Source organism: Mesoplodon bidens (assembly GCF_964165515.1).
Source record: "Mesoplodon bidens genome assembly, chromosome: 18".
Classification (NCBI taxonomy): Eukaryota; Metazoa; Chordata; class Mammalia; order Artiodactyla; family Ziphiidae; genus Mesoplodon; species Mesoplodon bidens.
In genome coordinates, this window is record NC_138175.1 from 58784372 (window position 1) to 58928550 (window position 144179).

The window sequence follows — 144179 nt, forward strand, 5'->3', positions numbered from 1 at the left end:
TGTCTATTTCTGTTTTATAAATAAGTTCACTTGTATCATTTTTTTAGGTTCCACATGTAAGTGATATCACAAGATATTTGTCTTTCTCTGTCTGACTTACTTCATGTACTATGATAATCTCTAGGTCCTTGTAGCTTATTTATTTATTTTTTTGGCCGAGCCTCAAGACATGCGGGATCTTAGTTCCCCAACCAGGGATCAAACCCGTACCCCCTGCAGTGGAAGCGCAGAGTCTTAACCAATGGACCACCAGGGAAGTCCCTCTTGTAGCTTTTTTTTTTTTTTTTTTTGCAGTACGCGTGCCTCTCACTGCTGTGGCCTCTTCCGTTGTGGAGCACAGGTTCCAGACGCGCAGGCTCAGCGGCCATGGCTCACGGGCCCAGCCGCTCCGCAGCATGTGGGATCTTCCTGGAACGTGGCACGAACCCGCGTCCCCTGCATCGGCAGGCGGACTCTCAACCACTGCGCCACCAGGGAAGCCCTGTAGCTTATTTTATACCTAATAGTTTGTACCTATTAATCCCCTACCCCCATGTTGCCCCTCCTCCTTCCCTCTCCCCACTGAATAATTCATTTCTCTTCATTGCTGTGTGGTATTCCACTGTGTGGCTGCACCACAATTTGTGTATCCATTTACCTGTTGATGGACGTTTGTGTTGCTGCTGGTGTGTGGCTACTACAGACAAAGCTACTATGAACATTCATGTACAAGTCTTTGTATGAACATAAGTGTCATTTTCTCTTGACTAAGTATCTGGGAGTGGGACAGCTGGCTTATGTGGTATGTTTATGTCCTTTTTTATGGTTCATGGGACCCTGATTCAGTTTGAGTGGCAATGTTGGATCATTTTTTAGGATAGGTATGTCCCAAATAATGCATGCATTTGTTGTTTATCTGAAATTCAAATTGAACTGGTATCCTTTTTATCTTCTCCATCTGGCAATTCCATCCCTCTCCCAGTTCTTGGAGGTCTCTGCTCCAACCCTGGTCATCTCCCCCAAGAGTTCTTCATGGACTGCTTTCCCACCCTGCATTCAGATGGCAGCCCCTGCACCCTCCTGTAGCATCTTATCCTGGTGGTTTTGTTTCCTGTCCTCCTCACAGCCTGGCCCTGTACATCCAACAACCAGATGAATTGGTTTGCTCACTATCCGTCTCCCCAGTGATAGCATCAGCAACACAAGGTTAGGGCTTTTGACTGCTCGTCCACTCTTTTACCCCCAGTACTCAGAAGAGCATCTGGCACGCAGTCCACATGCAAATACCATGCTGAATCCATTTCAACCCATCTTCCTTTTGCTTCACCAAAGCCCACAGACCCTGCCGGTAGTTTTAAACTAAGAACAGCCGAAATCTGCCAGAATCATGTGCACACACGTGTATCCAGGCAGCTGCGTCCAAGGACATGGTTAACTGCTAAGCCCCACTGGATCTATGCATTTACTTAGTCAGCACATTCTGTTCCCGGGAAAGCAGCTAGAAGCCTGATGATGTTATGTAACCCTCACCACACCCCATGTGAAACAAGTCCTGTAATCATTTCGGTTTAGAGATGCAGGATTTGAAGCTCAGAGCTGGTAAGGGTAGATCAAAGTTGGATGTGAGGCTGGCCCTGTTTTATGGAGTGGATGGTAACCAGGACCCCAAATAGGGATCAAGAGAAGTCTATTTGTGGGTGGAGAGATGCAGGCAGTGACCTGAGTGTAAGAAGTCTGAGAGCCTCAGGCGGTGGCATTTGGGAGCTGGGTCTGAGGAAGAAGATCTGGGCTGAAGTTGGAATACACTGCTGGTGACTGGACTGTGGCTTCAGCTGAGTTATCTGTGGAGAAAGGTTAGTGAGGAAGGTAGATGAAGACCCTTCACATCCTCTGTGCTTGAGTTCTGTTGGGAGCAATGTCAGTTCAACCCTATCTCAACTGCACACATGAGAAAAACCTACCACAATGACCTAAATGAGTCAGGGCTTTATTTTTCTTCCCCAACTCAGGATGGACTGTTATGGCTCAATAACTTCACCAAAGACCCAGTTTCCTATTCTCCTTCTTCCTCACGTTTCATAGTGTAAGGCAGTCTTCCTCAAGGTCACAAGATGGCTGCTGCACTTCCAGGCATCACACCCATGTTCCAGGCAGAAAGTCAGAGGGAAGGCCAAATGCCTCCTCCTCATGAAGCTCTGCCTTTTATTGGAGAAGGAATGTCAAGAGGATTTTTGTCCTTGTCTCATTGGCCAGAACTGGCTCATCTGTTCATGCGTGTGCAAGGGATTTCTGGGGAGGTGGGTATTTGTTACTGAACACATTGGCATGCTGAGCAAAATCAGAGTTTTTAATTTTTTTTAAAAAGAGCAAAATGGGTGTGGAGTAGGCAACCAGACTGCCTGGCATAGTCAGTGATTAAGTGGGGAGAGAATTTAGAAAAGAGAGGGGTATGAACAGGGTCACAGAAGCCAGGAGAATATTTAGGAGCAGGGCTGAAGACTTTTTCACCTTAGGAGTCAAGATCTAGAGAAGAGTGGGGAAGGGAATTCATGAAAATACTGCTCTTCTGTATCAAATGCTTATTACGGGTCAGACACTGCACCAAGCCCTTTTCCTAACTGCTCTTCTTAAACCCTCACCACTAGCCACTGATGTCGACATCCTCACCCCCTTTTTACCGATGGCAGAATGAAGTCTTACCAGAGTTAACCAATTCTTGCCCTTGTTACAATTTCTTTTTTTTTTTTTTTTTTTGGCCATGCGACATGCGGGATCTTAGTTCCCCGACCAGGGATGGAACCCACGCCCCCTGCAGTGGACACGCGGAGACAGCCAGGGAATTCCGGTTATAATTTCTTGAAACCTTTCATTTATTTATTTGGTTACGTAGTAAACATATTGGATACAAAGATCCAAAAAGGAGAAAAGACTACCCATTCAAGAGTGAATTTTCCTTCCCATCCTTGTGTCTCACCTACCAGGTCCTCTTCCCTAGAGACAACCACTGTTAACAATCACAGTCCATCTTTGTTATTCACAGATTCCATTGTTTGCAAATTCGCCTACTCCCTAAAATGTATTATAACCCCAAATCAACGCTCACCGAGGTTCGGACTTATGCCAAGTGGCGAAAAAATTTAAGTAACTCCTGATGAGGTTCTGCCTTCTTCTTTCAGCTTTCGTGCTGTAAACAGGTGTCTTTTTAGCAGTCTGTTTAGTGCCACCTGTGACAGCTGCTGACTTCCCCACACTCTGGCCAACACAGCATGTGATCAAGATTTTTTTCTTGGTCTAACTGGTGAGTGGGAGATGGTACATGAAGGTTTTACTCTGGGTTTCTTTTACCATGGCTGAGGCTGACCATCTTTTCACACGTAGAAGAGCCATTCGTGATTCTTTTTCTGTGGACGGTTGGCATTTACATTTACTTGAATGAGCCGTTGTTTGCTATCCATCCCGCCGTTTGGATTTAGACTCCAGGAGGACAGGGACCATGCGTGGTGCCGCCTTGCTGTGGCCCCCTGGCATATAACAGCACAGAGCTGGGTGGTCCCATGGGCAAACCTCACAGCTGGTAAGTTGCAGTGCTGGGAGTGGGACCCAGGTTGCTTGACCCTCAGATGGCCGGCTGCCTTTGGTATTGCGAACCCACTGCCAGGCACAAGGTCCTGGGTGGTTTGTATCAAACATCCCATTGGTCTCTCACTGCTTTTGTGTGGGTCATTTCCGCACCTCGCCAACGAAAAGACCAGGGCTCTGAGAATACCAACGGGTGTCAGCCTCCATGTCACACGCCTCCCGAGCAGAGGGAAAGGATGGATGGATTGGAAAGTTGGTGCAAACTGAGGCAGCGCAGTTTGATTTCTAACACATGGCCCAGCTTCCAGAGGCAAGTTCAGCTCATCAACCTATCATGGGATTTTCCTCCAGGCTGAAAAGCCAGGTTGGATTCCAAGAAATATATACATTGCCGTGTAATTAAGCAATGGAACTGCGTTCTAGGAGCCTCAGTGCCCTGTGGTCAGTGTTAGGAAGACATTCACTTCCTGACAGTAAACAGATTTAAATACACCCTCTGTTTTGCAGTTATTTCCCTGGACCTGTTTTTAGTCAGTTTCTCTAATTTTCAGGTTCTGACAACCTTGTTTTCTTTTTCTTTTTTTTTTTTAAATGATGTAAAACAGTATTTGCTTTTATTTTTTTCATGTGCCAGGTTTGATTCTTTTAATTTACATACCCTCATTTGTTCCCTAAAAGTAAAAAGTAAGCCTTCTTTCTGGTTGTTTGTTTTGTCATCATTCACAATGAGTAAGAATTTACAGAATCAGTATTTGGTTTGGTCCTCTAACTGGGAGAAGGTCATTTTAAAAAAATTTTAACATTATATCAATTTACTATCATTTTATTATATTATTTTTAATTAAAATAACAGACTTTCTTCTTGAAAAGTGAAAATTACCCATTCCCCATAGCATGTTCCACAGACTAAAGGGCAAATATCCAATTAAGGTCATTTTTTTGATAGATAGACATGGGAAGTAAAATTGATATGTAGGAGATGGGTAAATGTGATAATGTGGTCTTGAAAGTCTGTGAACTTTGGACAATTCCATTTACGTCTCTTCTTGGGACAGCAGAAAGTCCCTTTGGACAAATTCTTATGGGAGGACATTTATTACAGTATCTGTTGTTGTAGTTTGTAGTGTATCCCCACGATTTGACACTTTGGGGCAGAAAATAGCGAGGTGTCAGAAGCCTCTTCTTATTCATACTGTGAACTCTCCGGTGTGTGCTAACAAATTCCCAATGAAGATGGAATACATTAGCTCAGTCTTGGGATACCGTTCAAAGCGGCTTTCTAAAACTCAAAATGTTGATGTTTTAAAAAGTTGCTCTTTTATTGTTTTTATTTTTAATTATAAAAATATTAGGTAAACAACAAGGTCCTACTGTATAGCACAGGGAATTGTATTCAATATCCTGGGATAAACCACAATGGAGAAAAATACAAAAAAGAATGTATACATATGTATAACTGAATCACTTTGCTGTACAGCCGAAATGAACACAACATTGTAAATCAATAATACTTCAAAAAAAAAAAGTTTTAGGTGTTTTTCATATAAAGAAAATGAATTCCCCTTTAATGTTCCAAGGTAATGTTAAGAGACTTCCTGTATGTTTTTCTACATCTTTCTTTCTGCCTCTACATCTGCCTCCTGGCCTGGTGTAGTCTTTCTTTCTTTCTTTCTTTCTTTCTTTCTTTCTTTCTTTCTTTCTTTCTTTCTTTCTTTCTTCCTTTCTTTCTAACATCTTTATTGGAGTATAATTGCTTCACAATGGTGTGTTAGTTTCTACTTTACAACAAAGTGAATCAGCTATACATATACATATATCCCCATATCTCTTCCCTCTTGCATCTCCCTCCCTCCCGCCCTCCCTATCCCACCCCTCTAGGTGGTCACAAAGCACCGAGCTGATCTCCCTGTGCTATGCAGCTGCTTCCCACTGGCTATCGGTCTTACATTTGGTAGTGTATATATGTCCATGCCACTCTCTCACTTTGTCCCAGCTTACCCTTCCCCCTCCCCGTGTCCTCAAGTCCATTCTCTAGTAGGTCTGTGTCTTTATTCCTGTCCTGCCCCTAGGTTCTTCATGACTATATATATTTTTTTAGATTCCATATATATGTGTTAACATACAATATTTGTTTTTCTCTTTCTGACTTACTTCACTCTGTATGACAGACTCTAGGTCCATCCACCTCACTACAAATAACTCAATTTCGTTTCTTTTTATGGCTGAGTAATATTCCATTGTATAGGGCTTCCCTGGTGGTGCAGTGGTTGAGAGTCCGCCTGCCGATGCAGGGGACACAGGTTCGTGCCCCGGTCTGGGAAGATCCCACATGCCGCAGAGCGGCTGGGCCTGTGAGCCATGGCCTCTGAGCCTGCACGTCCGGAGGCTGTGCTCAACAACGGAAGAGCCCACAACAGTGAGAGGCCCGCATACTGCAAAAAAAAAAAAAAAAAAAAAATTCCATTGTATATATGTGCCACATCTTCTTTATCCATTCATCTGTTGATGGACACTTAGGTTGCTTCTATGTCCTGGCTATTGTAAATAGAGCTGCAGTAAACATTGTGGTACATGACTCATTTTGAATTATGGTTTTCTCAGGGTATATTCCCAGTAGTGGGATTGCTGGGTCATATGGTAGTTCTATTTTTAGTTTTTTAAGGAACCTCCATACTGTTTTCCATTGTGGCTGTATCAATTTACATTCCCACCAACAGTGCAAGAGGGTTCCCTTTCTAATTATTTACTTAAAACTGCTCCAAAGCCTGTTTCTAGCTTTGCACACCCCTTGCAGGTCCCTACATGCTGTTTTGAGCCTGTGTCATTTCATAGGGAACCATGGACAGGTTTCCTTTAACCTTCTTCATTTACGCTATCAGACAATTCTTTTTTTTTTTAATTTCCATTTAATTTTTTAAAATTTATTTTACTGAAGACTGAAGTGATGCCATTTGCAGTGACATGGACGGACCTATAGAGCATCATACTAAGTGAAGTGAGTCAGACAGTTCTTATTACATGCCTACTATGTTCCAGGCCAGTGCTTCCTAAATTTCCAGACAATTACATCCACTGAGTGTCAATCCTGACCTGTTGAAACCATTCCATCCTCACTCACCCACTTGGAAATGTCTACAGGGTGGACTGGCTTGCAATGCACATCAGCATCTGAGGTCTATTACAACTCAGTGCCCCAACCAAAACTTTTCATGAAACCCTTCTTTTGGGGAAAGCAATGCCTCCCCGAATTAACTTACAGAATGCCTGTTTGCTGAAAGCCTGTTCTCCAAGCGATCAAAATTTTAAAACATCCTAATTTGGTGCTTTAACCCAGGGTTTTTCTTAGCAAGCCAATCCGAAACATTTCACTTATTGGAATCAATCTCACTTAACAAATATTTGTGGGCATTTACTATCAGGTGCATTTCTAAGTGTTGAGATTAAAATAGTAAGACAGCAGACGTTCCCGTCCTTATGGAGCTCCCAGCCAAGTAGAGGAAACAGGCAAGAAGTGCATGCATAAATACGGAATACATGAGTGGTGTAGGTACTACATTAGGTGGTCATGAAAACATGTAGTGTGAGGTAGTGGGGAGAGGCAGACAATAAATAGTATAAAGTAACAAAACAGATGATGTAGCATAACATAATGATATATGATATAATGTCATATGTAACAATATAGTGTATAATAATTCAATGCAGGGGACTTCCCTGGTGGTTCAGTGGTTAAGACTCCACACTTCCAATATAGGGGCCGAGGGTTTGATCCCTGGTTGGGGAACTAAGATCCCACATGCCGCACAGCCAAAAATAAACCAATAAATAAATAATAATAATTCAATGCATAATGTAATATAATGTAATTCGTAATATAGTATAATATGCTACAATGGAATATGTTTTATGTAATGTTATAATATATACTGATACAATGTATAAGGTAGCAGAATATAAAGTAATATGATATATGTAATATAATAACATAATACAATACAATGCAATAACATAGTATATAATAATGTAACAGCGTGATGAAATACGCCAGGTATCCAGAGAAGTAAAGCAGGCTGAGGGGTAGAGAGTGAGGTGCAGCACCATTGACGTGCGTGGCCAGGCGGCAACTGAGCTGAGACCTTTCGGGTGTGGTTCAGCCGCGAGAAGAGCAAAAGGAACAGCAGGTACGGAGGCTCTACATGGAGACTTCCAAGAGATGGGAGGGAGTCCAGTGCCGCAGGAGTGGATTAAATGAGGTGGATGGTCAGGGAGCCACCCCAGACCCCTTGGGGTCTCGGGGGCACATGGGAGGGGTCTGGATCGTATCCTGAGCAGGCAGAGTTCGGATTCTGGTCTGAGCGCTGTGAGAACCTTCCTATGGTGTAACTCAGGGTGGGGATGCCTTACTTGCCTTTTGAGAAGGCAGCTCTGGCTGCAGTGCGGAGGGTCACTTGCCGGGGAGAGGATGCAAGTGTGCGAGCAGTTGTGAGGCTCCTGCAGTGGCCCAGGGGAGAGGTGGTGGCCGCTTGGGCTGGGATGGCAGCTCCTCCTTGGAGGAGGTGAGCGCTGGTTGGAACCCAGATGTTTTGAAAGGAAAAGCCAACAAGACGGGCTATCGGTTGCCCTTGGGGGTAGAAGGAGAGAAGACAAGTCAGCGATGACTCCTGGGCAGGAGACCCAACAACGGGATGAGTGGGGTTGCTATTTACTGGGGTGGGAAGATCAGGGGGAAGAGCAGTGTGGGTTCGTCAGCTGGGCTGCGGTAACGAGATACCCCAGGCTGGGGGGCTCAAACCACAGACATTGATTTCTCACAGTCGTGGAGGCTGGGAGGCCAAGATCAAGGTAGCAGCAGATGCAGTTCATCCGGGAGCTCTCTTCCTGGCTTGCAGATGGCCGCCTTCCTGCTGTGTCCTCCCGTGGTAGAGAGAGAGAGCGAGCGAGCCCTGGCGCCTCTCTGTCTTCTTGTGAGGACAGTAATCCCATGGGGAGGACCCCAGCCTCACGACCACATCTAACCCTAATTACTTCCCAGAGGCCACGCCTCCCAACACTGCCACACAGGGGCTTCGGGCTTCAACCAGCGAACTCGGGAGGGTTGGGCGGCACACAAACATTGAGTCCACAGCGCAGGGCTGGGAGGAGGTCAAGAGTCCCGTTTTGATTATATCCGTGTTGAGGTGTCTATGGGATACCCAAGTGGACATCGTAAGTGATGATAAGGTGGTTGTGAGAGTGTGGACCTCAGCGGAGGGCTGGGATCAGGAGGCAAGTTTGCGAGTGTTCGTTTCCTAGGGCAACAATTTACCCCACACTTGACGCCTTGAAACAACAGAAATGCATTTTCTCAGAGTTCCGAGGCCAGAAGCCCCAGATCAAGGTGTCAGCAGGGGCGTTGGGTCCTTCTGGAGGCTCCACCTGGCGTCTCTCTCTTAGCTTCTGGCATTTGCCCCCACACTGTTCCATCCGTGGGCTTGTAGCTGCACCACTCCAGTCCCTGCCTCCGTCACCGCAAGGCACTCATCTCTGTGTGTCCTGGGTCTGTATGTCTCCTTTTCTTACAAGGACACCCGTTATTGGAGTTAGGGGTCCACCCTACTCCAGGACGACCTCATCTGAACTAATCACATCTGCAGAGACCCTGTTTCCAAATAAGGTCACGTTCTGAGGTTCAAGCTGGACATGAGTTTGGGGGTGGGGGGAGGACCCTACTCAACTCAGTACGGTGAGTAATGGGCATAGGCTTAATACTGGAAATGATTGGTCTGGGGAGACCACCCAGTGAGTGGGGGTAGGTAGAGAAGAGACGAGAGTAGAGGATGAACCCCACACACCCCTACAGGTTGAGGGAGTGAACAGGAGGGCGGGTGAAGAAGACAAGGAGCAGAGAGGTGCTCCTTGTCTCGGGGGGAAACTGGAGACGCCAGGGTAGGGAACCCAGGGAGGGGGGCGGTTCCACATCATCACGCGTGGTCATGAGATTGGATGGGATAAAGACGGAGAACCAACACTGGTTTCGGGCAACTGAAGGGTCCTGGTGAATTTGACAAGAGTGGGTCATGTAGGCTGGAGGAAAGAGCCTCGTACCAGTGGGTTCAGGAGAGAATGTGCAGGCAGGAGTGGAACGATGCTTTGGGGTCAGGAGATGGTGCAGAAGCCAGAGAGGGATTCAGGGTCTAGAGAGCACTTGTTTTTTTAAGACGGGACCTACCACATCACGTCTGCATGCTAGTGGGAATGACTTAGTGCCGAGGAGGACAGGGCACGGTCCATACAGAAGAGAAAAGGTGTGGAAGCAACGACCCCAAGCAAAGGCGACAAGCAAAGGATGCAACGTTTCAGGGAGGCGGAGGGGGGCGGGGGGCGGGGTGGTAGCTGGAAAGGGAGTTTGCTAAGTCGGTGATCTGCAGAATTATGCATTCACTGTCAACTAATTTCTATTAAATATTTATGAACATGACACCGAACTGTGCCACATGGCACGAGTCAACCTCAAGGGTAATTTTTTTTTTTCCTTTGCTGTTTCGGTTTCACTTCGATCGAAACTAATTTCGGTTTTGCCCTAGTTTTTGTTTCAGTTGGGCAGGTTTATCTCAGCCTCGTAGCCTGATCTGCAGATCCAGCTCAGTCACCCATCAGATGCGGGCGTGATTCTCAATTGAGCCACAGAACCCCTCTCAAATGTTTAAAACATGTCAAAAATTTATGTGATCGTGCTGGGTAAAACATCTGTACATTAAGAGAATTTCAAACGGCAAAGACAGTCACAAAAATAGTTGGATGATAGAAACCTGTTCTCTCCTTTATAACACCCTTGACATCCCAGACCCAAGGAATACTGTTGGTTGAATCACAGAGATTCTTATTTTAAAATATAAAAATCCTCAGAACACACTAAACTTTCATTTGGCCAAGGCGAAACAGCTGTAGCCAATGTAAATCTGAATTCAAACTCCACTACCCTAAAAACGAAACTAAAACCTCAAATCATTCAAAGGTCACAACCATCCCCAGAAGCTCTCTTCCAAGTGGGATTGCTGTACGGTCAGAAAGAGTTCAAAGAAACACACGTTTTGTTGTTGTCGTTAAGTAGATAAAGCTGATAAATTTGGCCATTTTAGGGAATTAGCCATGCAGCAAAAATGGTCATTTGGAGAACTGATTTTCAGTCAGTCTGAAACGTGAGATCTGGTAGAGTAAAAATAACATGTCCCATAGCTGTGCTTTAGTTTTATAATTGTCTTTAAAACGTCCAGATGCATCTTCTCATACATTCTTCTCTATGTGTGATGTATTTCACTGTAAGATAAGGAAAGAAATTCCCATGGCTCATAAGGAACGGAAATGGGATTTGAATTCAAGTTGTTTGGGAAGAAGCTGGTGGGCATCGAAACAGGAGATTTAGAATTAAAAAAAAAAAAAAATTCTCCTTACCAGATGCTATCTCTGCCATGGAATCCTGCCCCAGGGTACAGACAAGTTGTCATTCCAACAATACACACAGTGCAGCGAAGTCAGGCAAAGGAATGAAGTTCTTGAACACACAGCCCTGTGCTTCCCCCTTTGCCCTGCAGCAAACAGACTTAATACATCATCCATTTGCCGACACTAGCCATGCAACATTTTTTTCTTTCAGCTTTTTTCTTTGTAATTTTTGTAAACCTTTTCTTTTCTTTCTTTCTTTTTTTAAAACAGAAACTTGTGTTTGTTTTTGTTTACTCACGGGCTACCTACAATCGTTCTCAAATTAATTGATAGACCCTTTGTATTGCATAAAAGGAAAAGCATCACGTTTTGTTTCTTCTGGTTCTGGTTACAAAGGTTAAGAACTTTCTAAACAGAATTTGATTTTATTCTTTAATAGGGAGGTGTTTCGTCTTACAGGATGGCCACCTGAAAAAAAGACAGTTAATACACAAGAGTTGGTAAAATTTGATTATTGATTCTTAAAAGCTGATAAGTAGAAAACCATCTGATAACTCCAGTTGTGTTCCTCTGTTTAGGACTTCTGATAGTGTGTGTGTGTGTGTGTGTATATATATATCCCCTTGATTTTTTGGCTTTTATAAACCGTTCAAATATTTGGGGACCTATTTTTTTGTATCTAGAAACAGGAAGAACTTTCAAGACTCCCCATGTCTGTGCCGTGGGGCCCCCTGTGAATTGTACTAGCAAATTCCAAATGAAGGTATGGAGAAAACACCAAAAGAAAGTAGCTCAGCCTTTTTTATTCAAAGGCAATTAATTGGCTCTATGTGTAAATAGATTTATCCTAGACTTTTGTGCTTCCGCTTTTAATTTCGGAATAAATGCAAGCTTGTTGTAACAGAACAACAAAATAGAGGTGTCTGAAAACCATGCTGTATCCCTGCCCCCTCCACCACCATCCCCTGATGTAACAGTATGAAAAATGTTTTGCATTTCCTTTTTCTTCCTGTAGAATCACACACCAGCCTCATTTTATGATCAGTTTTATCCCAGTTCTTTGCCAACACTAATCTTATACCGATCAAAACTAATAAATTTTTTTTGTTGTTTTGTTTTTTTGGTAAATAATCACCGACCGCCCAGCATAAAAGTTTTCCATGTTAAATGCTTCCTTCCAGGTTTTAATTTGTATCTTCACATGGTTACAGTAACGGCTGACATTTACAGAGTGATTATCATGAAGCAGGCACTGTGCTAAGCACTAACAGGCGTTCTTTTATTTATTCTTCCAAAAAAAAATTGCTGGAGGTAGATTTACTCTCCTTTCATAGACGAAGAAGCTGAGATTCTGAGGCATGAAATGGCTTAATCCAGTCACACAGCTAAAATACAGCAGAGTTGGGATTCAAACCCTGATTTGCCTGTACGGACGCAAAATGGAGTGTTTTGGCTGTGCTGTTTCAGTTTGTTTCAACTTTTGTTTTTCTTAATAATACCTCATAAGCATGTTTCCATTTTTTAAATACTCTGTTAATTTCTTCATTAAAACAAGTATTGATTGGGAATTCCCTGGCAGCCCAGTGGTTAGGACTCTGAGCTTTCCCTGCCGAGGGCCTGGGTTCAATCCCTGGTCGGGGAACTAAGATCCCACAAGCTGCGTGGTGAGGCCAAAAACAAAATTATTGACTACAGGACTACTCTCTACTAGGTATGAAATCTAATCAACACAATGACTACGTGGCTATTGAGGGGACCCGAATACGCCACCCCAAAACATGCCTCTTTGGCATATGGATTATTCTGAGTTTAAAGCCATTGAGAACCAGCAGAAGCAGGAAAATCTCCTAAATCAGGGCATGAGTTTTCCTGTCTCCCTCTGCATAGCTCATATTAAGATGTCTCCCTCTTGATAGCTCTTATCAACAGAGGAGACTTCAACCTAAATCTACATAACGTAAGGACCTACTGTCTAGCTCAGGGAACTCTACTCTGTACTCTGTAATGGTCTACATGGGAAAAGAATCTAAAAAAGAGTGAACATATGTATAACTGATCCACTTTGCTGTACACCTGAAACTAACACAATATTGTAAATCAACTATACTCCAATAAAAATTAACTTTAAAAAAATCTACGTAACAACCTTACTAAACAACCCTTGTCTGCGATACTTTCCCTGGTCACCTTGGCCATAACTAGTTCCGCCCCACCCCCCACCCCCGCCAGAAGCCCCAAACCTCTTTTCCTTTGTTGGTATTTAAACCCAGGTTCTAACCCTCCTCTGGGTTACCCATCCATTCCCCGTGCTTCTATGTGTACACGCAAGATGCACTGCTCTTAAACGTCTGTTTGTTTTCCTCTTGTTAACCTGCTTTTGGCCAGTCTCATTTACGAAGCCCCAGCTGTAGGTGGGAACCTAAGGCGGGTAGCAGAAGGATTTTTCCCTCCCCTATACTATAGAGCGTAGGCCCCTCTGATTTTGGACACTCATTATTCTCAGTGCTCTGGGGGTGCACCATCCAACACGGCAACCACGTGCCCCGCGTGGTTCTTGGGCACTTGACCTGTGGATTATCAGACTTGAAATAGGCTCCACCATAAATACAAAATGCACATTAGATCCAAAGACGTATCATGACAAAAATAATGTAAGGAACCTCAGTAATGTCTTTTATGGTGATGACATATTGAAATTATACTCCTTTGGAGACGTTGGGTGAAATAAAATGCATTCTTTAAATTAATCTGACCTGTTTACCTTTATATACATACATATTTTCTCGGCTGCACCGCGTGGCATGCGGGATCTTAGTTCCCTGAACAGGGATGGAACCCATGCCCCCTGCAGTGAAAGTGCAGAGTCTTAACCACTGGACCACAAGGGAATTCCCTACTTTTACTTTTTTAAAAAATGTAACTACTAGAAAATTTAAAATTTAGATGTGGGGTTGGCATTATATTTCTTTTGGAAAGCCGTGCTATGACTTCTGACTTCTGTTACATTTTTCTCCTCAGAAAAAAAAATCCTGTGGAGTTTTTTTGTTTTGGGGGTGGTTTTTGCTATGGGGGGATATCGCTATAGAATTGGGATTTTCTCTAAAAAGTTAGAAGAAATAGCCCACCAACGTGTAACACTCACCACAGTGTGTGAGAACTCCAGGTTCACAGCCTTCTTGCCTACGTAAGGTTTCCTACTGTTTTTCGAGTTTGAAGTACTTCCGGGGGGGGAGTTAGAGTTGATGTTCGTGGGAGAACAATTCAGTGGTTTTTAGTAGATTCACAGAGCTGTGCAGCCATCACCAGAATCCGTTTTTAAAAATTTTTTTTAATTTTTATTTTTGGCCTCTCTGTGAGGCTTGTGGAATCTTAGCTCCCAGACCAGGGACCAAACCTGGGCTCTCGGCAGTGAAAGTGCCAAGTCCTAACCACTGGACCACCAGGGAACTCCCACCAGAATGCATTTTAGAACATCGTCATAGCTAAAAAGAGAAACTCCATACCTTTAGCTGTCACCGCTTATCCTTCTACCCTCCCGCCCTCGGCAGCCACTAATCCACTTTCTGTCTCTGTAGGTTGGCCAATTCTGGACCTTTCATACAAATGGTTTCATATAATATGGCATCTTTTGGGACTGGCTTCTTTTCGGACTTAGTGTGATGCTTTTGAGGTTCATCCACGTTGTAACGTGTGTCAGAACTTCGTTACTTTATATGGCTGAATAATATCCCATTGTGTGGATAGACCACATTTTGTTCATGCATTCATCCGTTGATGGACATATGGGTTGTTTCCACCTTTTGGTTATCGTGGATAACGCTGCGAGTGTGCATGGACCAATTTTTTGTTTGAACACCCGTTTTCAATTATTTTGGGTGTTTACTTTTTAGTGAGACAGAGAATGAGGAACACACACACACACACACATGCATGCGCACACACACACACCTTGTCTGTGAAAACTAGGACCCGAAAATTAATTGGGTTAGGTTCTGAGAGGTAATACCCATGCGTGCCCCAGTTTATTTGCTAACCTACTTTGTACTGGCTGTGGATACAACAGTGAACAAGACAGAGAAGGGACCCAGCCCCAGGAAGCAGACCTTTCAATGGAGAAGGTCAAGGATAACGGTGTCGTCGTGAGGAATGTGACTTAAGATAGTGATGAGGACGGTGAAGGAACTGCACAGTGGCTGAGGGGGGCGGGGGGGGCATGGGTGTGGGGTCAGCGATGGTCTCTCTGGGTTGTGACTGACCCCTGGGGTGAGGCTTGAGTGCTGAGAAGGAGGCAGGGATGTGTGTGTGTGTGTGTCTGTTTCTGTGTGTCACTGTGTGTGTCTGTGTGTTTCTGTGTGTGTTTCTGTGTATCTCTGTGTGTGTGTCTGTGTTTCTGTGTGTGTCTGCATGTCCGTGTCTGTGTGTGTCTCTGTGTGTGTTTGTGTGTCCATGTCTGTGTGTGTGTGTCTCTGTGTGTGTTTGCATGTCCGTGTGTTTGTGTCCCTGTCTGTGTGTGTGTGTCTGTGTGCATCTCTGTTGTGTCTGCATGTCCGTGTCTGTGTGTTTGTGTGTCTGTGTGTGTTTGTGTCTCTGTGTGTGTCTGCATGTCTGTGTCTGTGTGTCTCTGTGTGTGTTTGTGTGTCCATGTCTGTGTGTGTGTCTCTGTGTGTGTTTGTGTGTCCGTGTCTGTGTGTGTGTCTCTGTGTGTGTTTGTGTGTCCGTGTCTGTGTGTGTGTCTCTGTGTGTGTTTGTGTGTCCGTGTCTGTGTGTGTGTCTCTGTGTGTGTCTGCATGTCTGTGTGTCTCTGTGTGTGTTTGTGTGTCCGTGTCTGTGTGTGTGTCTCTGTGTGTTTGTGTGTCCGTGTCTGTGTGTGTGTCTGTGTGTGTGTTTGTGTGTCTGTGTCTGTGTGTGTGTCTCCGTGTGTGTTTGTGTGTCCATGTCTCTGTGTGTGTCTCTGTGTATGTTTGTGTGTCCGTGTGTGTGTGTGTGTGTTTGTGTGTCTCTGCATGTCCATGTCTGTGTGTGTCTCTGTGTGTGTTTGTGTGTCCATGTCTGTGTGTGTCTGTGTGTGTCTCTGTGTCCGTGTCTGTGTGTGTGTGTCTCTGTGTGTGTTTGTGTGTCCCTGTCTGTGTGTGCTCTGGGGGAGAGCACTTCGCAGGTGTGTCACGCAGGGCCCTGTAGGCTCGGGGAAGAGGATGTTCTCAGCCCTACAGCAGTGGGGACCTCCTGGTCCAGCCTCCCTTCAGGAGCCCGCTGCTCCCACGGGTGGGGCACGGGGGAGGGCGGAGCAGGGCTGCCGTCACCCTCGGGAGAAGAGAGGCTGCCGTCCGGGAGGATGAGGCGCTCACAGATGCCGGTGAGCTGAGGACAGGGGAGCGGCAGGCCCGAGCCCTCGTGTCTTGGGGTGTGGAGCTGTGGAGGGGCTTAGCGGGGCTCCCTGAGGCTATGTCCTCACCCCAGCTGCTGCCCCTCCCTCTCTGGGGTGGCGGGGAGGGGGGCGGGGGGCAGGGGGGCAGGGGCACTGGGCAGGCTAAGCTGGGGAGGAGAGAGGAGGCTTGTGAAAACAATCCTCCCCTGGCGCAGCCATCCTGCCCCAGCAGCCATCTCCACCCTCCCCAGCCCCCACCCTCACCCCAGCGTTCCTCCCGTCTCAATGCAGCAGGGGTCCCCGCAGCTGCCAGCTGGAACGTCACACTGCACGGCCCTAGTCAGGTCTGAGTGTTACTTTGGGGCGCTGTGACTCCCACCTGGAAAACAGCTTTGCCCCTGGGGGGCCTCTGGCTCTGCCTTCCCATCTCTGCCCCCTTGGAGCCACTCATGGGCAACTCCCCGCGGCAAGCTCTCCCACCACCCGCCCCGCCCCACCCATTCCCTCCTGCTTGCTATCCCACTACCCAGCACCCCTGCTGCCAAATCCAGCTGCAAGTTCCCTGCCCTCGTGTCCTACTCAGCTTCCCAGTGTTGGAAAAGCCTCACCACCCGCCCTGGTTAGAGAACTCTTCACAGCTTTACATCTTTTTTCTGTGACCCCTTCCTCCTCATCCTCCCAGCTCCTTGTGGAACCGAAGGTAGCGTCAGGCCGCTCGCCGCTCAAAAGCCAATAAAGAGGCCAGGTTGGTGGAAAGGAAATTTGCTTTATTCTGGATGCTGGTTTGTTTCCATTTTCTTTGAGGCAAATTCTCGGAATGGCAGCTTATGTCATGGCCACAGTCTGGTCATCATATAATTAACTTCTTCTACCTGGTGGGGTTTCAGTATCTATAAGACAACTCACAGGATATGGCTGAGAATATTATCTATAGCCCTTGAGGAGGAACTAAAGGTCCTTGACTTTGCTTAATGACTAAACTATGAATATTTGGTCTCCGTCTGTTTTCCTTTGTTTCTGCGTTTTCTCACTTCTCTAATTAAACTTATTCTTTGGCTTAAGTTTTTTCACACGCAAAAGGCAGGCCGAGGACATGGGGGGATGGGAAGGACCATAGGGTCCTGCTCCGTTTCACTTGGGCCTCCTTGCTCGTGGACCTGGGCTGGTTCCTTCTGCTTGACCTGACCTCTCTGAAAGGCTGTGTCCTGGACCTTCCACACCCTCTCCTCATGGGATTTCATTTGGCCCTGCGGCTCTGTGTGCCACCCATATGCCCCGTCTCCCCATACTGACATCCTACACGCTCCCCATCTCACCTATCCACCCACCGACTTGACAACCTGATTTCTGTCAAGTGTGTGACCCTGCAGTGGCCAGCCTCCAAGGTGGTCCCCGAATAGCCTTGCCCTCTGCATTCCTGTGCTCATGTGGTCTCCTCCTCCCTGATCTTTGGGACCGTGGGATCCTGTGAAAGCAACAGTGCATGACTTCTGGGGCTGGGACGTAAAGTGCTCAGCCGCATCTGCTTTGGTTTCCTGGAGCACTTGCTCTGAAGGAAGCCGGCCGCCATCTCATGAGGACACGCACGCAGATCCAGGAAGAAGCCCAGGTGGACAGGAGCGGAGCTTTCCCTCCCAGAGTGAGCGCTACCTTGACAGGGGGCAAGCCACCTTGGAAAAAGATCCCCCAGCCCATCAAGCCGTCTGATAACCGCAGTCTCACGAGGCATCTTTGACCGACCCACAGAAGCTTTATTGTTCCAAACCACCAAGTTTTGGGGAATTCGTTTTGCTGTAATGCGTAGCTAATACACAGACCTACCACTTGTAAAGTGGAACTCTTGCATCCTCACCAACCCCCAACCAAAACTGCAAATCCACCCGACATCCACATCAAAGTGCATCTGATTTATCTGCCATAAACCCAGTTTCTCCAGTCAGGAACCTATGATTGTTTTTTTTCAATTAATTTTTATTGGAGTATAGTTGCTTTACAATGTTGTGTTAGTTTCTACTGTACCGCAAAGTGAATCAGCTATACGAATACGTATATCCCCTCTTTTTTGGATTTCCTTCTCATTTAGGTCACCACAGAGCACTGAGTAGAATTCCCTGTGCTATACAGTAGGTTCTCATTAGTTATCTATTTTATACATGGTATCAGTAGTGTGTATATGTCAACCCCAATCTCCCAATTTCTTCCCTTTTATTTTATTTTATTTTTTAAATAAATTTATTTATTTATATATTTTGGGCTGTGTTGGGTCTTCATTGCTGTGCTCAGGCTTTCTCTAGTTGCGGCGAGTGGGGGTTACTCTTCGTTACAGTACGCGGGCTTCTCATTGCAGTGGCTTCTCTTGTTGTGGAGCACGGGCTCTAGTCACACAGTCTTCAGTAGTTGCAGCACGCGGGCTCAGTAGTTGTGGCTCATGGGCTCTAGAGCATGGGCTCAGTAGTTGTGGCGCACGGGCTTCGTTGCTCCGCGGCATGTGGGATCTTCCCAGTCAGGCCTCGAACCCATGTCCCCTGCATTGGCAGGCGGTTTCTTAACCACTGTGACACCAGGGAAGCCCCCTTTTATTTTAAGTTGGCGTTATGTTGTGTAGCTCTTATCCCTTCACTGAAGGTGAATCACAACATGACAGTGTATGGATTTACCCTCTTTCATATGCCCAGTTTCCTCGTGAAGACATTTAGATCGGTTCTAGGTTTCAGTATTGCAAATGAGGTTGCATGTCCCCAGGCCGTACCTGTCACACAGGTGACACTCAAATAAGATTTATCAAATTCGGGTACGTTGCAATGAACACTCTTCTCCGTGTCACCTTGCCCAACTGGGGGGAGTTTCTCTAGGGAATGGTCTCAGCATGAAATTGCTGATGGGGGTTGGGAATGCACTCTTTTTTTGTTGTTGTCTTTAATTTTTAATTCAAGTACAGTTGATTTACAATGTTGCATTAGTTTCAGGTGTACAGCAAAGTGATTTAGCTATTTACATATATATATATATATATTCTTTTTCAGATTCTTTTCCCAAATAGGTTATTATAAAATATTGAGTATAGTTCCACATGCTAGATAGAGTAGGTCCTTGTGGATTATCTATTTTATATATAGTAGTGTGTATCTGTTAATCCCAAACTCTTAATTTATCCCTCCCCCCTGCCACCTTTCCCCTTTTGGTAACCGTAAGTTTGTTTTCTAGGTCTGTGAGTCTATTTCTTTTTTGTAAGTAAGTTCATTTGTGTCATTTTTTTAGATTCCATGTGTAAGTGATATCATATGATATTTGTCTCCATCTGACCTACTTAACTTAGTACGATAATCTCTACATCCATCCATGTTGCTGCAAATGGCTTTATTTCATTCTTTTTTATGGCTGAATAGTATTCTATTGTGTATACATGTACCACATCTTCTTTATCCGTTCTTCTGTTGATGGGCACTTAGTTCGCTTCCATGTCCTGGCTATTGTGAATAGTGCTGCTGTGAACACTGGGGTGTGTGTAGGAATGCACTCTTTCACCTTTCTAGATATTGTCAAAATGCATTGTCAAGTGGTAGTTTCTTTGTGCCTGTTTCTCCCACTAAAATGGAAGTTTCTGGAACACAGTAAACTTGTCTTTCTTCCTACCCACCCCCCACTGTGTTTGTCTGTTTCACAGAGTTCTTGGTGCACAGAGCTGCTCAATAATACTTGTAATCGGGCTTCCCTGGTGGCGCAGTGGTTGAGAGTCCGCCTGCCGATGCAGGGGACACGGGTTCGTGCCCCGGTCTGGGAAGATCCCACATGCCGCGGAGCAGCTGGGCCCGTGAGCCATGGCCACTGAGCCTGCGCGTCCGGAGCCTGTGCTCCGCAACGGGAGAGGCCACAACAGTGAGAGGCCCGCATACCACAAAAAAAAAAAAAAAAAAAAAAAAAAAAAAAAAAAAAAAAAAAATAATACTTGTAATCCTGTGCTGTCCAATATGGGAGCCACCAGCCACATGTGGCCAGTGAGCCCTGGAAATGTGGCCAGTGCCACGTGTTGAAATGATCATACCATGAATAGGTTGGTTTAAATGAAATAAACCATTAAATTTATTTTTACCTGTTTCTTTTTACACTTTTAAATGTGATGACTAGACAAATTTTAATTATGTATGTAGCTTGCACTACATTTCTATTGGACAGCTCTAGATTATGTATAAGTGAATGAATAAAAGAAAGAATGGATGGATGAATGTACGATTTTGACTCGAAATTGGGATTCGGGTCTGTATTGGTGGTTCTCAAGCAAGGGAGACTTTGCTTCTCTAGAGGACACTTGGCAGTGTCTGGAGACGTTTTTCTTGTCACAGCTGGGGAGGTGGGTGCCACTAGCATATGCTGGGTGAGACCAGGGATGCTGCTAAACAGCCTGTAATGCACAGGACAGCCCTCCCCCACAAAGAATCATCTGGCAGTCAGCGTCAATAGCATGAACATTGAGAAACTGCTGTGTAAAGGCTTATATCCTGGTTTTCCTCCCATTAAATATATCATGATACTAAATGTTCTTCAAAAACAAATTTTATTTTTAAAGGAAGGCACTTACTTTTTCTGAGAGTAAAACACTACCTCATATTCACACTTAGTGTTCTTGTGCATGGTTATATATACTTTTTGCCCCGAATTTTCTTGACCTCATCTTGCATCGGTGCCCTACAGACATGTCATACTGTAAATATTCTTGTAGTCCAGAAGTGGGCTTGTATGTGTTTAGCTCTGTCTGTCCTTAACTCTGATACGTATTGTTCTATGTTCTTCAGAAAGGCTTGTGCCAACCACACATATACCCACCAGTAGCCTAAGGCTTTTTCTGTTTCTCCATGTCACAGCAACCCTGGGTGTTGCTGCTTTTTTCATCTTTCTCAGTCTGATGGGAGTAAACAACATCTCATTTTGGTTTAGATGTCCAGTTTTGGGTCCCAAGTAAGGAGGTGTTTTTCAACATTTGACTTTTCTTCGCTCCTTCCTTCTCCATCTCCTCCTCCTATTTCTTCTCCTACTTCTTCTCTTTCTCTCCCTCCATATCCTTTGCCTACATTTCTTCTATTTTGAGGTTCTTTTTTTCCCGTTTTGGACCTCTTCACACTCTGAGTTCCTTGTGCCTGTACAGATATGCTTTGAATATATATTTTGTGACATTTTTGCTCAGTTGTTCATTAAGTCTTATTCATGAAGGAGTTTCCCCATTTCTAATTTTTCAGTTTGGGGAGACAGACTTATTAATATTTTCTTTTATATTCGCTGGCTTCTTTGTTAAGTTTAATGGGACGTTCCTGCATCCCACAATTATAAGAATACATATTCACCTATTTTATCTCATGCTGAGGTGAGCAAAGGAGCTCTTTACCTGCTCTAAACACTTCCTTCCATCCTCAACTTAGACATACATGCCATGTCCTTCAAGAACCAGTTGCTAAAAGCAAGATCTGGGGGCTTCCCTGGTGGTGCAGTGGTTAGAAATCTGCCTACCAGTGCAGGGGACACGGGTTTGAGCACTGGTCTGGGAAGATTCCACATGCCACAGAGCAACGAAGCCCGTGCCCCGCAACTACTGAGCCCGCGTGCCACAATTACTGAAGCCCTCATCCCTAGAGCCCATGCTCCACGACAAGAAAAGCCACCGCCATGAGAAGGCTGTGCACCGCAACGAAGAGTAGCCCCTGCTCACCACAACTAGAGAAAGCCCATGTGCAGCAATGAAGACCCAATGCACCCATAAATAAATAAATAAATAAAAGCAAGATCTGGACCAAAAACTGAACACAAAAGGAGGTTCCATTAGAGGTGATGATTTCTCAGAAAAAGCAAATCATCTCTGAACACTAGCCGTTAGGATGTCAGCTTGGTCCCAGTTGCCAAATAAAATGCCAGGGCAGCCACCCACCATGGAATTTCCCCTGATTAATGACCTACAAATGCCAGGCTCAAGTCCAAGCTCCATATACATCGACATCCAACTCAGGACAGGAACCGTTTTCCCAGAAACTGCACAAATGCCCAGTATTCTGGAGACGTCCATTTCTAAACCATAAAAATACTTAACATTAGCCATCTGTTTATAGATTATATCCCTGGGTCATGTTCATAATTGGGTTTTCTCTGGCTTTCTGGGGTGAAAAATCTTGTGTCCTTGTTTTGAGATGAGTTGAGTGTTTCTTCCAAATGCCCTTGGTGGCCCATGGTCCACTGTTTTCCTTACGGATGATGGTTTTAAATGTTGGCACATAACGGCAATCTACTTCCAGGTGTGTTTGTTGAGCTAAGGTACATAAACATTGGGATAATAACTCTAACAGGGTGTACATTTTCACTCCTATTCCTCTGTACCTCACTTTATAAATCCCTAAATACATGCATTCAAAGGAGTTGTTTGCTTTCTTTCCAAGGGCCGTCTTGTGTAACAGCGAACATCATTGTGCAAACACCCCTGCAAGGCAGGTCCCTGAGCCTCCCAGCCTCCAATCTTGCCCCCCTTAAGCCCCTTCTGTGTGGAAATTCCAGAGTTCCCTCTATTTGTAGTTCCTCAGAGCTGGGTGTGCATCTGCAGAGCAATGGCATCTGCTGAGGTGTCCTTATGTGGGGACATGATCCGATTTTCCTTTCACACATCTACTCCTTTGTTTTGACATTTGATTCTCCAGTTTATTATTATAATTTATGATATAAGTGTCTCATTGAAGAACCTCTATAATTTTTTTCTATTATTTTTAAAATTCTTTTCCCATTTAGTTTATTACAGAATATTGAGCAGAGTTCCCTGTGCTATACAGTAGGCCCTTGTTGGTTATCTATTTTAAATATAGCACTCTATACATGTCAGTCCCAAACTCCAACTTCTCCAAAGAAGACGTGCAGATGGCCAAGAGGCACATGAAAAGATGTTCCACATCGCTAATTATTACAGAAATGCAAATCAAAACTACAATGAGATGTCACCTCACACCAGTCAGAATGGCCATGATCAAAAAAAATCTTCAAACAATAAATGCTGGAGAGGGTGTGGAGAAAAAGGAACCCTCCTACACTGTTGGTGGGAATGTAAATTGGTTACAGCCACTATGGAGAATAGTATGGAGGTTCCTTAAAAAACTAAAAATAGAGCTACCATATGATCCAGCAATCTGACTCCTGGACATATATCCTGAGAAAACCATAATCCGAAAGGATACATGCACCCCAATGTTCATTGCTGCACTATTTACAATAGCCAGGACATGGATGCAAGCTAAGTGTCCATTGATGTATCTACTCTGATGCTTGTGAGGAACATAAACTGAAGACCAGGGATGGTGGATGCAGGAAACCAATGAAGAGATGGCTGGGGACACAGGAGAGAGAGGACGGAGGTGTGGCTGAGATGGGACCATCGGGAAGATGGAGAGATGTGTCCATGGTGAGGTTCTACTGGAGCACGGCCACACCCATCTATTACTATCGTCCACGGCTGCTTTCATGCCCCAGTGGCAGAAGTGAGTGGTAGTTGAGTCAGAGACCATATGGCCCCAAAGCCTGAAATATTTACGATGTGACACTTTGCAGGAAAAGTTGCCCCAGCCCACAAGTCGAGTCTAATGATTCAGAACTCTGCGTGGACCCAGCTTTGAGGAAAATTCCACAGAGCCCCTTCCCACATAACTGGTACCCCCAAATTCCTCTAAAGAGAGAATCTGGGGTCCCTATAGCTTGGAGACTGTTCTGAGGAGGGTGGAGTTTATCCTAAGAGCAACAGGAATCAGCTGAAAAGCCCAGCAGGTGGTGGTTTGGCCAGATTTTCTTTGAGAAGGAAGGAGTTAGGGTTGTTTCTGCAGTCGCTTAATAGAAAGATAAATAGGGTGGGCTGGTGAAACCCTATTTCTGAGGCAGTCAGCAAGATTTGGGGAGCATTCGGCTTCAGGGCCGAGAAGAGGGGAAGTTAGCATTGATGTTCCAGTTTTTTTCGAGGACACATGAGGGACCGTTCTCAGGCATGGTGAGTGAAATAAAATAGATTACTAGGACTTCCCTGGTGGTGCAGTGGTTAAGAATCCGCCTGCCAATACAGGGGACATGGGTTTGAGCCCTGGTCCGGGAAGATCCCACACGCCATGGAGCAGCTAAGCCCATGAACCACAGCTACTGAGCCTGCACTCTAGAGCTCGCGAGTCACAACTACTGAAGCCCGAGTGCCTAGAGCACGTACTCTGCAACAAGAGAAGCCACCGCAATGAGAAGTCCACGCGCTGCAACAAAGAGTAGTGCCCGCTCGCTGCAACTAGAGAAAGCCCGTGTGCAGCAATGAAGACCCAATGCAGCCAAAGTAAAATATAAATAAATAAATAAATTTATATTAAAAAAAATATTACTAGCATTCATTTTAACTTCCTTTTTTTTTCCTCAAAAACATGGGTACTAGAAAATTTTAACTTATATACACAGCTCGAATTATATTTCTATTAGACAGCACTGGTCTAAGGAGAATCATGACCTGACTTTCTGATCCACTAGGTTTTTTGTAAATGATGCGCCCAAGTATGAAATGTGTAGAGTTTGAAGTTGTGTTTTATAATTTTTTGGAGGTGGAATTCACATACCATAAAATTAACTATTTTAAAGGGAACCATTCAGTGGTATCTGGTGCTTTCACAATGTTGTACAACAACCACCTCTATCCACAACAAGATATTTACCCCAAAAGGAAACCCTAAACCCACTAAGCAGTCATTCCCCATCCCCCCCACTTTCTCCCAGCCCCTGGCATTTGAGTGTATGAGGAGCTTAGCAGGAGGTTTGGGATGGAAAGAAATTGGAGGCATCAGTAAGCAGATGTGAGTGTGGCAGGGAGAGTGCAGAGAGTGAATATCCCTGGGCTTAATGTGGACAGAATTCCAGAGACCGGAGAACTCCATGTTAAGGTCTTTCATTAATAATGGGATAATAACAGGGAAAATATTACCAACCCCGATAGGTGTCCATCAGTAGTACAGACCAATGGTTCTCAAGCTTGAGGGAGCATCAGATGCACTGGTGGGTCCATGAAAGTCCGAGGAGAGGCCCCCCAAATTGGATTTCTAACAAGTTCCTAGATGCTGCTGCTGCTGGTGGCCCAGGGGGCTATGCTCCATTGTATAGACAGATGACAGTTGGTCCATATTTCACTCATCCTCCCCATTTATCCCTCCATCCTCCCCATTCATCGCCCACCTTTGCCCCAGGAGAAATACATTCTCCAAATCATGCTTTTCTCACGTGGCTAGGATTTTTTAGCCGACAAGAAACTGCTCTGAGGGAATTCCCTGGCGGTCCAGTGGTTAGGACTCAGCACTTCCACTGCAGGGGGTGAGGGTTTGATCCCAGGTTGGGGAACTAAGATTCTGCAAGCCGCATGGCTCACCCAAAAGAACAAAAAACAAAACAAAACAAAACAACCCAAAAAAGCAAAAAAAAAAAAAAAAAAAGAAAGAAACTGCTCTAAAAAGAAAAAAGAAATGATCGTTATGCTATGTGATAGAGGTGTTAGTTAACAGGACAGTGGTGATCCTATTGTAATCTATAAATGTATCACATCGAAATGTTCCATGCCTTAAACCTACACAGTGTTACATTTCAATTCTATCTGAATGGAAATTAAAAAAAAAAAATTTATGTCAAAAAACCCAAAAGCTGCTCTGGAATCCAGAAACAGCTGGTCTCGAATGAAATCGGTTCTGCAGAGGGAGTCTGGGAGGATCCACAGCTTGGGGGATGGTGAGCATCAGGCCTCCGGAACTCTTCCCCATACCCCACCAGGCAATTTCATTAGCCGGAGCTCTGCTTTGTTCTCTTTGTACCTGCAGTTACAGCGGCAGGCTTATCGGTTGCCATGGAAACTGCCGGCTGGGTTGGGAGGAGAGAGAGCGGTGGAACAGGCAGAGAGCTTCCGAGGCTGGAATTTTCCAGGCTCTAGAGGTAAACATGTACGGGTTTAAGAAAAACGCCAGCATATAGTTGTCACGTCTATATGCTTCTTGAGAGAGGGAACAACAAATCTAATTACGCTAGTAGAAAAAAATTCTCCACGGAAGGTTAGAAATCCCCGGAGTGGACATCAGATTGCAGCAGACATTCTCTCCTTAAAGCTGCCCTTGTTAATTGAATTATGGCTGGTAGAACTCTAAACAATAACCAAGAGCTGTAAACACTCAAAGAAAGAAGATCGATGGATGGACCTAGAGGTGATCATACTGAGTGAAGTAAGCCAGATGGAGAAAGACAAATATATGATATCGCTTATATGTAGACTCAATAAAATGACACAAATGAGCTTATTTACAAAACAGAAATAGACCCACAGACATAGAAAACAAACTGATGGTTACCAAAGGGGAAAGGGGGTGAGAAAGGTAAATTAGGAGGTTGGGATTAACATATACACCCTAATATATAAAACAGATAATCAACAAGGTCCTACTGTATAGCACAGGGAACTATACTCAATATTTTGTAATAACCTATAAGGGAAAATAATCAAAAAAGAATATATATATATATATATATATATAAATATATACACACACATATATATGTATAACTGAATCACTTTGCTGTACACCTGAAACTAACACAGCATTGTAAATCAACTCTACTTCAATTTAAAAAAGAAAAAGAAGAAAAGAGGGGAAAAAAACGAAGAAAGAAGATTGTTTCAAACAAGTGCAATGGGGAAAGTCATTGGGAAAGGTGATTGACAGCTGCCATTGGTGGCATCATGGCATCGTCTTGGGACTTCTTTTCCTTATGCAGTAATCATGTTCCTGAGGTATATTCATATGGAAACTTGGCTTTGGTTCATTCATTCAGATGGCTGTATAGTATGTGAATGCACTTTGTTTTGTTTTATATATCCATTCTTTTCTTGGCACAAGTCTTTGTCAGATAAATAACTGTTGCAATGTTCATTCTGGCATTTTCTCATTGCTCACATGTGGAGAGTTTCTCCAGGATGTTTGTCCGGGAAGGGAATTAGTGACTAATGGGAAATTCATGGTTTCAACCTATCTATACAGTACCAAATTGCTGTCCCCTTGGGTAGTTTGTTTTCTGTTTCTCCCATTAAAAGGAAGCCCCGGCTTCCCTGGTGGCGCAGTGGTTGAGAGTCCGCCTGCCGATGCAGGGGACACGGGTTCATGCCCCGGTCCGGGAAGATCCCACATGCCTCAGAGTGGCTGGGCCCGTGAGCCATGGCCGCTGAACCTGCGCGTCCGGAGCCTGTGCTCCACAACGGGAGAGGCCACAGCAGTGAGAAGCCCGCGTACCGCAAAAAAAAAAAAAAAAAAGGAAGCCCCAAGAGTGCAGAGACTTTTTCTGTCTTTGGTCTCCATGATGTTCCTGGGATCTTTCAGAATACCAGGTATATAGTAAATACTCAATACAGTTCCTAGACAAATGGTGAATATGTAAATAATGAATGTGTGAATTATTTTTTGCCCAAAATTGGGATATGTGAGTTTTAATTTTTTTCATATAACATGCTCTCATGATATTAAGTATTCTTGAAAAAGTTGTTTTTAAAGAGCTTACTCCAGACATCCTTGGGGATATGTTATATGTACTTGTTTTTAATTTTTTGCATTCAGAGTCAATGCTGTCATAACCCCCATGTGGCTGGGTGCTTTTGTGGGGATTTAGATGAGCAGGGACAGATTCCCACAAGTGGAATTATTGGATCAAAGGATATGTGCATTTTAAACTTGTATAATTCTTGCCAAAATGTCTGCTGGGAAGGATGAACTAAACTGCTCTCTCCCAAGGCCAGCCTGTGAAGATGTCCATTCCTTCATTCTCTTGTCATCCTTGGGTGGTATCAATCCTTTCATCTTTATTTGCCTGATAAGGAAGAAAATGATGTCTCATTTTGGTTTCAACGTCTGGATTTGGGGACATAAGAGAGGTGTTATTGAAAATTCGACCCGGAGTAGATCCAGGCTTAGTAGGGTCTGAAGTTTGACAATTTTGGGGGTGGGGAGTCTCTTTGAGGAAGAGAATACAAAAATGACAAATACGAAAACTTGATACACAAGTGAAAATGTACTCAGGATGAGTATAGAAACAACAAAACCACTCAACATGCAACGAGATGGCTCAAATACCATAACGTTATCACAAAGTCAAAAGTGACATAAAGTGTTTTATTAATTAACTGCCTGACACACCTCTGGAAGGCTTTTCTCCTAGGTGTTTTGTTTGTTTGTTTGTCTTGGCTACATACTTGTCCATTACCTCTTTTTATGAAAATAATTTTGCTCTAGAGTGGTTAAACAAAAGAGACAACAGCTGTATGATCCCACTTATATGAGGTCCCTAGAGCCGTCAAATTCCGAGACAGGAAGAAGAATGGTGGTTACTAGGGGGTGGAAGTAAGGGGGAATGGGGAGTTGGTGTCTAAAGGCTACAGAGTTTTTGTTTTGCACGATGAGAAGGTTCTGGAGGTTGGCTGCACAACAATGTGAATGTACCTTAACACTGCACAGCTGTACACTAAAAAGTGGCTAAAATGGTTAACCTTATGTGATGTGTATTCTACCACAATTTAAAAAATTTTTAAGTGGGATGAACCCCAGAAAGAAAATACGTAACAGTTGCAACACATGGAGACAGTCAGCAACCTCAGACCCTGTAAAGGCAGCGCTTTCTCTGCGGAGATTAAAGGGAATGAGTGGCATAGGATACATTCCTGCAGATTTGCAGATTTATCAGTGTTTGCAAAGGGAGTTGCTGCTTTCTGCTTTCAAATTTCCGAACAGCTGCAACTGTCACGTACCGACCAAGAATGCTGTTCGCGGTTGATCACAGCCGCTCAGAACTTGTTTGACTTTGTTGAATAACATCTCAAAGAGATGGCTTGCAGCAGGCAGAAACGCTCCCCACAAAGTGTCTCATAGGTCTCCCCATGATAACAAACCCAAGTCATCAACGTCTGAACAGTCCCCACTACATTCAGCGCAGAATCGTAAAAGTATAGTCGTTATTTGGCATCTGGCCTGGAGCGTTTGATGTGCCGCTTTGTTTTGTAAATATTTTCCCCATTATTTAAATTAATTCTTTATATAGAGTTCTGTTTAAATAAAGCACATTTGTTTTCTCACTTTGATTTCCACCCCCCCAAGTGCACAAGATGAGTATAATAATAACTCCCATGAAATTCATTTAAAGAGTTATTTGAAAAGTAAATAATCCTTCTTGTCTGGTCTAGTGCATTTGTGTTTGAATAATGTATCATCTGAGTAAACACAGCCTTCTGTGCTCTATGTAGAGTCTTTGTCACGTTGCTGGGCTTGCTATATATTTACCTCGTTTGAAAACCCGTTTGATGCAAGTAATGCTGTTCTGGTTGAAAACCATTTACAAACAAAACGATATGCAAACTTTAGTGTTCAGAAAAGCTAGCCAGGATCTCATAATAGACTATGTATTGTCACTGCATATTCAGTGGATTCTTTGTAACTATTACTGAGATCATGCTTTGGGGGGAAAACACCCAAAACCAGTTTTTCAACCATGTTGAACGGAATATCGCTCATTACAACAGGTCATAATGAAAGCTCATGGTCCTTATTAAAATGAGCAAATTCTATTGAAATGAAAATCCTGCCGACCTCTTTGCCCATTTTTTGGTGACCCACAAATTATGGTTTTTATTTGCTATTATTTCCATTTTTCCTTCTGCTTTTAATTTCCTGTTTGGAAGAGTCCTGTGTTCTGGTAATGAGGAAAAAAATGCCTTCTGCAGTTGTTTTCATTACATCTATCTTTTTGGCTGTCATAACTCTGTTTCTTATCACTATGATTTTTGTCTAACAGCAGTTTTAGTTATCTTCATATTTTGAAGCCCCTGCCAGACTTCTTTCTTTCAGACTGCAACTTGGCTTCCATGAACATACTTCATTTTCTGGTGTATTTGAATTCTGAAGTGATTGATAATTCTGACAAAAAAATAGAATATATATATATATATATGTATACACATTTGATCTGAAATTAAATCATACCCAAGAGCAGTTCAAATGCTTTTTAAATTGCCATTATGTTGTATTGGGTGGTGCTGAAAAACTGTGCAGTCAGATTACTGTTTCCCTAGAGCAATTGATGGAAGGACTGATGAATGAATGTGTACAGGAGTTGGGTCACTGAAGCATTTCCTTCCTCAGTTCACTTCTTTGCGTCGGAGGGAATTTTATGTGACATTTTGGCTGGAACCACGAGGCTTCCTTAGGACCAGATGCGTCAGACACACATCTATACATCTTCACAAACTTGCTGTCTGTCCATCAGGTTTGACCCAAGGAAAACAGGGATTCTGCTAAAATCTATATCACAATTTCCCAAACTGTTACCACCATAAACACTGCCCTAAGGAGTTAATTGCTGACAGGGAATGATTTGTGTCTTGGCTAGGTGTTAGTGACAACTGAATCCTCCACTTACAAATTTACACTTCTCCACAGACCAGCTTCCGCTTTGTACATTTCAAACCTTATTTCTTCCCCACAGTTCTCAAATTTCTGGCGCCCTGCACCACAAGACACGTTTGTAGCATGAGAAGCATCTTCACAAACTGATGTAGGGTTAGCAATTCTCCTGGAGCTATTCTTACACCAGGATGGTAACTAATAACTCTATAGTTATTTATAGTTATTTATCTATAACTATATATTATTATATATGATATATATAAACATATGCAGTTACATAGATATAACCTTATCTATAGCCTTATATGTATGTGTATATATAATCTTATAACAACAAATAACACAGAAATAGGGTTGCCTGATAAAATTTGAATTTCAGATAAGCAATGAATCCCTTTTTAGTATAAGTGCATATACTATATGTCTCAACTATTGCATGAGACATACTTGTACTAAAAGTTATCTATTGTTTATCTGAAATCCAAATTTAACTGCATATCCTGTATTTTTATTTGCTAAATCTTGCAGCCCTGCACATACATATATTCCACTAAATCTGCCCCCACTCAACTTGCCTTTAGTCTCAAAAATGCCCAGGACCACTTCAATTCCATCCAGTCTGAGGGTTCTTTTCAGGAAGGAGACATCAAACTAGAAACAAATGGTGATTTCAACCAATTACAGTTAAAATATCTCACTTCTGCCGCCTTTACAGAAACACCTTGCTAGGCTTTTGGAAGGGGCAAAAGAGGAAGCTTGAAGCTTAACCTTCATTGGAAATCTACATACTGTGAACAGACATTTCAAGTGACCCCACCTTTTGCCTATTTTGGTGTTTGTAGTGGGTCATATGGTGTCCTCCACAAAATTCATGTCCACCTAGAACCTTAGAATGTGACCTCATTTGGAAATAGGGTCTTGGCAGATGTCGTTAACTAAGTGTCTCAAGATGAAATAATCCTGGATTTATGATCGGCCCTGGATCCAGAGACTGGGGTACTTAGGAGAGAAAAGAGAAGGAGGTTTGGAGACACAGAGACCCAGAGGAGCAGATGGCATGAAAATGGGGGCAGAGATTGGAAAGACACGTGTGTAGGACAAGGAACGCTGGGAGGATTCTCCCCTGGAGCCTCTGGAGTGAGCGTGGTCCTGCTGGTCCCTTGATTTTGGACTTGTGGCCTCCAGAGCTGTGAGAGATCAACTTCTGTTATTTTAAGCAACACAGTCGGTGGTCATTTGTTACGGCAGCCTTGCAAAACTAAGACAGAGTACCTGTTTCTTATTGATCTGTCACTGAAATGTATATAACTAGCAATTAGTGCTAGGGATTCGACTGTCAGACGTGCTGGGAAAAGTTTTACCTAGTGAGCCATTTAAACACTTCTCATGGTGACTGTGTAGGTTTCCCAGAGCTGCCCTAACAAAGCACCACAGACCAGGTGTCTTAAACTCCAGAAACATTTTATCTCCGGGTTCTGGAGGCTGCAAGTCCGAGATCAAGGTGTCAGCAGAGCCGGTTCCTTCTGATGCCCTGAGGGAAGATTCCTTCCAGGGCTCTGCCCTTGGCTTATCGATGGCTGTCATCTTCCTGTGTCTTTTCACGGCCTTCTTTCTGTACCTGTCTATCTGCAGATCTCCTCTTCAGATCTCTCTGTTCTTTTTCCCTTGGCGGGGCAGGAATTTTGCTGTACCTGTCTGTCTCCAAATCTCTTCTTATCAGGACTCCAGTCATATTGGATTAGGGTCCACCCTATGATCTTATTTTAATTCGGTTACCTCTGCAAAGACGCCCCCTCTCCAAATAGGGTCACATTCTGAGGTCCTGGAGGTGAGGATAGATGATGCTAATTATCACTGGAACTTGTGGGAGGTTTGTGATCTCTAAAGGGGTGTGCCGAGACCCCACAGAAGCCAGTTTTGTTTCCTTTTGCAAAGACCCTGTCTGATGATGCAGTTTTTTTCATATACGTATGCTGTGCCTGAGACATCACCTGGGGACTGTCTGCTGGACCCTTCCCCCAGGCCACCCCATCCCCCAGCCAGGCTATGTTGTTTTAGTTGCTTTGCTCTGTTCATCCCTCAAGAGCTTTCTCACTGCAAGGGGCTGGCTCCAGCTGTTACCATGGAAACTGTAGCTGGGCTGTGGAAGTGGAGATAGAGCCGCAGAGTCTGGGATTTTCTGGCCTCTAAAGGTGAACACATGTGGCTTCAAAAACGTCTCCACACACTCTAGACCTGGGGTGTCCAACATGGTAGCCACTAGCCATCTGCGCGGCTAACCAGACACTTGAAATGTGTCTTGGTCCCAAATATCATATGATATCCCTTACATGTGGAATCTAAAAAAATGGTACAAATGAAATTATTTACAAAACAGAAATAGAGTCACAGAAGTAAAAAACAAACTTATGGTTACCGGGGGGAAAGGAGGGGGAGGATAAATTGGGAGATTGGGATTGACACATACACACTACTATATATAAAATGGATAACCAATAAGGACCTATTATATAGCACAGGGAAGTCTACTCAATACTCTGTAATGACCTGTATGGGAAAAGAATCTAAAAAAGAGTGGACATATGTATATGTATAACAGATCCACTTTGCTGTACAACAGAAACTAACACAACACTGTAAATCAACTATACTCCAATAAAACTCTTTTTTTTTTTAAAAAAGAAATGTGTGTGGGTCAAATTGAGATGTACTGTCATTGCAAAACACTCAATGGATTTCAAGAAATTAGTATAAAAAATTTTAATACCTTGTTCAATACTTCTTATTGATCAATTTCACCTATTTTATCATTTTTTATTTTTGATGAAAGCGGTCACTAGAAAATGTAGCTACATATATGGCTTGAATTGGGGGCTGTTATGTTTCTATTGGACAGAGCTCTTTTGGAGTACATGTAAGTGAATGAATGAATAAAATATCTTTGGTCAAAACTGGAATTATCATATACTGTTTTCCATCTTGCTTTCTTTCTCAAACAATTTATTTCTTAAATAGGTAATTAAATATCTCAGTGGAAGAGTTTATAGATAAAATTTTCAGTAGTGAATTAAAGTGGGAATTAATTACAATTTTCCAACCCTGGCATTAAAATACCATTTATATTTTTAAAAAGGAGCCACCTGCTCCTGACTGTAAAACTCTCTGTTGTTGCGGCGGTTGACACCCTTGTGGGTTCATCCTACGCACCGGCTTCTAATGTCGTAATAGCCCCCGCATAGACAGGCAGACCTTCCCAATTTTCATGTTGACCAGATTCCCAGAAACAGGATTGCTGAGTCAAAGGACATCCCCAAACACCTGACGCTTTGAGAGACCTGTTGCTGGAATGCTCCCACAAAGGCTGTGCCTACCAGCACCTATTCCCACCGGCCTGATCTAAAGGGGTCTATTTACCCTCCACTCTTGCCAGGTCTGGGTGTCATTGTTTTGTTCATCTTTGTCAGAGCAATGACATTTCATTTTGGTTTTGACTTCTAGTTTTCTTTTTTTCACTTTTTTATTTCTTCCCATTTTATTGAGATATAATTGACATAGAGCACTGTATAAGTTTAAGGTGTACAGGACAATGATTAAACTAGCATACCTCATGAAATGATGACCACAGTAATTTAATGAACATCCATCATCCAATATAGATACAAAATTAAAGCAGCTGAAAAAAAATTTTTCCCTTGTGATGAGAAACACAACACACAGCAGTGTTATTTATATTTATTATGTTGCACATTACATCCCTAGTACTTATTTATCTTATAACTGGAAGTCTGTACCTTTCGACAACCTGTGTCCAATTCCCCTTCACCCACCCTTCACCTCTGGTAACCACAAATCTGATCTCTTTTTCTTTTGAGTTTGTTTGTGTGCTTTTGAAGCATAACTGACCTACAACAACACCATGTTAGTTCCTGTTACACAAAATAGTGATTCGATAACTCTATATATTTCAAAATGATCACCATGCCAAGTCTAGTTACCACTTGTCACCATACAAAGATATTACGTAACTAATTGTGGTAGAATAACCATAATATAACATTTACCCTCTTAACCATTTTTAAGTGTACAGCTCGGTGGCATTACGTACATTCACATTGCTCTGCTGCCATCACCACCATCCATCTCCAGAACTCTCTTCATCTTGCTAAACGGAAACTCTGTGCTTATTAAACAATAACTCCCCATCTCCCCTCCCCCAGCCCCTGGCAACCACCATTCTTCTTTCTGTCTCTATGTGAATTCAACTACTCTAGATACCTCATATAAATGGAATGCTACAGTATTTGTCTTTTTTTTTTGACTGGCTTATTTCACTGAGCATAATGTCTCCAGGAGTTCTGTACAATGTGGTATGTGTCAGAATTTCCTTCCTTTTTAAGGCTAAATAATATTTCATGTATATAGTACATTTTGTTTATCCCTTCATCCGTTGATAGACACTTGGGTTACTTCCCCCTTTTTGGCTGTTGTAAATATTGACTCCCAGTTTTGCATTACAAGGAAATTGGAACACCTTTTCATGTTTCTCTCGAAATGTTTGCATTTTCTCTTTCAAGAGCTGCCCGTTCAGGTCCCTTTCCTGCCTTCCTATTTTGATGTTCAACTTTTCCATCTTGACCCATTAGCAATCTTTGGGTATTAGCAGTAGAATCCCTTCAATTTTATGTGATGCAGTGATTTCACCCAATTGGTTATGTTGATGAAAAATTAATCAATAGTCGATCTAAGGAAGAAATGAAAATTTTTATTCGAGCCAACCTGATGATTATAACCCAGGAGACAGCCTCTCAGGAAGCTCTGAGAACTGTTCCAAAGAGGTAATAGGGGGAGGCCAGTGCTTATGGGATTTTGGAAAACAGGTATGTGCAACCAAGCACACATCTCAGGAGAAGGTTGCAGCTAGTCACGAGGAACGGATATCATCTCAGCTAACAACTTTAGTGCTTTTCTAAGTATTATGAGAAGATGCAAGAATGTGGGTTCATAAAATCTCCTGAAAACATCTAACTGAGGACCTGTGTTGTCAGTTTTCTTGGAGCACAAAGTGCCTCATACTGATCTTCACCCTGGATTCCTTTCAGGGTGTGCTGTAGGTCAGCGACTGCCGTGGCTCATGACTTGTTGTTTGTAGAGCTCAGTGGTGGGCAGCATTCTTTATTTTACAGTCACTTCCCTTTTGGTCTTAATTTCAACCAAGGCTTAGAAGGCGTTTTGTGACCAGTTTGTCCCCAGGGTGGTAGGAATGCTCATTCCCAGGTCTAGAGAGGATTTCGATGATAGGCCACTCAATGTGCTGTTACTGGACTAGGCCCTGTTAACGGTAGACAAAAGCCTGTGGACCACCTGTCTTATGTGGTCCAGGTTCCCTCTTGTTGTTTCTTCCCATATCTAGGGTTACTATATATTACAATCCTTGATCTTACAGAACTATATATTTGGTCCATCGTTTCAAGTTGCCTAATCATCATTAATTTTATCAGAGGCTCAGTCACACATTTGGTAAGGTAAGAAAGAATAATTTTGTAAAATAGGCAGAATACAAGTAATATAGCTAGTGGCACTAATAAGGTCACAAGTAAGTATTTGAGCTAAGATCTTCTGTTAGATGTGGCTCAGTATCTCCCCAGGTCATCTGACCAGTCTGTTCTGTACCAATCGCTATCTTTATGGGAAATGATATATTGGCCTTGTACATAACGTTCTCCAATGTCTGCACGTACAAGGCAAGTGGTGGCTCATCTTGACCCCTTACAGGGCTGAGAAAGGAATGTTATCTTCTAAGGAGTCACATGGCTGGCTCCAGAAGGAGAAAAATTGATCCTTATGGTTGAGCAGGTATTTCTGCCTTTGGGGAGGTCAGGTTAACACATAACAAAGACGCACAATGCATCTTAGTGGGAAGGGAGGAGGCCAAAGGTCAGAGAAAAAGCTTTATGTTTACATCTTTCTTGCCTTGCCTTACTTAAAATGTGAGTTTTTATTGCATCAGTCATTAAACCTTATTTGTGATAGGGGTTTTCGTGTTCTTGCATTTTTGGTGTTTATGGAATCAGGTTAAATACTTTCTTTTTGTGTTTGTTGAAGTTTGGATTTTCTTGAATAAGTTGTCTCCTACCCCACGATTACAAAAAATATCCTCCTGGGGGCTTCCCTGGTGGCGCAGTGGTTGAGAGTCCGCCTGCCGATGCAGGGGACACGGGTTCGTGCCCCGGTCTGGGAAGATCCCGCATGCCGCGGAGCGGCTGGGCCCGTGAGCCGTGGCCGCGGAGCCTGTGCTCCGCAACGGGAGAGGCCACAACAGTGAGAGGCCCGCGTACCACAAAAAAAAAAAAAAAAAATCCTCCTGTTTGTTTGTTTGTTCGTTTTGTTTTTTGCCCGACTAAGGACTGAACCCATGACCCCTACAGTGGAAGCTCAGAGTCCTAACCACTGGACCGCCAGTGAAGTCCCTCTCCTGTACTGTACTGTGTTGGGCTCAGAAAAGAACCCTCTCCCTGTTCAGAAACAGCCCCCCACACACACCAACACCCAGAAACTCTAGCCTTTATTAAGGATCCTGGATCTCAATGTTACAGGAGGGATTTGGGCCAGATCTGAATTCAGTTGGGAGACACATGTCTAATTGGTAACTTACAGTTACCAATAAACTCTGGAAAAGAAGGAGTTTGGATGTTGCTTCCTGGCCCAATCCTCATTATATTTTAGTTCAAAGACTCACCGTGGTTCATTAGCTCAGTGCTCGGCTAGAAACCAAAAAATACATACATTGCCTCCTTAGCAGGAAGTGGTTGGATTTCTTGGAAACAACTCAACGCTGACCTCTGTTCTAAAGACATGGGTTTCCAAATCATGAAAATGTTTAACACTAGCCATCTCCTTTCCAGACCATATCCTTTCATGTTCTTCTTTCTTCACTTTTCCCTTAGTTTTCTGGGGCAAAACCCCAGCCTCCTCATTTTCTGATGGACTGGGGGCCTTGTTGGGTCCTGGCCCCAACACAACTGGTGCTTGTGGGCACACACTGCAGATTTTTATACACAATAGCCATCTGGTTCCAGATATGCTCGGTTAAACCAAATTACACAATGCATGGCAGTCATGGCTGGGTCAATGAGAAGAATTTCACTTGTGTTCCTTTGTATACACACACGTAAACGTATGCACATATATTCAAAGAAAGCGCTTGCATTTTCCTAAAAGCATCCTGTGAGAGAGCGCATTCCCCCCCCACTTCTCCAGCTCTGCTTCGGTAGAATTTCTGGAGGAGTGCCAGCTGCTTGCATACCGTGGTAGGGAGCTGAGTGTTTGCTTACTGAGCAAAGGGATTCCACCAACGTGATTAAAGCAGAGATACGGTCATACTTTCCTTTGGGACATGTTATGTCTTGGGGTGGGAAAGGGAGAGGAAACATTTGTATTTATGCATGTGTGTGTGTGTGTGTGTGTGTGTGTGTGTGTGTCCAATAACTGGTCAAAGAGAACAAATATATTTAGGGCTCTGGACTTCAGTGACCAAATTTTCTTCCATAAACAAGACAGCCCAGTGAAAAACATTGGTTATATTTTGCTGCATTTTCCAGTCTTTTTTCTATGCACATCTCCACATGAAGTTTTACATGAAATTGATGTGGTTCTTTATTTTCAGTCTAACATCTCTCTTGTTTAAGCATGAGCATTTTCTCATGCCATGAAATCTACTTTAAAGTATGACTTTAGGGGAATTCCCTGGCGGCCCAGTGATTAGAACTTGGCACCTTCACTGCTGGGGCCAGGGTTCAGTCCCTGGTAGGGCAACTAAGATTCAGCTAGCTGCGCAGCACGGCCATAAACAAACAAAGAAACAAAAAAAAAAACAAAGAGAATATGACTTTATTTTGAGAGAGAAAAAGAGCTTGGTTTTTTGTTTCTTCCCTCTCCCCCCTTGGAAATTTCATTACCTTATTTTATTGTGGTTAGAACACTTGAGATCAGCCCTCTTAACACATTTTTAAGTGCACAATACAATGTTGTTGACTTCAGGTACAATGTTGCACAGTAGACACCTAGAGTTTATTCATCTTGCTTGACTGAAATGGACAGCTTCTGGTTAGAAAAATGCTGCCTGGTCATTGGATTTACCGTCCTGGTGGGGATATTTTACAGACCCACCAAAACAAGGCTGCTCAAATCTCCATTATATAGACACTGCCAGTACATTTGGGTGGGTTCTCGTTGAGGATAAATTCTCAGACATGGAATTGAAGAGTGGGTCAAAGAAATGAAATTTCGTGCAAACTCCCAGTCCATCCCTGGACTGGGAGTTTGGGATTGGTAGATGCAAATTATTACATTTAGAATGGACAAACAGCAAGGTACTACTGTATAGCACAGGGAACTATATCCAATCTCCTGGGAAAACCATAATGGAAAAAAATGGTTTTTTAAAAAAAGAATGTGTATATATATAACTGAGTCACTTTGCTGTACAGCAGAGATTGGCATAACATGGTAAATCAACTATACTTCAATTAAAAAATAAAAAAATAAAGCTTTTTATTTTTAAAAAATTGAATCATACAGGAGCAAGAAGAGTGCAGTGAACACCTACCTATCTGCTCAACACTTTGCTTCAACACCTGTGAACCTGTAGTCGTATATGTTTTAGCCATATATACGTGTCTATTTCAAAGTTCATCATTTTGTCTAAACATTGCAGCATCTCACTCCTAAGTACTTCAGAGAATAAGAGTAGCCCCCTGTATGACCCCCAATACCATTTTCCCACCTAAGAAATTGTCATGCCCTATATGAATGAATGAAATGAACACATATAATATTCTGCTCCATCATTTAGAAGAGGACATGACTGGATGCTGGCTTTTTACTTAAAGTTTTTAGTTTGAGATGATTATAGATTCACAAGCAGTTTTAAAAATTTTTTAATTTTATATTGGAGCATAGTTGATTAACAATGTTGTGCTAGTTTCAGGTGTACAGCGAAGTGATTCAGTTATACATATACATGTATCTATTCTTTTTCAAATTCTTTTTCCATTTAGGTTATTACAGAATATTTAGTAGAGTTCCCTGTGCTGTCCAGTAGGTCCTTGTTGGTTCTCTATTTTAAATACAGCAGTTACATTCACAAGCAGTTTTAAAAGCCCATGTACACTTTACCCAGATTCTCCCAATGGTGACATCTTGCCAAACCATAGTACAATATCACAACCAGAATACTGACACAGATACAATCCAGCTGTCTAATTCATATTTTCTCACTTCTTGTGTGTGTGTGTGTGTGTGTGTGTATTTAGGTGTATGCGATTTATCATACACGCAGTCTCCTACATCTGCCGCCCCATGTGAGATGTGGGTCAAAGTTAATTTCTTTTTTTTTTTTTTGCGGTACGCGGGCCTCTCACTGCTGTGCCTCTCCCGTTGCGGAGCACAGGCTCCGGACGCGCAAGCTCAGCGGCCATGGCTCACGGGCCCAGCCGCCCCGCGGCATGTGGGATCTTCCCGGACCGGGGCACGAACCCGCGTCCCCTGCATTGGCAGGCGGACTCTCAACCACTGCGCCACCAGGGAAGCCCCAAAGTTAATTTCTCTGCCCGTGGATGTCCGATTGCTTCTGCACCATTTGTTGAAAAAGCTTCACTTCCTGTACTGGATCATTCTTGCGCCTTTGTCAAAAATCAGCTGGGATCCAGACAATGGAATATTATTCAGCACTAAAAAGAAATGAGCTATCCAGCCGTGCAAAGACATGGAGAAACCTTAAAAAATTCATATTCCTAATGAGAGAAGCCAATTGGACAAGGTTACGTGCTGTAGGATTCCCACTACTTGATATTCTGGAAAAGGCCAAACTATGGGGACAATAAACAGATCAGTGGTTGCCAGGGGTTCGGGGGAGGGAGGGATGAACCGGTGAAACTGTTGTGTATGACACTATAATGATGGATACAAGTTGTTATGAATTTGTCCAAACCCATATAAAGTACAACACCAAGAATGAACCACAATGTAACCCATGGACTTCAGGTGATAATGACGGTGTCCCTGTAGGTTTGTTGATTGCAACAAATGTAACCCTCTGGTGGGGGATGTGAGCGCTGGAGGGGGCTTTTGGGTACGTGGGGACAGGGGGTGTGGGAAATCTATATCTTCTGCTCAATTTTTCCGTGAACCTAAAACTGCTATAAAAAATAAAGTCTATAAAAAAATCAATAGGGCATGTTTGCGTGTGGCATGGTTTTTTAACCCAGTTTTCCCCTTATGCCTATTTCCTAAAGGGTATAAGCTTGAGTGTCTGTCTCAGGGCTGATTCACAGTTATTACTCAATGACCTATTTTCTTTTAGATTCTTTCTATCATCAGTTACTCTAAAGTTGTGGTTCTCAAAGTGTGTTCCTTAGGCCAGCTGCATGGGTATCACTTGGGAACTGGTTAGAAACGCATGTTCTATTGGTCTTACCCCAACCTACTGATTCAGAAATTCTGGGATGGGGCCCACCACTCTGAGCATGAACAAGCCCCTCTAGGGGGTTCTGATGCCCTCAGGTTTGAGAACTGCTGGTCTAGACAATAGCCTTTCTCTACTGGGTTCCTCATGTGAGTCATAGAATTCTGCACATGGTATTTCAATCACTATTTCTCAATTCTCCCAAGGATGTAACTTGCCTAAAAGCATTCTAGATGCAAAAAGAAAAGCCAATTGGTTACATCCAATGGATAGAAAATCAGAGGAGAAGAAAGTAAAGGACTGTTTCACAGAAAAAGAGATCAGATTTGTGGTAATTGGGGGTGGGGAGTACAGAGGAGGAATTGGATGAAGGTGGTCAAAAGGTATAAATCCCAGTTATAAGATAAATAAGTACTAGGGATGTAGTGTACACATGATCAATATAATTAACACTGCTGTATGTTATATATGAAAGTTAAGAAAAGTAAATCCTGGGAATTCCCTGGCCGTCCAGCAGTTAGAACTCCATGCTTTCACTGCCGAGGATGTGGGTTCAATCCCTGGTCAGAGAACTAAAGTCCCACAAGTTGTGCAGTGTGGCCAAAAAAAAATTAATTAATTAAATTAAATTTTTTAAAAAAGAAAAGTAAATCCTAAGAGTTCTTATCACAAGGAAAATATATTTTTTCTTTTTCTTTTATTTTATGTCCATATGAGATGATGGATGTTCACTAAACTTATTGTGATAATCACTCCATGATGTTTGTGAGTCAAATCATGATGATGTCCAACTTAAACTTGTACAGTGCTGGATGTCAGTTATATCTCAATAAAACTGGAAGAAAAAAATTAAAACAAAAGAAAGTAAAAGAGAGTCATCCGTGGCATAAGATATGTTCTAGAGACAAGACTCATTTTATTGTCCACAAAGAGATGGATTTTGAAATTCATGGAGCTGGAAGTTCAAACACACATGTGGTGTGGAACATAGACGGAATTCAAGAGAGAGGTCTGGGTTGGGAAGAGAGACATGGGGTGGGGAGAGGATGACCTTGTTAGGTGAGAGTAAAGAGAGAGGGAAGGGCCAAGGACTTTGGTCAAAGTTTGGTGGAACTCAACATGAACGTCTTTCCTACCCAATAGGAAGGTGTGACATGATCGGGGAACATTATAAACCCAGAGTCGTTCCCCAGTGGAGTACATCAGTGCTTCACCACCCTTATGGTGGCCATCAGTCACCTGGGAGACCTTGCAAAAATTTGGATTCTGACTCAGTGCATGTATTAGTCAGCTCAGGCTGCTGTAACGAAACACCACAGATGGGGTGCTGACACAACACACTTATTCTCTCCCAGTTCTGGAGGCTGGAAGTCTAAGACCATGGTGCCAGCAGGCTTGGTTTCTGGTGAAGACTCTCTCCTTGGCTTAAAGAGGTTGTCTTCTTGCTGTGTCCTCATGGCCTTTCCTCTGTGTGTGTGCTTCATCAGGGGGAGAGAGAGAGAGAGGTCTCTGGTTTCTTCTTATAAGGCCACCATCCTTTTGAATTAGGGCCCCACCTTTATGACCTTATTTAAACTTAATTACCTCCTTCAACACATGAATTTTGGAGGACACAACTCAGTCCATAACAGAAGTTCTGGGGTGAGGACCTGAGATCCTGCATTTCTACAAAGCCCCCAGGGGATGCCCAAGCTGCTGGTCTGTGGACCACAACTGAGCAGTAAGGTCCATAAGGTAAGGTAGTCAGGGTTAAGATTGGTCATTCTTGAAATGTTAGGTATGGACCACTTGAAGCATCCTCTGGGAGCCTGTTAGAAATGCAAATTCTCAGGCTCCACCCAGATGTAACTGCATTGGGAACTCCAGGTGATTCTGATGCACACTTAAGCCACATATCTCTCAACCCCACCCTTCATTTCCCACCTTAACCTCAGAGAATCAAATTCCCCCAAGTCATGATTTTTTCCTTGTGGATGGTGTTTCCAGCCATCGAGAAGCTGAAAATGAGGATGCAGACATGGTTTCAGATGAAGTCGATTCTGAACAAGGGATTTTGGCACCACCCCTCTTGGGGGTACAGTGGGTTCCAGCCCACCCTGAAGTCCTCAGCTTTTTCCCACTGGCATATTTCATGGTCAGGAGCTCTGCTCTGTGCAGCAGGTGAGAGAAGCAGGCTCAAGCTGTTGTCATAGAAACCACAGCTCCAAGGTGGGGCTGGGGGGCTGAGGAAAGAGCTTCTGACACTGGAATTTTCCAAGCCCTGCAAAAACAAATACCTGCAGGATCAAAAAAAAAAACATCTGGGCACAGAGTTGTGGCATCATCTATGCCTTTTTGAAGGACGGATAAGTGTATCCCACCCGGCCCCCCACCATAAGTCTATCTGTACATAATAGAAAGTTCTCATTCCAGAGCAGACATCAGTTAAGCATCGGATTCTAAGCAACTGCTCATTTAGTTCTGGTTATTTCAAGTCAGTGAGTGGATAACAAAGAAATAGGAAGGAGAAAGGAAAGATGGTACTCTCAGATGACGGTAGAGCAGTGAAGAAATTAAACCAAGCCATGACATAACAGTGACTGTCTTTGGGGTGTTATACCAATAGTGTCATGGGTATGAGGTCTAAGGCAGCCTCCTGACGGCCTGTGGGGTGTCAGACCAATGGTGTCATGGGTATGAGGTCTATGGCAGCCTCCTGATGGCCTGTGGGGTGTTATACCAATGGTGTCATGGGCATGAGATCTATGGCAGCATCTTACAATTTGCTGCCCCGATCAGTATCCTATTCTTGAGACTTATCCATGTCGCTTCAGGTAACGTTTGCTGCAGTGTGGTAATCACCATGTGACTACATCATCATTCATTTATTTATTCTCCTCTTGATGGGTGTTTGGGCTGCTCCCCATCCTGATTTTTTAATTTTTTATTTGCAGTATCCACAAATCACAGTCATTCCTAATATCTTGCACAGTGCCTGATGCAAACATATATTGAATGAAAGAATGTTGCAAGTAATATACTTTTATCATTGCCTTGCCCACGGGGTGGAGAATTTCTCCAGTTCAAATAGATATGGGTGGAGCCATAGGGAAAACACAAATTCTGTTTTTAATAGTGCCAAATTTCTGTCTAAGGAAGTATTTTCTTTGTTTTCTCTTGGCAGCTCCATAATCAAGGACCTGCCTTGCTTTTGTTCTTCAAAGTATCCCCAGCAACTGGTGCAAAGTAAATCCTCAGTTGGTGTATCTCAAATATGGGTGAGTAACTGAATGGATTATTTTTCTTAAAATTGGCATCGAGGTGTCTAGACATCTATTTATCCTACCATTTCATTGAACATGTTACCATGACATTAAATGTTCCTCAAGAAATAAGATCTCTTTTAGGAGGAAAGAGTTTATTTCATTTTGATGATCACGTGTTGTATCATGATTGCAGATTAATACCTTTGTGCGTGCGTCGTATACACTTGTTGCCAACTTCTTGCTGTCACAGACAAAGACAAAGCTGATAACCGCTCTGTAGATTTCTGAATATTTGTGAATGTTCGTGGACATTCGATTCCCAGAAACAGACTTGCTAGGTCAAAGCACACACACTTTTTAGACTGTGGAACCTATCACCAAGCACATACTCAGCCACCAGCATTTGAGAATGTCCACTTCCCTGCAACCTTCCTAACTTTATTATTCTTTTTTCAGCCTTGTCACTTCAAAATATCACCTTCCCTAAACCTTTTGATTCAGGTGTCTGTTCTGATATTAAAAGTGTAATGGCATATCTTTTTTGTGTTTATTGCACATGCAAATTTCCTCCTGTAAATAGTTGATTCACATTCTTTGCCCGTTTTTCTATTTTGGTGTTCAGCTTTTCCTCTGACTTGACCCTTCATGTATTAGTGAAATAAAGTCCTTGACTATGATCTCTATCTCTACATATTTGACCTGGGATGACCATTTCAGTCTTATTTATGGTGGAGGTTCCCCTCATACGTACGGTTTCAATTCTCGTGGAGTCAGATTTATAGGATTGTTGTTATTGTATGCTCATTGACTTTTTGCCATGTTTAGTAAATCCTCCTTCATCCCATAGCTTCAAAAACATTCCCTTCTGTTTCCTTGCCATGACTATGAAATGGAAGCTATGAGTCCTCTCCTCTGCCCCAAACACTGCTTTCCCTAGTCAGACAAAACTCTAGGGCTGAACTGTTCAGGGGAATAGCCACTGGTCACTTGTGGCTATTAAGCATTTTATTTTATTATCATTTTGTTTTTCTTTTTGGCCGCACCACACGGCATGTGGGATCTTAGTTCCCTGACCTAGGATCAAACTCTGGGCCACGGCAGTGGAAACGTGGAGTCTTAACCACTGGACCCCCAGGGAAGTCCCTACTAAGCATTTTAAACGTGGCTGGACTGAACTGAGATATGCCACACGGTGGGTTTCAAGACTTGGTATGAAAATAAGGATGTAAAATATCTCATCAACAATTTTTACATCCATTACGTGTTGAAACAATAGCATTTTTTGATATACTGGGCTAAATGCAATGTATTAGTAAAATCAATCCTACCCATTTTTTTTTTTTTTTTTTTTTTTGTGGTACGCGGGCCTCTCACTGTTGTGGCCTCTCCCGTTGCGGAGCACAGGCTCCGGATGCGCAGGCTCAGCGGCCATGGCTCACGGGCCCAGCCGCTCCGCGGCATGTGGGATCTTCCCGGACCGGGGCACGAACCCGTGTCCCCTGCATCGGCAGGCAGGCTCTCAACCACTGCGCCACCAGGGAAGCCCAATCCTACCCATTTTTAAACAGGGAATAGAAAACAAAGATGGTGAATGGTAATGGCTAATAGAAAACTTTAAGTTTCAAGGCAGCTCGAATCGCAGTCCTATGGCATCGCTCTAGGGTCCTTCAAGACAGCGTCTGTTGCCTCAGGAAAGATTTGTGCCCAACCTAAATAAATAGAAAAGAGGTTTCGATGGCAGAAGCCTTTCTGAGTGGAGACTCTCAGTCCATGAGAAGTCGTTTGAATGTCAACATCTGAGCCAGTTGCCAGATAAAACCTCAGTTCAACAACCCACCGTGGAGTTTTTCCTTGATTAATGACCTCAATGCTGGACTGGAATCCAAGCAATATATATGTTGCCATCCAACTCAGGAAGGGACTGGCTTTCTCGGAAAGAGCACAACCCAGCCAGTGTTCTGAAGACCTCTATTTCCAAACCATAAAAATATGAAATGCTAGCCCTCTGTTTTGCAGACTGTGTCCCTGATTTTCATCCTTCCTTGGTTTCCTTCCCCCAGCCCCCTCTTCGTTTTCTAGGGGTGAATATCCTACCCTCTCATTTTCTGGGTTCCCGTTGTGAGGGTCTGTCAGGGGTCCTGGTGTGCAGAGAGTGGTTGTGTGTGGATATTTTACCTTGTGGTGCAAAATGCCAGCCTACCCCCAACTGAATAAAACTGTGTAATGCATTCAGAACAAAACTAAATACATAAGAATACACTTTTTTTTATGTTTTCATAACAGCTTTATTGAGATATCCTTCACGTGCTCTACAATTCACCCATTCAAATGGTATTATTCAAAGAGTTTCCGGAATATTCACAGAGTTGTACAACCACCATCACAATGAATTTTAGAACGTTCACTCCAAAAAGAAATCCTGGGCTCATTGGGGGTCACTCTCCTTTTCCTCCCAACTTCCCCCAGCCCTAGGCAACACACTATTCTGCTTTCTGTCTCTATAGATTTCCTATTCTGAATCATACAATATATGACTTTTTGTGTATAGCTTCTTTCACTTAGCTTAATATCTTTTTAGTTCATCCATGTTGTAACATGTATCAGCACTTAATTCCTCTTCATGACTAAATATATTCCATTGTATGGATAGACCATATTTTATTTATCTGCTCATAAGTTGATGAACATTTCAGTTGTTTTCTCTTTTTGGCTATTAGGGATAATGCTGCTGTGAACATTTAGGTACAGGTTTTTGTAGGGAGTTATGTTTTCATTTCTCTTAGGTATATATCCAGGAATGGAAAACCTGGGTCATATGGTAATTCAGTCCTTAACCTTTCAAGGAGCTGCCACTGTTGTCCAAAGCAGCTGTGCCATTTTACTCATTGTGGTTGTGATTTGAATTTCCTTGATGGCTAATGATATCGAACATCTTTTCATGTGCTTATTGGCCATCTGTATATCTTCTTGGCACAAATGTCCGTTGAGAACCTTTGCTCCTTGGTCACTCTACACCCATCCAGTTTTGGAACAACTGGTCTACCCATGACAGGTTAAAACTTTGAATTTCTGTGGCTGCAGTGTAATTGGGGAAAACAGAAAGTGTACAGACTGATTTAGGCTGTTACCAGAGAAATTGTTTAGAGACAGCCTTAACTGGATCTGTTGATGGATGAGTTTTGTTGTACAAGATGAGGTCAATTTTGAATTTTGTTGAGGCTGAACCTCCCAAACCAATAGAGCTCGGAAAGGTTCCCAGTTAAGGCTGCAATGTTGAACGGTCACTCTGGCCTCAGGGAAGGAGGCAGGAGGAGGAGAAAAAAAGGGGGCAGGGAGATACCAGGGGAGCTGGCCGGGGCCACTTCCATGCCAGGAAATAAAGGAAGTAGTTAATTCTTCTAAAGTACTTTTTTTTTTTTTGCGGTACGTGGGCCTCTCACTGTTGTGGCCTCTCCCGTTGCGGAGCACAGGCTCCGGACGCGCAGGCTCAGCGGCCATGGCTCACGGGCCCAGCCGCTCCGCGGCATGTGGGATCCTCCCAGACTGGGGCACGAACCCGCGTCCCCTGCATCGGCAGGCGGACTCTCAACCACTGCGCCACCAGGGAAGCCCTAAAATACTTTTATAATATGAATTTATTTGTAAAGAGTATACACAGAAAAATGTTATGTGCAAAATAAAACTTAGAAAATTTCCAGAGTATAAAATAAAATAAAAATAGGAGTTCCAGTCATTTATTTCTGCACGTGACCACGTTTGAGACCACTGATCTAAGCACCACACTGTGGAGCGAGCCCAGGGTAACGGCAGAGTTTTAGGAGAGGATGAGGAGGATTGGGGAATTATTTAGGGGTGAGTGGAATGGCTGAAGATACGTTTTGGAAGGCGATTTGATCTGATGTGCGGATGGACTCGGTTTCTCATTTCTCATTTCTCACGTGATCCATTGTGAACGGACCGAGATGGAAGTGCCAAACCTCATCTGATTTGCAATTTATCTGCAGCTCCAAAGGGAGGTCTGGGCTGTGGGGTCACTGGGCTGGGCATCGTGGAGAAACAAATTGTTAGGTGTAACCAGGGGAGAGGAGGAGATGGCAGTGAGAAGAAAGAACCAGAGCAAGAGCCAACGTAAAGTCCTAAAAACTCAACCTGGAGATATGCATCTCAGTCTCTAGCCTTCCTTGAGAGTCTGGGATCTACCCGGACCCTTTCAGGACCTCCCTTTCCCTTGGAGGCAAGACACAGTTCATTCCTGTTGAGGCAAGAATTCTTACTCAGAAAGCAGTGGCTCACACGCCCTATGGCAACCTCCTCTCTAAAGAACTCATCCAGTGAGTATAAGGCTGTTTCATCAATGGTAGATGACAACTTAGAAATCATGGATAAATTTATGTATTTTTCCTTCAGAAACATCTGAGAGACTTATTGACAGGATACCATGTTATTTTCCCAGGTGTGTGGGGTTTTTTTAAATTAATTAATTAATTTGGTTGTGCCAGGTCTTAGTTGCGGCAGGCATGTGGGATCGAGTTCCCTGACCAGGAATCGAATCCAGGACCCCTGCATTGTGAGCGCGGAGTCTCATCCACTGCGCCACCAGGGAAGTCCCCCCAGGTGTGTTTTTAATTTTGAAGATTTTAAGTTTTCATTTGTAAAAACTTCATTATAAGTTATATGTGTGTCTCTCATTTTTGTTAAGACTTGTGTATTTTATGAAATCGCTTTTAAATGATCTTCAAAAAAAAAAAAAGAACTCATCCAAGAACATATTTTAAAGTATACAAAAACCATGATGTGAGCACTGGTGGAGAACACTGCAGGCTTGAGCCGCCTCCCCCATCCGTTTCAAGAGCTTTGATCTGCTGTGATTGGCAGGTTCAAGCTCCAGCCATTGCTGTGGAAACCAAGGCTGCAGAGAACGACATTTGCTAGGGCTCTGGAGTCAGCTGTCTGCGGGTTTAAGACCCCAGCCTTGGGCTTCCCTGGTGGCACAGTGGTTAAGAATCTGCCTACCAATGCAGAGGACACGGGTTCGAGGCCTGGTCCCGGAAGATCCCACATGCCACAGAGCAACTAAGCCCATGTGCCACAACTACTGAACCTGTGCTCTAGAGCCTGCGAGCCACAACTACTGAGCCCACGAACCACAACTACTGAAGCCCTCGCGCCTAGAGCCTGTGCTCCACAACAAGAGAGGCCACTGCAATGAGAAGCCCCCGCACTGCAAAGAAGAGTAGCCCCCACTCGCCGCAACCAGAGAAAGCCCACGTGCAGCAAAGAAGACCCAACACAGCCAAAAATAAATCAATAAAATAAAATAAATTTATATAAAAAAATTAAGATCCCAGCCTCGCATACAGCAGGCAGTTAAGCTATGTTTGTAGCGGGAATAAATCTTTGTCTCCTCCACCCCCAACATTCTGTACGGTAAGAATGATCTTCTCGTCATGAAACAAATATTTAGAAAGCTGAAATTTAAAAAAAAATCCTTCAGGTTGTTGAGGTATGATTTACATATACGACGATTTGCCCACTTTTACTGTATAGTTTTTTTGGGGTGTTTTTTTTTTTTTTTTTCTGTACGTGGGCCTCTCACTGTTGTGGTCTCTCCCGTTGCAGAGCACAGGCTCCGGACACGCAGGCTCAGCAGCCGTGGCTCACGGGCCTAGCCGCTCCGCAGCATGTGGGATCTTCCCGGACCGGGGCACAAACCCGTGTCCCCTGCATCGGCAGGCGGACTCTCAACCACTGCGCCACCAGGGAAGCCCAACCGTATAGTTTGATGTGTCTTAGGGATGGTACTCAGTCATGGAACAGCCATCACAATCAAGACAGAGAATTTAAAGGACTTCCTTGGCGGCCCAGTGGTTAGGACTCTGACTTTTTTACCCAGCATAATGTTTTTGAGAGGCATCCATGATGTTACAGATTAACGTTTTGTTTAGTTACATTAATTATTAAATAATTAATGTTTTATTCCTTCTTATTGCCCAGTAGTTTTCCATAATATGGATATACCACAATTTATTTATCTATTTTCCTGTTGATGGATACCGATAGGTTGCTTCCCATTTTTGGCTGTTATGAATAATGCTGCTACCAACATCCAGCCTCTCTATCAGCATTTCAGGATTTCTCCCAGGTGTTTGCAAACCTAAACTGTTGTACTTTTCTTTCATTCTTGCCAGTTGCATAGAGAGAGAAACGATCTCTCCTTTTGAGTTTGCTGTCCGGTTTTTGGATTACAAATGAGATGGACCACCTTTCACTGTTCTTTGCATTGGACTTTCTGTTTTATGTTCAGATCCTTGCCCATTTTTTCTATTTTGACGTTTGACTTTTTCTCATTGACATGTAATTACAAACTGTAAAGTAGCATATGATGCCTTTGACAGTCTTGTATATTACAGCGATTTCCCCATTTTCTTCGGACTGGTTTACGTTTTTCTCCACTCCGTGTGTAAATTTTCAGCTGTTCTGGAGCCACATTTATCAACATTTTTGTTTACGGGTTTTGGTTTTAGCATTATAGGTTGTGTTGCCCCATCCACCCCAAGGTTATAGAAATATTCCCCCATGCGGGCTTGTGATGCGTGAGAAAGGAAACCACTGGCCCTTCTCCATCCCAACACTGCCCTCCTACCCTGCTCAGATAGAAGTTCTAGCCCTCCAGGGACACTCCAGACTCCCAGTGCTCAAGGAGGAATTTGGGCCAAACCTGAACAGAAAAGTGGGTCAGAAGGGAATGACATTTCTGACTCGATGCCCACAGTCCCTGAGAAGATGCAGTTAGAATGTCAACTGCCAGATGAAACTTCAGTTCAATGACCCACCGTAGAATTTTGTCCTTGATTCATAAGCTAAATGCCCAGCTGGAATCCAAGCAATGGAGATGTTGCCATCCAAACTCAGGAACAGAACGGTTTCCTCAGAAACAGCACAGACCTGGCCACTGTTTTGGAGACCTCTATTTCCAAACTGTAAAAATCCTTCATTCTGGCTGTCATTTTACAGATTGTGTCCCCTGGTCCTGTCAGGAATCATTTGGGGGCAGTTTTTTCCCCCTTCCTTATTTTCTGGTTCCATGATGTTCAGCTATGATTCCAGTGTAATCCTGAATACACTCGTGGAAATAAATTTCTATAATTGGTTCAATTCAAAACCAGATCAATAAGAACTTACTTTTATTACTTCACCTCCCTGTGTATGTGTAAATTAAGTTCACACACACATACTTCTCTCCCAGGGTTTGTCTGCCTTTTACATAACTATTATGCGTTCTATTCTAACTATGATGCCTATTTTGCATAATAGTTAGTAACTTTGTGGAAACACAGCCTCACAGCAAATGACCCATTGCTTCCTGTTATGGGCTGAATTGTCTCCCCACAAATTCATATGTCGAAGTTTCAGCCGCAGCACCCCAGAATGTAAGCTTACTTGGACAGAGTGTCTTTACAGAGAGAATCACGTTAAAATGAGGTGATTAGGGTGGGTCCTAGTCCAATAGGGCCAGAGTCCTTATAAGAAGAGGAAAATTGGGACTTCCTGCAGTCCAGTGGTTAAGACTCAGCGCTTCCGCTGCAGGGGGCTCGGGTTCCATCCTGGTACCGAGGGAAGACCCCATGAAGACACAAGGGGAAGACGTCTTGACAGCTTACAAACAAGGAGAGAAGCTTGGAACAAATCTTCTCTCATGGTCCTCACAAGAAACCAACCCTGCTGCTGCCTTGATTTCGGTTATGGACCCTCCAGACCTGGGAGACAATGCATTTCTGTGGCTGAAGCTGCCCCATCTGTGGTACTTTGCTCTGGCAGTCCTCTCAAACTAATACGCTTCCCCAATCAGAGTGTCCCCAGCCCCCTCCCATGTAGGAATCCTGGAACTTAGATTGTTTGCAGATGATGGTAAGGAGCTGAATCTTTATCTAAAGAGCAACATGAATCCATCGATGTGTTTGAACCCTAGAAGTGGACATGGGTGTCTTTTCTTCTAAGAAAGTCCACGTTGGCTCCAAGGATTAGTGGATGGAGGACCCCCCACGAAGAGAAGACTGATTACAGGTCATAGGAGGAAGGGGATGGAGACCTGGATGGTGGGGGTGGGTAGAGGGAAGGTGGGAGACGGGTCTGACCTGGTGTTGGGCAGAGGCAGGTTTGACGGGGCCCAGTAACCGATGGGCTGTGGGGCGTGGGGATCCCGGGGCCAGGAACTGTGATGGTTTATGCGGCTGCTTGGCCAGCCTCCAATCCCCAGTATTCAGTCAAACTCCCATGAAGGCCTTGCTGTAAAGGTGTTTTGTAGCTGTGAGTAGCGGAGACAGTCAGTTGGCTTTAAATAAGGAGATTTTCCTCGAGAATGTGGGTGGGGCCTTTCTGCCCAGCTGAAAGGCCTGAAGAGCAAACACTGACGTTTCCTTGAGGAAGAAGAAATTCTGTCTCAGGTCTTCCGCAACGGCTCCTGCCTGAATTTCCAGCCTGCGGGCCAGCCCTGCAAACTCCAGACTTGCCAAACCCAGAATCATGGGAGCCAGTTCCTTGAAAGGAGTCCCTTAAAAAACTCCAAAACAAGAAACTAACACAACATTGTAAAGCAACTATACTCTAATAAAAATTAATTTTAAAAAAGAGAATACTAATATTTAATTTCTAAAAACCCTGCAAAACATATCTGTCTACCTATTTTTCTATCTCTCTATCAATATAGATATAGACAGCTATAGCTATAAATCTGTGTATGTATATACATATATGTACACATTTATCTATCTACCTATTTACCTATCTTTCTATCAATATAGATATAGATAGCTATAGCTATCAATCTCACCTATCTATTTATATAGTACTAGTTTACCCTTTATTAGGGTGTAGTATTATGTAGCCACTTATTAGGGCTGCCATAATGAAGTACCACAGGCTGGGAGGCTTAAACAACAGAAATGTATTTTCTCCCAGTTGTGGAAGCTGGAGTTTCAAGATGAAGGTGTGGGCAGGGCCTGTTCCTCTTGAGGCCTCTCTCCTTGGCTCGGAGATAATGATCTTCCCGCTGTGTCCTCACATGGTCATCCCTCTGTGTGTGTCTGTGTCATAATCTGCTCCTCTTATAAGGACACCAGTCAGATTGCATGAGGGCCCAACCGTATGACTTCATTTAACTTTTAATCACCTCTTGGAAGGCCCCGTCTCCAAACACAGTCACCTTCGGAGGTCCTGGGTGTTAGGACTTCAATGTATGAATTGGGGTGGGGGACACAGCTCAGCCCAGGACACCAATGGTTCTGTTTCTCCGGTAGAACTCTGACTGATACTGGACTATACACAATTTCTGCTTCAGGGAACTGGGCTGGCAGCCTCCCCCTCTGAGAAAGGGAAGGATTTGGAAGTATAAAGAGTAGAGACCTCCTAGGAAGAGGAAAGAGCTTGGTGTGCCTCTGTGATGGGAAAATGTTTTTCTAACATTTTACTCTTTCAAAAAAAAAAAAAAAAAAAACCGAATGCCCAACCTCCATTCAGATCTGTCTCTGTGTGCCTCATTAATTCCCTAGAAAGAACTTCTGCAAGTCCAATTACTGGGTCAAAGGGGATGCAAGGTCCTCGTGATTTGCTTGTATTCCTGAATTTTATTCCCAGCTGGGTGGCTCAGCCATAATCCCTGCTTATTTGTTGTTTTGTGTTTCTGTTTAGTCATGTTCCGTGCACAGATGGGCATAGTATTTTGCTTGAAATTGAGGCTATTGGGACTTTCCTGGCAGTCCAGTGGTTAAGAGTCCGAGCTCCCAATGCAAGGGGCATGGGTTTGATCCCTGGTAGGGGAACTAAGATCCCGCATGCCGCACAGCACAGCCAAACAAAAAATAGAAATTGAGGCTATCTATAGTTTCGCAGTTTATCATCCGTTTTTTTTCACTGATGAGGATGTCTGCATGCTGTGAAATATTTCTTCAGGATTTTGATGGCATTTTCAGAAGGAAAGGGATTCGTTATTTTCTCTTGATCACCACAGTGCTAAGTTCTCATCTGTTATGCCGTTCTTGTATGTTAAGGTCTTGTTTCTAATTATTCCATCTCACCAACATGCTGTGACCATCCCCTTCTGTCTACATCTTTGTGCACTTGGGCTGCTGTAATGAAGAATCAATCCTTTGAACTGGATTAGTGGGAAGACCAAACCAGACGTATTATGGCCTTGATGTGTACAATACTGACGAACCATCTGTCAGAAAGGTCACTCTCTGGCTGATCGGTGGAGGAGGGAGTGTGGAGGCCGGGGAACAGAGAAATGCTGCATGATTCACCCGGGGCGGGAGGAGGGAGAGGCTGTGACAGCCACCCAGGAGTCTGGCCATGGACGCTTGGGCCAGCATGGTGGCAGGGATGTGGTCAGGAGAGCAGAGAGGGGGCTGACATGGAAAGCGAAAATGGAGGAACTTCCCTGGTGATCCAGTGGTTAAGACTCCGCACTTTCGATCCCTGGTCAGGGAACTAAGATCCCACATGCCGCTCTATGCAGCCATAAAAACAAAAAAAAGTGGGAATGGAAAATGGGAATCGTGCAGTGAGGGGAGATCGTTACCCCTGGGGAGAAGGTTTTAGAGTGTCCAGGGACCAGATGAAACCTCACACAGCGATCTTGGAATGGTCCCTGATCTGTGAGATTAATTCCTGGCTGTAGTGCCAAATATATATATATATTTCTATTTCTATTTCTATGTTTGGGTTTTAGGGGTTTTTGTTTTTGTTTTTGTTTTTTTTTGCGGTACGCGGGCCTCTCACTGTTGTGGCCTCTCCTGTTGCGGAGGACAGGCTCCGCAGCCATGGCTCACGGGCCTAGCCGCTCCGCGGCATGTGGGGTCTTCCCGGACCGGGGCACGAACCCGTGTCCCCTGCATCGGCAGGCGGACTCTCAACCACTGCGCCACCAGGGAAGCCCTTTTTAATTTATTTATTTATTTATTTTTGTTTTGCGCTTGTTTTTTGGGGGGGGTTTGGCCGCGCCACGCAGCATGTGAGATCTTAGTTCCCCAACCAGAGATCGAACCCACGGCCCCTGCAGTGGAAGTGCAGAGTCTTAACCACTGGACCTCTAGGGAAGTCCTCTATTTCTATTTCTTTATAAACATATATCTCTTATACATATATATTTCTATATAAACACATATATCTTATATATAAAAAATATATAAATATACATATGACATATATATATATTTTTTTTTCTCATCTATATAAGGAAGGAGAGAATTTCTTTCCCCAAAGAAGCACACTGTAGATGCTACTCCAGAGATATCCATTTCTAAAGCACACATAGTTTTTTTTTTTTTTTTTTGATAGTCACTCCTCTTGTAACTGTTCCAAAGTTTTAATCATAGAGAAAAGGAAAGAACACTTCCGTGAAGAGCAAGATATCCACCATGCGTTCAGTAATTGCTTCACTTGTCATGTTCGTCTGCCTGTCTGTTTATGTCTCATTTGCGGGGGGCTGGGGGGGACAGATCTATTTTCAAGTAAATTTCAGACTTCCAGGCCCTTTATCCCTGGGCACGTCAGCATGCACCCTCAGATAACAGGAACCATCTCTTATATAAATACAATGCCATTAGCTCCACTAAACAAAATTAACAACATCCCTCTATGCAAACACAGGTTATATATCAACCAGCTCTTTGGGAGATAGGAGGCTTAAATCCTGTGTTTACCAAGTTTTTCTCAATTTGTAGGAAAGGCTGATAATCCTATATGCACAAATCTAAGTAAATATATGGGTGTTTTATCCTGAAGGGCTGTCACAGATCTGGTACACAGTAAATGCTCAATAAATAAATAAATACTACCTGGATTCTGCAGTGCATCCCAAGCACGCTCAAGCAACGTGAAGCGTGTCCATCTGTTAATTTGTGCCCTGACACAGCATACATGTCAGCACATATGCACCGCCACATCTCCACACACACACACATTCGTGGGCATGGCAGCGCCTGGCGTTTTAGGGTTTAGAACTCTTTGTGAACAAGCCTGCCAGAGAAATCCTGCTAACCTTCTCCCAGCAAGCCTGCCTCCCGGTGGCCCCTCCTCTAGGAAAATTCTGAAGCTCTCACTTGCTGTAGGCCTCCCTATGGGGTTGGGGCTCATCCTAAAAGCACCAGCAGCACGGCTCAGAGAGGGGCCAGGACGTTTGTTTGTTTGTTTGTTTGTTTGTTTGCGGTACGCGGGCCTCTCACTGTTGTGGCCTCTCCCATTGCGGAGCACAGGCTCTGGATGCTCAGGCCCAGCGGCCATGGCTCACGGGCCCAGCCGCTCCGCAGCATGTGGGATTTTTCCGGACCGGGGCACGAACCCACGTCCCCTGCATCGGCAGGTGGACTCTCAACCACTGCACCACCAGGGAAGCCCCCAGGCCGTTCTTAACTTGGGGAAGGAAGCAGGACCACAAGGAGGTTATTGCAGGAGATGAGAAAGAGATGGTCAGCAAGGACACACGGAGTGTTCTGCAGGCAGACACGGCGAGACATAGGGATTGACAGGGTTCCCATGTCTGGGAAGGAGGCCGCCAAGGCCTCATGCTCCGAACGAGAGACAGGGGACTTCCCTGGTGGTCCAGTGGCTAAGACTCCACACTCCCAATGCAGGGCGCACGGGTTCAATCCCTGGTCAGGGAACTAGATCCTGCATGCCGCAACAAAGATCCCAAAAGCCACAACAAAGACCCGTTGCAGCCAAATAAATAAATAAATATTTTTTAAAAAGAAGAAGAATGAGAGACAGAATAGATAGAGGTGTTCATGGTTCTCACAGGTCCTGCGTGTGAGATAAGAATTACAAATACTTGTAATCGAAGGGGCCGGGACCTGTTGGTAGGAAGAAAAGACTCATATGGCCTGAGCACCTCCCTCACACTGCCCTCACCAGATGGTCTTCTTTCCACCCTCATCAGCACCCCCAGCATCTCTTCTGTGGACAAGACCCACGTCCCCACTGTTCTCCCAGTCTCCATGCTTCTCATCCTCATCTGTACTTAGGCTGATCTTTTGCCTCCTGGGTGTCCCTGAGCCATGCTAGGCCCTGCAAGATAAGTGAGCCAGCCCAGCTCTGTGGTGATCCACTGTCTTAAAATACAGATTTATTATTATTCAGGTATGGCCAAGCCAGCAGACCAGGAGACGACTGCCATCGAAAAGATAACTAGGGACTTCCCTGGTGGTCTAGTGGTTAGGACACGGCGCTTTCACTGCCGTGGCCCCAGGTTAAATCCCTGGTTGGGGAACTAAGATCCTGAAAGCCTCGCAGTGTGGGAAAAAAAAAATATATATATATATAGATATATATATATCTATATATATCTATATATATATCTATATATATATAAAATTATCTGTTACTCACAATTCCCAAGAGGAGCGGCACAGCCCACACACGACACAGGGCCACACAGGAAGCACCAGGGTCCAGCAGGAGGCAGAGGGAGTGAGGGGCGACGGTGGGCAAAGCCTGGAGTGTGGCTTCATGGGGAGGAATGGACAAGGCAGGGTGAGATGAGTCCGGATGGGCTGGTTTGCATCATTTCGGCAGGTTCTGGAGTGTAGGGGCTGCTCCTGGTTGTCGGGTACATGCCCTGGGGAGATGGAGCAGGTGGATGGTGGCTGGAGTGTGCGACCCTGACAGGAGGTGGTGGGTGAGGGCTCTGGGTGGGTCGCTTTGCATATAAAAGGCACACTGCCAGGCCAGTAGTTTGCACTCTCTAGGAACTGGCCAACCTTAACAGAGTCCATCTATTCGGGGTCAGAAGGACCCCAAGATGCCCAAGCATCAGAATGTAGAAAGAAGAGGCACGGTTAGTACACCCGGGAGAGGACCGAGGCAGCCCCAGGGCCCTCCGTCCTCCTACTGGGTGGTGAGGGTTGGGGGTCAGGGACGGACAGAGCTGAGGGTGAGGCAGGATGCTGCCCGGTGAGGCTTGGTCCCACCAGCCTCCTCTTTCCTTCTCAGCTCTGCCTAATCCAAAGCAGAGCTTCTCGAATTTCAAGGTGCATTCAAATCCCTGGGGGGAGCTGATTGAGTAAGTCTTGGATGGGTGCCCATGATTATGCATTTCTAACAAGTTCCTGGGGGTTAAGAGTGCTTGACCTTACTTTGAAAACAAACTTAGGGTTACCAAAGGGGAAACGTGGGTGGGGTGGGAGCGATAAATTAGGAGCTTAGGATGAACATACACACACTACTATATAGAAAATAGATAGCACAGGGAACTCTACTCAGTGCTCTCTAATGACCTATACGGGAAAAGAATCTGAAAAAGAATATATACATATATACATATATATATATATATATATATATATATATATATATATATATATAAAACTGAATCACTTTGCTGTACACCTGAAACTAACACAACATTGTACACCAACTATACTCCAATATAAAATAAAAAATTAAGTTAAAAAAAAGTGCTTAGGGACTTCCCGGGGGTCCAGTGGTTAAGACTCTGCACTTTCACCGTGGAGAGCCCCGGTTTGACACCTGGTTGGGGAACTATGATCCCACAAGCCATGCGGCATAGCCAATAAATAAATAAATAAACAAAAAAAATTAAAAAAAAACGTGCTCAACCTTACTGGTTGGCTGGGGCCCTCAGTCTTGGCTGGATCCCAGGGAACTCATTGGCCCCAGGCAAAGTGGGGTGGTTGGTCACCTCACCAGTGATGGCAATGGCCCAGTGGCACTGGTACCTGGGCCCTTGTTTGAGCAGCAAAATCCTGTCTGAACTCGCCTTTCTTCCCAAGACAGTTGCTCAGAGATGACGGGGAGGCGACATTCTCCACTCGCTCTCAGCCCAGTTCTCTCTGGGTTGACCTTTCCTCCCGGTGGGCACTGCATCTTCTCCTCCTAGAGTGTGGACACACTTGGGTTTTATCCTGATGGATAGTTCCTACCCATCCAGACACATTTCAGCGTGACCCATCTCAGGGTCAGGACTCACCATCTGTAAACATGTAGAGTCATTTGCTATTTTCCAACTGCCCCAAGGCACAGTCTTCGGCTGCTTTCGGTCCACACCCTGTACAACAGCTAACCATTAACCACCTGAATCCTCTTTTCTATTCGTGCTGAGCCCCAAATTCTTCTGCAGCCACCAGAGCCCGGAACCGTCTACTCACCACAAGGCAAACAGGGAGAATATTTTAAAAAGCGTGTGGTATGAAACAGCTCCCTAAGGAACAGGGCAACAACCAGTACACATAAAAGAAGAGATGGGTAAATATGACTCTGTATATATTGAACAAACACATAGGTAACTGGGGAGAACATACTACACACAAAAATAATTGAACAGAGAAGCTGCCAGAAACAGATGCAACATAGTCAAAAATTATGCGATGAATATACAAAGACTACAGACAGGTCCAGAAGACAAAAATGAAGACCAAAAGAGGTTGGGAACAGTCAAATTCCCTGGCAGTCCAATGGTTAGGACTCCATACTCTCATTGCTGAGGCCCCAGGTTCGATCCCTGGTTGGGGAACTAAAATCCCACAAGCTGTACGGAGCAAAAAAGAAAAAAGAAAAAAAAGAGGTTAGGAAGAAGCTGCTTAGTACAAGAGAAAATTCAGATTATGAAGAACTGTGAAAAGATATTCCACTTAAAGTCTGACAAAAAATCAAAACATGTCACTTTCCACAATTCAGACAGAAACAGATGGAAAAAAATTAGTATGTGGGGAGGGTAAGGGCATGGCATGGGGAAACAGGTGCATTCACAGGCTGGTGTGAAAGTGTAGGTTGGTGCTACATTTCTGATCCATATTTTAGCAATAAGATTGAATGCACTTTCATATATCCAGAGAAAACTGTAATTCAAAAAGATGCATGCACCCCAATGTTCATTGCAGCACTATTTACAATAGCCAGGATGTGGAAACAACCTAAATGTCCATCAACAGAGGAATGGATAAGAAGAAGTGGTGGGACTTCCCTGGTGGCGCAGTGGTTAAGAATCCTCCTGCCAATGCAGGGGACCTGGGTTCAAGCCCTGGTCTGGGAAGATCCCACATGCTGCAGAGCAACTAAGCCCGTGAGCCACAACTACTGAAGCCCACGTACCTAGAGCTCATGCTCCACAGCAAGAGAAGCCACCACAATGAGAAGCCCGCACACTGCAACGAAGACCCCACGCAGCCATAAATAAATAAATAAATAAGTTTTTTTAATGGTACATATATACAATGGAATATTACTCAGCCATAAAGAATGAAATAATGCCATCTGCAGCAACATGAATGGACCTAGAGGATATTATCCTTAGTGAAATAAGTCCGACAGAGAAAAACAAATACCATATGATATCACTTATATGTGGAATCTAAAAATATGACACAAATGAACCTATCTATGAAACAGAAACGGACTCACAGACTTAGAGAACAGACTTGTGGTTGCCAAGGGGGAGTAGGGAGGGGGAGGGAAGGATTGGGAGTTTGGGATTAGCAGATGCAAATTATTTTATAGAGAATGGATAAACTACAAGGTCCTACTGTATAGCTCAGGGACCTATATTCAATACCTTGTGATAAACCATAATAGAAAAGAATATGAAAAAGAATATATATATATATATATATATATATATATATATGTATGTATGTATGTATAACTGAGTCACTTTGCTGTACAGCAGAAATTAACACAACATTGTAAATCAACTATCCTTCAATAAAATAAATTTAAAAAAAATGTTTAAACACCCTCTGATGGAGCAATTCCCCATCTTGGAACTGGGTCTTCATCAAAACTGAAAAAGAATACACCAGCAGGGTCTGCTCCAGCAGAACAAACCCAGGCAAGGTCCCTTCCCACAAAGAATTTCAGTTAAGTAGGAGAAGAGATAGAAAAAAGTACAAAAGAGGTAGAACAGCAATTTGTCAGTGTCTGGAAAAGCTGGAAATGTGCTTTCTCTGTAGCCATTTGTTCTCTGGGGGGGTGATTTTTGCCTCTTCCACCCAAGGGGGTATTCAGCAAGGCTTAGAGACATTTTTGATTGTCACAACCGGGGGGAAGGGGTGCTATGGTATACAGTGAATAGAGACCAGGGATGCTGCTAAACATACTACAATACACAGGGCAGCCTCCCACGACCCCCCAGAAAAAGAGTAACTTGCCCAAAATGTAAACTGTGTTGAGGTTGAGGAAGCCACTGTATAGCCCAGCCATTCAGCTTCTGGATAGATGCTCCAGGGAGGGGGGGGACTTGCCCCTGTCCCCCTCCTCAAGTACAAGAGTATACTCATTGCAATATTTATTCAGTGCTATTTGTGTACAAAGCACTGTCCTAGGGAGGGGGCTATTTATAGTCTTTGTAGTGAAATTTAATGTCTATCGATAGGAGTATGGATCAATAAATTGTGGTTCATCCCTACAGCAGAATACTATGTAGCAGCTTAAAGAATGAGGTAGTGTATCCATCTAGATATTGATACATCTCAGCCGGTGAAAGCAAGTTGCACTAGTCGGACAGCCCACCCTTCAGCCAGCCACACCCTGTGGGATCTAGTTCCCTGACCAGGGCTCGAACCCATGCCCCCTGCATTGGGGAGAGCAGAGTCTTAACCACTGGACCACCAGGGAAGTCCCCAAGGGTTTACAGCTTTAAGTTAGTATTTTGAGTTCCCATCACCATTCAGTGAACAAAGACCACAGGGCAATCACACATAGACACACAGATTTCTACCCTGCAGAGGGGAGACAACTTTCCCCAGACATCTGTGGACTCAGGTAGGAGCAGGAGGGGCACATCATTCATTCTTTTGACAAACATTTATTATGCACCTAAGGTATGCTCGCCTGGCATTTTGAACACCCCCACCATCACCACCACACACACACTGTGACATCAGAACCTGGAAAATTCCAGTCTCGGTGGTGGTGCAGTCCCCAGCCCCCTCCTTCCCCTGTTCCAGCTGCGGTTCCCATGGCAACAGCCTGAGCCTGCCTCCTTCTCCAACAGGTAATTGCTCTCGAAGGGAAGGGGCAGCTTGGGGAATGGGAAGGCTCAACCCACAGGCCTCCTGCAGTGGCCTGTGCAGGACCTCTGTGCCCCTTAAAATACACCCTTGAATGGGAGCTTTGCAAAAAGATCACCAATTTGCCTGTGAGGGCCTGCCCATGGACCCGGTGAGAAATCACACACGTTGTTTAAGCACCAGTGACATCAGCTATCGTTTCTTCTTTGCTTATTCATGTATTCATTTATTCAACAAATATGGATCAACTGTTCTGGGAGCTGGTGGGATGAGAAAAAAACAAACAAACAAACACTGGGAAAGGCACGCTCTTTGGTCTGAGAGCCGAGCTACCAGCGATATTCGTTCCTTCAAACAAGACTTTTTTAGGTTCATTTAGCAAAAGTTTATGGAAGGACCACCGCATGCCAGGGGTCATGGGAGGCGTAGGGAATACATCATAAAGAAAGAATATCAAAATCCCTGCCCAGAATGCCTGGCACTTAGTAGGACCTTCAAACATTTTTAGAATATGAATAAATGAACAAATGGATGGATTCTGTTCAGCTCAAAAATTGGATTCTGATGTCTTTATTCATTTAACACGATGGCATAGCATTAAGTTTACTTTCTTGGATGGAGGGGCAGTTGGTTGGATGCTGAATACCCTAGAATTTGTCTGAGTAGGAAGCAAGAGGACAACATTTGGGCAGGGAGAGAGCTGGTGGCCTTCAATTTTCTGCTCACCAGCAGAAAGCTTGAGTGAATATTTTCTTATAATTTGAGTGGAGAAAAGGCTCGGTAAACACAATGCTAGAGCTTACAACCACAGAAAGAAAAAGATAAATTAATCTGACTCCATAAGAGCTGAAAAAGTAGGTACAGAAGAAATCAAAAATAATATAAGCCAAAATAAAGTGATAAAGTGGGTAAAACTACTTGCAACCCAATGAGAATCAAAGAAATTACATCTTTCACGTGTCAATTGTATTTACAAGAAATGAATTAAAAACATGGGAGAAAATGAACTTCAAAATACAGGATTTCAAAATGGACAGAAAGGCTTTAAAGGAGAAAATTGAAATGTTAAAAAAAAATGACAAAATGACATTCCAATCTTCGTACTCCAAGAAAAAAAACAAAAAAGGACATGAAAACCAAAGTGGCAAATCCTTTTTCCATTTGTAAGGTGGACGAAGATGAAAATATAGACAAGGAGAATTGGTGATTGTATGAAAAATGGATGCCTTCCCAGGCTAGTGGGGAGAATGCAATTTGTTATAAACTTTCTGGCAAGTTCTTTTGGCAGAAGGCATCCAGGTTTAGTATGTGCATGCCCTTTGACCCAGCAAATCCACCCCTGGGAATCTCCCCCCTGCAGACACTCACAAAAGTACACACACACCCACACGGTGCTCAGGGCAGTTTTGCTGGGGGAGTGGCTGATGGAAAAGTCATAATATGTGTGGCATGTAAAAAGTGCCATAACAGCAGAATCTTAGAGCCCAGAGACAAATTTTTTGCGTGATGAAGAAACTGTGTTTTGAAGGCTATTGAATGTTACCGTTCTATGTTACGTAAACAAGAGCTGGATTAAATACCTGTATATGCATCATTATCTAAATGTGAGCCAATATAACCCACTCGCCCACATATTCACCTCCTAGAAACATCTCTTGAATACCTGTGGTGTGCCAGACACTCCATCAGGGAATAATGGACAGCAGAAAATGTGTCTATTGTCAGAAAGTTTGGGATTAGCAGATGCAAACTATTACACATAGAATGAATAAACAATAAGGTCCTACTGTATAGCACAGGGAACTATAGTCAATTTCCTGGGATAAACCATCATGGAAAAGAATATGAAAAACAATGTATATATATGTATAACTGAATCCCTTTGCTGTACAGCAGAAACTAACACAACACTGTAAATCAGCTGTACTTCAATTAAAAAAATTTTTTTTCTACATAAGTCCAAGGCCATCTTGGAGAGCAGTTTGACAATATCTAGAAGAGCTGGTGATGTGCGTTCTCCTACCACTCAGAAAATCCACTTTGAGGTCTGTGCCCTAGAACTCTCACACGTGTGGAAGGAGACCAGTTCACTGTGACACTCGCTCATCTGACAAACGTTTATCGAGCAGAAACCATGTACCAGGCACTGCTGTGGGCCCTGGAGACTCCAGCGGGGCTTGTCGTAGCGAGAGGAAAAAAGAAAAACCGAATACAACCTAAATGTCCACCAGCGGGAGAATGAGCGCATTAACTGAGGTCCGTTGACCCCACGGAGTATGATGAGCAGTTGAAAAGCAAGCAAGGGAAAATGGGCACACGCAGCTGAATGATTCGTTGACCGAAGACCCCCCCAGCCGGTCTCTCTTCCTCCCTGTTCCACTTCTTTGCTGCCCTCACATTCTCCAAAATGTTTTCTCTCCTCTCTCTTTGTTTGCCGCTTTTAGCTGGCGTTATTTTGGATTTGAGGACAGGAGTCCTCTTGGAAGGTGGGCCGCACGTGTGTGGTTGTCCTCAGAACACAGGGCAATGAGGAGTAAATCCTGCTGGTTCTGACAGACTTGGGGAGGGCGTGCAGAGCCCATCATTGCCACAGCAGACTTTGAAGAAGCATGACACACGCACACACACACGCACACACTACTCTATATAAAACAGAGAACTAACCAGGACCTACTGTCTAGCACAGGGAACTCTGCTCAATCCTCTGTGATGTAACCTGACACCAATACAACAATGTAAATCAACGCTACTCCAATATAAAGTTTAAAAAAAGAAAAAGAAAAGAGAAGCACCTGCCTCGTGCTAGCCAGGCTTTTGGATGCCCACACCGGCTAACTTCAGAACTGGAAATTTCCAGCTGCGTCTCCCCGGCCCCCTCTCCTCTCTTCCACCGCCTGATCAGGCTACAGTGTCCATGGCAACGGCCTGAGCCTGCCTCTGCCCCACACATCAGGTGACATCTCTTGAGGGAAAACAGATGACAAAGACGAAGCCCCGGTTGGGAGAGGGGGGTACAGGGCAGGGGAGGACTCACACCTGCAGCCCCTGCTCCCCTTCGCCGCCGGGTCAGGCCTGTCTTTTGTGTACGTTTACCCGCATCTTTAGACGGGGGTCACGGCAGAACAAAAGGAAGTTGGCTCTTTGGGTCTCTGCAGTCCTTATATGACTCACAAACCTCCTGCAAGCGCCGGGGATATTGTTCTTAGCTTTTCAACATTCAACATATTGGTCGAACCCCACTGTGGCGGCCGCTTTCCCTGAAGCCAGGGATGCAGTGGTAGGAAAAAACAAGCGGTGTCTGCCCAAGACCCTAATGTCTGAGGCACCCATTCATCCGACACATGCATTTAATCATCTGACAAATAGGTACCGAGGGCTCACTCTGTGCTGGGTAACAGACCAGGGGTGTGGATGCAACAGAAACAGTCAAACATCCCTTCCTTGGGATTGACAGGTACACACTACTGTACATAAAATAGATAATGAATAAGGACCTATTGTACAGCACAGGGAACTCTCCTCAACACTCTATAATGACCTATGTGGGACAAGAATCTGAAAAAGAGTGGCTATAGGTATATGTGTAACTGACTCACTTTGCTGCACACCTGACACGAACACAACAGTGTAAAGCAACTCTGCTCCAATAAAATTTAATTTCCAAAAATAAAAATAAAATTAAAAATGCATTCAGTGCCTATTAACAACAACAGCAAACCTTTCTTGGAGCTTTTGTTGTAGTTGGGTTACAAGCGGTGAAGAGTTGAGCCCTTAAAATCACGTTGTGACGAGAGCACGAAGAAATCGTAAAGGGGCGGTTGGATAGGGTGTGACGAGAGCACGAAGAAAAAGTAAAGGGGTGGTTGGATAGGGTGTGACGAGAGCACGAAGAAAACGTAAAGGGGCGGTTGGGTAGGGAGTGATTGGGGGCCGCTGCTTTAGCAAGAGGACCCAAGAGTGGGTGGGAATTGAGCAGACGTATAAGCGAAGGGAGTGGACAAAGTATGAAGAAAGAGCAGCAAGAGCAGGAGCCTGGAGGCAGGGGCTTACAGGGACATCGCAGGGGAATCCAGGAGCCCCTGAGCAGTGCGAGTGAACAGAGCACGAGAGATGAAGACACGGGTGGAGCAAGCTCAGGTCGACACGGAAAGCACTTTGGGTTGTTTTGGTTTGCTCTTCTTGAAAGTCCATTCATAAAACTTTGATTCCACTTACATTAACTTAATACATATGTTCTTACAATTTAGTCGGTACTGGAAATTTTATAAGAAATTAAGTAAACCTATCCTTCATCTCAACTTATTTCTCTATTTCCTTTTTTTTTTTTTTTTTGTGGTACGCAGGCCTCTCACTATTGTGGCCTCTCCCGTTGCGGAGCACAGACTCCAGACGCGCAGGCTCAGCGGCCATGGCTCACAGGTCCAGCCGCTCCGCGGCATGTGGGATCTTCCCGGACCGGGGCACGAACCCATGTCCCCTGCATCTGCAGGCGGACTCCCAACCACTGCGCCACCAGGGAAGCCCTATTTCTCTATTTTAAAAAAATTTTTATGGGAGTAGAATTGATTTACACTGTTGTGTTAGTTTCTGCTGTACAGCAAAGTGAATCAGTGATACATATAAATATATCCATTCTTTTTCAGATTCTTTTCCCATATAGGTCATTACAGAGTATTGAGTAGAGTTCCCTGTGCCTAATAAGTAGGTCCTTATTAGTTATCTATTTTATATATAGTAGTGTGGGTATGTCAAGAGATGGAAAGCACTTTGGATTGTATGTTTTGATATAGACAATGTTATTTGCATCCATGGTGTCCATCCATGACTCAGAGATGGAGGTGTCCATCCATGACTCAGAGATGGAGGTGTCCATCCATGACTCAGAGATGGAGGCGTCCTCATGGCTCAGAGTCCACTGGGAGGGAGGGGAACCACACGGATGAGTGCACAGAGGAACTTCAGAAGGACGGACCGTTTACTCGGTGACCATTCTGTGCTGCATGGCCACAGCGCTGGATGCCAGACACCTGGAAGTGAACAGGACAAGAGCAAGACGGTGGTGTGGAGGGAATTCCCTGGAGGTCCAGTGGTTAGGACTCAGCGCTCTCACTTCCAGGGCCCTGGGTTCGATCTCTGGTCAGGGAAGATCCCGAAAGCTGCAGGGTGCACCCCAAAAAACCCCAAAGAATAACAAAAAACAAAGACAGTGACGTGGAGATGGCCACAGAGAGAGGCATCAGGGATGGATTTGGGATGGGACAGGACAAGTGCATCGTGTAGAGCTGTCTGTACCACAGTTGGGAAGGGACCAAAGGTGGTGACCATGATGGTAATAGTGGTAACAAAATACTTAACCCGACTGGCTGGCTGTGCTATGCTAGGCACCTGCTGTATGCCTTCCATTCACTCCCCTTAGCACTCCACAAATGTGAGTGGGACTTTCCCTCCCAGGTGACAGATGAGGTCCCTGAGGCTCAGGGAGGAACACAGGAGGTCATCTGGCGTCTGGTCAAATATGGGGACGCTGGACTCAGATTTGCTTAGTGCTCATCCATCATGTCCTTCCTGTGTCATCACTGGAGCCTCCGTTTCCTCATCTGGTCAAGAGGGCCCTTGAAGCCATGGAAAACCCTTTGGGTTTTATTAATGAGCCACTGTAAGTATCAATATAGATAATATCATTGATCTATGTGAACAGGGGTTATAACAGAAACAGAGGCAACAGGAGCTCCTGACTCCCAGAGGGACCTGAGACTAAATTTCACATGTGAGTTTATGGCTAGCATACAGGAAGCACTCAGTACACGCAAGCTAGGTGTTTGCAGCAGGGGAAGTCTTGCTAAAGATTGGAAAGTGTGGTCACAGGGCTTCAGCGTATGGCTGGGCAAGCTGTTCACTGCACAAGGGGACAAGCGAGAGGTTTGGAATCCAAGCTGTGCCTCGTGGCACGAGGCTGCACCCTCCCAGAGAAGCAGCATTTTTGCTACTTCCCACAGAGACCAAGATCCGGGGGAGCCTCCCAGGAACTTGGGACAGCAGATCAAAGAGATGCCGGTGCTTGACAGCCAGCATTCTTGGCAGTGAGCAATAGAAACCACTATGATAGACTCCAGCTGTTCAGAGAGATGCTGAGGGGATAGCGGGTAGATCTTAGAGAAGCCAGGGAGGCTTTAGATTCCTAGGTGAGTTTCTGGAGCCAGACTCATCTTCAGAGACTGGCCACAGGACTGGCCCAGGGAGGACACAGATGCCGCCGCTCCCGGACTCAGGAATTCACTACTGCTTCTGCTGCCTCTGGGAATGAGCTCCCATGATCTAGAAGGCGTCCTCTGCTGTTCCACTAATGGGCATGCCTTTACAAGAAGGAGGAGGAGGAGAGAGAGAGAGAGAGAGAAAGAAAGAAAGGAAATATGGAGGTTCCTTAAAAAACTAAAAATAGAACTACCATATGACCCAGCAATACCACTACTGGACATATACCCTGAGAAAACCATAATTCAAGAAGACACATGTAGCACAATGTTCGTTGCAGCTCTGTTTACAATAGCCAGGTCATGGAAGCAACCTAAGTGTCCACTGACAGGTGAATGGATAAAGAAGATGTGGCACATATATACAATGGAATATTACTCAGCCATAAAAAGAAACAAAATTGAGTTATTTGTAGTGAGGTGGATGGACCTAGAGTCTGTCATACAGAGTGAAGGAAGTCAGAAAGAGAAAAACAAATACCATATGCTAACACATATATATGGAATCTAAAAAAGAAAAAAAAAGGTTCTGAAGAACCTAGGGGCAGGACAGGAATAAAGATGCAGACATAGAGAATGGACTTGAGGACACAGGGAGGGGGAAGGGTAAGCTGGGGGATGAAATGAGAGAGTGACATGGACATATATACACTATCAAATGTAAAACAGCTAGCTAGTGGGAAGCAGCCACATAGCATAGGGAGATCAGCTCGGTGCTTTGTGACCACCTAAAGGGGTGGGATAAAGAGGGAGGGAGACACAAGAGGGAAGGGATGTGGGGATATATGTATATGCAGAGCTGATTCACTTGGCTATACAGCAGAAACTAACACACCATTGTAAAGCAATTATACTCCAATAAAGATGTTTAAACAAAATAAAAGAAAGGAAGGAAGACAAGCAGGGAGGGAAAGAAAGAGAGAGAGAGAAAAAGAAAGAAAGAAAGGAAGAAGGAAAGAAAGAAAGAAAGAAAATGAGAATGAAAGAAAGACCAGGGATTCATTTCACTATGTTTCTGTGGATGGATTTACAAATACATACACAAAAAGCAAGTTTACAAAATCGTAAAGATTTTTCTCATTTATTTTCTGCAAGTAGTATACATCTATATCCCAGTCATTATAATTATTCTTGTTGATCTTTTACGTTAATTCAACGTAATACCAAATTTTGGAAGTGGGCCATAAATGCTCAATGCCTGCAAGGTCCCAATAAAGTCACTGGGAACAGGAATTGAAACCATCAGAATATTAGAATCAAGATTTTTTTAACTCCAGGAAAGTAGAGAGAAACTCATTTGTAACTGGCTCCAGGGATGTAATCTACAGAACAGACAACTAGTCTTAAATATGTTTATGGTTTGGGAATGAATGTCTCCAGAATACTGGCTAAGTTTTACTGTTTCCGAGAAAGCCGTTCCCTTCCTGAGTAAGAAGGCAATATATACAGAGCTTAAACTCCAGTCTGGCATTTAACTCATTAATCAGGGAAAATTCTGAGGTGGGTTGATTTAACTGGCACTCAGGCTGAATGCTGACATTCTCAGAGCTCCGTCCAAAGGGCCCTGGGTTTCCGGGAGAAACTTGTCTCCCATATGAACCGTCTTTTCAGTTTAATTCTGGCTCAGATTCCTCTATGAGCAACTGCAGCCAGGACCATGTGGAAGAACAGAGTTTTCTCTATGTGGGCATAGTGTGCTCCAATGGTCTCCTCTTTTCAGCTCCACATGAGACTGTGTAAATGTTCTTATCATCATGGACAGGGAAGGACTTGTTAACCAGTCACAAAAGCACACAAGCGTGAAAGAAGAGAGATACGTAAATCTGACCACATAAAAACAATGAGATGCCACCTCATACCCATTAGGAGGGTAACTCTTTCTTTTTTAAAAAATTTTTATTGGAGTATAGTTGATTTACAATGTTGTATTCATTTCAGGTGTACAGCAAAGTGAAACAGTTATACATATATCCACTCTTTTTTTTCTTTAGATTCTTTTCCCATATAGGCCATTACAGAGTATTGAGTAGAGTTCCCTGTGCTACTCAGCCATAAAAAGAACAAAATAATGCCATTTGCAGCAACATCAATAGACCTAGAGATTGTCATACTGAGTGAAGTAAGTCAGACACAGAAAGACAAATATCAGGTGATATCACTTATATATGGAATCTTAAAAAAAAGGGTACAAATGAACTTATTTACAAAACAGAAGTAGAGTCACAGATGTAGAAAACAAACTTATGGTTACCAGGGCATAAGGGGGAGGAGGGATAAATTGGGAGATTGGGACTGATATATACACACGACTATATGTTTCTTTAAAAAAATACAGAAAACACAGCTGGCCCTCTGTATCCGCAGGTTCGGCATCTGCAGATTTAACCAACCACAGATGGATTCAATCCTCGGTTGGTTAAATCCATGGATACCGGAGGGCCGTATGTAAGGGACTTTAGCATCCTCGGAGTTTGGTATTTGCGGAGGTCCTGGAACCAATGCCCCGCGGATACTGAGCGACCATGACAAGTATTGGAGAGGAAGTGGAGAGATTGGAACCCTTGCACAATTTTGGTGGAGATGTAAAACTGTGCAGCCACTATGGAAAACAGTACGGAGATTCCTCAAAAAAAATTACAGACAATAACTATATGATCCCAGAATTCCACCACTGGGTATACACCCAAAAGAATTGAAAGCAGGGTCTTAAAGCGATATTTGTACACCCGTGTTTATAGCAGCATCATTCACAGTAGCCAAAAGGTAAAAGCAACCCAAGTGTCCATCAGTGGATGAATAGATGAACAAAATGTGGTCCATCCGTATGGTGGAATATTATTCAGCCTTAAAACGGAAAGAAATTCTGACACAGACTGCAACATGGATGAACCTTGAGGACATTATGCTCAGTGAAATAAGCCAGCTGAAAAAAGACAAATCCTGTATGATTCCAATTATATGAGGTACCTAGAATAATCAAATTCATAAAGACAGAAAATAGGATGGTGATTTCAAGGGGTTGAGGAAGGAAAGAATGGGGAGTTAGTGTGTAATGGGGACAGAGTTTCAGTTTTGCAAGATGAAAACAGCTCTGGAGATGGACGGTGGTGATGGTTCCACAACGTTATGAGTGTATTCAATACCACTGAACTGTATGCTTCAAAATGATTAACATGGTCAATTTTATGTTATGTGTATTTGGGCACAATTAAAAAAATTTTTTAAATAGTGTGTATGGCTATGTACAAAGGAACACCACAGTTAACAAAGATTGGAGGAGGGGAAATCAACAGGTTAAATTCACTGCTGCAGACGTGGTAGTCCAGGGAATGTATATCACTCCTATATAAATTCTGTTTCGGTGAGTAAGAGTTGAACATGAAAATAGAAAAACAGGACAGAGGATCTGAAAGGGTGTTCACAAAGCAAAAAATTGCAACGTTGGACCTACGTTAGTTAGTGAAAATCTCACCTGACTTGTGATCCAAAAATTGGAGACCGTGGACAAACTGAGACGGGTCCACCACACCAGGTGGGCAAAGATGAAAGTTGGGAGTGTGAGGTTGACACTGGGCTGGGGGAGCAGGCTCCTTTCTGCATGTGGGCGGTGGACACATCTGCCCTGGCACGCGTTTTTGTCAATGTGTCAAAGTCTAAAATAGGTTCTCCCCCACCCTTTTCTTTTTTTTAATTTATTTATTTATTTATTTATTTTTGGCTGTGTTGGCTCTTCGTTGCTGCGCATGGGCTTTCTCTAGTTGCGGTGAGCGGGGGCTACTCTTCGTTGCGGTGCGTGGGCTTCTCATTGCGGTGCATGGGCTTCTCATTACGGTGACTTCTCTTGTTGCAGAGCACGGGCTCTAGGCGCGCAGGCTTCAGTAGTTGTGGCATGCGGGCTCAGTAGTTGTGGCTCACGGGTTTAGCTGCTCTGTGGCATGTGAGATCTTCCCAGACCAGAGCTCGAACCCATGTCCCCTGCATTGGCAGGTGGATTCTTAACCACTGTGGCACCAGGGAAGTCCCTCACCCCTTTTCTAAGAATTTTTTTTATTGAAGTAGAGTTGATTTTACAAGGTTGTGTCAATCTCTGCGGTACAGCAAAGTGACTCAGTTTTACACACATGGACATTCTTTTTGCTTGTTTGTTTTTTTGCGGTACGCGGGCCTCTCACTGTTGTGGCCTCTCCTGCTGCGGAGCACAGGCTCCGGACGCGCAGGCTCAGCGCCCATGGCCCACAGGCCCAGCCGCTCTGCGGCATGTGGGATCTTCCACGAACCCATGTCCCCTGCATCGGCAGGTGGACTCAACCACTGCGCCACCAGGGAAGCCCCACATTCTCTTTTTAATATTCTTTTCCATTATGATTTATCTCAGGATATTGAATATAGTTCCCTGTGCTATATGTAGGCTCTTGTAGTTTATCCATTCTCTATATAATTGTTTGCATCTGCTAATCCCAAACTCCCAATCCTTCCCTCCCCAACTCTAGCAACCACAAGTCTGATCTCTATGTCTGTGAGTCTGTTTCTGTTTCATAGATAGGTTCATTCGTGTCATATTTTAGATTCCACATATGTGATATCATATACTTGTCTTTCTCTATCTGACTTACTTCACTTACGCTGATAATCTCTAGTTGCATCCATGTTGCTGCAAATGGCATTATTTCATTCTATTTTATGGCTGAGTAATATTCCATTGTATGTATGTACCACATCTTCTTTATCCATTTATCTGTCGATGGACATTTAGGTTGTTTCCATATCTTGGCTATTGTGACTAGTGCTGCTATGAACATAGGGGTGCATGTATCTTTTTGAATTATAGTATTGTCCGGGTATATTCTCATCAGTGGGATTGCTGGTTCATATGGTAATTCTATTTTTAGCTTTCTGAGGAACCTCCATACAGTTCTCCAGAGTGGCTGCACCAATTTACATTCCCACCAACAGTGTAGGAAGGTTCCCTTTTCTCCACACCCTCTCCAGCACTTATTGTTTGTAGATTTTTTAATGGTCGCCATTCTGACTGGTGTGAGGTTGTACCTCATGGTAGTTTTGATTTGCATTTCTCTAATAATTAGTGATGTTGAGCACGTTTTCCTGGGCCTACTGGCCATCTGTATGTCTTCTTTGGAGAAATGTCTATTAAGGTCTTCTGCCCATAAAACATGTTCACCCTTTGACCGAGCAGTTCCACTTCTGGAGCTCACCAGAGCACGCATGTCTACCTTGTGGTCATCGTGGAGACGTTTACGAGGCAATTAATTAAAATAAGTGATGTACAATCTGTACCCTTACATTGTAAGAAAGCACAGCTGCAAGTATAAAAGCTTTCAGTGAAAAATAACGTAAAATAAGTGATGTGGGGGCTTGCAGTCCAAAGAAGAAAGCCCTTTCCTATATACAATTTGCATCTTTGAAGAATTCTCAGTGCTCTGTGTGTTGGGGTCCCCAAGCTCCGCCCCCCTCCAGGTTCCACGTTTCACTGGGAGAACTCAGTGTACAGTTGTGCTCACAAGTCAGTCCTTAACTATCGCACCCTGTTTTATTTTCATCATCAAACCAGGAGATGACATTAGTTCCTTTCTCCATTAGATATTCATGCTTTGAATAACTCTCACCAAAATCCATTTAGCAAGGAGTACTAGGCAGCACAAGTCTCCCCAGAATCAAATGCAGGTGGCCTTGTAAGGAGGAAACCCATCTCACGACACAGGGCGAGTGGGTGTGCATATAGGTCTCAAACGAATTATGTTCTTTCCACACGCTAGTGTTGCATGGCAAGGGCGCTAAGATGTTCTTGAACCCACACACCCTTTCCTGGAGAGACCAGACATTTCCACACCCCGAGGCTCTCTCTCTCTCTCTCTCTCTCTCTCTCTCTCTCTCTCTCTCTCTCTCTCTCTGTACCAGCAATTCTGCAGCCCCTCCCCTCCCCTGCCCAGTGCAGTTCCCATGGCAACAGGCTGAGCTGGCCTTTGTCCTGCACACCAGGTGAGAACAGCCTGCAACAGTGGACAACAAAACCAACCGGTGTGGGGAGGGCTCAGGCCTGAGGGACGTCCCCCAGAGGCAGGGGTGTGTTCTTTCCCCGCAATTGAATGGCACTCTTGGACGTTTGTGGAGTGTTAGATGTCCTAAGTCAACTGCAAGCCCATGACGCATTACCTACTTTAATCATTCATTCATTCGTTCATCCATCCATCCATCCATTCATTCACAAACTATGCATTTTACCCCAACAGCCGTGGCAGACCCTCTTCCAGGAGATGGGGATCCAGCAGTGGTTTTCAACGGGGGGCAGGGGGAGATTTGGCTTCCCACAGGGGTCTTTGGAAATATTTTGGTTACCACAACTTAAGGAGGGTGGGTGCTATTAACATCTAGTGCATAGAGGCCTGGGATGCTGCTAAATAAGCATCCTACAATGCACAGGACAGCCACACGCATGCGTGCGCGCACACACACACACACACACTCAGAATTATCCAGCCCCTAATGTCAGCAGTGGAGAAGTTGAGAAACCCTGGGGAACAACGATGTGTTACAACCTGCCTGGAAAATCCTCCCAGCACTTAACAATCCAAGTGAGCACACAGACCCATCGACGAAACACAATTTGTGTGCTGTGATAAAGAACTCAGGGGTTCAGCGGGGGAGTTAGTAGGGGAGAAAGAGAGCGGGGTGAAAGTGTTGAGTGGTTGTGATGACTGAGGACAGAGATGGATAAAGGCAGGGAGCTAGTCACGGGAAAGGAACATTCCAGCGAGCGGACACAGCACGTGCAAAGGCCCGTTGCGTGCATTCAAGGCAGGACCAGGAGACCAGAGCAGCTGAAGAGCTATTAGGTGGTGGGGGCCAAGGGTTGGATCAAGAAGAGCCTTGTAGATGATAAGAGCTTTGGGATTTATCGTTTAGCTACTAAAATTATTAATATTGTTGGTGTCGTCCATTTGGAACGCTTAGTCTCAGCCAGGCTTTCTCTGGGGCCCAGAAGGGGACATGACTCAGAGGCCACTGGGAGAGGGAGAAAGAGATCAGACAGTCACACAAAAGTAGAACAAATGTTTACTCAGTGACTTCACCAGGCCAGGGGCTGGGCCATGCACAGGACAGGGCGCCTCGATCAACGTGACGGCCAAGGGAGAGGCAGAAGTGGACATATTTTGGATGGCAGAGCTATTCACAGAGATGAAGAATCCTTGTATCTTTAGAATCAGCATTTTTAGATTTGGATGGAGCCAACGGCTGCTTTACACCATGGTCACTATCCTTATACAGTAATGAGCATTTCTTATGCTTATCATGTGCCAGGCGCCATGCTAAGTGCTTCCTGTTGAATTCCCACCCAAAGGTGGGTGATATTAACTCCCCACTTTACAGATGAGACCCCTGAGGCACAGCAGAGAATGGGTGGTCAGCTCTCATTCTAATTGCAGAGTTAGACACCCGCTCCTTCCCCCCTCCTGGGGTGGGGGAAATCCATCACATCACAACTCTCGGGGTTGATGTGAGGATTGAGAGAAGGAAAGAATCATGGGCACACAGCAAACTCAATACGTAACAGCACAAAACACATAGTCTTCAAGTTAAGTAGTATTTTAACATTTGAAAATATTTTTGAAATTTTGGAAAAAAAAATTTGAAAAAACATTAATGCAAAAAAATCCATGATGAATGAAATAATAAAATTTTAAATACAGAAACAATCTGACCGTATTTTGTGCCATGCCATATCGGAGTCTGAGGCAAAAGGAAACGTACACTGTTCTATCCATGCTTTTGTATATTTTTTAAAGGTAAACTGTTTTCCAGAAATAGATTTTGAAAATATTATTGGGAACTTCCCTGGAGGTCCAGTGGTTAAGACTCCACACTTCCAAAGCAGGGGGCATGGGTTTGATCCCTGGTCAGGGAACTAAGATCCCGCATGCCAGACGGTGCGGCCAAAATAATAATAATAATAATAATTTTTAAAAGACCATCCTTTAAAAAAAGAAAATATTATTGATCAGTTTGCTTCTGTTAAAGCCAAGAAAGTAGATTTATAGTAAATGCTGGAGTTTTTTCTCTTTTGTATAATTAAAATATTTAAACATAAGATAATGTTGTGAGTTTTAATGTGCCTACTTTTCAATTTTAACATGCCTACTTTTCAATATTCTGGAAAAATTAATCCTTAAAAAATTACATTAAAACACATTTATAGGGGTTTCCATTTTCTTTTGCTTCAAGCTTCAATATGGCTCAGCACACACTGGACTTTAAATTTTTGATATTTTTTCCTTCCTTTTGTTGGCATTCATGCTGATCTTTAAAAAAATTATATTAAAATATTATTTATCTTGGTGATGAGGTTTTTGATGCCTCCTTCAAGCTCACCTCATCCTGGTCCCAGCTCTGCCTTTGAGAACGTGACCTTTGAGCTGAGATGTGAAGATTGAGGAGGAACCAGCCATGGTAATTATGAGGAAAGAGAATTATTATGAGAGGAAATGCAAAAGTCTAGGTCAGGGGGCAGAGGAAGTTTTCAGGGACAGCAGGAAGGCAGGGTGGTGAGAGTGTGGTGACCAAGGAATGAGGGCTGTGCTATGAGCAGCTGTTGGGGGCCAGGATGCCAGTGACCTTGCAGGCACTGCTCAGTCTACGTGTGTTGCAGGCCCACTGACCGAGGCTGAGTTGGGAGGGGTGACATGATGTGACTTGTCTGCAGAAGGTCTGGGGCTTGCTTCATGGAGGATAGACTGCTCTGGAGCTGGAAGGACCAGAGCCATCAGGATGCCACGGTTATCCAGGGAGAAATGGTGGCGCCCAGCTCGAGGTGGTTGCAAACAGAATGGATCCTGTTGTGTCTTGAAGGTGGAGCTGCGGCAGGGTTTGTGTTGGCGGGACATGTAGTGTGGACAGAAGGAGAAGAATGGGGAATGGCTTCTTTTTTTTTTTTTTTTTTTTTTGCAGTACGCGGGCGTCTCACTGCTGTGGCCTCTCCCGTTGTGGAGCACAGGCTCAGCGGCCATGGCTCACGGGCCCAGCCGCTCTGTGTCATGTGGGATCTTCCCAGACCAGGGCACGAACCCATGTCGCCTGCATCAGCAGGCGGACTCTCAACCACTGCGCCACCAGGGAAGCCCTATTTTTTTTTTAATTGAAGTACAGTTGGTTGACAATGTGCCAATCTCTGCTGTACAGCAAAGGGACGCCTCCTACACTGCTGGTGGACGTGTAGGTTGGTGCAGCCACTATGGAGAACAGTACGGAGGTTCCTCAGAAAACTAAAAATAGAGCCGCCATATGATCCAGCAACCCCACTCCTGGGGATATATCCTGAGAAAACCATAATTCAAAAAGACACATGCACCCCTATGTTCATAACAGCACTATTTACAATAACCAAGACATGGAAGCAACCTAAATGTCCATCGACAGATGAATGGATAAAGAAGATGTCATACTGAAATACGTATATACAATGGAATACTACTCAGCCATAAAAAAGAAGGAAATAATGCCATTTAAAGCAACATGGATGGACCTAGAGATGATCATACTAAGTGAAGTAAGCCAAACAGAGAAAGACAAATATCGTGTGATATCACTTATATGTGGAATCTAAAATACGACACAAATGAGCTTATCTATGAAACAGAAACAGACTCACAGACATAGAGAACAGACTTGTGGTTGCCAAGGGGGAGGGAAGGATTGTGAGTTTGGGTTTAGCAGATGCAAACGATTATATATGGAGAATGGATAAACAACAAGGTCTTACTCTATAGCACAAGAAACTATATTCAATATCACATGATAAACCATAGTGGGAAAGAATATTAAAAAACAAAAGGAACGGCTTCTATTTTGTGTTTTTCTGTTTTGAGTTTGGGTTTTGGGGTGGAGAGTGATGCCTTTCATAGAGGCTGGGAAGACTTCAGGTGAGGAGTAGATTATAAGGGAGATTGAAGATTTGTCCTGGGACATGTTAGCTTAAGACGTCAATTTGACATTCCCGGAGCAGTGTGCAGGAGGCAGGAGTTCAGATGCAAAATCAAGGCTGGAGATACAAATTAGCTTGGAGGCAGTTTTTGTAAAGGCAGCTCTGGATGAGAGAGTAGAGGGGGTGTGGAAGCCAACCCCTGAGGTGGTCCCCAGCCTCTCAGTAATCACTCCCCTGTGTGGTCCCCACCCCCAGGACGCTTGGGGCTGACCTGTGCAGCCAGCAGCAGATTACAGAAGTGTCAATGTGCGGTTTCCAATGCCGGGGTGTAAAAGGCACCTTGCTTCCTTCTTGCTCTGTCTTGGCTCTGGGGGAAACCCATCGCCCTGTCACACGGGCACTCAAGGAGCCCTCTGGAGAGCCCCACGTGGTGAGGAACTGACACCTCCTGCCAGGAGTATGAGTAAAGCACCTTGAAAGTGGATTGTCCAGTCCCAGTCAAGCCATCAAATGACCACAACCATGCTCAACGTCTTAACGGCAACCTCACGAGAGACTCTGAACCAGAACCACTCTGGCACTGGGTGACATAATAAATGCTTGTTGCTTCACATCTTGGGGTAACTTGCTATGCAGCTGTAGGTGACTCATGCAGATGGGGGAGGTGAGCGTAGACCCAGCCCTGGAGCCCTCTGATACTTAGGGGTGGAGTCGAACACCTAGGAGCACCTGGGGAAGCAAGACAAAGGCCGGAGGGAGCTTAGTGACCCCCAAGGGCAACAGAAGGAAGGAGTGAGCAGCTCAAATCTGAGAGCAGGACAGGGAAGCAGGCAGCGGACGTCGTAGGAGCCAAGAGGTCACTGGCACATCGACAGAGCAGCTTCTTGGAGCAGTGTGGCGAAAAGTACGTTATGGGGAAACGAGGGATCAGGCAGCGGCCAGAGTGAGTGTAGCCGAGGACTCAGAACGTACACATGCGTGTACATCAGGTTACAAAGCACAGCGTTCAAAGCCGTCTACATTCTCTCCAGTTACACGCTGGGCACATCTGGGGAATTCCATTCAGCGGGAATCTGTTGCGGAGGAGGTGACAGACTTAAACCGTAAAAACAAGACTTGGCTGTTCGTAAGGAGTTCAGCGCGGGAAGGAAGGAGAGGAGCGGGAGGCGTTCAGCGCGGGAAGGAAGGAGAGGAGCGGGAGGCGTTCAGCGCGGGAAGGAAGGAGAGGAGCGGGAGGCGTTCAGCGCGGGAAGGAAGGAGAGGAGCGGGAGGCGTTCAGCGCGGGAAGGAAGGAGAGGAGCGGGAGGCGTTCAGCGCGGGAAGGAAGGAGAGGAGCGGGAGGCCCAGAGGCTGGAAACCCCACACCCGATGCCTCGAATGCATCAGAACGAGAGGCTTTCTCCTGGGCACTCGGAGTCCCCGACACACACACACACACACACACACACACACACACCAGTTCCAGGAACTGCTGTGCTCTCCGCAGGGCACAGAGGGCAAATCAACGGACTCTGAAAGTGTAAACTGAAAATGTACACTCGAGAAGAGGCTCAGTGTACGTCTGGAAACAATAGAAGGCACAAGGCACAGTATGTCTTTTTCTGGGGGGCCAAAAGGGAGAGTGACACTGAAGGTCTAAAAGGAGTGAGGAAGTGGGTTCAAGGGAGGGAACCATCAAGGATGTGTCTGTTCATCGAGATTTCTTTTTCAAATATGGGACCTGAAGGGATTTTTTTCAAATTGAAGGGACTTCCCTGGTGGTGCAGTGGTTAAGAATCCGCCTGCCAAGGCAGGGGACATGGGTTCGAGCCCTGGTCTGCGAAGATCCCACATGCCACGCAGCAACTAAGCCCATGCGCCACAACTACTGAAGCACACGTGCCTAGAGCCCGTGCTCCGCAACAAGAGAAGCCGCCCCAATAAGCCTGCACACCGCAGCGAAGAGTAGCCCCCGCTCACCACAACTAGGGAAAGCCCACGCGCAGCAACAAAGACCAAACGCAACCAAAAATAAATAAACAAATAAATTTTTAAAAAATTGAAGTATAGTCGACTTACAATGTTGTGCTGGTTCCAGATGTGCAGCAAAGTGATTCAGTTATACATATACATGTATCTATTCTTTTTCAAATTCCTTTCCATTATGGTTTATTACAAGATAGTGAGTATAATTCCCTGTGCTATACAGTAGGACCTTGTTGTTTACCTATTTTATGTATGGCACAGTAGTGTGTATCTGCTAGTCCCAAACTCCTAATTTATCCCTCCCCCCCTACCTTTTCCCTTTGGTAACCATAAGTTTGTTTTCTATGTCTGTGAGTCTGTTTCTGTTTTGTAAATATGTTCATCTGTCATATTTTAGATTACACATATAGGCGATATCATATGATATTTGTCTTTCTCTGTATGGTTTACTTCACTTAGTATGAGCATTCCTAGGTCCATCCCTGTTGCTGCAAATGGCATTATTTCATTCTTTTTTATGGCTGAGTAGTATTCCATTGTATATATGTAATCACATCTTCTTTATCCATTCATCTGTCGATGGACATTGAGGTTGCTTCCACATCCTGGCTATTGTAAATAATGCTGCTGTGAACATTGGGGTGCATGTATCCTTTCGGATTAGAGTTTTCTCTGGATATACTCCTAGGAGTGAGATTGCTGGGTCAAATGGTAGCTCTATTTTTAGTTTTTTAAGGAACCTCCACACTGTTCTCCATAGTGGTTGCACCAATCTACATTCCCACCAACAGTGTAGGAGGGTCCTTTTTCTCCACACCCTCTCCAGCATTTATTATTTGTAGACTTTTTGGAGATGGACATTCTGAACAGTGTGAGGTGATAAGGAACAAGTTCTTTTGAATTCAGCTAAGAAACATGAGAAGGTTGAATAGATGGAGAGCTGAGGTATAACGACGTTCCAGGCTGATGCTGTGGAAAGCAGAGAGTCAGGGAACGGGCTGGTCCCTTCCTGGAGACCAGGATTATATTTAAAATTATTTGGATGAGCAGATGTGTTTTAGAAGGAGGGGAAGCCAAGTATAACCACTGTGTGGCTGGAAGAAGGGAAGAATAACAAAGTCCCAGCAGACGGGTCTGGGAGAAATGCCCAAACATCTCTCCCTCTCTGAACCCCAAGTTCCCTTTTTTTCCCTTAAATTCCCTTTTAAAGAAGGACTACAGTCCTGAGAAGACAAAGCTGGGAAGAAGACAGGATTGGGGTCCCAGGGGAAAGAGACCAGAGCAGAACTCTGTTTTTAAAATATAGGTTTTATTATTATTCAGAAATGGGAGTGTCAACAGATCAGGAGACACATACCGTTGAAAAGACAGTTTATAGTTCACAGATCTCAAGAGAAATGGGCGTGCCACACCATGCAGGGCCACGTGGGGAAGCACCATGTTCAATCCGGAGGTGAAGAGGGTGCACAGATGTGGGCAAGAGCCTTTATGGTGCTTTCCCTGGGGAAGGAATCGATGAGGCAGGGAAAGAAGGCTTGGAATAGGCTAGTGTGAATAATTTCAGTGAGATCTAGAGACAGACGCTGTCTCTGGTTGTCTGATACCTATCCTGAGGGATTAGGCCAGTGGAGAGTGGTCCAGAGTGTAAGAGCCCCATAGAGGAGGTGCTTGGAGGTGCTTAGGATGATTTGGTTTACATGTGAAGACCACACTCCCAGGTCAGTTATTTCCTATCTCAAGCCATTGACCAGCCCTGGGAGGGGCAGTTTCTCCAGGATCAGCAGGGTCTCAAGATGTCAAAGCATCAAATTTATTATTTTTTTTAAAAAAACTTCAAAGAAGTTGATTTTTATTGAAGTAGTACCTATTATTTTTAATAACCTGTTTTTCACCAATATAGAGTTAACTTATTTTTAAATGTAGTGTGTACTGGGATTCCCCTCTTTCATTATTAATGGAAAGTCTTAGAAAACTTAAAATACTAGATATGCCTATTAGCTAAATATAAAGTTTTTATTCTTTTTCATTATGGTTTATTACAGGATATTAAATATAGTTCCCTGTGCTATACAGTAAGACCTTGTAGTTTATCCATTCTATATGTAATACTTTACACCTGCTAATCCCAAACTCCCAGTCTCTACCCCCCTTCCCCTTGGCAACCACCAGTCTGTTCTCTGTGTCCATGATTCTGTTTCTGTTTCATACATAGGTTCATCTGTGTCATATTTTAGACTCCACATATAAGTAATACCGTATGGGTATTTTTCTTTCTCTTTCTGACTTACTTCACTTGGTATGATAATCTCTAGGTCCATCCATGTTGCTGCAAATGACATTATTTCATTCTTTTTTATGGCTGAGTAATATTCCATTGTATATATAAACCACGTCTTCTTTATCCATTCATCTGTTGATGGACATTTAGGTTGTTTCCATGTCTTGGCTACTGTAAATAGTGGTAAAGGATCAAATTTAAAAACTAGAAAGCATGGTTATTACAAACCTTAATAAACAGTGACCATCAATTGGGAGATTGGGATTGATGTACACTCACTACTATATATAAAATAAACAACTAGGGGCTTCCCTGGTGGCGCAGTGGTTGAGAGTCCGCCTGCCGATGCAGGGGACACGGGTTCGTGCCCCAGTCCGGGAGGATCCCACATGCCGCGGAGCGGCTGGGCCCGTGAGCCATGGCCGCTGGGCCTGCGCGTCCGGAGGCTGTGCTCCGCAACGGGAGAGGCCACAGCAGTGAGAGGCCCGCGTACCGCAAAAAAAAAAAAAAAAAAAAAAAACTAATAAGGGATATATAATATCCCTTATAATATATATATATTATATATATTATATTAATATATAATATCCCTTATTATATATTAATATAATATATATATTATATATATATAATAAGGGTATAGCACAGGGAACCCTACTCAATACTCTGTAGTGAGCTATATGGGAAAAGAATCTAAAAAAGAGTGGATATATGTATATGTATAACTGACTCACTTTGCTGTACAGCAGGAACTAACACAACATTGTAAATCAACTATACACCAATAAAAATTTTTTTTTAAATAGTGACCATCAATTCAAAACTGCACAAAGTCTGCTCTCTTGCTGGCATTTTCAGTCTGTACATCTGATACATTTCTTTCACTGTTTAAGCCAAACTGAATTGCATTTCTTGTCTCTTGGAACCAGATGCATCCTGACAGAATTGTTTCTCTATTTTAAGTCCCCCCCGCTTATTGAAAGTAAGCTCCATGAAACCAGGAACTGGTGCTTGGTTATTCTTTTGCACCATTTCCCTATGGTCTGGCATCACTAAGGAGATGCCATGTTTGCTGCTGTTGGGATGTGGTTTGTGTAATTAATGTCTAACCCACAACACACCTATAATCACCTTGAGAGATGGTGTGGTTTGCTTACCACCCAATCCTCCGGCCCTCAGCACAGTGCCAGGCACAGAGTGGACCCTTGGGAGGAACTTATGGAATAAATGACTAAATTAGTGTGTTCTAAGTTCCATGAACATGGAGACTGGGTCCTTTTTTTCTCATCATTTTACTTCCAGAACCTAGCAGATTGTACACACTCAGTAAGTACCATGAGGGGATGAGCGTATAAACAAATGATTAAACAAATGAAGAATGGATGGTGGGAGACAGATGATATTTATGCCACTGGCACCTGCAGCTGCTGCTTGACTAAAAACTGAAAGTCTGCAGAAACCCCAGAGCCATCCTTTTGCCCATCTGCAAAGACTTAGGAAGCAATTCGAAGGGCATAAAAGATGCACGATTACTGGTGGGAATGTAAAATGGCACAGCTGCTGTGGAAAACAGTGTGGAGGTTCCTCGAAAAAATTAAGCATAGGATTACCGTATGATCCAACAATGCCCGTTCAGGATATATGCCCAAAGAATTGAAAGCAGGGTCTCAAAGAGGTGTTTGTCCACCCATGTTCACAGCAGGATTATTCACAATAGCCAAGACATGGAAGCAACACATGTATTTATTGAGGACAAATGGATACGTGACATACAGTGTGTCCATATGATGGAATATCATTCAGCCTTAAAACGAGAGGGAATCCTGATGCATGCTACCAACGCTGAAGACGTACGCTAAGTGAAATAAGCCAGTCACAGAGGGGCAAACATCATATAATTCCATTTATATGATGTACCTGGATGAGTGCAAGCTATAGGGACAGAACTGTGGTTGTCCGGGGCTGGGGAAGGGGAGAGGAGGGGGTTAATACGGAATGAGCACAGAATTTCTGTTTGGGAAGACGGAAAAGCCCTGGAGATGGAGGGTGGTGATGGTTTCACAACTATCATTGTGCCCGGCACGCAGGAAGTGCTCAATTAATGTTTGTTGAACTGAACACCTGAGCTGCATCCCACATGTAACTCTGAAGCAGCCAGAAGGATTTCACTGGGTCACATCACAACTGAATTTGCACGTATGTACACACCCGTGCACAGGTACCACTCGCTGTCTGTAAAAGGCAGGATTGCGTCATCACCGTGAAAGGAATACCGTCGCGTCTTCAGGGTGTGGTCCACACGCCACATCTCTGGAGTCATCTCTGAATTTCATCCACACTGAAATTTGGTGGCCACCATCGCCTGTTGGATATGGTGCAGAGTGATCCTTATTCTGTGACCATAGGGAATCCATGGATTTTTTTTTTTTTTTTTTTTTTTGGTCAGGGAGCAAAATGGTCAAGTTTTCCTTTGAGAACATGTAGGAAGAGAGGAAAGCCAACAGAGGAGGTGAAAAGATGGGCAATGTGGCCTGATTTAGCAGCTCTCTTACAGGAGGAAACTTTAGGACTTGGTCGTGTTTGCAGGGGTGTGGAGGAGAAGGCAACATGGACATCCTGGTTTCATCCCTGTGCAGCTGGGCAAAAGATGGCACCCTCTCCTGAGCTGGGATCGTGGATAAAAGTATCCAGATGCAACGCTGATCTGGAGACACGTTTTGTGTTGAAGGACACCTGTCTTAGTTTGGGTCTCCCCCAAAGCAGACCCCGACACGTGATTTTACGCGCAGGTGGTTTATTTAGGAGGTGGTGCTGGGAAATACTGGCAGGGGAGTTGGGAAGAGTGATGAGGAAGGGAAGGCAGCTAACAGAGGCTGTAGAGTACTTGAGCTACGGAAGAACACATTGGAGCTTACCCCAGAGGGAAACTCTAGGAAACTGTGCAGAGTCCAAGCCCGAGCATTATCTCACCCAAAAGGAGAAAGATCTTGGTCTAATTAAACATCAACCCCCGTTATCATGGGTAGGTGGCCTCCTGGTTACCTGGGCCCCTTTTCTGCCATTTTCTACCCATTTTTACCCTTCTGCTCCTTTCACTTCAGCTACGTGGCCTCCTTGCTGTCCCTAAGCTGTGCAAGCATGCTCCTGACTCAGAGCGTCTGTTTTCTGTTCTCTTGCCTGGAATGCTCTTCCGCTCTGATATTCCTTTGTCTCCCTCCCTTTCTCCCTCCCTCCCTCCCTCCCTTCCTTCTTTCCTTCCTTCCTTCCTTCCTTCCTTCCTTCCTTCCTTCCTTCCTTCCTTCCTTCCATCCTGTTCAAATATCAGCACGCCAGAGGTACTCCTTGGCCATCTGATCAAAAACAGCTCACTCCCATTTGAGTTCTATCCCCTTAGCTTTCTTTATTATTCCTCTCGGCAGTCATCACCAACCAACACTGCAGTGTGTTTTTGTTTGTTGCCCATCTCACCCAATAGAATGTAAGCCCTATGGGAGTAGGGAGACAGTCTTTCTTGTTCTCTATTCTTTCACTAATGCCTATCACCATGCCTGGCCCCTGTTAGGCACTTAAGAAATATTTTAATGAAGAAAGATGAATTGGATAGACTCCGAGTTCCTTGCAGGCAGAGTTTGTGACTCTTGCCCACCATGTCCTGCTCACGTGGAGATGGGAGCTTGGCACACAGTAGGGCTCCTTCAGTGTGTGCTGGAAAAATGAACAGCGGGAACAGATTACAAGCACCGATGTTTCCACGAGAAGTGTGGTTTCCGGCACGGTCTGCCGAGACTCAAGCAACTAATTATTTTCCTCCAGCAAAGATCCTTCACGTTCAGAGACATTTTTAAAAATTATACTCACTTTACATTACGTACAGTTGAATTCACTCTTCTCCGTGTAGAGTTCTACACGTTTTGACAAACGCACACAGTCCTCTAACCACCCCCGCAATTAATTCACCACCTTCAGAAATTCCCTCGTGCCCCTCGGCAACTAAACACCCTCCTCTCACCCCTGCTGATCCATCTCTTGTCCCTATAATTTTGCCTTCTGCGTATTGTCAGGTAAATGGAATCACACCACCTCGGAGGGTGATGTGGCTCATCCTCTTATTTCACGTCTGCTCAGATATTAGATCCTCCCTCATCCCTTAACTGCAAACAGCCTGCTCCCCTGCCGCCATGTTATTCCCCATCCCATTCTCCCACCTTCGTTTTGTTCCTAATCTTTCCCACCCACTGACTTTTTCCCTGTTTCCCCCACTGGAGTGAAGCCTCTGGAAGGGCATGGTCTTTGGCCTGTTCTCACCCGAATCCCGTGTGTAGCACAGCACCTAGCCCACTGTGGATACCCTCAATACTTGTTGAAGGAACAAATAATCTTCTGATTGCCTAAGGCCCGGGGGAGAGTCCATTTGGTGCCTGTTTTTACTCCCCTTTTGGTCCCTATGCGTAGGACAGTGCCTGGCACACAGTGGGACTCAGGTGGTGTTTGTTGACTGACTCAATGAGTGAGTGATGAGGACAGGTAACGTTCATACTGCCGGGGCTTGCGGTAGATTAGCGGTTCCTTTAAAAAGTCTGCAGAGGGAGTTCCCTGGCGGTCCAGTGGTTAAGACTTCGCCTTCCAGTGCAGGGGGTTCGGGTTCAACCCCTTGTTGGGGAGCTAAGATCCCACATGCCTTGTGGCCAAAAAAACCAAAACATAAAATAGAAGCAATATGGTTAACAAATTCAATAAAGACTTTAAAAATGGTCCACATCAGAAAAATCTTTAAAAAAAAAAGGTCTGCTGAGCCAGACTGAATGGCCATTCCTCCCCCCACCCCCGTTTCCCGAACTGCTCTGCAGCACTCTTTTTCATTTTACTGCGCACAAAGGACTTAAGTGGACCACTGCTGTCCAGCCTTCAGCCTGGAGAGTTTATTATAATTCTCCCGTCCCCCCTCCCCAACCCTGCCTGGAAGTTTGATCATCCAGCCTGTGCTTCTTGGACAGTGACTGGCTGAGGCTGTTGCCATGGAGACTGCAGCTGGAGCTGGGGAGCCTCAGAGACTGGAAGTTTCCATGATTTGGCTAAAGATTCTGTGTGGTTTAATAATGGTGGTGGTCTAGCAAATAATAGGAACTTAATAAATGTTTGTGAATGAAGAGATAACTGTATCTCAAGGGGTCACCTAGTGGGTGGTGGAGGGAGAGGCATCACGTACCTCATTTCTACTTGTCCTTTGAAAATCTTCTCATCGTGGGGCTGGAAATCTATATAGTCAGCGTTTGAATTCATCCATCCATCCACTGACCCATCTGCCCCCCCATATTAATTATGTTTTTTATTTTCTGTATCTTATGATGCTTTGACATCTCCGGGGGGGGGCGGGGGAAGCTGCTCAGAGACCCGGGGGAGACTGCCCCTTGAAGGGCTGCCTAAGCCCTAAAGATAATAACATCTCGCCTACAAACATCTTTCATATGCAGACCAACAAATCCAAAGACTATAGCCCCAACCATCTTCTTCACCTGACCCTCACACACCAAGCCCCTGTTTCCTGCCCTGAATCATCCCAGGGCCGGGTACCAGGCACTAGAGACCACCCGCTACAGCCCAAAGCCTGAGGAATTATTCAAACTAGCCAACCGTAAGCTGTTCATCCTCTCCTGCTTTGCCTTTCCCATGGAAACCCCAGTGAAGGATCTGGCTAGACCTTCCCCTCCTTCCTGCCTTCTCCTGGACCCTGGGGCCTCCCCTGTTGCCCTGAGTGGCTCGCCCCTTCCTTTAGGGAATGTAAGTGATAAAAATCTTTCAATGGCATTAGGCTCTCTGTAGTCACTCAGTGACCCACATAAATCAAACCTCCCCTGGGTACCAGTGAGAACAGCCCCCAACACCCACCCACCCCCTCACCTGCTGAGACCTTTACTCTGGTCTTCCTGAGATTGTCCCATAATTTGGTCCCCCCTTCAAGTGGGTCTTTGCTCCAACATCACTGCCTATGACCACCAGAGCTAAACCAGAGCAGCCCCTCCCTTTCCCTCTCTATTTTTTTTCACCCCAAAGCCTTGTTTCCCCTGACATCATAATATTACTATTTATCTCACACGGTAACCCATCCTCTGTGTCAATATCCGTCTGCTTCTGGCTGCGGGGCACACAGACCCTCATCGCCAGAAGACAGTGCTTACATCAGCAGCTTTCTAAAATGTGTGATTTCTTTCAGAGTCCACAGAGACCCAAAGAGTAAAATTTTGACACTGTCCCAAAGTGCATTTATTTTATTTTTTTAAACTTTAGTTGTTTTTTTTTTTATTATTTATTTATTTATTTATTTTTGGCCACACCAAAATAATCTTATTTCCCGGACCAGGGATCCAACCCGTGCCCCCTGCAGTGGAAGCGCAGAGTCTTAACCACTGGACCACCAGGGAAGTCCCCTAAAAATGCATTAAAAAAAAAGACAACTTAACTGTTGTATTAGTTACATAAAACAAAATGCAGCCATTGCCAGCGTACAACCAATGGGTTTTGAGAAATGTACGCAAGTGTGTAATCAACCCCACAATCAAGAGGTATGACATTCCAGGGGCTTCCCTACTGGCGCAGAGGTTAAGAATCCACCTGCCAATGCAGGGGACACGGGTTTGAGTCCTGGTCCGGGAAGATCCCACATGCCGCGGAGCAACTGAACCTGTGCACCACAACGACTGAGCCTGTGCTCTAGACCCCGTGAGCCACAACTACTGAGCCCCCGTGCTACAACTACTGAAGCATGTGCTCCTAGAGCCTGTGCTCCACAACAAGAGAAGCCACCGCAATGAGAAACCTGCACACTGCGACAAAGAGTAGCCCCCACTCGCCGCAACTAGAGAAAGCCCACACGCAGCAACGAAGATCCAACACAGCCAAAAATAAAAATAAATTTTAAAAAAATTTATTTTAAAAAAAAGATGTAGGACATTCCATAGATGCATTTTTATGAAGAATAAACAGTCCATGTGTCACTGGTGAGGCACTGGTTATCTGATGAGGATTGACCGCCACCCACCCCATCATCTCCTGGAGGGGTTGTGTCTCTCTGTCTCTTCTAACATAGTGTCCTGCTCAGGGTGGACCCACAGTGAATAATTGTAGGATGAATTGTCAGATGGAAGCCTCTCCAAGCAGACCCTAATCTCTACAAGAAGAAAAAAAAAGAAGGGAGGAAAATAATTTTCTCTCTACCCTTTAAGTTCTTGACTTAAAGACCCCTGTAATAAAAGATTAATAACAGAAAAACAGAAGTTTATTAACATGGGAGATACCCAGGGGAAAATGAGTAACTCCCGGAGGTGGCCTAGAATTGGGGCTTAAATACCATCTTAATCGGAGAAGTGGGGCTGGACGGAGTGAATGATTTTCAGGAAAGATGAATGGGCCCTTAGAAGAACAGACAAGCAGTATGACAAGATAGTTTGTGACAACGTTTGTCTGGGTGTGGTGTCTGTGTTGAGTCTCCTCTTTGTGATAAGAAGTAGTCTTTCTTGGTTGACGAAATGTCGGGGAGGGGGTTTCTGACAAGTGAGTTACCTTTGGAGGATCTGTCTTTAGGCAAATAAGGGGGTTCATAGAAAGCTTGTCTCTGCATTTGCTGTTTTCACGTGCCTGCAGCTCAGTGAACTAATACACCAAAGTCCCATTTTTGGGGGTGGCATGTCCTGAACTCCCACGGTCATATTTTGGGGTGGCCTGTTCTGCTGTCCTCCAACATCATGTCAGTTTTTCTCACCAGGGCCTGGCACATTGACTTACCAGAGCAGATACCCAATAAATATTTGTTGAATGAATAAGTGAAAGAACGGATGAAAATATAGTGAGGACACTGAATGTTTATGTCACTGGCCACAGCCAATATGAAAATGTGGGGTTTTCTAGATTCTGTGAGGCTCAGGACCGCCTTCTTGCCCTTGCACAAAGAGTCAAAGGACAAGCAGAGAGATGTGGGGAGCACCAGTGATGGGGGTGGACTGCAGGCAGAGAGCCTCCCCTGGCACCACCACCCCACATCCCCCACCATCCCTCACTCAGGCTGGTTGCACAACAGTCACACCAGACTGCTTCCTCCTCGGGGCTGGCAAACTCAATCTGTTGCCATGGAAACTACTGTTAAAAGGTGAAAGTGGAGGTAGCTGATAATCAGCAGAGGATGGAATATTCCAGAATCTTGTATCAGACTGAGTTTAGATTTAAAATCCCAGCCTGGAGTTCTCTAGTTTCACATTCATTATTTGTGAATAAATAAAAATGTGGGTTCTTCTCTTGAGCACTGCTGATGGGAATGTAAAATGGTGTAGCTGTCATGGAAAACAGTACTGAGAATCCTCAAAAAATTAAACATAGAATGACCATATGATCCAGCAATTCCACCTCTGGGTATATGTACCCAAAAAAAATTGAAAGCAGGGACTCAAAGAGATATATGGGCATCCACGTTCATAGCAGCACTAGTCACAGTATCCAAAAGGTGTAGGCAACACAAGTGTCCATCAGTAGATGGATGGATACACAAAGTGTGGTATATACATGCAATAGAATATTTATTCAGCTCAAAAAGGAAGGAAATTCTCACACATGCTACATTAAAGGTGAACCTTAGAGGCCCACATACCGCAAAAAGAAAAAAAAAAAAAAAAAAAAAAAAAGGTGAACCTTGAGGACATTATGCTGCATGAAATAAGCCAGTCACAAAAGGGCAAATACTGCATGATTCGACTTACATGAGGTCCCTGGTGTAGTCAAATTCACAGACAGAAAGTAGAATGGTGGGTGCCAGGGGCTGGGCGAGGGGGTGGGGGAGTTTTTGTCTAACGCAGACAGAGTTTCAGTTTGGGAAGATGAAAAGAGTTCTGTGGATGGATGGTGCTGGTGGATGCACAACACTGTGAATGTACTTAATGCCACTGAACTGCACTTAAAAGTGGATAAGATGGTAAATTGTATGTTATATGCATTTTCCATAATTTAAAAAACGAATATAAAAATGTGCGTCCTCGGCAGGTATTTCCGTCTCTCTGAGCCTTTCTTAGTCGAACTTCTTATTTGTAAAGTCAGAATGTTAATCAGTCCTACCTTGTAGGATAATAAAAACACGGCGTCAAACACACGGCCCAGCATCTGATAAACTAGAATTTGGTAAATAGGTGGTTATGGGGTGACTTTGGAGAACTTTCCTTAAAAACGAAGGTTCCGGGACTTCCCTGGTGGCGCAGTGGTTAAGACTCCGTGCTCCCCAATGCAGCGGGCCCGGGTTCGATCCCTGGTCAGGGAACTAGATGCCACACGCATGCTGTAACTAAGGAGCCCGCCTGCCGCCACTAAGACCAGCGCAATCAAATAAATAAATTAAATATTTTTTTAAATAAAAATGAAGTTTCCACTTATCAAGGTTATTTTTCCTCCAACACCATGTATTCCTCCCCCACACACCCCAGTTGCTTTCTTTGGAGAAGAAACCCCTCATCATCTTAGCACATAGACTTCTAACACTGGGGTCTGTGCCAACTTGTGTGCAGGCCCTGTAGACACGGCTTTCTAGTTCTGGACTAAAACGTGGTTGACGGGAGCATCCTGACGAGGTGAAAACCATGGACCATGGACCATGGAGGCCAGATGGCTTTCATTAAACCCTGCCCGTTCTAGATGTGTTTTATTTATATATATATATATATACACACACAGTGGAATAGTACTCAGCCATAAAAAGAAGGAAATAATGCCACTTGCAACAACCTGGATGAACCTAGAGATTGTCATACTAAGTGAGGAAAGTCAGAAAGAGAAAAACAAATACCATATGATATCACTTACACGTGGAATCTAAAATACGACCCAAAGACCCTATCTATGAAACAGAAACAGATTCACAGACAGAGAGAACAGACTTGTGGTTGCCAAAGGGGAAGGGGGTTGGAGGAGGGAAGGATTGGAAGTTTGGGGTTAGCAGATTCAAACTATTACATACATGATGGATAAACAGCAAGGGCCTATTGTATAGCACAAGGAACTACATTCAGTATCCTGGGATAAACCATAATGGAAAAGAACATATATATGTATAAATGAGTCACTTTGCTGTACAGCAGAAATTAACACAACATTGTAAATCAACTATACTTCAATAAAACTAAAAAAACAAACCAAAACACCCTGCCCCTTCTAGGGGCATAATGTTGGACAGACTGCTCAGCCTCTCTGTGCCTCAGTTTCTGCATGTCCAAATCAGGGATAATAATGTTATCCACCCTATAGGCTTGTTGAATTTCTTGTAAAGAGTTTACAACAGTACCTGGTACATCATAAGGACCCAGCTGATTTTAGATACAATAATTGTCCATTTCTGTTCACTCATTGCTCTGAAGCCATGGAGCCTCCTTCAGCTCAGGAGATGGCAACACCGTCCCCCCACAAAGTATGTTCACTGTGTCTGCTTCCACGCCCATCACCCATCATCCATGACTGGCTTATTTATCTGGGGATGCCCACCCCGGATGGAGACCACAAGCAGGGAGAAGGTACTGAATGCTTATTTGATGTTCCTGAGAAGCATTTATCAAGGAACGAAATTGTGTCATTTGCAGAGATGTGGATGGACCTAGAGTCTGTCATACAGGGTGAAGTGAGTCAGGAAGAGAAAAACAAATATCATATATTAACGCATATACGTGGAATCTAGAAAAATGGTGCAGATGAACTTATTTGCAAAGCAGAAATAGAGACATAGACGTAGAGAACAAATGTATGGACACCAAGGCGGGGAAGGGCGGTGGTGGTGGGATGAATTGGGAGATTGGGATTGACATATATACACTATTGATACTATGTATAAAATAGATAACTAATGAGAACCTACTGTATAGCACAGGGAACTCTACTCAATACTCTGTGGTGACCTAACTGGAAGGAAATCCAAAAAAGAGTGGATATATGTATACGTCTGGCTGATTCACTTTGCTGTACAGCAGCAACTAACACAATATTGTGAAGCAACTATACTCCAATAAAAAGTAATTTTAAGAGAGGAAAGGCTTTTATCTTTTGATGATCTGATTGATGTCCATAATCTCCTAATAACCATGAGCTCCGTGAAAGCAGGGAGCTTGTCTGTTTTGGTGCACCTAGCTCAGGGCCTGACTCCTAATAGGAACCCAATTAGAATCAATAGTCATCACTGATTAAGAAAGCCCAGTGTTGGGCTTCCCTGGTGCTGCAGTGGTTGGGGGTCCGCCTGCCGATGCAGGGGACACGGGTTCGTGCCCCGGTCCGGGAAGATCCCACATGCCGCGGAGCCGCTGGGCCCGTGGGCCATGGCCACTGAGCCTGCGTGTCCGGAGCCTGTGCTCCGCAACGGGAGAGGCCACAACAGTGAGAGTCCCGCATACCACAAAAAAAGAAAAAAAAAAGAAAAAAGAAAAAAAGAAAGCCCAGTGTTTCATGAGGCTTTGCATAAGCTGGCTGCCATGTGGACCTCGCCTCCTAACACTCCGTGTCCCTCGCTGGCTGCCATGGAGTTCCTTGCACATGCCTTGCATGTTCCTGCCACAGGACCTTTGCACTTACCATTCCCTCTGCCTAGATCTCTCTGCTTTTAAAGAGTCCCATGTTTCCTTGACCTTATTCAGCTTTCTGCTCAGATGTTACCACTTCCTTAGCATGCGTGTAAAACAGCTCTTCCCTTCAGAGATCTCGTCAGACTTTTTTTTTTAATTTTTATGGGAGTATAGTTGATTTACAAAGTTGTGTTGGTTTCAGGTGTACAGCAAATTGACTCAGTTACACATATACATATATCCACTCTTTTTTAGATTCTTTCCCATATAGGTCATTACAGAATACTGAGCAGAGTTCCCTGTGCTGTACAGTAGGTTCTTATTGTTATCGATTTTATATATAGTGGTGTGTATATGTCAATCCCAATCTCTCAGTTTATCCCTCTCCCTCCACACCCTGGTAACCATAAGTTTGTTTTCTACATCCAAGACTCTACTTCTATTATGTAAATAAGTTCATTTGTACCCTTTTTTTTAGATTCCACATATAAGAAATATCATACGATATTTGTCTTTCTTTGTCTGACTTACTTCACTCAGTATGACAATCTCTAGGTCCACCCATGTTGCTGCAAATGGCATTATTTTGTTCTTTTTTATGGCTGAGTAATATTCCACTGTATGTATGTACCACATCTTCTTTACCCATTCATCTGTCGATGGACGCTTAGGTTGCTTCCATGTCCTGGCTATTGTAAATAGTGCTGCAATGAACACCAGGGTGCATGTCTCTTTTCGAATTATGGTTTTCTCTGGGTATATGCCCAGGAGTGGGACTGCTGGGTCATATGGTAGCTCTCGTCAACCTTTGATGTTATATTAATACTTCTGTTCATTGTGCGTCTCCCTTGCACCAGTGCAGCCCTCAAAATGCAGAGGTTTGGCCCCTCTTCCTCCCTGCCATTTCCCCAAAGTCTAGGATGCTACCTGTCTCCTGGAAGAGGCACATCATCCTTGTTCAATAAAGGACCTGACGTTGGGGATGAATGAACATTTCTCCTGCTGGGACAAAGCACAGGTAGCGGCCTGTTGGTCTGACATTTATTCTCTGCCCAAAGACAAGGGCTTGGCATGCAAAAGAGCTCGATGGATATTTATTGAACCACCTGATGAATTCTGAGGGCGGATAATGCTCTTATGGCTGGAGGACTGCAGGAGACACATGCGTTCCAACTGACTCTGAAGAAACTCTCACATGCGCGTTTTTGTTCTACTGCAGACCCCCTCACATGAGCATTTTTGTTCTTCCGCAGACCCCCATTCAAAAGCGCCTAAAGGTGGTTGCAGCAGCCTGTTCTGAATCCCCCACCCCGCTCCCCTGATGCCCACCGCCATCTCTCAATGAGATTCGTCCACCGCTGTGGCCCGCTCCCTCCAAGATTGCTGATCTGCCCTTAGCAACAGAGAGAGGCTCAGACCATCACCATGGAAACTGCAGCCACGAGGAGAAGGGGAGGGGCTGAGGAAGGGACCCGGGGTGCCCAGCGAACCAGAATTTTCCAGTCTTTGGAGTCCGTTGTGAACCCTGACATGGCACACAGTGTGCCTTCCTTAAATATTTGTTGAAATAATGAATGGCTGAGCCACAACGCATATGGTGGGGAGTTCCCCACATTCCCACTGCCCATTTAAGCCCCTTTGCAGTAAACAGAAAGTTGGAATCAGTGAGATCTGCATTTATTGAGTCTCTTCTTGGTTCGGTTTCCATCTTAGTGAAACTCAAAACCATCACAGTCAAGTGTTAACATTTATTAAGCAGGCTAAGGGCTTGCTGTGGACTGAATGCTTGTGTTCCCCCAAATCCACATGTTGAAGCCCTAATTCCCAGTGGGATGGTGTTTGGAGGTGGGCTTTGTGGAGGTGATGAGGTCATGTGGGTGGAGCCTTCGTGATGAGATTAGTGCCCTTCTAAGAAGAGACACTGGAGAGACGATTTCTCTCTCCATCAGCTGAGGACACTGGGTGAGGGGAGTAAAATAGAGTTTTCCCAGAACCCAACCAGGCTGGTACCTGATCCAAGGACTTCCCAGCCTCCAGAACTGTGAGAAATAAATGTCACCCAGCCCATGGCATTTTGTGATGAGAGCCCAAACTCAGTTCTGCAGACCCTCAGCCCATGGCTCTTTCCTACAATCCCCATGCCGCCCCCCCTAAAGCCAAGCCGAATTCTGAATTCCGTACTTGTTACCTTGTAACTGAGGAAGAGAATGGTTGCCATGGACACAGCACAAGGTGATCAGTGTCCTGGAGACCCATCCATTTGCAAACCATAGGCTATTTAAATGCTAGCCATCTGTTTTGCAAATTGTTTCCTGGGATTCCATTTTTCACCAGTGTTTCTCGAGCTTTCTTCCTCTGAGAGGCCTCCCTCTAGTCACCCTGATCAGGTCTTTCTGTGTAGTCTTTATTTTTGCCGCCTTTTACCTCGAAAAAAATCCAGTCTAAAATGCCCTGGCTTTTGTCGTCCTAACAGTAAGATATGTATTTGAGTTAATCAAATGTTGTTTTTATTTTTTTGAGGCTATGGATTTTAAGGTGCAAATTATCACAGGCACCATTATAAAAGAAAAATGCTGTCTACTAAATTATGGCAAAAATGTTAAAATCTGAAAAATATACCTTAGAATAAATGAGACCTTCTTCTCCTCCTCCTCCTCTTTTTTTTTCTTTTCTGAACATTTTCTACTTCTTTTTTTCTTGTCTAGGGCATTGCTGTGTGATTTTGGGTGCTACGTGGTCAAAGCTCACTCTACCACCTGATGCTTACTAGAGTATCAATAGATAATGGCTGAACGAGTAGATGAATGAAGGAATAAATTTTGCCTCTGAAAAACTGGAGTCATAATGTTTTTATATTGTTTGCCTTCCTATCTTTCTCTCTCTTTCTCTCTCTCTCTCTTTTTAAACTTAATTATAGCATAAACATATCCCAGATCGTTAGGTGGCCGGTCACTCAGTAAGCATTTAACAAACATTTGTGGTCATTATTATCATTATTGTTGCTGTTACCAATATTTAAGGTTGCCAGATTTAGCAAATAAAACTACAGGATGCTAGTTAAATTTGAATTCAGATAAACAACAAATACTTTTTGAGATTGCATAATTGATTACATTGCTACAATGAACACATACACAATGCAGAACTTTATAGTATCAAAACTTACACGAGAATTTTGTCAAAAAAACAAAAAAAAATTTCATCAAAAGATCAGCGCCCAGAATCACAGTGATGTTCTTTCATTTATTCTAAAACATTATCTCTTTTTCAGATGTTAACATCTTTGCCATAATGTAGCAAATGGTAGTTTTCTTTTATGATGGTGCCCAAAATAATTTACCTCTTAAAATCCATGGCCTCAAAACAAACAAAACGAAGTGAATTCACTTCTGCAATCGCTGCTGCAGACATAAAAACATATTTTAAATGTCTTCAGAATATAGACATACAACTATTTAAGAATGAAAGCTTTACTGCAAGAGATGTAAATATATCAGGAAATTTTCTTTTATGGAGTAATAATAGTAAAAATATATATCATTTTTCAAAAGATTGGCCTAACTAGTAATCTATGATTTAGATAATTCTGTAATAAATTCATTTATAAATATTTTCTGAAAACCGAGGGCTTTTAAGTATAAAGAAATTTCTTTACATTTCCCCACCACTGGCAATTAATACACCTTGTAATGAACCCATTAAAACAAATAAAAAACCCTAAGAATATATGCTATGAATCAAATCTGAGTAATTTAGGGGAAAAAATTGGAAAACTTGTATTATATTTTTACTTTTATAATTTTAAGTTATAGTGCAAACCTTACTGCATTCTGTCACTGGTTATCTTGCATCTTCATACAAGAAACTATCTCTGCACTTGGATAAACACAAAATATGAATGATTTCACAGACTAATGTTCTGTGTTACCCCACATAGGAAATACCCTAAGCAAAGCCAGCAGGGCTCTTTTTCAGGCCCCAAGCAATCTGAACAAGAACTTTTAGCCTCAGAATAATGAAAGATGTGTGTCCATTTCAGAAAATGTCAGAAAAGCTGCAGGGGGAAAGATGGTCTTAGTTTTTTTCTTCATAAATGCAATGCAGTGTTTCAAGGTTTTACACTGTCAAGTTTAAAGTTTATTAACTCTAATAGTGCATCTGAAGCCAAACTAGAAACTGACATCTCACAGCTGGAAACACTTAGGGGAAATTACTACGCTGGCTAGTTTTTAGTTGAAAGTGTAAAGATGAACAGGAACGGCTATGTTGAACCAATCTGGAGGTCGGTATGTCCCCAAGATGTGTCTTTATAAGCAATTCTTAAAGATTTAAAAAAAATTTTTTTTCTTTTAAAAAATGAGGTGCATTATTTTCTTTTCGGACTGAAAATGCTACACATTCACTTTATAAACGTCAGAATATGCTTCTTACACAGGCCAGAAGCCTCAGCCCAAGCCCCAGCACTCCCTCTCCCCATCCTCCTCCTGTCTCTGCAAAGCTCCTGTGCATCCTACTGTCCGACTGCAGACCTCAGGCCCTCCTGTATGGGGGAGATTCAGCCGAGATACAGCCCCATCACCCTCTGCTGAACCTTGGAACAATGAGCAGAAACCACCCTGCCCCCTCCCCAGTGAATGTTCCCTGCAGCTAAGAGGTCTGAGAAAGTGGGGAGGAATCCTCGGGGCGGGGGGACTAAACATCAGGGAGTGGACCTGGGCCCACACCTATCCTTCACCTGTCAGGTGAGCGCACACTGGATGGGAGGAATGAGAGAGGGGGCTGGTCTGAGTCTTCCCTGATTCAAGAGATACCCTCGAATTCCCCCTACAGTGAGCCTAAAGAAATTCAGAGAGACCCTGCCCATAACAGCCAGGGACTCAGGGAGTGCTCTGGGATGCTCACACTTCACTCATCCATCCATTCATTCATTCATTCATTCATGCAACTGATATTTATGGAGCCAGGCACTGGGAGGACAGTGGTGACCAAGACAGGAGAAATGCCCTGCTTTCATGGGGTTTATACTCCAGCAGACCAGAAGTCTATCCACACAGAAGCAAATACAAAAAAGAGGAATTTCTAATAGGAGCCCATGCCACAAAGAACAAAAAGCAAGCTGATGTGGTGTTTGTTTTTTTTGTGGGCCGCACCACGCAGCATGTGGGATCTTAGTTCCCCAATCAGGGATGGAACCCATGCCCCCTGCACTGGAAGCAGTGTCTTAACCACTAGACCGCCACAGAAGTCCCAAGCTGATGTGGTGTTGATTAGACTCTAATGTCAGGAAGAATCCAGCCACGGGAAGCTCCAGAGAGAACAAGTATAGCAAGAAAAGGGGAGAGCAAAGGCCCAGAGGCAGGAAGAGGCTTTGCACGTCTAAAGGACAACAAGAAGACGGCCGCTGAACATGGACAGCCGAGTGTAACAGAGGAGTCTTACCACGAGAGATTGGCTGGAACAGAGGCACTCCGGATATTTATTGGATGCATTAGTTTAAAAAAAAATTTTTTTTAAATAAAGATCTCTCCCATAACACAGATGCAAGCGCTGTACTAGTTTTCTAGGGCTTCCATAACAAGTCACCACAGATGGCGTGGCTTAAACAACAGAAATCTATTCTCTCATGGCTCTGGAGGCTGGATGTCCGAGATCAAGGTCTTGGTTTCTCCTGAGGCCTCTCTGCTTGGCTTGTTCATCTGGTCTTCCCTCTGTGCGTGCCTGTGTCCTAATCTCCTTATTCTTATAAGGACACACACCCATTGGATTAGGGCCCACCCATAGGACATTGTTTTAAGTGAATCACCTCTTTAAAAACCTGGCTCCTAGTACAGCCCCATTCGGATGTACTGGGGGTTAGGATTTCGACATACAGATGGGGGAAGGGAGCTGACTTGCCTTCCATAATCAGGGTGTTGTTGGTACCTCCAACTGTTCCTGGCACAACAGGCAGGGCCTCAAAGGGCATGTGGAGGGAGTGGGTGAGTGGTGAGAACAGACAGTGCTGGTATCACTGGCGCTGGACCGAGGTGTGATTTCTAACCATCTGCAGACACCTGCCCAGGCTCAGTGACGTCCTTCTGCAGGTCTTGGTTCAGGATGTGTTTCAATGTTCCCTGAGGGGCGCGTGTCCCCCCCCGCACCCCTTAGAGGGCCAGCGAGCTTGAGTCGGCCCCCCAGTCCTCCCCTTCCATCCCCACACGAGCTCCCACTCTTCGAGGACCACGGAGGCAGCTCAGGCTGTCGCCATGGAAACCGCAGCAGGATGAGGAGGGAACAGAGGGAGACGGATATTGGAATTTTCCAGAATCTAAGGGTTCCAACCGTCAGCCGGCCCGGCACACACGGGGTGCTTGAGAAACGCTTGTGGAAAGAAGAAATGCGCATCTCTCCAGGCATGTCCCATCCCGAGGGAACCAGTGAAACAGAGGACGCGGGGATTAGCTGAGCACAGATGCAGGGAGAACCGTCTTCTCACGTCCGCTCTGTCCGTGGGAATTTCTTGGCGAAACCAGGACTTGAAAATCTCAGAACTAAGCAGTTTCAGCATTGACTAGGTGCCAGGCAGCTGTTTAAGACTGAGTGCATGTGTTCCATCCGTTCCCACAACAGCCATGGGTGTGTCCTGTGTAGCTGCAGGGGAAGCTTCTGGAAATTGTAAGCAGGGAGTGGTGGACGGATGAGTTAAGAACCCAGGAGATCTGCCATCGGGCATCGCGCCTGTGGCCACAGCACTGTGCGTTGTACTTAACAGCTACCCAGCGGGCAGCTCTCCAGCGAGGTGCTCTTCACACACATGCACACAAATAATAAAGATAATAAAGGGGCAGGAGGAACACTGGGGAGGTGATGGATGTGTTTATGACCTCCATGGTGGTGCCGCTTTCATGGCCGTATACTTAACCCCAAACTCACTGAGTTGTGGATATTAAATAAGTGTTGCTCTTTACATGTCAAAAGAAAGAAAAAAAGAACACAAGTGACAAAAGCAGGCAGGTCTCCTGCAGCGTCACCCACCTGCCACCTCCTCCCACACGACCTCACCTCTCTGAGCTTGTTTCCACCTCAGATGCAGACAAGGATGCCGACTGTCCCATGTTACCCGGTTGTCGGAAATAGGCAATGAATTTATGTGCAGGAAAATGCTTAAAATTGTGACGACGCATATGTATTACTGTGTCATGTCAGAAAGTTCTTAGAAAGTCCTGTTTACACCAGCATTCACACGTGCTTTCAGAAGAGCTTCCTAGTTAGGGAGTTTGGGATTGACATGTACATGCTGCTATATGTAAAATGGATAACCAACAAGGACCTACTGCACAGCACAGGGAACTCTGCTCAATACTCTGTAACAACCTAAATGGGAAAAGAATTTGAAAACTAATAGATACATGTACATGTATAACTGAATCACTTTGCTTTTCCCCTGAAACTATCACAACATTGTTAATCTACTATGCTCCAAGATAAAATAAAAAGTTAAAAAAATAACAAAGATGAAGAGCTGCACAAATCTGGAGACCATCCTCCCCTCCCCTCTGTCCCACCCCTGACCCTTCCCCCACCTGCCCAGCCCCTTCTGCAGAGACAGGGATTCAGGCCAGACATTCCAAGGCACAAAGACCCCTCTTCCTCCCAGCCAGCCGCTGCCACCTGGCCCGGATCAGGCGGCCAGAGCCTCTCAGGAGGCCCAGATGAGAGGGGCGGTGAATTCTGCTCTGTGCAAACTGAGGTTCTTTGAGACCAAAGAGTTCTCTCTAAGACCTGAGATTCAGCGTGCTGGGGACTGGGTCTAACTCCTTCCCATACTGGGCTTATCAGCAGAGTTTAGACGAGACGCAGAACAGTATTCTGTGGTATGTCAGAGGTACGCTGGAGCCGGCTCTCGCAAGATCACAAGAGCAGAGATCTGTCTGTTGCTCCTTTGCTGTCTCCACCAGGCTTAGTTCAAGTTCTGCTCTCAGTAAATATTGTCTGAAGGAAAGGATGGGTGGCGAAATAAATGAGGGTGTGGGAAGCTCTCTCTGCTAACGGTCTCTCCACTCCTGGTAGGCAGAGAGGAGACTCTTTTTCAGTCACCATTTTATTCTCCATGCCCCTAGTGCACAGTCCAGTACACAATGGCAACTCAATCAGTATTTCTGACCAATGAATATTCTGAAAACATGAAGTGCTGGTGCACTGCAGAGAAGATACTCAGGATTTCTAGCCACGTCCATAGAACCTCCCGACGCCAGCCTCCCCCTCTGCAGAGCCACTGCGGATGGTGACGCATTTCATCACGTGCAAAAAGCGCACATACACCCAGGACGCAAAGACCCTGTCGGACAGACCAGGCCCTCCCCCGCCGGCCTCATCCCCCTCCTCACTTGGTTCCCCTCACAAGGGCACTCACTTTCCCCTGAAGGATGAGGGAGCTCGGGCTGTTGCTGTGGAAACTGCAGCCAGAGTCAGGGAGGGGAGGGGCTGGGGAAGGTGAGGACGGAGCCACCGGGTGGAATTTTCCAGGCTCTGCGGTAAGACTGTCGGTTCAGTCCAACGACCTCATCTACATTTCTGCTGAACCCACGTCTCCCGCAGGGTCCACCACCCCTTTTCCTTTCTCTTTAGCCGTCTAGAGGTATGGTCTCCCTTGGAAATACTCTGCCCTTTCTCTTTCCTATTCTTTCGAAAAAACACCAACCCTGGACGATTCCGCGTCCCAATCCACCAGCCCCCTCAGTCTGCCCCCAATGTGTAAAATACACATAACACACACTTCGCCCTCCTAAGGACATTTTTAGTCCTTTTTGTTTGTCTTTTTTTTTTTCTTTTGGCACGGCGGGACATGTGGGATCTAAGTTCCCTGACTAGGGATCGAACCTGTACCCCCTGCTGTGGAAGCACAGAGTCTTAACCAATGGACCACCAGGGAAGCCCCTCACCCTCCTAAGTACATTTTTAAGTGTACAGTACAGTAGTGATAAATACATTCACAGTGCTGTGCAACCATCACCGTTATCCATGTCCAGAACTCTTTTCATTTTGTAAAACTGAAATTCTGTACCCCTTAAGCAATAACTCCCCATTCCCCCCGTCCCAGCCCCAGCAATCACCATCTTACTTTCTGTCTCTATGAATTGGATATCTTAGGTACCTCATGGAAGTGGCATCATAGAGTAGTCATTAGTCTTTTGTGATGGATTTATCTCACTTAGCATAACGTCCTCAAGATTCATCCATGTGGTAGCACGTGTCACAGTTTCCTTCCCTTTTAAGGCTGAGTCATATTCCGTTGTATGCATTCACCACACTTTGTTTACCCACTCATTCATCAGTAGACAACTTGGGTTGCTTCCACCTTTTAGCTATTGTGATCAAGGCTGCTATGAACATGGGTGTACAGGTATCATTTTGAGACCCTCCTTTTAATTCTCTTGGGTATATACCCAGAAATGGAGTTTCTGGATCAAATGGTAATTCTATTTTTAATTTTTTGACGTATGACCGTACTGTTTTCCCCAATGGCTGTCCTCCCCAGGTCCCCGATTTTAACCACAATAACCAACTTGACTGGGATGGGTTTCCAGCTCTGCCATTTGTCATAGCAGTACTTTGGGTGACTTTTAAATTTTTATTTATTTATTTATTTATTTATTTATGGCCGAGTTGGGTCTCCGTTGCTGCACGCAGGCTCAGTAGCTGTGGGGCGCGAGCTTAGTTGCCCCGTGGCATGTGGGATCTTAGTTCCCCGACCGGGGATCGCACCCTTGTCCCCTGCAGTGGAAGATGGATTCTTAACCGCAGGACCACCAGGGAAGTCCCTTTTGGTGACTTTTGAGGGAAACTTTATTGCACGCCTGGCAGTGTTCCCACAGTTTCCAATGTTGAAACCACTCAATAATCACAGAAATTATGCATTATGCTCGGTTTAATAACCAATACAGTAGCACTTACACTATGCCATTCAGTCCTCTGAATTCTTGCTTCAGAAAGGCTCGTTTGAGATATGTTCTAATATTATCCCACTATTACATACAAGGAGATGGCAGCTCGGGGCAGGCAATACGTTCTGAAGGTCCACACAACTAGCAAGTGGCAAAGCCAGGATTCGAACCCAGGCAGCCAGAGTTTGTCATCTGGACTCTTCGCCCCGGGGGTTACGTCCTTGCTTGGTAGATTTTTAAGGGCTGCCTATGCTCTGACGCCCATTTTAGAGCTGAGGCAACTAAGGCACCGACCTAGGATTTTCAAAGTGAGCTGACCACCCTCTGACTCAATTTCCCTCACTTGTTTCAGTAGTAGGATTTTCCACACAGAGCCACCAAGGAGCCTTAGCTAGCTATTGACAGATTATATGCTACTGCAGCAAGGCGGTGTATAGATAATAAAGCACTCAAAAGAAATAGATCATTTCAAAAGGTGAAAGTAAAAAAAAAAGAAATAAAACGTCTTAAACCTTTTCTCACGGTGCTCCATTTTGGACACCACTGGTCCATTGGCAAGAGAGGAGGTGGCTTAGAATAGGGTGGTGGCTCTGGAAATTGGGAAATCTGGGAGGACTCAAAAGATACACAGAGGAGAAGTGGCCTGGGTGGAGCTATATCTTGGGAATTCTTGAACTGCTGCTGGTGGGCTGGGTTTGTTGATGTTTAGATCAGTCCTGAACTTGCACCGTTCGTACTGAATGTCATCCGAGGGGAACGTCCAGTTGCTGGGTGGACATCTGTTTCTGAAGCTCCTGACGGAGGTCTGGGCTGGGGAAGCAGATTTGGAGATCCTGCCAAATGCACAGAGGCACTGGAGATCAGAGGGTTGTACACTGCACAGCTCCAGGGGGCGCCATCTATGTAGATAACACTATGAGTGGGAATTTCATCTGCATCACCGAAGGAGAGTGGGGCAAGAGAGGGGCATTCAAACCTCTACCGACTGATCAGAAAGATGGGACATGATGATGAAAATATTACCCACTCCCACAGGTGTTTGCACACAAAGGGGAGGCCACCTTTCAATTACCCTTATTCATTCGCCACTGCTTTACTTCCAAATATCTATTTTTATGTATATATACCCCAAAGTCATGATCTTCACAGATGAGTGGTGTAGACAGAGATCAAGGGAGACTTCTAGAATTCAGAATTGACCCTTGGAGAAGGAAAAAATTGTCTATTTTACTTGTAGCACCCACCCAACAAAACATTCATTCATCAAAATATCCATCCATCTGTTTACCCATCCATCCATCCATCCATCCATTATCCGTCCATCATCCATCCACTCATCAGTCCTTACACTCACCCACCCATTAATCAGTCCTTCAATCTATCCAACCATTCATTTATGCATTATTCTAGCCATCATCCATCCATCCAATGATTAATCCATCCATCGATCTCTCCAACCATTTGTTCATTTAAATATCCATCCATCCATCCAACCATCACCCATCCATCCATCAATCCATCATCCATCCATCCATCCAACCATCATCCACCTGTCTAACCATCACCCATCCATCCATCCCCATCTAACCATCATCCATCCATCCATCCAACCATCATTCATCCATCCATCCAACCATCAATCATCCATCCATCCAACAGAGGAAATATATCTCTAAGAAACAAAAATGTGAACACCTTAATGATAAATTTAGCTATGTGTTTATTCACTAAATGTAAGCCAGAAGGCACTGCATGACTCTTCCCAGCTCCCCATCTGAATCCACCCCCATCTACTTTCTTCCTCACTCACTCCCATCACACACCCTGGCTTCCCCGCTGTTCTTCAAGCATGAGAAACATGCCCCAGCTTCCAATGTTTCCAGGTGCCGTTCTCTCTGCCCAGAATGGTTGTTTCTCTAACGAGCCAAAGGTTTGTGCCCTCCCTTCATTCAGGTCTGCTCAGATACCTCCAACTCCAGGAAGATCTCCTTGATCAGCTAAAAGGTCCCCTTTCTTCACTCTCCATCTCCTCATCCTGTTTACCCTTTATAGAACTTACCATCATCTGGTATTTAAGTTACATTTATTGACTGTTATTCTCACATACACGGAAGATTCTTAAGGGGAGGTGGAATCTGTCTTGGTTTCTGCTTCATGCATCAGGTTTAACCCAGTGCTGACCCATAGTGGGACCTCAATAAATACTTGCATAGTAAACACATAATTTGGGGGGTGAAGGAAGGAATGAATGGTCTACCAGCAGTCAGAAACTGGGCCTTATGTCTCACCTTTTCATTTTCCAGATCTAGAATAAAGCATGTAAAACAGGCAGTAGCTCCATGAATACACATAGGTGTGTATATCTAATTTCTCAGTTCACATGCAATACGAATATGTACTAAATAAATGAATGGTGAAAACATAAAGTGCTGTGTCACGGCTGCTCAGAACAGATTCAAAACTTCACTCGGAGTCGGTGGAGGCTCCGGCAGACGCTTTTTTTTTTTTTTCCTTCTTTTTTTCTCTTTCTGCGAAGATGGTACCACTGACGCATTTCAACCCGCGCAAACTGTGCAGACGTGCTGCTGACGTGGAGGCTGCGCAGCGAGCCTAGCCCTCGCCCTCCCAGGTGGTGCGAGTCTGATGCGCGCCCCTCAGCTCCACTCCCAGAGCAGGAGCCCCCACGTCTGCGGTGACGCAGGTGGGCTCAGGCAGTTGCCATGGAAACCGTAGCCACAGTGAGGAGGGAGGAGGCGGGACTGTAGAAGGGGCCCTGAATGTCTCTGCCTCTGCAGGGAGTGTGTGTGCACAGAATGCAAATCCCAGCCTGGTACACAGTAGGCCCTCAAGGCAGGTCGGCAAGGCCAGTGTCGGTGCCCCCAGAAACCCCAGGGATTCCATCCATCATCCTGGAATGTGTTCTTTTTTGGCTCCGTTTCTGGCAAGAATTAATATCCCAAGTCCTTGGATCTAGGAATGGTGGCATGCGTTTAGTCCTTTCCCTCACGAATTCTGTACAAGCAACTGAAATAGGGTCCAGCACTAGCCCCCCGAAGCAGCACGGACCACGCCGGAACGGCCCCATCACAGCGCCGCGGTGACAAAGGGCTCTTCCCTCCACACCCTCCGGCTGACTGAGGAGGGACCCCGGGCCCAGCGGGTGGGGCACAGGCAGCTGAGCTCTTCAGGAGCCGGGGAAACAGTCAGAGAGGACCTGGGCGAGACTGTTCCAGGCAGAGGGAACAGCCAGTGCGAAGCAGAGCCAGCTTCCTCTTTGTAAGATCACAGAGAGGCCAGACTGAGGGAGGGAGGGGCGGGCAGGGGGCTGAAGAACCTGCAACCAGGCCCACATCAGGGGTCCCTGTGCTGGGGGTTAATGCTCTGAGGCCACCATCATGAAATTCCTTTTTGTTTGTTTGTTTTGTTTTTGTTTGTGTGTTTTTGGCCACATGGCTTCTGGGGTCTTAGTTCCCGGACCAGGGATTGAACCCAGGCCCACAGCAGTGAGAGCACAGAGTCCTAACCACTGGACCACCAGGGAATTCCTCTTCTTTTTCTTTTGATGAAATGGTTAACTTTATCTTTGACGTTGAGTTTTGGAAGTGAAGTCCCACAGGACAGGGATCTGTGTCCGGGGCTGGGAGTCCTGCCCCCCACTTAGTCCTGCATCCCCGGGGCAGGTTCTGGGCAGTTCAGCAACCCTCCCCTCCAGGAACCCTCGCTGCCCTCTGCCCCACCAGGAGGGGGGTTCAGGGCACAAGCCTGGGGAGCGTTAGGGTCAGGGGGGCCCAGCCCCCGTGAGGGTCTGCACTCGCGCCCCAGCAACCCCATGTGGCCGAGGGAGCATGACACTGAATGGCAAACAGAAAACACCACTGACAGGTTGAGGGTAAGACTGCGGAAGAAAGGAAACAGCCTTTTCCTGCTTCTTTGAACCAGAGGCCTGCATTTTCCTTTTGCACTGGACCCAGCAAGTTATGCAGCCGGTCCTGGCTGGAGGGGTCAGCCCAGACCAGGTGGCCGAGACCCCGTGTGGGCCGTGCGAGGGGAGCGCATTTAATTGTGGGAATTATCACGTACACGGGGGAAGATGCTATTTAACATGTTGTATTCGCTTTCAAGGGGAAAGGAGCCATTGAGGGAAGGGAAGGAGTAGACCGTTAGGAGGAGGTGGTGGCTGGGCTGGGGGTGGCAGAGGGCAGGGCCAGCGGTGGACTCAGAGACAGAAGGCAGGGGTGGAAATGGTCAAGGAGAGACAGAGGGAGGGGCCTTCCTGCTGCATCTCCCGCTGCCTGAGGGGAAGCAGATGTGGAGTCTGACCTTGGCCCCAGGACCTCTGAGCCCCCTCCCCAAGGCAGCAGTCCCCCTGGAGTGAGCCCCGGCCCTGCACCCAAGGCCCAGCTGGGGGCCCCACCAGAGACACAGCCTCCAACCAGGGAAGAGTGTGGTTCTCGTTGCAACCACAAGCCTCGTTCAGAGATCTGGAGCTGCCCATCTCCTGACCGTGGTTGTGGTTTAAGTACCAGTGTCTGTGCAGCTGTGGGCTCACTCTTGGTGTTGTACACTCTGTGGGTTGGGAACAAATGTGTAATGACATGTATCCATCATGTGGCATCATGCAGAGTATTTTCACTGCCCTAAGACTCCTCTGTGCCCTGCTCCATTCATCCTCCCCTCCTCCCCACCCCTGGCGACCACTGATCTTTTTTCTGTCTCCATAGTCTTGCCTTTTCCATGTCACGTAGTTAGAATCATACAGCATGGAGCTTTTTCAGATTGACTTCTATCACGGAGTCTTGTGCGTTTAAGCTTCCTCCATGTCATTTCGTGGTTTGATGGCTCTTTTTTTTTTTTTTTTTTTTTAGTGCTGAATAATATTCCATACTCTGGACGTAAATGGATTTGGGGGTGAAGGTGTCTCCCCTGATAGTCCCTGGTCTCTAGTCGGGGCACAGACCAGGCCCTTCCTCCACCCTATTTTATTCTGGCACACAGGAGGGGCCCTGTCAATGTTTCTGACGGAATTCAAGGAGGAATGTTGGTGTTCAGAGGAGACTGGCGATTCTATCCACATCTGCAGAGGCCCCGTGTTCCCTGCTGCAGAGAGACTCGGCCTGTGTCGCATTACGTGCACAAAATACCATATGAACCCGCGATACCCAGACTGCGCAGGGGGTGGGTGGGGGACCTGCTCTCCCCAGCCAGGCTGGTCTAACATCTGTCCCTCCACCCTATCCTCCCTGGGAGACCACGGTGTTGCCATGGAAACTGCGGCTGGAGTGGGGGATGGGAAAGGCTGGAGGGGGGTGGGGCAGGAAGATGCCAAGGGCATTGGAGTCAGCCAGGGTGGGGGGCTTAGAATCAGGGCCCAGCACTTAGTAGGCCCTTCATATGCAGACTTAACGACTGTGCCTCCAAACATGACCCTGAGGAGTCTCTACCAGACAACGTTATCCAGACTGAGAGAATTTGCCTCTGTCTGGGGACAGAAATTTGTAAGGTCTTATATGCTCATCCCAGAAGCATCCTTATTTCTGTTTATCACAAGAATTCTGTAGGTACAAGGCAGACGGCAGCTAAACACACATACATTTGTTTGTTTGTTTGTTTGTTTGTTTGTAGCAGGATCTTGAGCTAAGAATCTCTCTCGTGGGTTTTGTAGGCGTATCTGTAGGAATCCTCAGAGCGTCCTTACGGGTGTTATTATTCTCGTTTGCTAATGAGTGAGCTGTGGCCCAGAGAGTTTAGGACATATTGGGACTGGACGGAGCCAGCCGCGGGAATATGCTCGGGGAGACCATTTCAGGAACCAGGGACAGCAAGTGCAAAGGCCCAGAGCACATGAACTCTGTTCTCTTCAGAGAGCAGGACAAAGGTCAGTAAGAAAGGAAGGAAGTGGGCTCGGGAACCAGGACGGGGTGGGGCGGGGCGGGGTGGTCAGCAGGGTCCTCAGGAGGTAACACAGTGGTTCTAGGAACAATTGATTACATCTGAGTTATAGATGTGAAACACCTCTTTGGCTACTTAGTGGAAAACAGACTGGAGGCCACAGTGGCCTCGGGAGTGTTTTTCTGTCCGACAGATGGGAAGGAAATGTATGGAGAGCTCCAAATTGGTTAACTACACAGGACTCTCTTAGCAACCTTCCTCAACCCCTCTCCCCTCCCTCCACGGCTCCAACAGTCGTTTCCATGGCAACAGTCTGAGCCCACCTCGTTCCCACCAGCAGGGGAGAGTCCCTGTAGGGTGTGGGGTGGTGGGGACAAGGCAGAGGCACGGAGGTCATAACAGCCCAGCTGCAGAGGCCAAGGCCTGGGGGGGCTCAGGTAGCATCCCCCACCCCACCCACGTGAGCTTTGCGCACAGTGAAATGCATTTGGGGATGAAATTTTTGCAGAGGGGCAGAAAGGTGGTTCTAGAAATCACACATCTCCCACAAGGATCGGTAACATAAGCAGATCTCTTCCCAGCATGAATTCATTCATTCGTTTACTCACTAATCCAACAAATGTTGCCTGAGCCTCCGCTGTGCACCCGGCCCTGTTCCCAGGTGGGGAAAACAACAGTGTACAATAAACAGAGATGAGGTCCTGCCCATCTGGAGACAGGGTGTGATGGATGAGGCATTCATTCTTCACGGGCTTTAGTCATTCATTGATCCTCCACAAGTTTGCCGAGTGGCTACGTTGTGGTGAGTACTGCCTGGGGTAGAGAGGGAATCCAACAGACAGATCCCTGACAAAGGCTCTCTCTTTGGCCAAACTCTGGCCAGGCTCTTCTGACCCTCTGACTTTTCAACCAGGTCTCAAGTTCCGGACTTCTGCATCTATTTCTGCATTGTTCAATTTGAGCAAGAATCTTGCTTCAATTCGTTTAGCTAGAATCTCCCACCCTGCGTGTCTGGTGACCCTCAATATCTGATCAGGTTTCTCACCACCCCCACCCCATCATCCCCTGGGTGACGTCTGATCACCCTGCCCTGCCTTCAGCAAGAACTGGGAGATGCCCGTCAAAGGGCACAAACTTCCATTTAGAAGATGAAGAAGTTCTGGGGGTCTAATGTACAACATGGTGGCTAGAGTTAACAGTATCATATTATATACTTGAAAGAGACTAGATCTTAAACGCTCTCACCACCAAAAAGAAATGAGCAGAGTTCCTGATCAATATCATGTAACAATCTAACTGGGACAATAATTTGTAAAAGAATACATACAAAGGGGCTTCCCTGGTGGCGCAGTGGTTGAGAGTCCGCCTGCTGATGCAGGGGATACGGGTTCGTGCCCCGGTCCGGGAAGATCCCACATGCCGCGGAGCGGCTGGGCCTGTGAGCCATGGCCGCTGAGCCTGCGCATCCGGAGCCTGTGCTCCGCAACGGGAGAGGCCACGGCAGTGAGAGGCCCGCGTACCGCAAAAAAAAAAAAAAAAACAAGAATACATACATGTATGCGTACAACTCAATCACTTCGCCGTACACCTGAAACTGTCACAACATCATTAATCAACTATACTCCAACATAAAATTAAAAGTGTTTAAAAAGTAGGAAAAGAAAGAAACGAGCATTACGTGATGGCATGGAGGTGCCAGCTAATGCTAAGGTGGGAATCACGTTGCAATATATCAATTGCGGCAATTTAAGTGTCTGGACGGCCTGAAAACAAACCGTCCTGCAGCACTGGCCACATTGGGTGGTTCCCAAGATGCCACCCTCTTCCTAGGTCCCTGCTCATCACTTTGGGGAAATTCCATGGTGGGTCGTCAAGCTCAGCTTTTGCCTGGTGATAGGATGTTCTTTTTTTTTTTTTTTTTCAATTGGAGTATAGTCGATTTACAATGTTGTGTTAGTTTCAGGTGTACAACAAAGTGATTCAGATATACGTATGTATATATTTTTTTCTTTTTCAGATTCTTTTCCATTATAGTTTATTACAAAATGTTGAATAGAGTTCCCTGTGCTATGCAGTCGGTCCTTGTTTATCTATTTTACATATAATCATGTGTAACTGCTAATCCCAAACTCCTAATTTATCCCTCCCCCCCACCTTTTCCCTTTGGTAACCATAATTTTGTTTTCTATGTATGTGAGTTGAGTCTATTTCTGTTTTGTAAATAAGTTCATAAGTTCTGTTCTGTAACTAAGTTCATTTTGTAAATAAGTATCATTCTTTTAGATTTCACATATAAGTGATATCATATGATATTTGTCTCTGTCTGACTTACTTCACTTTGTATGATAATCTCTAGTTGCATCCACGTTGCTGCAAATGGCATTATTTCACCCTTTTTTATGGCTGAGAAATATTCCATTGTACATATGAACCACATCTATTTTATCCATTCATCTGTCGAAGGACACTTAGGTTGCTTCCATGTCTTGGTGACTGTAAATATGCTGCTATGAACATTGGGGTGCATGTATCTTTTCAAGTTAGAACTTTCATCTTTTCCAGATATATGCCCAGGAATGGGATTGCTGGATCATATGGTAGTTCTATTTTTACTTTTGTGAGGAACCCCCATACTGTTTTCCATAGTGGCTGCACCAATTTACATTCCCACCAACCATGTAGGAGGGTTCCCTTTTCTCCACACCCTCTCCAGCATTTATTATTTGTAGACTTTTTGATGGTGGCCATTCTGATTGGTGTGAGGTGATACCTCATTGTAGTTTTGATTTGCGTTTCTCTAATAATTAGTGATGTTGAGCATCCTTTCATGTGCCTATTGGCCATCTGTATGTCTTCTTTGGGGAAATGTCTATTTAGGTCTTCTGCTCATTTTTCGATTGGGTTGTTTGGGTTTTTTTTATATTAAGCTGCACGAACTGTTTGGCAACAGGACATTCTGACTGCATCTCCTTGGGCACCATGGACTGATGTCAGAATGTTTCTTCCATCTAAATCTTCTTTCCCATTCAGGACTGGATAAAAACCCCCTATTCCCCACTCTTGTGAGGTGTGTGGAAGAACAGTGTTTAGGGTGGGAGAGAGGGCCCTGGCTTCTTTTACTGAATAGATTCTAAAGACCCCCAAGGTCTCCACCTCCTGGTGTTCACATCCCTTCCCGATGAGTGCAGATGGGACTTGTGATCTGCTTCTAGCCAGTGGGACATGGCAAAGATGACAAGGTGTCACTCCCATGATTATGTCACATTATGTAAGACTCTATCTGGCCAGCACATTGGGTCTAGATTCTCTTTACTGCTCATAAACTGGCCATGTTGGGAGAAACTCAAATGGCAAAGGATCCACAGGTGGTCTCCAGTTGACAGCCAGCAAGAAGCTGGGCCCTCAGCCCTACAGTCCCAGGGAAACAGACTCCACCAACAACCTGAGTGAGTTTAGAATCAAATCCTTCCCCATCAGAGCCTCCGGTTCTGATGAACACTGCACAGATGCCACCTTGAGCACAGCTTCTTTTTTTATTTTTAATTTTATTTTATTATAGCCTAATTTTTAATATTTATTTTATTTGTTTATTTACTTAATTTTTATGGCTGCATTGGGTTTTAGTTGAGGCATGAGGGATCTTTCGTTGCAGTGCACAGGCTCTTCATTGCAGCGTGTGGGCTTCCCTCTAGTTGTGGCGTGCTGGTTTTCTCTTCTCTAGTTGTGGCGCGTGGGCTCTGTAGTTTGCATCACTCAGGCTCTCTTGTTGAGGCACGAGAGCTCAGTAGTTGTAGCATGCGGGCTTAGTTGCCCCCCGGCATGTGGGATCTTTTTTTTTAATATATAAATTTATTTATTTTATTTATTTATTTTTGGTTGTGTTGGGTCTTCGTTGCTGCTCATGGGCTTTCTCTAGCTGCAGCGAGCGGGGGCTACTCTTCGTTGAGGTGTGTAGGCTTCTCATTGTGGTGGCTTCTCTTGTTGCGGAGCATGGGCTCTAGGCGTGGGGGCTTCAGGAGTTGTGGCACGTGGGCTTCAGTAGTTGTGGCTCAAGGGCTCTAGAGCACAGGCTCAGTAGTTGTGGCTCAGGGGCTTAGTTGCTCTGTGGCATGTGATGAGATCTTCTCAAACCAGGGCTCAAACCCTTGTCCCCTGCATTGGCAGGTGGATTCTTAACCACTGCGCCACCAGGGAAGCCCAGCATGTGGGATCTTAGTTCCCCGACCATGGATCAAACCTGCGTCCCCTGCATTGGAAGGCGGATTTTTTACCACTGGACCACCAGGGAAGTCCCAATCACAGCCTCTTGACACTCTGAGCAGAGGACCCAGTTTATCCATGCCTGCATCCCTGATCCACAAGTGGTTGTTGTTTTCAGCCACTAAGTTTGTGGTTATTGTGACCCAACAATTGAAAACTAATGCATTCACCCCAGGAAAAGATGATGAATGTCTTTATAATCAAAGGGTGCAAGAGGTCATGTTAAACATGACCCAAAACCATCAGCATAAAAAGTAGATTAATGAATATGCCACATACGATTTGAAAATGTAAGTGCCAGGTGCAGTAAGGGCAGGGAGGGACCCACCATAAACAAGGTTGGTGATGAGCCTTTCTCAAGGGCCACCTGATCATGACAGTATCCAGCCCACAGCCCCCACAGATCCCAAAGTTCATGTGACAAAGGGGAAGATGGGGTCCTATGGGCAGTGTGGGCCACAGAATCTCCTCTTTAGGGGAACTTGGGGGAGGCAACATTTTGCAAGAAGTAGGAGGTTAAGAATATATCTTGATTTTGCAGTGACATGGTTGAACCTAGAGGTTGTCATACTGAGTGAAGTCAGACAGAGAAAGACAAATATGTGATATTGCTTATATGTGAAATCTAAAAAAAAATGGTACAAATGAACCTATTTATGAAACAGAAACAGAGTCACAGATGTAGAAAACAAACTCATGGTTACCAAGGGGGAAAGGGGGGCGGAGGGGTAAATTGGGAGATTGGGTTGATGTACACACAGTACTATACATAAAACAGATAACTAATAAGAACCTACTGTATAGCACAAGGAACTCTACTCAATACTCTGTAATGACCTATATGGGAAAAGAGTCTAAAAAAGAGTGGATATATGTATATGTATAACAGATCCACTTTGCTGTACAACAGAAACTAATACAACATTGTACATCAACTATACTCCAATAAAAAAATTAATTAAACATTTTGAAAAAAGGAATATATCTTGTGGCTTCATTTGCTTTACCTTCTTGACTTTCATGCCACACTGTTGCAAGGAAAGAAAGCAGAGGGACTTCCCCAGCGGTCCAGTGGTTAGGACTCAGCACCTTCACCGCGGAGGGCTGCGTTTTGCCCCTGGTTGGGGAGCTAAGATCCCGCAAGCCTTGCAGTGCGACCAAAAAAAAAACCCAGATAATATTATTATTACCGTGTGTTTATATATATACTTCTACATGAAGTTACAAAATAAGAAAAACGAGACTCCCTGCCCCCCCCCATTGCTTTATACTTCTCATTTAGCTAGGGGATATTTTTCAGGCAATCAGTGTGAAGGGGGTTTATGGATCACTAGTTATGTGCCAGGCGTCGTCATCCACATCAGTGACTCAAAACCGTTACATTAGAAAATGAAAGAACAGATTTTCAGCCTTTGAAAAATCCAGGAATAATTGTAGCCAGCAGTATCCATGGAAACAATCAGCAAAACAATCTTAATGGATTTGAACACCTTTTTTTTTTTTTTTTCCCCACCGTTTGGAAAAGGGCATCTCTTGAATAATGAGCATATTGTGCTGTTTCTGAGAAACCTATCTCCTTTTCCTGTTCATTAAATGGCAAGTTATATACATATATGGACTGGGCCCCCAATAAGCATTGATCGTGAATTTGGGGAGTTTTACGTCACAATATGGGCGAAGGTCCCCTGGGTACACACTTGGTGTGGCTTCTACTCAAGAAACGAACTTAAGCCCCAAAAGTCTGGCCTTATTGGAACCTTTGCCATCCCAGATCATGTATAGCTCATTGACATCCATCAGCGGAGGCTCTCTGTCTCCATGGCAACCCCCTTTAGTCTCAGGTGCATCCTCTCTCCCTAGACTTCCCTATCTCCATAGCATCTCTCTGCTTGAAATCCAGACGCGTACCACCCTCTCCATGCACAGAGCAGCCTTTATGTCCTCCCCACTCTGTCACCATCCTCGAAACTCTGCCCTCAGCCGGTACATTTACCTAACATCCATGATTTCACTAGATTACTCAGAAGTGGAGAGTTTTCTCTGCCAGAAATTTGCCTCTGATAGAATCGCTGCTGTTAGGAGATAAACACCTTTGAAGGACATCTCTCGAATAGGAATCGTGCTTCAGTTACCTCATAACCTAAGCACGAGGTTTTTCTGGTTAAATAACCTCTCCCCACTCTGATCCACTGCCTTGAACTTTCCACGGTATTTGTGTGAGATTGGGCTCTAAGTCAGTCAATGTACAACCTGCCAGATTTCTGTTCCTTCTGGGTTAGAAAGCTATTGGTTTTCTTCTGTGGTTTGCTGAATTGATCTTACTTCTTGGTTGTTCTTTTTTTAAAATATTTATTTATTTTATTATTTATTTGGTTGTGCCAGGTTTTAGTTGTGGCTCACGGGCTCCTTAGTTGCGGCATGCATGTGGGATATAGTTCCCTGACCAAGGATCGAACCCGGGCCCCCTGCATTGGGAGCACGGAGTCGTACCCACTGTGCCACTGGGAAGTCCCCTTCTTGGTTATTCTATCTCCTATCCTGAGTCCTTCTGTGTCCTGAAATTGGAGCTTTCCTTCCCCCTTCACCATAATGCTACATCCTTGAAGATAGCCAGCTCATCCCTTTAATTTTTCCCCTTAATTTTCATCGCAAAATGAATTCACACACATCATTCATTTTCTGAATCAAATAACATTGATCTGTGCGTATGTGAAGTAAACAAGGGAAAAGGGGGAAATCTTTCATTGTGTCAGAGTGCAACTGATATTTTAAAGACATTTTCAGACACGGATGGACCTAGAGATTGTCATGCTGAGTAAAGTTAGTCAGACAGAGAAAGACAAATATCAGATGGTATCACCTATAGGTGGAATCTAAAAAATGGTACAAATGAACTCAACTCATCTACAAAACAGAAATAGAGTCACAGATGTAGAAAACAAACTTATGGTCACGGGGTGTGGGGGGAAGGAGGGGAGGGCTAAATTGGGAGATTGGGACTGACATACACACACTACTAAACACAAAATAGATAACTAACAAGGACCTACTGTATAGCACAGGGAACTCTACTCAATACTCCGTAATGACCTGTATGGGAAAAGAATCTAATAAAGAGTGGATATATGTATGTGTATAGCTGAATCACTTTGCTGTACGGCAGAAATTAACACAACATTGTAAATCAACTATACTCCAATAAAAAAATAATTTTTAGAAGACTATTTTCAGTAGTTTTCCTGGAGACCATCCCCATCAGAATCAGCATGCGGGCTGGTTCAAAATGCAGGAGACCCAAGGAAACAGAAGGTCTGTGGCTCAAGTGACTCCTACCCCTCCCTCTCTGCTCTCCTCCTCTTTACCGCAGTTTGTTGTTTTGGTCACGGTCATCCGTGACTGAGCTCATCCGGTTTATTCACTTGCTCACTGGTTTATCATCGGTGTCTGGGCGATAGCATCAGCCCCTGAGTCCCGAGATTCTTGCCTCCCTGGTTCACCTCTGCCTTCCCAGGACCCGAATGATGCCGGATCATTGCTGATGCTCAGCATACGTGTTTCGAGTGAATATAAGATGTGTCAATTGTTATCTCAAATGTGCACATGTCCTTTGAACCAACAAGGTTACTTCTAGAATATATCCTGCAGGCAAAGCTGAACATATGCCAAATACAATACAGACAAGTTTCTTTTCTGTGGCTTTTCGGGAGCCAGGGAAAAGAACAGAAACAACTCACTGCCCGTGGGAGGAGAACAGCTTAAATCAACCTTGGTGTCTTCACACTGTGAACGATCCTGCTACAATCAAAAGAAAATAAAGAAGCTCTTAGCCTACTGACAGGGAACCATGCCCAAGATGTATTGTCACACGAGGGACACATGTCTCAGCGTATATACTGTCATTTTGTATGATGTACAGATAAATGTATGCATAACAACACATGAGGATATAATGATGCCTAGTAACAGATGCATAATAATTCTGTTTAAAAAAGTGTATGTAAAACTTGGCACTGGATGATACAGAAGAAGTTGGTGTTATGGAAATTGCCACCGGAGAAGGGAGAGGTGAAAGGAAAAACAGTGAGAGGCGGAAGAGAGATTTCTTTTTGTTCTGTCTGATGAGTGCTTTTGTGTTCTCTTCGAAATGAATCATTCAAGAAACAAGCATGCTAGAGACAACGATTTGCATGATATTAAATAAGAGGTCTATTTTACGAGGTGGGCTAGATGTTAACATGTATTTGATGTGTGCACTAAGGATTTCCAAACTATTATAACACAGTCAGGAAGGAAAGAAAAAGATTAACAAATACGATAAAATTATTTAAAGTTTTAAGTCATGGAAAAATGTAAACAAAATTTAGAAGGTGGTCAAGAAACAATTGGAAAATGAAAATTTTTAAATAAGGATTTCATTAAGATCCAAAAATATGCACTACCTAGGGTAAATGTAACAGAAGATAACATTGCTAAGAGAGATTAAATAAGACTCAAATAAATGAAGAAATGTATGATGCTCAGAGATCAAAACTCTTGGTAATGTTAGGTTGGCTGTTTCCCCAGAGTTGGTCTAACAGTACCAGTGCCATTTTTTGTAAGAACTAACACATTGATTCTAAAGTTTATATGAGATTTTGGTGTCAGGGGAGGGATAAATTAGTAGTTTGGGATTAATAGATATACACGACTATATAGAAAATAGGTAAACAACAAGGACCTACTGTATAGCACAGGGAACTATATTCAATGTATTGTAATAACCTATAATGGAAAAGGATCTGAAAAAGAATATACATATATATATATATATATATATATATATATATACATGTATATATATATATACACATATATATAAGTATATATATATACACATGTATATATATATACACATATATATAAGTGTATATATATATATGTATACACATATATACAAAACTGAATCACTTTGCTGTACACGTGAAACAAACACAACATTGTAAATCAACTACACTTCACTTAAAAATAAATAAATTTTATATGGAATAACAAAGGATCTAGAATTGGCAAAAAAAAAAATCCTTAAGAAAAACAAAAAAGAACAAAGGTGGGGGATTTAAACTATCTGATTTCAAAACTTCATTAATACATTCACAAAATAGGAAACTCAAATGATGTAAGAGGATAATTATTGCAAAGTTCCCTTCCATCCTCCATTCCCCAGCTACCGAATCCCCTTCTTTTGAGGCAACCAAGGTTACCAGATTTTTGGTGTATCGTCACAAAGATTCTACGTAGGCCGAACAAATATGTTTTCTGTTTTTCCCATATTCACACAAAACGTGATGCTCTGTCAAGTTTTGTGTTATACTTGTTTTTCCACAAAATGATGCATCTTAATGATTGGTCTACAGCAGTGCACAGAGAGGTGCTTCATCCTTTTTCATGGTTGTATAGTATTCCACAGATTAATGCACAACAATTTATTTAAGTGGGTGGGAATTTAGAGTGTGTCCATTCTCTTGTTACAAATTCTGCTGATGTGAATACACTTGTCGGTGACCATCTAGGGCTGGGCTTGGCTGTGCAGGGAGATGCTTGCCTGAGGCATCCAGGTCTGGACAGTGCAGAACCCCCACGCTCTGTGCATTTGACAACATCAGCCTGAGTCGTCTCAGGAATTCCCAAATGTGTCTGGATCACTGCTTCCTGCTTATAGCCCATCTCCAAACTGTTAATAATAATAATAATGATATGGCCTATGTCACCCTGATTCTGAACTGTTTTTAAAAAGTAAATGAAAATATATAGGGCTTCCCTGGTGGCTCAGTGGTTGAGAGTCCGCCTGCCGATGCAGGGGACACGGGTTCGTGCCCCGGTCCGGGAAGATCCCACATGCTGCGGAGCGGCTAGGCCTGTGAGCCATGGCCACTAAGCCTGTGTGTCCAGAGCCTGTGCTCCGCAACGGGAGAGGCCACAACAGTGAGAGGCCCGTGTACCGTAAAAAAAAGAAACAAAAAAAAACACAGAAACAGACTCACAGACTTCGAAAACAAACTTATGGTTACCAAAGAGGAAAGGGTGTGGAGGCATAAATTAAGAGGAGGTTGGGATTAACATATACACACTACTATATATAAAATAGATAACCGACAAGGACCTACTGTATCACACAAGGAGCTATACTCAATGTTTTGTAATAACCTATATGGAAAAAGAATGTGTAAAAGAATAGATACATATATATGTATAACTGAATCACTTTGCTGGACACCTGAAACAAACACAACATTGTAAGTCAACTCTAATCCAATATAAAATAAAAATTAAATTTAAAAAAAGGAGAGCTTAGTCAGTATCCTGAGAAGAAAATATAATATTTGATAAAGCAGATGTTGAAAACCTCGTGTGCTGTTCCGTCAGCCTCTCTCCTGGGTTGCGGAGGTGGCACGAATTTTCCATCCCGCTAATGGCTGTTTTAACTGCTCCATTCTGGGCTAAGAGGTTGACATTTAAGCGATAAATGTCACGTCTCAAAACCCAGCACAAAAAGACATTTCTGCAGAACTGCTAAGAGCCCTTTTCACTTGCTAATTTCCAACCTCAGCCCATCTCCGCGTTTTTGCATTATTCATATAATTTGGAAAATGAGTCATCATTTCTGAGTCGTGATTCTCTGCAGGGCACAGCCTCAAAAGGTGCCACGAAGCAAGCTCTCTCCAGCTTTTAAACAAGACAAATTTCACCTTTTTCTTTTTCGTGTGTCATGGGATTATATTTTCTTACAGCAAGCGATTGCTCACAGTTTTAAAAAGTTTCCATAGTGCTTTTCACTGCGAGGTATAAAATACAGAAAAAAGGTGCCTGGAGCTCATTTGCACAGGTTAACACACGATCGTAACTATTTCCCAGGTAATAAAGGAGCCCTGGCTCCCCAGGAACCACCCCTCCCACAGATAAACACCATCCCGGCTTTTATAATAATAGTTTCTTTGCTGTTCTTCTTAGTTTCACGGCCTGAGTAAGCCATTGTTGACTTTGGTTTGTAAACCAACAATCCTTTTCTTTGTTAAAATTTTGGTCATCCTCGTTTTGTTTTCTTTCTTTTTCCCCCACTCCTCCACACCTCCCTCCTCCCTCCCAATTATGGCGGGTGACACCGTTGGTGTTTTTTTCTCCCTCATTGTAGGGATTCAGGTTTCTCGCTCTGCCTCTCTCTTCCTAAAAACACTTAATCGTGGTGAAATACACATGAAGTAAAATGTGCCCTCAACCATTGTAAGTGAACAGTTCAGTGGCAGTTAAGTACATTCACGCTGTTGTGCAAACATCAGCACCATCCGTCTCCAGAACTCTTTCATCTTCCCAAACTGATATTGTCCCCATTACACACTCACTCCCCGTTCCCCCTCCACCAGCCCCTGGCAATCATCATGCTATTTTCTGTCTCTATGAATTTGACTCTCCTAGGGACCTCATAAAAGTAGAATCATACAATATCAGTCCTTTTGTGACTGGCTTACTTCACTGAGCATCATGTCCTCAAGGTTCATCCGCGCTGTTGCATGTGTCAGACTTTCCTTCCTTGTTAAGGCCCAGTAATGCTCCACGATGTGTATATACGCATTTTGTTTATCTGTTCGTCCCTTGATGGACACTGGTGTTCCTTCCACCTTTTGACTACTGCGAATAAGGGGTCACCACAGTTTTGTTCCTGGGACACAGAAGAGTGAATAGCCCATAATTAATTAATATTACGAAGATATTAATCAGGGCCTTCCCTGGTGGCGCAGTGGTTAAGAATCTGCCTGCCAGTGCAGGGGACACGGGTTTGAGCCCTGGTCCGGGAAGATCCCACATGCCGTAGAGTAACTAAGCCCGTGTGCCACAACTACTGAAGCCCGTGTGCCTAGAGCCTGGGCTCTGCAACAAGAGAAGCCACCGCAACGAGAAGCCCATGTATTGCAACGAAGAGTAGTCCCCACTCGCCACAGCTAGAGAAAGCCCGCGTGCAACAACAAAGACCCAATGTCCCCCAAAATAAATAAATAAAATTAATTTATTAAAAGAAAAAGAAGATATTAATCAAGATTTGTATAATGAGTGAGAGAATGAAGGAGTAGATTAGTGACCAACACAGTCCTGAGCCACTGATTGAAGTCTCAAGTCCGTTCCTCCCCTTTGGACCCCCAGTCGGGCCAACTTTGGGGTCCCTTATCCCAGCATCCATAGTCCCTCCTAGAGCTTTCACAGCTGCAGCTGATGAAGGCAGGCTCAGGTCGTTGCCACGGAAACCAGCACTCTCCTGACCTGATGAATGATCTCCAAAATTAAGTGTAAAATCCAGGCCTGAACTATTACCGTGAAAGTGCTATTATTTGCTGCAAGAAGAAAAAAGAATTGAGGTTAGCAATAAACACACATACTCAAAGAATAGCTCTGGAAGGACACAAGAAAATTGTTTATGGGAGGGGGTGGGAAGAGAGAGAGAGAGGAAGAAAAAGTGAGCAGGTGTGGGAGGTATATTTGTCTCTAATCTTTCTCTCCTATTAACATGCAAATGGTCACCTTTCCTAAAAGTTAAAAATAACCCAAGCAAGAGCATCCAGAAAATTTTAGCCACTGATAAAAAGTTCAGTTAGAGGCCAGAGTTTCAGCGTACACCAAAATAATTTGAAATAAAGGCAGATGCTATGATTACTAAAATAAACAAAGAAACAAACAAAAACAACAACAAAGTGTTACTCCTTGGCAAAAATAAACCAAGGAGTGACTTAAAGTAATGAACATAATCGAAATATCCATTGTAAGCCATACTGGAAACAAACGACAAATTGCCTTAATATATAAAGAACCCAAAAGAAGCAATAAAAGAAAAAGGTGGGACTTCCCCAGTGGTCCAGCAGTTAAGACTCTGAGTTCCCAATTCAGGGGTGGGGCCCAGGTTCGATCCCTGGTCGGGTAACTAGATCCCGCTTGCCACAACTAAAGATCCCGCACGCATTGAAGGTCCCACATACTGCAACTAGGACCCAGCACAGCCAAATAAATAAATAAATATATTTTTTAAAAATCAATAAAAAGGTAACTATCTCAAGTGAAAAATAAACTACAACAATTAACAAGTGAACATAAGGAAAATGCAAAGAGAAGAATGAGATATTACTCAGCCATAAAAAAGAATGAAATAATGCCATTTGCAGCACCATGGATGGGCCTAGAGATTATTATCGTACTAAGTGTAGTAAGTCAGACAGAGAAACACAAATATCATATGATATCATTTATATGTGGAATCTAAAAAAATGATGTGAATGGACTTATTTACAAAACAGGAATAGACCCACAGACATAGAAAACAAACTTATGGTTACCAAAGGGTAAAGGGGGGGAGGGGGGAGGGATAAATTAGGAGTTGGGGATTAACAGATATACACTGCTATATACAAAATAAATAAATTCAATTTTAAATTTAGTTTTAAATGTTTAAATGTTTTAGATGTATATTTACTAACATGGAAACCTGTAGGTAACAGACCATTATATGCAGTATAATTATGAAAACTGCTATTGAAATAAGTAGGTTATATATGGAGATCTAGTAATTATCTTTTTTTTAAACCTCATTAAGTGGTGGGGGTGGGGGTGGAGTAGGCAGGCTCAGCAGTTGCCATGGAAACCCCACCTAGAAGGGGGAAGGCGAGGCTGAGGAAGGGGCATAGAGGGCCTCAGTGAGCAGGAGGTTCTGGGCTCTGTGGTCAGACAGGGAAGGGGGTTCACAGCGGGGACGGGGAGTGACTAATGCAACGCAGGGTCAGTGGTTAGCGGCCTCCTTTACCGCAGCAGCTCAAATGGGGGGAATAATCTTTTCTAGCTCATTGGCTTGTTGCAAATATCAGACAATGTTTATACAGCCTGTGCGCATTTCTGGGGTTTCCATGGCGACAGGCAGACACACAGCATAGAGGATCACCTGTGTAGAGAGTGGACTTGGTGAAAATGCAGATTCCTGGGGCTCACCTCAGTCCAGCGAAGAAAATCTCTTGGTTAGAAAACTGCACATCCTCTCACAATATAACAGGAAACTCTCTTAGCCTTCTGTCGGTTATCTATCCATCCATCTATCTATATGAATACATATGATTTGTTTCACTGTTTATTACTAGCTGAATTATCTTTTTAAATTATTCTCCTGTTGACTGTCATCGTCTGCCCACTCCAATGTGTCCCATGAAAGCAGAAGTCTTTCCATCTTCTTCCTTCCTTTAATTCATGGAAAACCATTGTTATGGATTGAATGGGGTCTCCCCAAGATTCATGTATTGAAGTCCTAACCCCAAGTACCTCAGAATGTGACTGTGTTTGGAGACAGGTTTTCAAAGAGGTGATGAAGTTAAAATGGGGTCATTAGGATGGGTCTTAGTCCAATCTGACTCATGTCCTTATGAAAAGAGATTAGGACACAGACACACAGAGCGATGACCATGACCATCTACAAGCAGAGACGCTTCAGCAGAAACCAAGGCTGCTGACACCTTGATCTTTTTTTTTTTTTTTTATAATATTTATTTATTTATTTGGCAGCGCTGGGTCTTAGTTGCAGCACTCGGGATCTTCATTGCTGCGTGTGGGATCTTTAGTTGTGGCATTCAAACTCTTAGTTGCAGCATGTGGGATCCCTGACAAGGGATTGAACCCGGCCCCCCTGCATCGGGAGTGAGGGATCTTAGCCACTGGGCCACCAGGGAAGTCCTGCTGACACCTTGATCTTGAGCTGCCAGAATTATGAGAAAATAAATTTCTGTTTGTTAAGACCCCCAGTATGTGGTACTTTGTTATGGCAGCCCTAGCAACCTAACACAATCGCCCTTTTTCTTTTTAAGTTGTGTTTAAAAAGCAAGAAACAGTCTGAAAAAAAGTGCATATAATCGATTTGAAAACAATTGCTTAACATATTAGAACCATCAAAAAGTCTACAAATAGGGCTTCCCTGGTGCCGCAGTGGTTGGGAGTCCGCCTGCTGATGCGGGGGACGCGGGTTCGTGCCCCGGTCCGGGAGGATCCCACATGCCGCGGAGCGGCTTGGCCCGTGAGCCGTGGCCGCTGAGCCTGCGCGTCTGGAGCCTGTGCTCCACAGCGGGAGAGGCCCCGGCAGTGAGAGGCCCGTGTACCGCAAAAAAAAAAAAAAGTAAAAAAAAAAAAAGTCTACAAATAATAAACACTGGGGAGGGTGTGGAGAAAAGGGAACCCTCCTACACTGTTGGTAGGAATGTAAATTGGTACAGCCACTATGGAAAACAGTATGGAAGTTCCTTAAAAAACTAAAAATAGGGCTTCCCTGGTGGCGCAGTGGTTGAGAGTCCGCCTGCCGATGCAGGGGACACGGGTTCGTGCCCTGGTCCGGGAAGGTCCCACATGCCGCAGAGTGACTGGGCCCGTGAGCCATGGCCGCTGAGCCTGCGCGTCCAGAGCCTGTGTTCCGCAACGGGAGAGGCCACAACAGTGAGAGGCCCGCGTACCGCAAAAAAAAAAACTAAAAATAGAGCTACCATATGATCAAGTAATCCCACTCCTGGGCATATACCCAGAGAAAACTCTAATTTGAAAAGATACATGCACCCCTATGTTCATAGCAGCACTATTTATGATGGCCAAGACATGGAAACAACCTAAATGCCCATCGACAAATGAATGGATAAAGAAGATGTGGTGCATGTATATACAATGGAATATTACTCAGCCTAAAAAAGAATTAAATAATGCCATTTGCAGCAACATGGATGGACCTAGAGATGATCATACTAAGTGAAGTAAGGCAGACCGAGAAAGACAAATATCATATGATATTGCTTATATGTGGAATCTAAAAAAACGTGATTCAAATGAACTTATTTACTTACAAAGAAGAAACAGGCTCACAAACTTAGAGAACAAGCATATGGTTACCAAAGGGGAAAGGTGGCGGGGAGTGATAAATTAGGAATTTGGGATTAACAGATACCCACTACTATATATAAAACAAATAAACAATAAGGACCTACTGTATAGCACAGGGAACTCTACTCAATATCTTGTAATAACCTCTAATGGAAAATAATCTGAAAAAGATTAGGTATATATAGGTGTATATATGTATCACTGAATCAGTTTGCTGTACACCTAAAACACTGTAAACCAACTATACTTCAATAAAAAATAAATAAAAGATGAGAATATATATATTAGAAACTCTTTAAACAAAAACATCAGAGACCTCAAAATGAAATCTGGACTTTGGAGACCAACAGGTGAAGTTCGACAGAAATGCAAACCTATAAAATGCATCTGTCGCTCTTGGTATTTAGTGAGAATCCCATCCAGTTGTCCCCTGATAGTGTGGGCAGCAGGTCAAGAGGAAATCTGTGGCACCATCCTGCTCCTCACTGGGCCCCCCACTTCCCCTGCAGCCCCTGGGCATTCCACACTCCCCAAAGGAGCCAGAGGGAGAGTTCTGAGTCCTCAGACCACGCTACCCAGACTTACATCTTTCCCGTGGCCTCCAATGGGCTGAGAACGAAATCCCAAGTCCTCACCCTGACAACACCCGGGAGAAGGAATTTGCAAACATCTACAAAATTCACATGCACATTTTCCCTCCAGCCCGGAGGCCATTGATCGGTACTTAATCTAAACCACAAACGCACACAACCTTGAATCTGCAATGACTCTCTGAGTTCATCCAAGAGTCAGAGCAAAATTCGGGTGAAATAACATCTGTGTGATTAGATTGTTCCCTGCTCCAGGGCGTTAACCTTATTATTTATGTAGCAGACACGCAAAAGGAGTGTGTCAGGAAATCGGCTCATGAAATTATGGAGAATCCACAAATGGAACGTTGTAGGGCCTTTAAGAATGCAGAACGGGGCTTCCCTGGTGGTGCAGTGGTTAGGAATCTGCCTGCCAATGCAGGGTACACGGGTTTGAGCCCTGGTCTGGGAAGATCCCACATGCCGCAGAGCAACTAAGCCTGTGCACCATGACTACTGAGCCTGCGCCCTAGAGCCAGTGAATCACAACTACTGAAGCCCACGGGCTAGTGTCCCTGCTCCGCAACAAGAGAAGCCACTGCAATGAGAAGCCCGCGCACCGCAACGAAGAGTAGCCCCCGCTCGCTGCAACTAGAGAAAGCCTGCATGCAGGAATGAAGACCCAACGCAGCCCAAAATAAATAAATAAATAAATTGATTAATTAAAAAAAAAAAAGAATGCAGAAAGTCTTTGTGCATCTATGCAGGGTCGTCACCAAGACACGGTGTTAAGTGCTAAAAGCAAAGTGGCAAACAATGCAATGCCAGCCACACTGTGTGTCTGTGAAAAGAGAAGAGCGTGAACATAAGCATATATGTTAACGCTGATGTACGTACAGAACACTCTGCAGGGAGACCTAGGAACTTGCAATAGGGTTTGTCTTGAGAGTAAGGGACGGCGAACGTTTCCTCTAAAGGGCAACTACTCAACTCTGCCATTGACGGGGGAAAGCAGCCACAGAGAGTTGTAAGGAATGGGCACAGCTGGGTTCCAATAATACTTTATTTACAAACATAGGCAGAGACAGATGTGAGCAGATGGAGGGTTGTTTTCTTCTTTGTTTTTAATTTACTGTATTGAAGTATAGTTGATTTACAATGTGTTAGTTTCTAGTGTACAGCAAAGTGACTCAGTTATATATATATATATATACACACACACATATATATATACATTATTTTTCATATTCTATTCCCTTATGGTGATAACAGGATATTGAATATAGTTCCCTGTGCTATACAGTAGGATCTTGTTTATCCATCCTGTATATAATAGTTTGCATCTGCTCATCCCAGCTTCCCACTCCATCCTTCCCCCAACCCCCCACCGCCTTGGCAACCACAGGCCTATTCTCTATGTCTGTGAGTCTGTTTCTGCTTTGTATATAAGTTCATTTGTATCCACTTTTTTAGATTCCACATATAAGTGATATCATATGATATTTGTCTTTCTCTGTCTGACTTACTTCACTTAGTACGATTATCTCTAGGTCCATCCATGTTGCTGCAAATGGCACTATTTCCTTCTTTTTTATAGCTGAGTAATATTCCATTGTATGTATGTACCACCTCTTCTTTATCCATTCCTCTGTTGATGGACACGTAGGTTGCACCCATGTCTTGCCTATTCTAAATAGTGCTGCAGTGAACATTTGGGTGCATCTTTTCGAATTAGAGTTTTCTCCGAATATATGCCTGGGAGTAGGATTGCAGGATCGTATGGCAACTCTATTTTTAGTTTTTCGAGGAACCTCCCTACTGTTCTCCGTAGCGGCTGCACCAATTTACAACCCCACCAACAGTGTAGCACTGTTCTGTGGGGTGGTTTTCTGATCCCTGGTCGAGAGCGTGAAAACTGGGGCACGAGCATCAGGACAGAAAAAGAAACTCATCAGCCCTGTTCCCTTCCATGCACTTCATCGAATCCTCCAACAACGCCTACGGGAGAGGAACTGTTTTTATCCTCAATACACAGCGTTGGAAACCACTGTTAAGAAAAGTGCACAAGAACCCAGCTGGGAAGTGGAGGAGCCAACACGCACACCCACACTTACTCCACAGCCGGATGCAGCCACGTGGTACTGCCCCGCCGCCACCCAGCAAGGGCTGGCCGCCCGAGGCCCACGGAAGCCAGCACGATGGCACCAGCGTTTGAGAAGAGAAGGAGCCTTACTGCGAGGTCCCCCAGCCAGGAGACAGGAGGCAAGACTCCCCTTCTGCCTCCCCAGTCCAGGGTTGGAGTGAAACCCAAGGGGTTTCACCCCACCTGCTTAAGGGGTTCGGGGAATTTCAAACTTGGAAAATGACTGGCTTCGTCTCAAATCAGTCCATACAAGCTACTCAAGCTACTGGAAATCAGGTTTTCCTTATTGAAGGACCTCTCACTTTGGAAAGGGCTCTGGTTGCAACGGTTCTATTCTTCGAGTTCTGTAGACTGAAGATTCTTGGTTCTGGGGTAAACCTGAGGACGCGGGTTCCCGTCTTGCACATGTGCAGGGCTGTCTGTAAAGTAACTCCAGGTTTGATCGGTCAACAGCCTGTTTTAAGGGAGCAAAACCAGCTGAAGTGGGTCAATGTTTCAGGTGTTGTCCCATCACCTTGAGGGAGGCACTGTGTTTCTTCCCTCTTTGATGCATTTTGGAGGGAACCGAAGCACAGAGAGGTTGAGTAAGCTTCTCCTGGAGGCACAGCTCAGGTCTCACTTTAAAACCCATTTATGTCGACAGACAAGGTCTATTTATATCCTCAGGTGTCTTGAGTGTCTCCTGATACCCCATCTCCACTGACCCTCCCCTCCTCAGTCCTTCCACCAACGTGCAGCTGGGGCTGCACAAACACAGGCTCACTCCATCTGTTCAGCACCATCCCAGAGTTATAAAGAGGCCACTGGGGGCTTCCCTGGTGGTGCAGTGGTTAAGAATCCACCTGCCAATGCAGGGGACACGAGTTCGAGCCCTGGGCCAGGAAGATCCCACATGCTGTGGAGCAACGAAGCCCATGAGCCACAATTACTAAGCCTGCACTCTAGAGCCCACAAGCCACAACTACTGAGCCCGGTGCCACAACTACTGAGCCTGTGCTCTAGAGCCCACAAGCCACAACTACTGAGCCTGTGTGCCGCAACTACTGAAGCCTGCATGCCTAGAGCCCGGGCTCCACAACAAGAGAAGCCACCGCAATGAGAAGCCCGCGCACCACCATGAAGAACAGCCCCCGCTCACCTCAACTAGAGAAAGCCCGTGCGTAGCAACGAAGACCCAATGCAGCCAAAAATAAATAAATAAATTTATTATTTTTTTTAAAAAAAGAGGCCACCGGACTACAAAGGCCTCATCACCCCTGACTTCTTTCTGTCCTTCCCTCTCCACCCTCTCCATCACCACAACCTGTGGGCACTGCTCCCGATCACCTCAAGTCCATCTGTCTCCGTTGCAGGGCCACCACCTCTCCCTCTGATGAGTGGAGCAGCCTCCTGGTGGATCACTCTGCTCCCATGTCACCCTTAAGCTATTTTCTTTATAAAAATCTTCCTACATTTTCACCTAACCCAAAGAATCCAAATATTACCGCTTCAAAACGTAATCCACATTACAATGAAAAATAACATGTTATATCCCCGGATTTCTTCTGCGTTTGTCTGGTGTGTGTTTCACAGTTATGGCACTGCTCCATTTGAAAGTTAAATCTGACCAGATACACTTGACGTGTATCAAGGTTTCATACGATCTACGGTTGCGAGAGAGGCTTCGAGCAGCCGCATTGTCCACACACAGCTTGAAACCTTCTCCGGTTTCAGAATTGAAGTTACGCTCGTTAAAATGAACCCAATGCAAAACTCCCGTCCTGTGTGTTGTTGAGCTGCATCTCATAGCGGGGATGGGCCATGTCACGGTGCGGATGGGCCACCGGTTGTACATGAAGGACCCTGGAGTCCCATCCAGCTTTTGGCGATTCTGAGTGTAGGGCTGCTCTAAATCTTTGCATTCACGTTTTTCTCAGTGTAAGTCCTTTTTTGTAGATTAAATAGCTCAGAGTGTGCGTTTAATTATAAAAGAGATGGACAAACCGTTCTCCTAGTGGATGTGCCGTTCTGCGTCCCCCCGGCAGTGGTGAGAGTCACAGCTGCCCCACACCCCTGCAGCCCTTGGTATGGTCAGGGATCCTCCTGTAGCTCCCAGTGGCTGTGGGGCGTCTCAGCGCATTGAATTTCAGTCCCCCCCGGGATGGTGATCCAAAGCCTTTTCAAGAGTGTCTCCCTAGATCCTCCTTGGTGAACTATCTATTCAAGTCTTTTTTTTTTAATACTAGTTATTTTATTGTATACTGCTGCCAGTGTGTATAAAATAATTACCCTTGGGAAACAGAAGTTCATGAAAATTCAGAGAGGTACGTGTTGAGGCCTGAGAAGTACATAAAAGTTTGTATAGTGTGGCAGGTGTTGTAGAGAGAGGCTTTGGTACAGGCTTCAAATGTAGGTCTCCTTTGAATATTCACTGGTTCATGAAAAGTGGTTTAGAAAACCTTGTGAAGATTCCTTTTACTACAAAAAGGAACAGACTTTCTGGGGTCTGACAAGTCTCCTTTCTAAATTTTTGTTTTTTTAATAAAAATTGTATATATTTAGGGACTTCCCTGGAGGTCCAGTGGTTAAGACTTGGTGCTTCCACTGCAGGGGGCCGGGGTTCGATCCCTGGTCGGGGAACTAAGATTCCACAAGCCACATGGCATGGCCACCAAAAATAATTGTATATTTAAGGTGTACAACGAGATTTGATGCACACATTCATAGTGAAATGATTACTGCAGTCAAGCTAAATAACATACCTTCTCACATAGTTACCTTTGTTTGTGTGATGAAAGCTGAAATCTACTCTCTCAGCAAATGTCCAGTATTCAGTACAGTATTTCTGTTTTATTTATTTTTTATTGAAATATAGTTGATTTGCAATGTTGTGTTAGTTTCAGGTGTCCAGCAGAGTGATTCAGTTATATATGTGTATATATATATATATATATATATATATATATATATATATATATATATATATACACACACATACACACACATATGTATATATTCTTTTTCAGATTCTTTTCCCATATAGGTTATTAAAAAATGTTGAATATAGTTCCCTGTGCTATACCATGTGTCCTTGTTGTTTATCTGTTTTATATATAGTAGTGTGTGTATGTTACTCCCAAATTCCTAATTTATTCCTTGTCCCATCTTTCCCCTTTGGTAACCATAAATTTGTTCTCTATGTCTGTGAGTCTGTTTCTGTTTTATAAATAAGTTCATTTGTATCATTTTTTTAGATTCCACGTGTAAGTGATATCATATGATACTTGTCTTTCTCTGTCTGGCTTACTTCACTCAGTATGACAATCTCTAGGTCCATCCATGTTGCTGCAAATGGCATTATTTCATTCTTTTTCATGGCTGAGTAGTATTCCATTGTATACATGTACCACATCTTGTTTATCAATTCCTCTGTCGATGGACACTTAGGTTGCTTCCATGTCTCAATATAGTATTATTAACCACAGTCACTGTGCTGGACACTGGATCTCTAAGCTCCCTCATCCTTCATAACTGCAATGTGTCCACTTCGACCATCATCTCCCCATTTCCCTACCTCCCCACCCTGGTAACCACCGTTCTACTCTCTGCTTCTATGGATTTGAGTTTTTCAGATTCCACATATGTGAGATGGTGCATTTTTTTCTTTCTGTGTCTGGCTTATGTCACCTAGCATAATGTCCTCTGGGTTCACCCATGTTGTTTCAAATGTAAGGATCTCTTTCCTTTTTAAGGCTGAATCATATTGCATCATATCTATATCCCACAATTTCTTTATCCATTCATCTTTCTATAGACACATAGGCTGTTCACGTCTTTTACCTGTTTTCTGACTGAATCATTTGTGTTTATCCAGAGATGTTTTAGTTCCTATCCCCTCATCAATTTTATGAGTAATGAAATGGAAGCACAGAGAGGTTAAGTGACTTGCCCAAGAATGCACAGCTGATCACTGAAAGAGCCAGAAAACAGGAACCCAGGCCACCTGATTGGTGGAAAGGACAGCAGAGAGGCCCTCACCCCTCTGGACTGATCTTTTCAAACATACGATCATTCTGTGTTCTGAAAAACAGCTCCAGGCAATATCCTGGAATAGGATTGTTCGAGGATCTCCAAGTGGACTGGCTTGTACCCACCTCAGGGCCTTTGTACCTGCTGTGCCCTCAGCCAGGGAAGTCCTTCCGCAGACATTCTCCTTCTCGTCATTCAGGTCTCAGCTCCCACATCATTGCCTCAGAGGGCCGTTTCCAGAGTTGCTCTCTGAAACTGTAGCGTTGGTGTTTTCTTACTGTCTCCTCCTTCTAGGAGGATTTAAGTTCCATGAGGCCAGGTGACTCCTCTGTGCTGAGTCAGGCTTCTGCCTCATTTCTCAGCAATCCTTTCTGTGCCCCGGAACTTTCTTTACTTCTTCAAACGTACCGCATTCGCTCGAGATTCTACCTAGCAGAAGGGACAAGTGACACGTACTTGTTGAATGAAGTAACGAAAATAGCAAACGTGAAATCTGGGAATGAACTGTTTTTGACAAACTGGTAACCAACAGATTAGCATCACAGAAATTGTCTTCTCCAGAGAAAACACATGCTGTTTTTGCTCGAGTTCTGCTCCTTCTCTGGTTTCAGGAGAAATCCCCTGTATGACATCATATTATTGAGAAGGGTCCCTCCAGACCCCAGCAACGAGACAGGGGGCAGGAGCCAGCCCCCAGGGTGGGCCCCTGTAACCCTGGCCAGCGGCGGTCCGTGGCCTTGTGAAGTAAAACTGACAACACTGCCACCACTCCTGTCTTTCCCTGAAATCCCCCTGAGCAGAGGTGGGGCTTGTGAATACAGTGACACCTCACTCCTGATCATGTTATGTTCTACAGCGGAAGGGAGATGGCCCTGGGGTGCCTGACCTAATCAGGTGAGCCCTTTCTGAGCAGAGTGTTTTCTCGGGCTGGTCACCTGGTCGCAGAGGAAACCAGAGAGGCACACTCCTGGTGGCCTAGAAGAGAAAGAAGCAGCTGCCATGGTGTTATTTCCTACAGGAGGCATGTGGGAGGGAGCTGGGTGTAGCCCCTGGGAGCTCAATGCAATCCTCCACTGACAGCCAGAGAGAAAGCAGGGGTCTCAGCCACACAACTACAGGGAGCAAATTCTGCCAACAGGCAGTCTCACTGTGTGTGTGTGCGTGTGTGTCTCTGTGTGTGTCTATCTGTATGTGTCTATGTGAACTTGTGTGTATGTGTCTGTATGTGTCTTGTGTGTCTGTGTGTACCTGTGTGTGTGTCTGTGTGTGTGTATGTCTGTATGTGTCTGAGTGTGTCTGTATGTGCCTGTGTGTGTGTCTTTGTGTCTGTGTGTGTCTGTGTGTATGTCTGTATGTGTCTGTGTGTGTGTGCATGCTTGGAACAGGACCTTGAGCCCCAGACAAGACCACAGCCCTGGATAATACCTTGACTTCAGCCTGGTGAGACCCTAAGCAGAAGACCCAGCTAACCTTTACCTGAATCCTGACCAGGGGATTTTAAGCTGCTGAGTTTGTGGTGATTTGTGACACAGCAACAGAAAACTACCTTCTACTGGCCATTCTGCAAATACTTCTTGGCTGCTGGCACATGCTGGGCCCAAGGACCATGCACCAGGATGGAGATGGGTGGTCCAGTGGGTCTGGGACCATAGTCCCCTCACCCCCAGACTCTCATGACGGAGGCTCAAGTTTGTGAGTTAGAACAAACATTTTGGGGCCATTGAGCAAAGAGGTTAGTGTGGGGACCAGCCTGGTGTCACACACACCTGGTCCACAGCCTAGCTGTGCCCCTTCTAGCTGGTGTGAGAACCTCTCTGACCTCAAGCTATTCCTTCATAAAGTGGGGGTAAATTCGGTGCTTTCCCTATGGATTCTTGGAATTAAATGACTTGATCCACTTCCAAAGCACTTGTGCACTTGCCACAAGCATATCGCCTGAATTCACCATACCCAAACCCTGCATTCATGTGTCTATAAACGTGTTTATAAGGGCACATGCAACGTATTGTTAAATGTCACACACACACACACACACACACACACGCACAAGACTCCCAAACAAATGGAAACCCTCCTCGTTCTAATTCATATAACAGTGGAATTTGTTCAGTAAGCATTTAACGGACACCCACTGGCTTCAAGACACCATGAAGGGTCCATAGGGCAGAAAAACGACTTCCTTTGCAAAATAAAGTCGCGAAATGACCAATTCTAAAATCATAGAGGAAAAACTGCTTAGAAACAGAATGTGGTGAGAATGATTTGCCAAACAGATGGTTAGCATTAAAGCTTTCTCTCGTGTTTTGGAAAGGGCTGTCTCCACCATGCCGTCTGTACCGGGCTGCGTCCCAGAGAGCTGTTCCCATCCTTACTTCCACGGATGTATATCCTGCTTGGAACTCAGCCTGGCCTTGAGCTCAGTGGAAAGTCCATGGGATTCTGGAGAGATGAGGGTCCACCCTGGCCACTTGGCCGCGTGTGAAAATTCTAACAGCTCCTTCCCATCTGTCTGCATTCATGGGGGCCGGTTCCTGAGGGAAGTGACTGAGGCTCTCAGCTTGGGTATAAAATTTAAGTGTGGGGGTGACAGGAGTGCAAACATCTCAGTAATCAAAGAGACATAATACTTTAATGCAACGTGTCCTTAAAATTTCAAAATTGGACTTCCCTGGTGGCACAGCGGTTAAGAATCCGCCTGCCAATTCAGGGGACATGGGATCGAGCCCTGGTCCGGGAAGATCCCACATGCCGCGGTGCAACTAAGCCTGTGCGCCACAACTACTGAGCCCGCGTGCTGCAACTACTGAAACCCACGTGCCTAGAGCCCGTGCTCCACAACAAGAGAAGCCACCGCAATGAGAAGCACGCGCACTGCCATGAAAAGTAGCCCCCACTCACCGCAACTAGAGAAAGCCCGTGCGCAGCAACGAAGACCCAACGCAGCCAAATAAATAAATAAAAATAAAATTTCAAAATTCATCGGAAAAATCAATGATGAACAAAATATCAACATTTTCACTCAAGACAGGATCTCACAGGGTCGAGACTAGGGTGAGGTGAGTCCTGCAAAGCTCAGGGTCCTTTCCTGCCTGGAGTAAATATTTTGGTGTTGTATGCATCATGGATTTCTGGCATTATTTTTTATTTTTAAAAATATTGCATCGGGGCTTCCCCGGTGACGCAGTGGTTGAGAGTCCGCCTGCTGATGCAGGGGACACGGGTTCGTGCGCCGGTCCGGGAAGATCCCACATGCCGCGGAGCAGCTGGGCCCGTGAGCCATGGCCGCTGAGCCTGCGCGTCCGGAGCCTGTGCTCTGCAACGGGAGAGGCCACAACAGTGAGAGGCCCGCGTACCGCAAAAAAAAAAAAATTGCATCAGGCTTCCCTGGTGGAGCAGTGGTTGAGAGTCCGTCTGCCAATGCAGGGGACGCGGGTTCGTGCCCCGGTCCGGGAAGATCCCACATGCCGCAGAGCGGCTGGGCCCGTGAGCCATGGCCGCTGAGCCTGCGCGTCCAGAGCCTATGCTCCACAACAGGGGAGGCCACAGCAGTAAGAGGCCCGCGTACCGCAAAAATAAATAAATAAATAATATTGCATCAAAATATTACCCTGGTCCTACCGTATGGCACAGGGAACTATATTCAATATCCTGTGATAAACCATAATGGGAAAAAATATGAAAAAGAATATATATATGTTTAACTAAATCGCTTTGTTGCACAGCAGAAATTAACACAACATTGTAAATCAACTATACTTCAATAAAATTAGAAAAATATATATAAAATATTACCTTGAATATTGAGGTTTTCTGCTTTCTCTTAAATTTTACAACTGAGGTGAATGCCTCACTTGCCTCACCGTAATCACTCTTTCAACATCTCAGATCTTTTCTCCGTCCACACCGCAAACACCCTAGTTCTTTCTCTCATCATATGTGGTTTGCACAAGTACAACAAACTCCTAACCACCCCCTCTGTGTCCCAGTCTTGTCCATCTCATGAAATGTTGACGCCACTTCCCAAGCTGCCCAAGCTATAATTCAGGATTAATTCCTCTTCCATCCCTTTTCCCCAAAGCCTGCATCCCACCCATCCTCGAGTCCTGTGTTTCCAAGAATAGGGGACCAATTGCACTGGTGTGATGTCATTTCAGACGGTTCAGCTTTAAAAACAATTAAATTCCATCATAAAATGCTATATACCCTTGTCAACTCTTTCCATTCCATTGCAGAGGAAGTTTCTCTTAGGTGCTGGTGTGCCTTCAACCTCTCCAGAGCACTTGCTAATTACTTTCTTAAAAAGGGCAAAAACTGTAATTCGAAAGGATACATGCATCCCTATGTTCATAGCAGCACTGTTCAGAATAGCCAAAACTTGGAAACAACCTAAATGTCCATCAACAGATGAATGGATAAAGACGATGTGGTACATATACATAATGGAATATTACTCAGCCATAAAAAAGAATGAAATAATACCATTTGCAGCAACATGGATGGACCTAGAGATTATCATACTAAGTGAAGTAAGCCAGAAAGGGAAAGACAAATATCATATGATATCACTTATATGTGGAATCTAAAATATGACACAAATGAACCTATCTACAGAGCAGAAACAGACTCACAGACATAGAGAACAGACTTGTGGTTGCCAAGGGGGCGGAGAGCGGGGGAGGGCTGGATTGGGAGTTTGGGATTAGCAGATGCACTCTATATATAGGATGGATAAACAACAAGGTCCTACTGTATAGCACAAGGAACTATATTCAACATCCTGGGATAAACCATCACGGAAAAGAATATGAAAACGAATATATATATAAGTATAGCAGAATCAGTTAGCTGTACACCTGAAACTAACACAACACTGCAAATCAACTATAGTCCAATAAAATAAATTTTTAAAAAATAACGGTTAAGAGAGGCCGCGATAGTGAGAGGCCCGCGCACCGCAATGAAGAGTGGCCCCCGTCTGCCACAACTAGGGAGAGCCCTCGCACAGAAATGAAGACCCAACACAGCAAAAATAAATAAATTAATTAATAAACTCCTACCCCCAACATCTTAAAAAAATAAATAAATAAATAACGGTAATTTTATATTCACCCTTGGAAATGATCAGTGAGAGAGTGTTCTGACGGGATTTGATGCTCCCTCTAGATTGAGGGAGCAGCACATGCAAAGGCCCCGAGGTAGGAACATATGTGGTCTGTCCAGGGAGCAGCAGGAAGGCCGGTGCAGGTGGAGTCAAGGAGGTGAAGAGAGTGGTGGGAGGTGGGGAGGGCGTGGACGTGGGCCATGGCGAGGAGGGGGCCACTGCCCTGTGTGAAATAAGAAATTTGGGTGGGTTTCTAGCAGGGGAATAACATCAGGTTTGCATTTATGCAGGAGCCCTCTGGCTATGTCATGGAGGTGAAGCTGCACAGCAGAAGCCAGAAGACTTGTGGGGTCACCGTGCCACCCCTCCCCTGCCTCCCACCTCACCAGCATCCTTCTCACAGGTAACTTCCCTTGGTCTCGGAAGAAGGTACAGGTTTGAACTAAAGCGTCAGCTCAGCCCTCAGAAGAAACAGGTTTCCATGAGGCTGCACCATGGTCCTCAACCAGGGTGGCTGTGCCCCCAGGAAACATTTGGAAATATCTGGAGAGACTTTTAGTTGTCACGATGGGGGCAGGGGGAGGATTTCTGCTGGCGTCTGGTGGGTAGAAACCAGGGATGCTGCTCAACATCCTACAGTGCATGGGATGGGCTGCCACAGCAGAGAACCATTCCGTTCAAAAGGGCAATAGTGCCCAGGCCGAGGGTCTTCTTGCCCTTTATTTGAGGTTCATGTGTGTGCCTCTGTGTGTGTGTATGTAATAACATTGTCCATATATACCTTACATGGATGGCATGTCTGCAACCCAGTTCCACCAACTGGCTGTGTGCCCTCAGGCCAGTTACTTAACCTCTCTGGGCCTGGGTCGCCACATGTTTAAATCAGGGATCATCAAATTACCTGCCTCACATGGTTGTTGGGAAGTGTAGTTAATAAGGAAAGTGCTTGTAAACAGGGCCTGGCCCAGAGAGGGTATTCAACAAGTGGCAATCATTAATTACCATCACTTTTCTCAATATTGATCTAGTCAGGAGATAGGTGTTACTAGCCTGGCTCTAAGGATGCTGGGGATCTTGTAGTGTCCTACTTGGTAGGACAGGGGCAGCCATGCATCCCACTAGGGGGAGGACTTGCGGCCAGACCACCATGGGGGTGGGGGGATCCTGACCCTACTGGGAAGATGGGTCATATGACATGTAGTCTAAGGAGAGCACGGCAGTCAACAGCTGAGGCTCAGGAATTAGCGCTTCCATCTTAAATCCTGCTTCTGCTCCACCCTGGCATTTGGACCTCCAATAACAAGTTAACTCCCCCGTGCCTCAGTTTCCCCATGGGGAATGAAGGCCTATCCTAGTATCAACCTGCTAGAGCTGCTGTAAAGAGCAAAGTGAGGGACTTCCCTGGTGGTCCAGTGGTTAAGACTCTGAGCTCCCAGTGCAGGGGGGCCGGGTTCGATCCCTGGTTAGGGAACTAGGTCCTGCATGCCACAACGAAAACCCAGCGCAGCCAAATAAATAAATAAATATATTTTTTAAAAATCAAAGTGGGCTTCCCTGGTGGTGCAGCGGTTGAGAGTCTGCCTGCCGATGCAGGGGACACGGGTTCGTGCCCCGGTCCGGGAGGATCCCGCATGCCATGGAGCAGCTGGGCCCGTGAGCCATGGACACTGAGCCTGCGTGTCCGGAGCCTGTGCTCCGCAACGGGAAAGGCCGCAACAGTGAGAGGCCCACGTACAGCAAAAAAAAAAAAAAAAATCGAAGTGAGTGGGAGGGGTGGGGTCTGCCAGCCCTTGGGCCTCAGGATGGACCCCCTGGCAAAGATCTTTAAAGGAATTTTAGTAGCTGAACTTGTGGACATTTTTTGGAGCATATATTTTTTAAAAGGATGAACACAAGGCAAGATTTCAGGCAATACATGAGCAAGAAATTCCCCTTCATCTTGGAAGTTTATTACAAATCCACTGAACACTCTGGAATGTATGGAATCAGAGAGCAAGATCAAGAAAAGTGGCTGAACAGCAAAAATTAGGAACTTGCTATCAATTAAAGTTTCATATTTCATAGTATCAGGCAAGAATAAAATTCCAAGTTGACATGAATATTTAAAGTTAAATGTAAACTTTAAGTCAGAGGGTTTTTTAAAATTTAATTTAATTTATTTTTTGGCCACGCAGCCTGTGGGATCTTAGTTCCCCGACCAGGGATGGAATCCCCTAAATTGGAACCCTCATCCCCTGCATTGGAAGTGAGGGGTCTTTTTTTTTTAATTTATTTATTGGCTGCGTTGGGTCTTCGTTGCTGCAGGGGGACTTTCTCTAGTTGCGGTGAGCAGGGGCTACTCTTGGTTGCCGTGCACAGGCTTCTCATTGAGGTGGCTTCTCTTGTTGCAGAGCATGGGATCTAGGCACTCGGGCTTCAGTATTTGCAGCACACGGGCTCAGTAATTGTGACTCGCGGGCTTCAGTAGTTGTGGCTCGCGGGCTTCAGTAGTTGTGGCACGCAGGGTCTAGAGCACAGCCTCAGTAGCTATGGCTCACGGGCCTAGCTGCTCCACGGCATGTGGGATCTTCCCGGACCAGGGATCAAAGCCGTGTCCTCTGTATTGTCAGGTGGATTCTTAACCACTGCGCCACCCGGGAGTCCCGGAAGTGCGGAGTCTTAACCACTGGACCGCCAGGGAAGTCCCTAGAGGTTTCATTCTTGGACTAACTGTGAAGAAACTGATGGAAGGTTTGTATATTATGTTGTAAATGGAGTTTTGTTTACTACTCAAAATAAAGTGGATCTCCTTAAAAAAAAAAAACTCCCTTGTAATTCTGAATATATAAACCTTTCAAAATAGATAAAATAGTGAAACATCTATTTTTAATATTTAGTATACAGTTTTCTTTTCCATTGTAGTTTATTACAAGATATTGAATATAGTTCCCTGCATTATACAGTAAGACCTTATTGTTTATCTAATTTATCCCCCACCTCCTTTCCCCTTTGGTACCATGGGTTTGTCTTCTATGTCTGTAAGTCTGTTTCTGTTTTGTAAATAAGTTAATTAATATTTATTACATTTTAGCTCACACATTTAAAATAACACTATCTAAAAATATATGAAATAAAAATATATGAACTAGAAATATTCCTTTTATCTATTTTCACATTGCCTGAAACAATATTTAAACTCTACATCAATGTCTCTGGTACCACTAGAGCCATTTTGGAGTAAAATTCATCATAAAATTCAAAAAAACAGAAAGATCCAAGTTCAGTAAGACATCTAAAGCACACAACACACATTAGCTATTATTATTTTTGTTGTTGTTGTTAATGAGCTAGACTTTGAAGACAGGGTAAGGACGAGGCAGGTACATACAAGCGTGAAATGGAAGGAGAAACACAGCTTCCGGGATTCAGAGCACAGAGTGAGAGGTTCAGTGAGCCGGTGTCTTAGGACCGAGGTGAACACATATTGTCAAATCGCCAGCCAGAAATACCATCCTGACGGACAGTCCCACAGTGGCTGGGCTTCCCTGACCCACCCAACCCCTGATATTTTCATCCTCCTGATCCTTTGCTCACGCTATTGGGACAACTGGATGTCGCAGGTGTCGTGTGCGATTTTCACTAAATACGAAGAATGACGCATGCATTTTCTAGGTTTACATTTCTGTCAGGATTCACCTGTTCGTCTCCATAGTCTAGATTTCACTTGAGATACCCGGATTTTTTTATAATTTCTAATATATTGCATAATTATTTGTTTTAGTATCAATTATATGTGCATGATTCCAGAACATTCTTTGCTTTTTAAGCACAACAGTTTTTTTTAAGGAGTGGCTGTATTAGTTTGCAAGGGCTGCCATAACAAAGCACCAAAGGGTGGCTTCAACAATAGAAATTTACTCCCTCGCAGTTCTGGAGGCCAGAAGACTGAGATCAAGGTTTCAACATGGTTGGTCTCCTGACACCTCGCTCTTTAGATTGTAGACAATTATCTTCTCCCTGTGTGCTCACATGGTCATCCCTCTGTGTGTGTCTGTGTCCAAATCTCCTTATAAGGACACTAGTCATATTGGATTAGGGTCGCGTGACCTCATTTTACTTTAATTCCCTCTGTAAAGACCCCATCTCCAAATGCAGTCACATTCTGAGGTCCTGGGGTTAGGGCTTCAGCATCTGAATTTAGGGGAGACACAACTAGAGATACAACAGCCCAGAACCAAAGTGGGCGGGTAGTTGTAAGATGAGGCTGGAGGGCTTGGTAAGGCCACACCTGGAGAGATATTTTAGGCCACGGCCAATGTCTTGGATTTCACCCTGAGTGCGGTCGGGAGCCCCCCAGGACATCAGGCAAGGGAGGGCCATGGTCAGACTTGTGTCTAAGCACCATGGCTCCAGCTGCTGGTGGGGCACTGGGGCTGGACTGGAGGCCACAGGTGACCATGGGGGAATCCAGGCATAGAAACTGGACATGGCTGGGGTCAGCAGGGTGGGCGGGCCTGGGCAGAGAGGACTGAGATTTGGACCCAAGTTACCAGGCGTGGAAGTACATGCTGTCAACTGCATCTGTCCCCCTAGCGAGATGAAACACAGCACATAAGACTGCAGCCCTGCTCTTGACCATCTGTGGCCAAAAGCCTTTTCCTTTCTCAGGCCCTGCCCATTGGATGTGTTTCTCTCCAGTTGGATAGGTTTTCAAGTAACTCCGTGAGGTTCTTTTTTTTTTTTTTTTTTTGTACTTTAAAAAATCGTGTTTGTTGTAGAAACTTTAGAAAATGCAGATGAAAATAAAGAAATAAAAACTACCTATAATCCCCAGCAGGCACAGAATCTGTTTCCAGGCCTTATTTTTCTGTTTTGTTTTTGTTTGTTTTTGTTCCTTCCCAACCACCTCTCCCTGCTTTTTTTAAATTCAGATACAGTTGATTTACCATATTATGTAAGTTTCAGGTGTACAACGTAGTGATTCACAATTTTTAAAGGTTATACTCCATTTCCGGTTATTATAAAATATTGGCTATATTCCCGGTGTTATACGATATATCCTCCTAGTTTTTTGTTTTGTACATAGTATTGGTAGTTCGTACCTGTTAATCCCCTACCCCATCTTGCCCCTCTCCGCTTCCTTCTCCCCACTCTGCTAGTTTGTTCTCTCTATCTGTGAGCCTGTTTCTTTTTTTGTTATATTCATACGTTTGTTTTATATTTCAGATCCCACATATGAGTGATATCATACAGTATTTGTCTTACTTCAGTAAATCCGTGCTATTCTCATGACGCCCTCTGCTGGCCATTCTGTTCATCGTGTGATAATGGTTTCTCCCGAGCCATCCAGCCCCCGGGGGGCCGGCACCAGCCTCCTGGGTCTCTTAAGCCCTTGAAATGTGGCTGGTGCGACTTGACATGTGCCATAACGTATAACACACACTGGATTTCCAAGACTGCACGAGAAAAAGAATGTGAGATAGCTTGTTAACAATGGTAGGTTTTTTTAAGCATCCATAATTCTCTATATATTCAGAAACATGGACTATATTGTATTAACTTTTTTTTTTTTTTTTGGCCACACCACGCAACTTGAGGGATCTTAGTTCCCGGACCAGGGATTGAAACCGGGCCTCGGCTGTGAAAGCTCTGAGTGCTAACCACTCGACCGCCAGGGAATTCCCAACAATGCTTTATACTGATTACATGTAATATTTTGAATACGTAGTTGACCCTTGAACAACACAGGGGTTAGGAGTGCTGACCTTCCGAGCAGTGGAAAGTTAGAGTATAGCGAATAGTCAGCCCTCCGGAGCCGGAGTTCCTCCACATCTGTGGTTCTGCATCTGCAGAGGTGTAGTA

At 44.6% G+C, this 144179-nt stretch overlaps 1 pseudogene across 1 annotated transcript; it reads left to right on the forward strand.

The window, feature by feature from the left end:
- The first annotated feature begins 140140 nt into the window (after positions 1–140140).
- On the forward strand, positions 140141–140567 carry LOC308606459 (protein CEBPZOS-like; annotated as a pseudogene). The gene has a single exon. The product of its transcript is annotated as a protein CEBPZOS-like (transcript).
- The last annotated feature ends 3612 nt before the right edge of the window (positions 140568–144179 follow it).